This window comes from Mustela lutreola, chromosome 1, assembly GCF_030435805.1.
Source record: "Mustela lutreola isolate mMusLut2 chromosome 1, mMusLut2.pri, whole genome shotgun sequence".
In the NCBI taxonomy this organism is placed as follows: domain Eukaryota; kingdom Metazoa; phylum Chordata; class Mammalia; order Carnivora; family Mustelidae; genus Mustela; species Mustela lutreola.
The window spans coordinates 148,268,887-148,413,065 of record NC_081290.1 but is presented as its reverse complement, the minus strand read 5'-3'; the positions used below and the strand labels follow the sequence as shown (position 1 = coordinate 148,413,065).

The following is a 144,179-nucleotide window of genomic DNA, read 5'->3' as shown; positions in this document are numbered from 1 at the left end:
ATGGGATCTGATTATTTGCACTTATCCTTACAAAAACATAATCATTTACCATTTCTTCTAGTTCTGTTCACAGACAAACAGGATTCAGTCCTTCTAAGGACTGACCCTGAGTATGGACTTTCTTGGGAAAAGAGCAGGTTTGGGAGCTTCAGGATTCTCATAAGCCTGAGTTTCTAACAGATAACAGGTGACCTCAGAGTAGTAGCAGCAGTAAACTGCAGCCCCCCTGCGGTAGTCAATGAGCTGGTAATGAACTCTGAGAACTTGACCTGTGTACTAGACACACCCTGCTCTAAAAATACCAGGGTACTAGAAAGTGGTTGGAAAAGTTATGGAAACAATAAATGCAAAAGCGGCAGGCTCTGAATTGACTATATGAATGCCAAGTTAATGTAGAACAAAGAATTGAAAGAAAACAAAAACTAAGATGGCTCAGTCACTTGAGCATGCAACTCTTGGTTTCACTTGGTCATGATCTCCTGGGTTGTGGGACTGAGCTCTGTGTCTGGTCCTATGCTCAGCAGGGAGTCAGTTTGGAGATTCTCTCCTTCTGCCCCTCTCCCCACTTGTGTGCACACCCGCACGCTCTTTCTCCCTCTCTCCCTCTCTCTTTCTCTCTGTGTCTATCAAATGAACAAATAAACCTTAAAAAGAAAACGGAAACGAAAACTATGATAAAGGATCAAGCTGCAGTCCTTCATTCTGAGAGGTTCTGTAGAGGTCCTGAATGCTTCTTTTCTTAGTCAAAACAGCAGCCTAAAATAGTATAGGCCAAATGAGACAATTCACTGAAATAAGACAGACATAGCTTACAGAACCCAAGGGTAGTTGTACTTCTTAAAGGGCTGAAACCAAGAAATGGAATCAGAATCCAAGAAAGTATTTGTTCTCTCATTCTCTCAACTGTCCTCACAAACTCATTAGTTTTTTGTTCCATGCCTACATGTTGTATCTGCTTCTCAGTATGCAGAAGATGGCTGCCCCAGTACCCCATAGTTTACATCACCCCACTTCCAGCCACTGCGGAGACTAACACGGCTGCCTCTGAATCCAAGTGACAGACTCCTGTAATAGAGAAATGAGTTGGTCCAGCTTGGTTTAGATACATTCCTGGTCCTTTCCTTCTCCTCACCTGCCTCCTCCACTGAACTGTAGCCCAATCAAACATGGCTGACTTGAAGGAGCATGACAGTGCACTTCTGTGGGTGTGTGATCATATTGAATTCTGAGGGAATAGGGTTATTGTAATCTGTGCAAGTATTTAAGGACTTTTTACTTCTCCATCCTCACCCTACACCTGTAACACTCTGCAGTCCTTTGAACTCTTTCCCTGTGAACTCTCTGAGTGTCGAACCATGGGATGGAAGGATGACAGCCTTCAAGTCCTGAGCTAGGATTTCCACAGCTCCTTCTTCCAAACTCTTGCCTTAACTCTTTATTATATGTATATATATATATAGTCTAGCTTGATCAAACCCTGAATTTCCTGCCTCAAGTTCAGGCATGGAAGGGGGCTGACATTTTCCTTCTTCCCTCTAGCTTGTTACACATACCTTCAGTTGAAAAGTGACAGAGACTCTACCAGCCACTGCTTATATAAGAAGGATAAAACATGATCACTTCCCTTCATTAGTAGAAGAATGACACCCCCGCCCGCAAAAAAAAAAAAAAAAAAATGTGAAAAATTGCAGAACACTTTTAGAAACACAATCATGTGGGAAAAGTGACAGCACAGAGGAGAAAATCACCAACTCATCTTAATACCCTTTGAAACAAAAAAGCCATTATCCTTAGGAAACAGCAAAGGGAATGCAGCAGTTGTTGGTAGTTTTGGATAAATATTAAAAAATTCAAGGAAGCAAAATTAAGCAAACAAAATGGCTTCTCTAGAATGTTACTTGTGACTATAAGACTCAATTTTCTCTTTGTATATTAAAGAACCCTATGGAAAAGAAAACAATTAAGATTTAGCCGTGGTAAACCAAATGAGTGTTAGTATTCTTTCCAAGTTTAAATTGATAGATGATTTTTGGTACATTTAATTAAAAAATTAACAATAAACATCTTTTGAATGAGTTATGTGTAAATTAACCAGAAAGCTCATGCTTGGGAATAATTTCGCATCAAGTAATTTAGTTTTGTCAGGGTATTGCTAATTTAAACAAGATGACCTACCCCAAACATGACATTCTTACATTAGGAGGAGATTCTTGGCTAATAACATCACAATTTCCAACGGGATATTCTAGAAGACACACACATAGCAGTGACATTATCATAACATATCACACATAGCAGTGAGTGACATCACTCACCCAAACTACCCTGGTACCTCCACATTTTCATTCAGAAAACATCTTCTGTAAGGAAAAAAAAATATGAGTGACCAGGCTGAGCGAGTACTTGGAATAAATTGGGAAAAAGCGAACATCTAGGTTTCTAAGAATCACTACTTGTCTTCGAAGTTTTAACAGAAGTCTTAATTTATTATATTATCTTTGCTTTTATGTTGCCTTGAGTGGAACTCATTTCCATTTCTCCCTTTGAGTCATGTGGAGTAGCTGCTAATGGGAATGATGACAGCACAGGACTGGATTGAGTCATACCGTCAAGAGGGAGAGAAAAGCTGCCACAGCAGATTATCCTTTCTCCAGATGCCCAGAACAGTTCAAGTAGCAGTGGTTAGAAATTCTAAGCGCAGATCCTGTCCTAACAGCAATGGCAAAGTTTAATCAGGGAAAAGAAATTGGACAACTGTGTGCCAGGTATTTATCGTGTGTGGCACAAAGTGCAGGGTCACAAAATACGTCTTCAAGAAACCAGCAAACCAGTTTCAAAGACAAACTATAGACATATAAAACTTTGCAAACCAAAACCTAAGTTCGCCAGCGGAGGCAAGGAAAGCATTTATTTTCAAGATAATAGCGATTTACAAAGCACGATACATACCTATACAGGATTTTCACTGGCGTAGTCTCATTTAATCCGGATAATCAGTCTGAGAAATTGGTGTTTTCTCTCTTTTACAGATGAGGATCCAATGGCTTAGAAATTTCAAATGTCACTTTCTCACAGTCCCAGTAATGAGGCAGTTTTCCTGATATTTTCGCTCCTACAGGTTGTTGGGTTATTGTGCTGTGTTCAGGTAGAGCTAAGATACTGAAGACCAGAGAAGATCATGGACTGTTATGATCTCCCTTGATGGACACGGGGATTGCCAGAGTCGAACAACTGGGAAAAAAGCAGGTCTCCAAACAAGAACCCAAAACTCTGACTTTCAGCCTGCAGAAGAAAGAACTTTTATTCCTTTGGACCTCACTGTCTTGATCCTGTTCTTCAAAGAGGGTGGAGACTCCTGATAATTGATGTAAAACATGCCCACCACAGAGAGGCTGGCCGGGAGCTCAGAGGGGACAGGACTGACCAGCCCTGGGGGACCAAAAGCATTTTGTAACCCTTTCCATTTCAATTCATGGTATCCTCCGGGTATGTTTGTTTGTTTTCCCTTTTGTCCTCACTCAACCCCAACCTCAACATCTTTGCTAAATATGTTGTTCTTCAGTGCCGAGATGCAGACAGCAAAGAGGAATCCTGTGTCCACCTCTGTACTCTGTACTCCTGAGACATTTGTGGCAGTAAACGTGGTGGTCCCTTAGGTAAAAGTGAGTCCTAGGTCTACCTACTGTTCTCAAAGTGAGAATTTTTCTACTAATAACTATGGAGAGGTTGAGGTGATTTTGTCAGTAGGGAAGGCAGCGGTTTCCTGTTGGTCAAATGGGTTAGCAAGTGAAGAGGGAGTATCGATCTTCAGTCGTCCGTCCTTAATGTGGCCCCTTCCTCTTGCCTCAGCCACCTGACACAGAAGAGGAACAACATGCAACAGTGCTTTTCATGAGGTAGAGGCATGACTCATTAGTTAACTCTCCTCAGGAAAACTGGTAGAGGATTCGTGATCCATGGAATAAAATCTACTTGGATGTAGTTAGAGAAATAAGAAAAAAAAATCAGAATGTAATGATCCCACAAACACCCAAGAAGGTGACTTTCAGAATGGTAGTCATCAGAAGTTTGGGATGCTGAATTTATGCAAGGCTTCTCTTTTCACAGTGCTCTTTTTTTCTTTTAAGATTTTATTTATTTGGGAGAGAAAGAGAGAGCACAAGCAGGCAGAGGGAGAGGGAGAGGGAGAAGAAGCAGGGTTCTCGCCGAGCAGAGAGCCTGACATGGGGTAGATCCCAGGACCCCGGCATCATGACCTGAGCCAAAGGCAGGTGCTTAACCAAGTGAGCCACCCAGGTGCCTCTTTTCAAAGTGCTCTTAAGCCTTTTTTGTATCTCCCTGCTCTTTTTCCTCCATTAAAAGATAACTGGAGTTTAAACCTCCCCACTACCCAGCCACTATATTTATTGGTCAATTAGTACATAGTGTGATTATAGACAGTGCCTACAATTCGCCCATACATATCAAGTCTTTTTACCTCGTAACCACAGCTATATGCCATTATGGTTGTTAAGTAAGACATGCTAATGCAGTCTCCTGTGTCCTCAGTCTTTTCCAGAAGTCTTGCAACCTCTATATTTGAAATGACTAATCTCTAAAGGAGTTTGAGTTTGCTTCATCAGTATATCCCTGAAAACCAAGTTTTAAATTTGTCAGTGTTGTATCTGATGAGCTGCTCTTTAGCACATGTAACAGGAACAGATATGTTGCACAGTTTGAAACCAGTGACTAATATGAAATTTTAGAGTATGTATGCAAGATGTCACTTCATATTAGCCAAAATTTTTGAAGTTGAAACTACCTTAAATACACATAAAAACTATAATTTACTTGAAGACTTGTATTTCCCACAATTGATCTACAAGTAACTCTGCTTTGTTTCTCCAGATAAAGATGACCTGAAAAATAAAACAAACAAACAACAACAACAACAAAAAAATAGAACAGTTTTTAAAGAAAGCACTTAGCTTATAAAACTACAAGCCGATTTTGTCTTATTGTTCATAAATTGGTTCTGAGAGCAATCCTGAGAAAGCGATTTTAAAAATGCTGGAGCTAAGGAACCATCAGTAGATTAAAGTGTCTAGATTTCAGTTTTCAAGGGTACCATGCTGCCTTCTCTTTACTCTGCCTTCTCTTTTTGAGGCATCTGTTGGAAAAAGTTGCTCTTGCTATTTAACAGATACATTGATGTAGATATATATATAGATCTCCATCGTTCAGATAAAATATATTCATGTTTTTCAGTAATAATGTATGCCAATGTTATTAACTTTAAAGCAATTCAATTTTTTTATTCTTTTTTAAATTACTGATGGCTTTATTTTTTTTTCTTTTTTTTTTCTTTTTTATTTTTTATAAACATATATTTTTATCCCCAGGGGTACAGGTCTGTGAATCACCAGGTTTACACACTTCACAGCACTCACCAAAGCACATACCCTCCCCAATGTCCATAATCCCACCCCCTTCTCCCAAACCCCCTCCCCCCAGCAACCCTCAGTTTGTTTATCCCTTCCTGATAAAGCAATACAATATTTAAAATATATCAGTTTTTATCTCAGGCTAGGGGATAGAGTAGGATTATTATGACTTTTGTTTCCTTTGTGGTTTTCTGTATTTTCCACATTTTCTACATTGAGAATGTATTTCTTTTATAATAGGAAAAAAATAAGAATTATTTATAAAGTAAACTTATTCACACTGTACTTGGGGGTGGGGATGTTAAGCAGTACCATTATTCTTTCTGAGAAAAAAACAAAATTTCCTTTCATAAGAAAAAAATAAGGTTTATATAAGAATTATATAACCAGACTCTGGTTGGCACCCTATTGAAAGAATTTTCTTTGAGTGGGTTTTATGATCCAAAATATTAATTCAGCACATTTCAATGCTCTCTACTCTGGGTGGCACATTAATTTCCTCTCATTGACTTCCAAGGAGTTCTGTGTGTGAGCAAGCTATCTGGGGAATGGAATTGAAACCTGGCTCAGCAGGCTCTCAACCTCCTCTGTCATGGTTCTCTTCATTGTTTGCATAGCACAGAATTCTTCTGGGCCAGGAAAGCGTTTGTTTATTAAATTTTCCTTAAAATGCCAGTAGGTTTAAATTAAGGAGGACTTCATTTAGAGAAGAAGCATGCAGGGGGTTTTCATAACACAAAACATTTGAGCAAATGGAAAGGTTTTACTCATTCATTTGCTCTTTTCATTTAGCGTAATGTTACTTCCCCAACTTGGACATGGGCAAGTCCTCTCTTTGTTTTTCTGTAAGGTTTTTTTAAAATTAAAAATTATTCTGTGGTGTAATTAAAATCCCAACTTTTTAATGTCTTAAGGACTTTCCTCTTTATTTGTATTGACATTGACTCTGCTGGTTTCGTTAACAATATAAACCTGATTTAACTGTCATATATTAATGAATGAAAGTTAAAAGTTAGATTCTTTTGGTTTCTATATCTTTCTCCCAGTTCCATACGGAACTCTTATTAAGGAATCAATGAGCCCTATTCCCTAAAGATAGAATTTATTTTTGCCCTCTGACATGTGTTTTATTCTTGTCATGACACTAGACCAGATATGAAAATCTGATTTTACCAGTGGATACTAATTCAGTAATGAAGCAAAAGTAAGAATTTTCCCATTTGGTTTTGGATTAGACAATAGCCACTGAATTTTACTTGACTGTATGTTTTAAAACAACTCAAGTCCATTTTATTTTCTTTATGTACATGGACATCAACCTCCATTTAAAGAGCAAGTGTGAAATGGTATCAGTGAAGAAAATATTAGCAGCCAGGAGCAACTTTTATTATGAAAAAAAAAATCAAGCTCATCTTACTTCCCTAGATTTCTATTCATACATATTGTTATATCAATGTAAATATCCCTGTGCAAAATATGAAGATAAGGTAAAACAGCCACTGGGCTACCATTTCTTTATGAAAGAGTTAATGCAAGTTAAGCAGACACAATTCCTAGAAACCGTTCCTTTGGTTTAGTTGGAGTGCTCTACATTCTGATGGGTTTTAGTTGTTGTTAATTCATAGCATCACTAATTTTAGAAATAAGTCCCTAGTCACCAAGAGAAAAAGGATCCAAAAGACTTAACATGGGTCATTAGAAGCCTTATGCTTTTGTGGGGTGAGTTGCACACAATGACAGCAGAACCACCTTGTAGTAGGAGTCTATGAGAAGGGTCTTGTCCGGTCCTCCAGGCCAACACAGAAGCATAGAAAATGTTCCACTTAGCCCTGAAGAGGCTGTCCAGTTCGTAATAAATTCAGACCAATCTCTTTGTAAAGGGATTACCAGAAACATGTTAACATTCTCAGGGTTTGTAACCTACCTCCCACACCCCAGTCTACTTCTCTGCCTTGCAGGAAGTCTTGTCCCTGGAGTTATTGGGGACTCCTTCCAGGCAAATGACATTACCCATAAGCACATTGGAGCTAATTTAACAGCAAGTTATTAGGGAATATGAAACTGTTGCCATTTCACAACATATATAAAAACAGTATTTTTATGTTCACTTTTCTCTGGGTCTTTATCAGGGGATCCAAAATACTTCTTTCTTTCACTTCATATATTTTAAAAACAATTCGTCATTACTATAATACTACTTGGAAGGTATAACAGAAAGTAAGTAACATAGATTCACAAGTCTCTTGGTTCCTCAAAAGTACATTTTTTTTTATAAAGAAAGAAAACATCGAAAGCATTTTAAATTTGAATTCAGTGTAGTTAAGAGACACTGTTATATTAGTTTCAGGAGTACAATACAGCGATTCACCACTTCTATACAACTCCCAGTGCTCATCACAAGTGCACTCCTTAATCCCCTTCACCTATTTCACCCCTCCCCCCCCACCTCCCTTCTGGTAACCATCAGTTTGCTCTCTGCAGTTAAGAGTTTGTTTTTTGCTCTCTTTTTTTCTTTTGTTAATTTCTTTGTTTTCTTAAATTTCACATATGAGTGAAATTATATGGTATTTTTCTTTCTCTGACTGTCTTATTTCACATAGCATTATACTCTCTAGAGCCATCCATGTTGTTGCAAATGGCAAGATTTCATTCTTTTTTATAGCTGAATATAATTCCACTGCGTGTGTGTGTGTGCATGTGTGTGTGTGTGTGTGCATATATACACATATATGTGTATATATGTATGTTATATATTCATATAAATATATGTTTATGTATATCATGTATATATATTTGTGTGTGTGTGTGTGTGTGTGTGTGTGTATAAAACCTCTTCTTTATCCATTCATCTATCAGTGGATACTTGGGCTGCTGCCGTAATGTGGCTATTGTAAATAATGCTGCTGCAATAAAAATAAGGGTACATATATCACTTTGAATTAGGGTTTCTGTTTGTTTGTTTTTTTTAAGATTTTATTTGTTTATTTGACAGAGATCACTAATAGGCAGAAGGCAGGCAGAGAGAGAGAGAGGGAAGCAGGCTCCTTGCTGAGCAAAGAGCCTGATGCAGGACTTGATCCCAGGACCCTGAGATCATGACCTGAGCCGAAGGTGAGGCTTTAACCAACTGAGTCATCCAGGCGCCCTGGTTTTTGTATTTGGGGGGTAAATATCCAATAGTGTAATTACTGGATCATACGGTAGTTTTTAATTTTTTGAGGAATCTCCATACTATCTTCCACAGTGGCTGCGCCGGTTTGCCTTCCCACAAACAGTGCACGAGGGTTCTCATTTTCTCCATATCCTCTCCAGCATTCACTGTTTCTTTTTTATTTTAACCATTCTGACAGGCGTCAGGTGATATTTCATTGTGATTTTGATTTCCATTTCCGTGATGTTGAGTGATGTCGAACATCTTCTCATGTGTCTATTGGTCATCTGTATGTCTTCTTTGGAGACATGTCTGTTCATGTCTTCTATCCATTTTTTTAACTGGATTAGTTGTTTTTTTTTTTCATGTTGACTTATATATGTTCTTTATATATTTTGTACATTAACCCTTATCAGATATACCATTTGCAAATATCTTTTCCCATTCAATAGGTTGCCTTTTTGTTTTGTTGATGGCTCCCTTTGCTATACAGACATTTTTATTTTGGTGTAGCCCTGACAGTTTATTTCTGCTTTTGTTTCTCTTGCCTGAGGAGACATCCAGAAAAATGTTGCTAACGCCAATGTCCAAGAGATGATTGACTATATTTTCTTCCAGGAGTTTTGTGGTTTCAGATCTCACATTTAGGTCTTTAATCCATTTTGAGTTTATTTTTGCACATAATGCAAAAAAGCGGTCCAGTTTTTTTCTTTTGCATGTAGTTTTTCAGTTTTCCCGACACCATTTGTTAAAAAGACTGTCTTTGCCCCATTGTATATTCTTGCCTCCTTTGCTATAGATTGCTGACCATATAAGTATGGGTTTATTTCTAGGCTCTCTATCCTAGTTTATCAAACTAAATGTCTATTTTTTATACCAATAGCATTCCATTTTGATTATAACAATTTGTAATATAACATGAAGTCTATAATTATGATACCCCCAGTTTTGTTTTTGTTCTTCGGGATAGCTTTGTCTATCCAAGGTATTTGGTGTTTCCATACAAATTTTGGGATTATTTGTTCTGGTTCTGTGAAATGCTGTTGGTATTTTGATAGGGAATACATTAAATCTGTAGACTGCTTTGGGTAATACAAACACTTTAACAATATTTGTTCTTCCAATCCATGAGCATGCAATGTCTTTCCATTTCTGTGTCATCTTCAATTTTCATCAGTGTTTTATAGTTTTCAGAGTGCAGGTGTTTCAACTCTTTGGTCAAGTTTATGTTCAGGTATTTTATTATTTTTGGTATAATTGTAAATATAATCATTTTCTTAATTTCTCTTTCTGCTACTTCATTATTAATGTATAGAAATGCAATGGATTTCTGTACACAGATTTTGTATCCTGTGACTTTACTGAATTCATTTATGAGTTCTAGCAGTTTTTTGGTGGAGCCTTTAGGGTTTTCTGTATAGAGTATAATGTCATCTGCAAATAATGAAAGTTTTAATTCTTCCTTATCAATTTGGATGCCTTTTATTTCTTTTTGTTGTTTGATTGCTGTGGCTAGGACTTCCAGTACCGTGTTGAATAAAAGTGATGAGAGTGGACATCCTTGTCTTATTCCTGAACTTATGAGAAAATTTCTCAGTCTTATTCCCATTGAGTATGATGTTTGCTGTGGGTTCTTTATATAAGGCTTTTACTATGTTGAGGTATGTTCCTTGCTTTTTTAAAATTTTTTTAAATTTTTTATAAATATATAATTATTAGCCCCAGGGGCATAGGTCTGTGAATCGCCAGGTTTACACACTTCACAGCACTCACCATAGCACATACCCTCCCCAATGTCTTTAACCCCACCACCCTCTCCCTACCCACCTCCCCCCAGCAACCCTCAGTTTGTTTTGTGAGATTAAGAGTCTCTTATGGTTTGTCTCCCTCCCAATCCCATCTCATTTCATTTATTCTTTTCCTACCCCCAAATCCCCCACATTGCATCTCCACTCCCTCATATCAAGGAGATCATATGATAGTTGTCTTTCTCCAATTGACTTATTTCGCTAAGCATAATACCCTCTAGTTCCATCCACATTGTTGCAAATGGCAAGATTTCAATTTTTTGCTGGTTGCATAGTATTCCATTGTGTATATATACCACATCTTCTTTATCCATTCATCTGTTGATGGACATCTAGGTTCTTTCCATAGTTTGGCTATTGTGGACACTGCTGCTATGAACATCCGGGTGCACATGCCCCTTTGGATCACTACATTTGTATCTTTAGGGTAAGAGGTATGTTCCTTCTAAACCTACTTTGTTGGGGGTTTTATCATGAATGGATGTTGTACTTTGTCAAATGCTTTTTCTGCATCTTTTGAAATGATCATATGATTTTTATCCTTTCTCTTATTGATGTGATGTATCACATTGATTGATTACTGAATATTGAACCATCCTTTCATCGCAAGAATAAACCCCACTTTGATCATAGTGTATGACTTTTTTAATGTATGGTTGGATTCAGTTTGTTAATATTTTGTTGAGGATTTTTGCATCTATATCCAGAAAATACTACTATTGTCTTGTATTTTTTCTGGTGTCTTCATCTGGTTTTGGTATCAAGGTAATGCTGGACTCATAGAATGAATTTGGATGTTTGTTGGGAGTTTTCTGATTACTGATTCCGCTTCACTGCTGGTAATTGGTCTGTTCAAATTTTCTATTTCTTCCTTCTTCATTTTTGGTAGTTTATATGTTTCAGCATCATTTTTTTGAGAGGGAGAGACAGAGGGGGAGTGGGAAGGGGGAAGGGGAAAGAGAGAATATTAAACAGGCTCCATGCCCAGTACAGAGCCTGATGCAGAGTTGTCTCTCAACTCTGAGATCATGAACTGAGCTGAAACAATAATCTAATGCTTAACTGACTGAGCCACACAGGCACCCCATTTCAGCCTTTTAAAATATTGTAGAAATTTACAATTGAATGAGTGGTACAATAATCATTTTATTGAGAATATCTACAATGTTAAGAATTCACTTTTAATTTATTTATTACATTATGAAATTGCTTTCAAAAGATGTACAGACTTATTCTGCAGTTTAGAGGTTATCTCTACTTCATACATTTTAAGAAAATTGTTTGATAATGTTTTGTTTTGTTTTGTTTTTGCCAAACTGTGGTCAAAGCTATTCTGTCCAAGGAAGTCCCATCTCTAAAAACTGCATTTAAGAGAGAAAGTATGTGCTTGCCATTGGTGCATTGGTGTAGGGGGTGACGGGGAACAGGGGTGAGGAAGGGGGGGACAGACAGAGAGGGAGAGAGAGAATCTTAAGCAGTCCTCATGCCTAGGATGGAGCACAAAGCAGGGTTCCATTTCACAACCCTGAGATCATGACCTGAGCCAAAATCAAGAGTCAGAATTGGATGCTTAACTGACTGAGCCACTCAGACGCACCCTCCTAGAATTTCTTTTAATTATACCTAATTAGGGTGGTGCACCAATTACTTGCAAAAACTTCTTACTTGCTGTTAACCAAATCTTGATTTTTAGTCTATGTTTTAATGTTATTTTCAGTTCATTTAAATTTTGGAAAATAAATGTGGACGATAAAATAAAAGCAACCAGCTTTCCTTTCTCTTAGAACTGTTTGTAATTGATTTGACCCTGGCCACAATTATTCTACAACCAGTATTTATCAATTGCCTACAAGGTGCCAAACACTATGGTTGGTACTAAGTAAATAATGGTAGGACTAAGAAGAATATTATCTCTGTTCTGCTTATAATCTAACAGGAATAACTGCTACTCAACCAATAATAACCAAAAACAAACAAAGCAGATTCTATGAAAAAGTGCAAAATACTATGGACTCCCATAAGGGAGAATTAATATTGACTAAGGTTTTAAAAAGTCCCTTGGAGGAAATTATATTTAAGCTGAGATCTAATGGTAGGTGTCTCCCAATATTTGTTTTTTTTTTTTCCTTATTCCACTGTAATAGGGCATTACTTGAATACGTAGAGATTCAGAATAAAGATTCTTTACTTTCTTTACAGCTAAATGAGTCAAATGACTAATTTCTGGCAAAGGAAATATGAATAGAAACAAGGTATGGAACTTTTGTTTTCTACCCTAAGAGGGAAAGTATATGATCTTATTTCGCTTTTGCTCACATTCTTCTGTCTAAAATATGCCAATGGGGACTTGGCATTCTGGAGAATGTGTGTAAGGGAAATTCTATGAGGTTAGGTAAAGAATAACAAAAGAGTATGGGCCTCTGATGATATTCAGAGTCTAGCAGCCATAACAACTTAGAAATAAACTTTAGTTTTATTTAAACCACTGTTATTTTTGTTCTCTGTTAAACACAGTGGGACATAATATTTTAATAATGTCTTGAAGGAACAGGCTAAGTAAACTAGAAGAAGACCTCATTCTAGACAAATGGATAATTTTGCAGAACCCATTTAAGAAACTAAACTTATGTTCAATATGTCTGATGTAGAATTAAAAAGGGGTAGATTTATCAAGATCAAGCTGTGAAAGTGCTGCAGCAGATTGTTGTCGAAATGACCACCAATTTATTCGTGCCTCCAGGTATTCACTTAAGCCTGACCATGTGATTTGCCTTGGCTAACTGGACAGCATCAAAGGATGTTAGCAAAGCCTTGAAAAGTGCTTAGGCATGAAGTTTTCTCTCTCATTGTTCTTTTGAACTCAGACCACCACCTGTGAACAAGCCTGGGCTAACCTGCTAGAAGATGAGAGATCATGTGGAGAAGAAATGTATGGTCCATTAGATGAACCAACCTATAATGGCCAGACATATAAGTGAGGCTGTATCTAACCTGCAGCAAAGCTGCAGGATGACCTCAGAGATCTGCCAAAATAGCCCAGATGAGAAATGCCTAGTTGACCTATGGAATTATGAGCAAAATTATTGTTTTTAGCTGCTATGTCTAGGGGTGGTTTATTACCCAATAAAAGCTAACTGATACAAGTAGAGCACAGAATATATGGTCTCTTAAGAGTATTATTCACTTTTCCCATATTCATTAAGCACTATGTATCGGGAAGCATGCTAAATAGGTATTGGAGATGCACCAGTGTACAAGACACAGGGTCTCTGCCTTCATGGAGCTTACATTCTTATAGACCATACTAAGGAATTGGATTTGTCATAAGGAAATTTTTAAAAAAAACTATTAAAAGTCTCTGAAGCAAAGTTTAATTAATTCAATTTGCATTTTTAAAAGATTGTTCTAGTTACAGTGTGGAGAATGGATTGGAAAGGGTAAGTATATACACTGAAAGATGAGTTAGGAGGTTGACACAATAGTCCAGGTGAGGGATACTTGTGACTTAGACTAAGACGATACCAGTAGACATAAAGAAGATAGGTTAGCTAATTAAGATCTAGAAAGGACAGGATTTGGTAACTGATTAAAACTATGGAGTGAGGAGAGAGATGACCTGGGATAACTCACAGGTTTCTAACTTGAGCAAATCATCAGTAAATAATAGTGCCATATATTGGAGTAAAAACATGAAAAGTAGGGAAGGCCTGTGTAACAAAGATTGTGAATTTGGATTTGAAATGCTTATGAGATATTAAAGTAGAAATATTAAAAAGGCAGATATGTAATTCTGGAGCTACATGAGATACCTAATCTACATATATGAATTTGGAATTATTTGGCACAGTGATTGAATTAACCCATGAGAGTAAATGAGATTGCTTAGAGAGTGGACCGTAAAGAGGAGAGGAATTGAAGACTTTGGACAGAATGTGGAGGAATGAGAATACTTAATGGTTTAATAGAGAAGGAGAATATAGCTAAAAACACTGAGAAGTAATAGCCAGAATGGGAACCTGGAATGTGTCTTCATGTGAAAAAAAAAAAAGGGGGGGGGGAGAATATTTTAAGAAAAAAATGGTTGGGGCGCCTGGGTGGCTCAGTGGGTTAAGCCACTGCCTTCGGCTCAGGTCATGATCTCGGGGTCCTGGGATCGAGTCCCGCATCGGGCTCTCTGCTCAGCGGGGAGCCTGCTTCTCTCTATCTCTCTCTCTCTGCCTGCCTCTCCATCTGCTTGTGATTTCTCTCTGTCAAATAAATAAATAAAATCTTAAAAAAAAAAATTAAAAAAAAAAAAAAAGAAAAAAATGGTCAACTCTATTGAGTGTGGCTGAGTGGCTCAATAAACTGAGAGCTGAAATATCTTACTTGGATATAGTAACTGGGAGGCCATGAATGAAATTAGCAAAAATCACTACAGAGGAGGACGGATGTTGGCAACTGAAATGGAATGGAGTGAAAAGCTAGTAGAAAATAAGGTGAAAGAGACAGTGTACACAACTCTGTCAAGAAGTCAGGCTGTGAAGGGGTGCCTGGGTGACTCAGTTGGTTAGACCTCCAACTCTTGATTTCAGCTCAGATCATGATCGAGGTCATGGGATCGAGCCCTACAACTGGCTCTGTCCTCAGCATGGAATCTGCTTGGGATTATCTCTCTCCCTTTCCCTCTGCCCCTCCCTTTGCTCACACTCTCTCTAAATAAATAAAAACACAAAATCTTTAAAAAACAAAAGACCACCAGTGAAGAGAAGAAAGATGATAACGTGGCTGCATAGGGAAACATGGGTTTCAAGGAATGGCTTAAATATTTACATATTTAAATATTGATGAGAAGAAACCAGTAAGATGAAGAAGTTGAAGCTGTATGTTAAAATAGAGGTGAGATTCAGGTGAAGGATATGATTTTTTTTTATTATTGTTATTAACATATAATGTATTATTAGCCCCAGGGGTACAGGTCTGTGAATCATCAGAATTACACATTTCACAGCATCTACCTCCCCAGTGTCCATAACCCAACCACCCTCTCCCTAGAGGATATCACTTCTTATAGGTGACAGCAGTCTGTCCAGGGAGAGTGGGGGAAAAGGAAGAGACAGCGGCAGATGCAGGAAGATTTGTAAATTTTATGGCAGGAAGTCAAGGGAAATCCCATATGATGGTTTCTCTTTTTATGGGCATAATATAGGAAGTAACTTTTATGCTGATAATGACAGGGTAGGGTGAGTGGTTCTTGGAGATTTGAGGAGACTGAAGGAAGTTTGGAATAGTTGAGGAAAGTGGGAAAGCAAACCGAGTTCAGAGACCTGGTAGAATTGCTGAGCACTGCTGTGAACTGAATTGAATTTGTGAGCATGTATATATAGTAGTGCCATTTGAGTTTAGACTCAGGGGAGAGAGATTATTGGGATCACCTAGAGTTAAAGGCTTTTCAGGTGAATGTGGCCAACAGACAGAGCGTCAAGGGAGTCATTAGCAAGACAGTCGTTGAACTACTCCTACAGGAGCAAGGATTTTAATCTAAGGAAGATAATGAGAGGTAAAAATAGGAGGAAACTATTTCTCTTCATCAAGAGAAAGAAGAGAGAGCAATGGACTTGAGCAATAAATGAGGTAGAACAAGCAGGGGAGAAGTAGTTAAGCAGAAAGCCTTGAAGACAGGAGGACAAGCAGACATTAGGGTGACCCCCCAGGGTGTCCACCTCCCACTGCTCACACTTTTTTGTGATTCTCTTCTCTCGAGAGTAAGCAGGCCCTATGCCTCGTTTCTAACCAACAGAATACGGCAAATGTAAGAAGATGTACATGATTACATGTACATGATTACATTACACAGGAAGAGGACACCCTCTCTTCTTTGCTAGCTTTGAAGAAGCAAGCTGCCGTGTTGTGAGCTGAACTATGTACCCATGCCCAGGGCCATGCGATAACTGAAAATGTCCTCTGGCCAGCAGTCAACAAGAAACTAAGGCTTTCGGTCCAATGGCTTGTAAGAAACTGAAATCTGACAACAACTGCATGAACTTGAAAACAAGTCCTTCCCCAGTCTTGCCTCAGCTGAGGCTGTATAGCATCACTGGGAGGCCCTAAAGCTGAGCCTGTACTCCTAACACACAAAAACTATGAGATACTAAGCATCTTTTTTTAAGCTGCCAAGGTTGCAATGATATTGTTACAAAGCATATATAATTAATAGAGAGGATGTAGTCAAATGGAGAACTATCAAACCAGAGGTGATGACAAAGCACAGACCATTATCTCCAGGGGAGGTAGAGGAGATGAAGTGACTGAAAAGGGTCAGTGGAAATAAGGAGAATTAGAGAGAGAGGTTGTGTAATTTGTTTCACAATAACCAAGAACTTACATATGCAACAAGATTCAGACTTTAAAAACCCATGATGAAAGCAAGTACTGAGAACTCTTGGCAGTGCACGTACAGAAAGATGTTCTCACATTAATAATGAGAAGATAAGCCCCATACTGGAGCCTCTGTGTTTGGTATAAAATTATCATCACAGAGGCCAGCTCTTTGGGAAGCACCATAGTGAACTGACTGAATACAGTCTTTGGACATGTCCACTTGTACCATAGCTCTGTGATTTACCAGCTACATGGCATGGGAAATCTTCCTCAGCTCACTGGGTTTTTGCTTCTTTTATGTAAAATGTATTTCAGTGTAGAGATGCTACAATGATGAAATGAGGTGATAGATGCAAAACACACTCTGCACCTGGCATAAGTACTGCTCAAGGACAGCTCTTCCATTCAAGAAACTTTCATTTCACAAGAGTGATTGATCAAACAGATTCAAAGACTAGACAGCAATGTCACATAGGTGGTTAAAGAGAGAAAGCTCTTAGAAGAATCAATATCTTTAAATACCACTCATCTGTATAAATAGAATAGCACAAAAGAAATGGAAAATTCCATTACGTCCCACCAGAGATGAAGATAGAGGAAAATCCTAGGTTTTAAAGAAATGAGATAAGCCTGTATTAAAAATGTACAGAATGCAACACTGAACTTCAGAAATAGGATCTAAGTTTTTCGTAAAGAGACACTAAATTAATATCTGTACAAGATCAACATACCTTTATTTATTTATTTATTTATTTATTTATTTTTTATTCAACACACCTTTAAACGTTTCTTTACCTGTGAACAAAGACTTCATTTTAGGGGCGTCTGGGTGGCTCAGTGGGTTAAGCCACTGCCTTCGGCTCAGGTCATGATCTCGGGGTCGTGGGATCAAGTCCCACATCAGGGTCTGCTCAGCGGGGAGACTGCTTCCCTTCCTCTCTCTCTGCCTGCCTCTCTGCCTACTTGTGATCTCTCTCTCTGTCAAATAAATAAATAAATAAATCTTTAAAAAAAAAAAAAAAAGACTTCATTTAAGGACTATTTCCATGTGTAGTGCCAGCCTTTGGGTTGGTTTCACCAGTAGAGCCACTCACTTTTTCAGGATGAAAATAAAATTATTCTTCCTCAGGTACATATAAATCATGTTAAGCTATTCTTTAAAATCAATAAAAATGTACATTTGGTAATTAAAATAGCATTATTTTTCATTGGAAAATAAGAGCTAGCTCAGTATGTTTTAAATTCATGCTCCCAAGAATAAACCCACAATTCTCCATTCCTTTACCAAAAAATGAAGAAAAAAAAATCATCCATTTTAAAGGATATGAAATCCTGACATTTGGGTTAATTTACACTTAAAATATCCAAACATATTTCAAAAACTAGTTGATATTTGAGAGTATATAATTCAGATATTTTAAATAGAAAAATCACATTTTATGTAAGGTAAACAAACCAAAACACCAAAAGATTGAATCCTGTGGAACCTATGGTCTTGTGAAATACAAATAGATTTTGAAGTTAGAAAGCTTTCTTTCTTATCCAACATTTATTCTAAATTTGTGCGTGTAAAAATATCTGTAATGTCTACAAAATGCCCAGGTGTTTATAATTATTAAGAAATGAACATTTTGCAAAACTTTATGTCTTTGGCCAGAACATAAAATTTAGACACATTTCCAACAAAGAACTGAAGAATTTCTTTGATGAGTAAACCACTCATTTTGAAAATAAAAGGATATGTGCAATTCATGAATTTTAGAATAAGGCCAAATTTGTAGTCTCAAACCACCCCACACAAATAATTTTTAACTATATCACATTCTATCAAATTATGATATATTCTTGCCTTAGATGTAACGATTTCTTTGGCCCTAAAATTTAAATGCTAACTTTTCATTTTAGTCAGAACATTCTTTTACATATGTATCTGTCCCTATCCAGACCAATAACCACAAGACAACTGCAAATCCACATTTTAAACTACACAATAAAAGTTTCTGTAACACAAATTTTCTCCAGGACAATTATTTATAAGATAAGTAATATTTTAAATGTTTTTTTGAAAATGTTTAAATGATCATATATTTAAGTTTGATTTAATTAGATTCACACTGGACCTATATTTCATATTTCCAAAGAAATGTTTTGCCAGATTGTCAAACTGACAAAATTGTACACAGCTTGATATCTTTGAAGATTAGTTCTTCATCTTGATTGAGGTAGCCTGTTTTGAATAAGTAAGTCTGAGTATTTTTATATTACTCTTCAATTAAACATATCTAGAAATAGAGCACGTTTTCATTCAATCATTAGCAAATGTTCATTTGCATATGTTGTTTTGGGGCTTAGTTGCCAAACATTCAGCTAAATGATAAATACATACTCATTGAGGAATTAAATTTTGCTACTGGGTGGTCTTGATATGAATCAAAGCCAGAAAATTAATGCTTAGTTTCCAAAACACTCAGTACACACAAAAATAATTAATTCTATAGCTGTGTGGGCTTCCAATTCTGTGAATTTATAATGTCTTCCATATTTTATTAATTGTCTACATAGTTAAGGTATTATATACTTTCTCACATCATTTACGTAGAGCTAAGATACAAATGAGTTAATTTCCTTGATGTAATCATTAATTACTGAATCATCTCAGTTGTAATCATTCTGTTTATGAGGTAATTTCATGATGTAGACTATTTTCCATTATTTTACAATTAAGTATCATTTCTGAACACCCTCTGTTCCCATTAGCTCACACTTCCAATTCCATAGAAGTAAAACGTATTAGCAAATTGTACCACTGCAGCTGATTCTGGTATTATAAGAAATTGACATTTACTAAAGAAAAACCCTAGCATATACTGTAAAAATAACAGTTTAAAGTCACTGCTATTAATAAAGCTACTTTTTAAAAATAAGTTTGAATCGATAACACTTGATTTCAAGAGACACAACTGCTAGCCATCATGAGAAATCTACACAAAAAAACCCTCCTGTTTCTACACAAGAAACTCTCTCAGGCTCCCAGGGATCTCCACTCTAATTTAGTTCTTCTCACTGAGACCTACTCCAGTCAATGAGCAAAGAGCAAATCAGTGAATGGAGGATTTTCAAAGGCACATCAGCAAAGTCACTGGAGACTCAGAAGCACATTTTAGATGTGGAGCTGCTACATGAAAGAGGCTAGGTGATAATGGCAGATCACGGTCCCTGTAGCTGTGGCTAAGTGCAGTGAATGCTGCAGATGGAATGCATTTGATCCAGACACGATTCCATCAGTCCATCAGTGACTCAGGCATGATTAAGGACCAATTGTACATATTTAGAAAAGGTCAACTATTTGTAAAGAAACTCATGGAAATAACATCTGCCAATTGGTGTTCTTGCTCTTGCGGAATTTACATATAGCAATAAAATTTTATTCCGTTGAATTGAATAAGGAAATATAATATGTAACGTATAAGCAGTAAGGCCTAATTAATATGTGGTTTTTGAAAGTTGTTTTACAATGAATTATATATAACAAAATAACTATAATGAATTATGAATAAATTAAATATAAATGGAATATAAGTGGAAACAGGGACCAGAAGTAAAGGCTTTTGTATATCTTACTACAGATTTTAGATTCTATTGTGAATTCACTAAAAATCTACTGAAGAACTTTATCAAGGGAATCATGAAATTATTTACAAGGTACAAAAATCCATTTAGTGGCAATGGATATAATGAGGTCAAGTTAGGGAAAGAAATTATAGGTGTGGAAATCTTAAGAAATTGTTGCAGTAAATCTGGTAAGAAATGAGAGGCTCTTGGGGCACCCGGGTGGCTCAGTGGGGTAAAGCCTCTGCCTTCAGCTCAGGTCATGATATTAGGGTCCTGGGACTGAGCCCCGCATAGGGCTCTCTGCTCAGTGGAGAGCCTGCTTCCCCTCTCTCTCTGCCTGCCTCTCTGCCTACTTGTGATCTCTGTCTGCCAAACAAATAAAAATAAAATCTTTTAAAAGAAATGATAGGATCTTGATAAATAATGGACCTAGGCAATACTCATCAATAGCTGTTAAAACCACTAGATAAAAGGTTATAGGGATTTTTTTTTAATGGCTGGATTAGTATAACACATTAAGCCACCAGAAATTTTTATATTATATGCCCCCTAAGGGCATAGGAACCATCTATAGAGCATTCTCACAAAAATTCTAATCAAGCTTCTAGATCTAAATATGAGTTTATAGAAAATACAGTGATAGAGAAGGAGTTTTAAAGAAACCACGAGGATACAATCAGAAAAATCCACAATGTGAGAAATTCTATAGGATAATGACCTGATTCATTCAGCAAACAAATGGAAAGTCAAAACAAAAAGTAGGAAGAACCTCTAAACTAAATGAGACTCAAGAAATATCAACCAAATGCAATGTGTGGTTCTTGCTTAGTTCCAGATTTGAGCCAATCTACTGTAAAAACAAGAAATTATGAGATAACCAAGAAAATATAAACATTTACTGGATATATAAATATATTATTAAGGAATTGCTATTATTTTATGATGATAAAGTTGTGCCCATGTGTTAAAACTATTTTCCTCTTACAAATGAATACTGAAGTTTTTACTGATGAATGATATGACACCTGGAACTTGTTTCAAAATAATCCAGTGAAAGGACAAAATAAGAAGGGCATAGAGATGAAACAAGATTAGACAAGTGTTGGTAATTGTTGAAACTGAGTGATAGGTGCATTTTACTATGTTTAAATTTTCCTATAATAAAAATTAAGAATAAGAGAAATTAAAAAAGGAGAAGCTCAGAGGATAGAAAGAAGTGAATACTTTGGAGATATTACAGGCAGGACATGAGAGCCAACTATATGTGAAAGGGGGAGACAGATGGCTTCTAAATTTCTGGCTTAGTGATTAGAAGTATGGAAGTACTGTTCATCAAGGCAGGAGGTATAAGTGAGGAGCAGAGTTAGAAGGGACATTGACAAGTTTGTTTTGGGGTATGCTGAGTTTGAAATACCAGGCAGATATCAAAGTACAAGTGTTCAATAGGAATACCAAGCAGAGAAGAAGGTCAAGAATATAAGTCTAGGGTATAAAAACATGTAAAGAGATGTAGAAAGGAAGTGAAGACTAAGGATTCGTATCCAGAAAAATAGAAGGAAAATCAGTTGAGATTAGAGTTACTAAATAAGGAAAGTCCAGCTTCAAGGAAAGGAATTGGACAGTAGTGTCAATTAAAGAATTAAATGTAAGTTCCAGAAATCAATTCTTAGCTTTAGTAACTAAATAGCAATCCATGCAGATTCAAGATTACAAACTGAGCGTAGGAATTAATTTCCCCTCATTCTTCAGATCCCATTAAAGTCACAATATATCACTTTTAAAGGGAAGGGGTAAACAGAGCAGGGAGAAGGGACATGAGGGAGTTTGTCAATGGAGGAACTATTTCAACAGAGTTCTGTGAGGTGGAAAGTGAGAGAGGTGAAGCAGGCTAGGAAAAGACACAGCCCAGAATAAATATGAAGATTTTGCAGCCAAGGACAGAAGCATTCTGCCTTTCAGAGCTTAGGAGGGGTTACTGACTCAGGGACACCAGGTGTGATGAACAGCATAGTACGACAGAGGGCTGAAAACAGGAGCATGTATTGAAAGTCTGCTTCTATTCCCCATCCTTATATTCAGAATACAGAGCAGCCAGGTGCCAAAAAAAATAAAAGTAGGTTTTTTGGGGGGTATTTTCTAGATAAATTTAGCACACTGTTTAGCATAAACAAAATAAGTAACTGTTACTGGAGCATGAGGGAAAAATGTTCTGAGAGTCAAGTTTCCCCAGCGTAATAGCAAAGCCAGGAAGAAGGTCTGACATGGATCTGAAAACAAAAGGATGTGAAGAAGGGGAAACGTAATGAAGAGCAAAAATGGGAAAAGACTAAAATAAACTCTTGCCAACTACTTCATAAAGGTTTAGATTATACAAAGCTATTGGTCTAAGGAGGCAGGAAGACATGAACATAGGCTGGCAATAAGAAACTGAAATGAATACCCCCATTGGCTTGGTTACTATTGTTTCCTGAATCCGTAAAGAAATTGAATTCGTCATCAAAACTTTCTCACCAAAAAAAAAAAAAAAAAAAGATACTGTAGGATGCCTGCTTTAGCCAAGATGGAGTAAGAGGGAGCAGATTCACCACACCATCTGAAACAACTAAACAGTTAATATTATAATGTTATAACCATGAAAACTAAAACACTGGACAAGATATTCAGGCACTATATATCAGCTAAGTAAGTAGAGAATGTTGGCCCCGAGAGAGGGAAAACAAGCAAGGTAAGCCCAAGACTGCCCCAGCATATAGTCCAGACAGATTTTCCAGGCTGCAGTGCAGGGAGGGGAATCCAAATAGAACCAGGCAGTAACCTTGAGTTGACAGAAGAGACACATGGAGTCTAGAGAGGCTGAGAGGTGGAGTTCAAAAAGCCACGTCCCAGAGAGGAGACAGCTGCACAGAAAGAGAGCTATGGAGATCCACAGAGAACACCCCTCAAGTTTTCAGTTGAGTTTTTAGTAGCATATGACTATGGACAACTTGCCTAAGAAAGGGACAGAACCACTTGAAAGGCGCAAATACACAGAACTCAGACAGGTCCAAGAATGGTTCATGTTCCAAACAGCCACAGAGGAAAACCTCATAATCAGGAAGATTAAAATCAGGAAAAGCTGATCTTCCAAAAGAGGAAGATCAAAACGAGGAAGAGCATTTACAATGATATCACTTCAGTAGTGGAGAAAATTAGCCTTAGATTAAAGATAATTCTGATATTACATAACAACGTTTAAAAGCAAGTTTTTTTTAAAAAATCAAATGATTACCAAGTCATTTAACTGCACTTCACAGCAAATCTCAGGAATATTTATAGGAATATTAAGCATCTAACAAGTTAAAAAATCACAGTGTTTGGAATTAAATAAAAAAAATCAGGCATGCAAAGAAGTTGGGTAATATAAACTGCAATAAAGACAAAAATCAGTAAATAAACACAGTCCCAGAACTGGCATAGATGATAGAATTGTCAAACAAAGACATCAAAATAGTTACTGGGACTATATTTCATATGTTCAAGATTGTAGAGGAAGGACTGAGTAGGTAAAATACAAACTTGAAAGATTTTTAAAAGGCCCAAAATAAACTTTTGGAGATGAAAAATATAATGCTTGAAATAAAAAAAAAAAATACCTGAGATAGGATAAACAGCAATTTAGACATTGTAGAATTAAAGACTAGCAAACTTAAATATATAGCATCAATCTAAAATAAGGTACAGAGAGAATAAAGACTATAAAAAAAATAAAGAGAGCTTCAGTAACCTGTAGAACACAACTGGCTTAATAGACATGTATTTATGATCCTCGAAGGAGGGGTGGATATTGGAAGACATAATGGACGAAATTTTTTCCAAATTTGATGAGAACTATAGACCCACAAATCCAAGAATCTCAATAAATTCCAAACACAAGAACCATGAAGAAAACCTCACCAAGGTATGTTAAAATTAAAGGACTTAAATCCACTAAAAAGGGGAAAATGTGACAAGGAACCAGAGGGGGGGAAAAGACAAAACAACACTAACAACAACAAAAACAAAAATTAAATAAGAACAAGAACAAGTTCTTATTGGAAAAATATAATTAAGGTAATAGAGCAACATCTTTAAAGTATTGGCAGTGGGAGGTGGAACTGTCAACCCCAAATTCTATACCCAGCAAAAATATCTCTCAAAAACCAAGGCATAAGAAAGACTTTTCCAGACATCCCAAAAATAAAAATAAAATCACAATCAGGCCCTTACTACAAAAACTGTTAACACATGTTTTTTAGGTAGAAGGAAAATCATACCAGATACAAATCTGGATCTATGCTAAGGGATGAAGAACATCGGAAATAGTATGTGTTTAGAAATAAAAAAAAAACTTTTATTCTTATTTTCAAATCTCCCTAATAAAATAGGCATCTGTCTAAACAAAAATACTAATATATACCATGACTGATAACATATATAGAGTATCTGTACTAAGGCTGAGGAGAGGAAATTAATGTATACTGTTAAGGTTCTTATATTATACATAAAGCGGTATAATATTAACTTAAGATAAACTATGTAAACTAAAGATATTCCAAACACTATAATAAACACATATAAAAAATAAAAAGTTATAGCTAATCAGCCATTAACAGAGAATAGAATAAAAATAATCTAAAAAAGGAGAAAATGAATAACAAGCAAATAAAGAAAAGACAGAACAAATAAAAGAACAAATAGTAAGGTAAAGGTCTTTAAACCAAACTGGATCAGTACTTACACCAAAGGTAAAGGGCCTGAATACTTCAGTTAAAAGTCATAGCTTGGGGGCGCCTGGGTGGCTCAGTGGGTTAAGCTGCTGCCTTCGGCTCAGGTCATGATCTCGGAGTCCCGGGATCAAGTCCCGCATCGGGCTCTCTGCTCAGCAGGGAGCCTGCTTCCTCCTCTCTCTCTCTGCCTCTCTCTCTGCCTGTCTCTCTGTCTACTTGTGATCTCTGTCTGTCAAATAAATAAATAAAACCTTTAAAAAAAAATAAAAGTCATAGCTTGTCATATTGGCAAAAATAAACAAAACCCAACTAACTATATGCTACCTACAATAAACGCACTTTAAATATAAAGACAGAAATAAATTAAAAATAGCATGGACAAAAATCCGTTAACACTAATCAAAAGGAAAAAAGAGTGGTTACATTAGTAACAAAATAGATATTAGAGCAAAGATCATTCCCAAGGATAAAGAAGAACATTTCATAACAACAAAATAGACAATTTATCAGGAAGCCATAACCATCCCTAATGTTTACACAGCCAATTAACAGAACTTGAAAATACATGAAACAAAGACTGATAGGACTGTAAAAAGAAACAGAAAAGTCCTTACCATAGTTAGAGATGTCATTATTTCTGTCTCTCAATAACTGACAGAACAAGTAGACAGAAAACTAGTAAAGAGATGAAGACTGAACAACACTATCTACCAAATCAACCTGATCAACACTTATGGAACACCCCACCCAAAATATACATTGTTACAATTTCACACAGAATGTTTACCCAAATGGACCATTTCCTACATATAAAAAGTATCAGAGTTTTTTTTTTAAAGAATCAGTTCTTTCACCATATATACTGTCTGGCTACAATGTAATTGAATTAGAATCAATGAGAGAAAGACCTCAAAAATATCTCCAAGTATTTGAAAACTAAATAAAACACTTCAAATAAACCTCTGAATCAAATAAGTCAAAGGAAAAATTAGAAAGTGTTTTGAATTGATTGAAACTGAAAATATAGCATTTCAAAATTTGTAGAATGTGGCTAAAGCAGTACAAAAGGGAAAATGTATAGTGCTAAGTGCCTATATTAGAGAAAGAGAGAGGTCCCAAATTAATGACCTCAGCTTCCATCTTAAGCAACTAGCAAAATCAGAGCAAATGAAACCCAAAGTAAGCAAAACGGAGTAAACAATAAAGATCAAAGGGAAAGTCAACTAAATAAAAAAAAAAAAAAACAATAGAGAAAATCAATGAACCCAAAATCTGGTTCTTTGAGAAAACCAATAAAATTGATAAACTTTGAGCCACATGGATCAAGAAGCAAGGCCGAAGACACAAATTATCAATGTCAGAAATGAGAGAAATGACATTACTACAAATTCTATAGAATTAAAAGAGTAACAACACAATGCAGTTGACCCTTGAACAACATGGGTTGAAACTGTGCAGGTCCACTTATATGCAGATTTTCTTCAATAAAAGCAGTACAGTATTATCTGTTCTCTTGTTCATGATCTTCTCCACATTTTCTTTTCTCTAGCACAGCATATAATACATATAACATACAAAATATGTGCTAATTGAATGTTTATGTTTTAGGTCAGGTTTCCAGTCAATAATAGGCTGTATCAGTAGCTAAGTTTGGGGGGAGTCAGAAGTGACACACTGCTATTTGACTGCATGTGAGGACAGGAGGCAAAAGGATGGCAGAAAGGACTTGTTCCTTCTTTTTATCGTGCTGATCTTATCTGCATCACCCTAGCAATGACTCCTTACCTTATGTTATGCATTAAATAGTGCCCCCCCCCAAAATTAAAGTCCAATTGGGGAGGGTATGTGCTATGGTGAGTGCTGTGAAGTGTGTAAACCTGGCGATTCACAGAGCTGTGTCCCTGGGGCTAATAATACAGTATACACTTATGAAAAAATTTAAAAATTTTAAAAAAAAGAAAGAAAGAAATTAAAGTCCTAATCCTCGGTACCTATGAATGTGACCTTATTTGAAAATGAAGTCTTTGCAGATGATCAAGATGAGGTGGACCTTAATCCAAGAATTGGTGTCTTTATATAAAGGGGAAATATGGACACATAGACAGATATAGACATAGGGGTATGATATGAAGACATAAAGGGAAGTCCATCTACAAACCAAGGAAAGGAACTCCTGAGACTACCAGAACTAGGAGACGAACAGAAAAGATCCTCCCTCAAATCCCTCAGAAGGAACCAACCCTGCTGACACTTTGATTTCAGACTCACAGCCACCAGAGCTGTGAGGGAGTATACTTCTGTTGTTTCTAACCACCTTGTTTATGGTACTTTGTAATGGCAGCCTTAGAAAACAAACGCATCCTGTTAGTGGCACGTGGCACATGGTTCCGGTCTCCAGCTTTCTTCTAGCATTCCCATAATCAACTTCATTTCCTCATGCTGGTGAGTACCCACCCTAAGCTGGGCTACGCCCCTCTACGAGGTGCCTCGAGGCTCTCAGTCAGCTTCTAGTTCTGGTAACACCAATTCCTCTTTTGTTCCTCAGTCCCTACAGATGGGAGCAGCTCCCTGCCGTTACTGTTTTCCTTGTGTTCCCTTTTTGCTTTTTTTCAGTTTCCTGACACCCATTTAACCAATGCTTTATATTTAATTCACTCTGTGGATATAGGAAATAACTGGTAGTTTCTTTACTTTTGGCAAGAACCCCCAGTGATAATCATTCATTCAGAGTGAAAGCCAAAATCTGAAACATAGCTTACAAAATCCTATGCAATCTGTGCCCTGCCCCTGGCTACTTCTCTGCCAGCGTTTCTCGTCATTTCCTCTGTCACCCACTCTGTTCCAGCCACACTGGTCTCTTTGCTAATCCAAAGACATACCAAGCATACTTGCCTCATGGCCTTTGACTTGCTGTTCTCTATGCTTGTAGACAACTGCATGCATGTGGCTTTACTACTTCAAGTCTCTGCCCATACCTCTGGAGACATCTTTGCTGACAGTGTATACAAAAGTATTATTTCTCACAACTCCTGCCTTCTCTTGCCCCATAAACCCTTTCCTCCATAGCAGGCATCACCTCCTGGCATACTTTGTATCCGTTTGTTATCTGCAGCCTCCTCCAGAAGCATGCAAGCTCCATGAGAGGATAATTGTTCACTACTGTGTCCCCAGTACCCAGAGCAGGGTCTGGCACATAAGTGCCAACTTTTGAAAGGAAGACCGAATAACTGTAGCAAAACCCTTACCAGTAGCCCTACCCTTGAACTATAAAGAGTCTTCATTTTAAAGATGTGTGATTCTTCTTTGGCTTTGTTGGCTGCCTTTCCTCCGTGGAGCCACACTTTGTACCAGCATCTCCAGAAATTCTTTCACCATGGGCACTTTAAGTTGTGTGTTCCCTTCTGTTTAACAATTGAAATTTTTTTATAACGCAAATATTTTCTCCATTTTAAACTTTAAAAGTATTAAGTCAAGCAAGACTGGGCAGTCAGCAGAATTTATGGACAGACTGGTCATTGCGTGATGAGGCTGGTGTAGGGCATGGTATGTGTAGAATGGTGAGTATGAAATTAAGAGTCTTTGCTGGAGGAGCCAAACAGGAAGGAAATGTAATTCCTGCCCTCATAGAGCTTAAAACCTCATGGATATTTAACTCCCATGAATGAAAGACAGTTACCAACAATGCACAAATGAAAACAAAAGCATCACACCTAAGTGCTGGTTGGGTAAGATGCAATGGCCACTATCATGTCCATTCAAACTACAGTAAGCCCTAGAAGCTGAGTAAAAACCAAGGATTTAAAGAGAGAGACAAAGAGCAATGAGGATTAGGTATTTGCAAAAGGAAAGGACAAATCCATGAATATGACTTCATTAGTTACCTAGTTTATACACTACACTATTAACTTCACCTCTCCCCTTATTTACCTCTTTATCCTGTGCCTTCCCTTAAATGTCTCATATTCTAGTCTGAATCCAAATGCTTCTCTACTTTAAACGTTAGGGTGGAGTTACACCATAAACTCGTTCCAACTGAGCTCAGGTCTCAACTGAAATGTCATTTTCACAGACAGACTTTTTCCAGTCACTTAATCTGAAATAAGTGTGCCTTGTTATTCTCTGTCTTGGCGTGTTTTTCACAGCCCTTAGCACAATTTATAAAATCCTAAGTTATTCTGTGACCTTATCATTTGGCCTCCTTGCTAGATAATAAACTACCTAGAAGCAGAAGTATTATTTGTCATTACTGTATACATACTGTTCACCACAGTGCCTAGCACTTAATATATATTTGTTAAAATGTAACAGTATATATTTCTGTGATGAGACCAGAAATTCATATATAAAACTGACTCCGATACCCAAAATAGTTTTAATTTCAACATTTACTAAGTTTAAGTTGTGCTAATTTCTGATACATAAAAATGTGTATCCACATAACTATATATAGGTATATATAAATACAAACATATTTCATATCTACAGCAACATATATAGGCATATATAAATACGCACAGACATAATTCACATCCATAGTAATATTTTGAGCTTTATCTATGAAATTAATTTCAATTTGGGTCAAAAATTTCATCTTGTACAACAAACCTAATCTGTTCATGAGAATCTTCATTCCATCGGATGTAAGGAATCCTAGGCAGAACTGGGATATGGTGTGGGGATGGTCAGAACTGCCCCTCGCCCATATAGGGTGCATTGGTACAACTTAGGAAAGGAGCCACATCGTCTCAGTACACACAAGCACGGACCCAAAAACCTGGCTTGGTGAGTGGAGCCTGGCAGGATTTCGGTTCTCATTGGCTGTCCCAGCCAGGTGCCCTGGTACAAGGCACAACCTGCTTGTAGGTGGCCATCCTGGAGGGGGCTGCTCCGTGGGGATGCAAGCAGAAAGGAATGATCAGGCCACCCTTGTACAGCTTTACTCCTTGCTCCAAAACACTGATTAAATTTGTCTGGCTGAGTTTGGTCAGATAGGGGGTCTCTTCTTCTTGGAACCAGTTCTCAAGAGAGAGATGTCCTTGAGGGAAGATCATTTCCATGTTCCAGTGTGTACATGGTGTGCCACGTCCAAGTGGACTTTCAAGGCTTAATCTTAAATAAATCAATGCTGATTCTTGAGTTCTAAAAATCACGCTGTCAAGCTGGCTCTAGGTGAGCTGTGCAGTTTCCCTCTGGAAAAAAAAAAAAAAAAAGAAAGAAGAAGAAGAAGAAGAAGTTAGTTCCCTTTTATAGCACTGCTTAGTGACTTTTTGGAAATTATATCAGTGGCACTGAGAATAAACTGCTATTTCATCAGTGATCCGATTTATTGACTGCCATGACGAACAACATACGGGATCAAATCTAGCTCCCATGTATCAAAAAAGAACATGTTTATCTCATTTCAGTAATCTTTTATAAATCTATTTCTTAAAACATAGGGTCACAGATTTTAAGAGCCACATAATTTTTTAAAACTAAAATTAACTTTTCAATGTCCTTGTCTTGAAGTACAAACCATAAGGAAGGAAGGCCTGTTCCAAAACTACTAAGACGAATTCATCATTTGGAGTGGGAGCTCAAACCACCGAAATATAATTTTTTTAAATGATTTTTATTTTGGAAATTGAACATAAAACCGGTTATTTGTGAATAAAGGATTGGATAGTGGAAAGCGTAGATGGGATCCCTGAGTCCTGGTTGTAGGACTACCTAATTACTTGAGATTGTGCAAGTGACTTAATCTGGATGGAATCTGTCTTCTCCTGTTTATTAAATGAGAGTTTAAAGTCTTAAGTCCTTATAGCTCTATGATTTATTTTATATTAAAAGTCCTCAGTGCAGGAAGAACGTCAGATAAAGCAGTCTGTGGGATCAGAAGTAGCATCTGCGATCACACACATTAAAAAGGCATGCGTATACAACAGCCCCTGAGAGAAATGGTAAGCATGCCATCCCGGACCTACACTGAGCTCAGTACTGGACCAAATATCGCAGCAGATTTTTTTTTCAGTTATTCTAATCGGTCACCTCTTTGGGGGGAAATCCTTACTCCACTCGTAAATTAGGGTCCAGAAATCGAAAGGGGCAAGGAGAAGCCTTATCTAGCCACTGCGGCCACTTTAATAACAGTAATTCGTTTAATCCGCTGTCCACCTCCACCAACTTTCACGTTAGCTTGGAGAAGTTTATGTCCGAGAAGTGAAGCAAATCCAAATATGGGGAACATTCTTCCATTGCCAAAATGGGAAATCTGCCTTATCTCCTCTTCAAAATCCTAACAGAAAATGTGCTCCCCTGTTTAAAAATACTCAAACGGGCAGAAAGCACGTTCTGTGTGCGTCCCTTAACAGGCTTCTTCTCACGCCAGCTTGCGGGGATCCCGTAAACGTCAAGTCACCACACTTGACAACGTACAGATCTTTTCAGAAACATTTTTACACAGACTTTGTCTACCTGGAAGAAAGGTTAATATCTAGGTACACGGGATACATTGGGCATCCCGCTTCTGCACGCCCGAAACGCGGCTACTAATTCTTCTCCAGAACTAACGCCTCCGTAGCCTCTGTATTTACACCCCCGGGGAAATCTCCCCAGGACCCTCCTCCACCCCCTTGAAAATGAACGCAGACTTCGCGGCCAGTTTCCTCCACCTGGCAGGGAGGAACCTGCGCTCCTGCGTCCCGGGGAGGTGCGGGCCGGGCCCAGATGATTTCCAGGGCACAGGTGGGTCCTTAGAAAGGGGAGTCCGGGGCCCGCCCGCCAGGCTGGGGGACCCGACACCCCACCTCACGCGCGCACACGCGCTTGTGCCACTTCGGGAGCGCGCAGCACTCAGCAAGGATGGGTACTTCTCCAACAGTCTTCAAACCGTCTTAACCTACTCAGCGGCTCTCAGCGTTTGAGTTGTCGTCCTCGCCTCTAAGTCAGACCCCAAGGAAGAGCTTTACCGACTCGAGTTTCACGTTGGAAATCACCGGGGAACAGGGGAATCCATGCGTCCGGGAAACGGTAAAGGGACCGAAAAACTACCTACCGCCAACTCCAGCCCACTCCGTGCATCCTCCCCCGCCCCGGGCGAGGGGCGGGCCGAGGGTTGGCGGGGAGGCCTGGAAGGGGCCCCTCCCTTCTCACCCCCTGCGGCCCACTTTTACTCACTTGCTCTCCGAGCCCGGGCTTGGCCTCCTTTACCCAGGGTTAGTGCAGAGGGGCTGAGGGGAGGAGAGAGGAGCCAGCGAGCAATCTGTCTCTCGGGGCCCGCGGGCCGAAGGACTAGGGCCATGGACGCCCCCAGCCGGGCACCTCGGCGAGGCGGGCGCGCACGGTCCCGCGCCCTCGAGGCTGGCTCCGAGGGCTCCACCGGGCCCTCCCCCTCCGTCCGCCGCCGCTGGTGGCGGCCCCTCCCCGCTGCAGCCGCAAGGCCGTCGGGCCCCGGGGACGCGCTCGCGCTGGGGCCGCCCCCCACCCCTCCCCCCCCGCCCCCCGCCCGGCCCGGGCGGGGGCGCGCAAGGAGCGGTGACGTCAAGGGGCGCGCGGTGGCAGCACCTCCCCGCGCGCTAGTTAAAAAGAAGAAGAAAAGAGGGAGCGAAACATGAGAGGCTGTGTGAGAAGCTGCAGCCGCCGGCAGAGGAGACCTCAGCATCATCTAGAGCCCAGCGCTGGCCCTGCCCGCGCCTGCCCCGCCGCTGCCGCCGCCGCCGTTTCTGTTCCTGCTACTGTCTCACCTAAACAACTCCCGTTACACGGACAAGTGAACCTCTGTGGCCGTCTTCTCTTCCTCTTCTTCCTCCTCCTTTTCCAACTCCTTCTCCTCCCACTTCCCAGCCGCAGCAGGAAGCCCCTAACCCAACTGACACTCGCGCAACTGCAAACGGTGTCATCCGGACAACTTTATCTCGCTCCTCGGACTCCCCTCAGGCATTGGACCCATCGCCTTGTCTTTTTATTTTTTGCAAAGTTGCATCGCTCCACATATTTTCGCCCCCGCCACCACTCTCTGCCTCTCGAGTGTCCCCCGCAGCCTCCTCCTGGAGCTGCGCCCTAGTGCCCCTGCTGGGCAGTGGCGTTCCCCCCCACCCCCCATCCTCCTGCGCCGAGCCCCTGCCGCTCCGGGCAGAAGATGCTGAAGATGCTCTCCTTTAAGCTGCTGCTTCTGGCCGTGGCTCTGGGCTTCTTTGAAGGAGATGCTAAGTTTGGGGAAAGAAGTGAAGGGAGCGGAGCGAGGAGGAGAAGGTGCCTAAATGGGAACCCCCCGAAGCGCCTGAAAAGGAGAGATAGGCGGATGATGTCCCAGCTGGAGCTGCTGAGTGGGGGAGAGATGCTGTGCGGTGGCTTCTACCCTCGGCTGTCCTGCTGCCTGCGGAATGACAGCCCAGGGTTGGGGCGCCTGGATAACAAGGTAAGCGCGCACCCGCCTCACAGATGCGAGACTGACGTCCTGGCTAGGTGGGGGTTCCCCGCGGCTCTAGAAATGCTGGTGGCTGGGAGGAGGGCGAAACTTGTTCGGAGAGTTCTTTTCGATAACTTTTCTGAAGTGCTAGTGTGATTTGGTCGTGTGTTTCTGTGGGGTGCGCAGATAGCTCTCCCGCCCCCAAGAGTCCGCGGTCGGGATGCTGTGCAAAACTGCCGGTCTCAGAAAAGAGAAGCTTCTGTGGTACCCGCATTCTGGGCTGGGTAAATATTTTAAAAGAATCGCGATTAGCAGTGTGTTTTGGATCGAATCGGGCATTGGCTGCGGTGAAACTGTAAATTAAGGTGGCTGTGGTTTCCGGTTTATTTTTCTAGGGTAACAAGATTTGTGCAGTTTTCTCCACGTGCTCGGTTAGGGAGAGGATTGAATCGCAAAGGATGTTGAAGCATGGTTGGTTTATGAGCCCCAGCCCCGTCAGAGGGGGTTGTCTTGCATTACAATAGTTAAGCTGCGAAAAGGAACTCCTGGTACTCCCGTTGAGAACCCGAAAGACTGGCGAAAGATTTTGCTGGGGCATATTTGTCTCAGAAAACTCAGACTATTCTCTCCGCCTCGGTTTGTAATGTTTTGAAACATTGTAAATTCGGGCTTTGCATGGCAGTGAGTTGTCTAAGAACATCTTCTCTAGAAATTGGTTTTAGGAGTAATGGCATTTACACTTTCCTTGTGTTTTCAAGTCTAAACAAATATGAAAGAGTGTTGGTTGAGTGTAAAGGCAAGCTTATTTTTGAGTTTGCAACATCTTTCTTGTCATGGGATGCAGCAACGTGTGCTCTCTACTGTACTGCAAGGCAGGCGGGGGATCACGTCATTAACAATCCCTGCACGTGAAATAAACAATCAGGTGTCTTTGCTCCCCCTCCCTTTCTCCATTTTAGGTTTAATTAAGAATTCCTCTGTTACAACACTGCAGTTGTCAAGGTCTGAGAGACTCTTGGAAAACTTGTGCTTCAGTCTTGCTGGCCCAGGCATTAAAAAAAAAAAAAAAAAAAACCCAGGCTGAATCTAATTTTTATGCTCAGTTCACGGTAGATTTCACTCTATTCTCATGTAAACAGCTCCTACGAATCAACATATGTGTCTGGGTGGTATCTCTCACTTTGTTTTGTAACAAAAAGCCATATTGCATCATTTAATTTGCTCAAGTCATGCAAATAGGAAAAAATCAATAGGACAAAAAGGGGTCGACTTATCCTCCTCCCCACTAAACTGCTGCCCACACACAGAGTCCTGTTGCTTATGGCAAAAGAATAACAACAACACCATTGTGTTTGTTAGTTGGTTCACTAATGGGTGAAACTAGAGAACATCATTCTCTTTCAGTCCCCAGCTCTGTCCAAATGTTCATGCCTTTTGAGGGAGCATTTGTCCAACTCCCTCTATTCCCAGATGAGTGAGAACTGTCTTGCTGCAGGTTTTCAGCTGCAACTCTCTCTTTATTCTTACCATATGCAGCAGTAGTCTGAGATTCAGGGAACAGATATTCCAGCATTTTATTCAAAACAATGTCATTAAGCTCCTGTATGGTAATTGAATTAAATTACAAAAAAAAGAAAAAAAAAAAACCTACATTCACATTATCTGCAGGGTTTTACCAGGAGACCAGAAGAACCAGGAAATTGGTAGAAGGGCTTAGAAATATTTGCCATTAATTCTCCCTGTGTGCAATGTACACTATGAATGTACTAATGATCTGCAGACCCCTGCAATACTGAACTCATCCAGGAACAGGAGAAATGAAAACTTTGTTAACTAAATAGAATGGGGAGTTGGAGGAGTGGGGGGAGGAACTGAGGGGAGTCATAACCCTTAAGAGGAGTTATATAAATTTTTTTTAAGAAATCATTCTTTAGGAAGAAATCTGCCACGTTAGCTATCCACATTCCTTTCCGTTTTACGTGCTTCCAATCTCCAACAAACCCTACTCATTTGGAAAATGTGTCTGAATTAAATTTGGTACACTAGACTTTGCTGGTTCCATTACAAGGGCTTTATAAACCAACAATACTCAAATTGTTCAAAACAGAGTAGTGATATAGCTATGCATGTGCATTCTTGACCTATGTTAGTTCTCAAGTTTTAATAGTTTTTAAAACATGTTATTTTATAATAAACTTCAGTGTTTCCCTGTTTTCCCCTAAGCCTTTCTGGCTTATAATATATGTTAGGGTCTTATTTCATAATGTGTGTACAGGAGAGATGATGGCTATTTGAACGGACCGTTTTTGCTTATGAAAAAAAAAAAAATTCCCAAGAAGGATTCGTGCAACTTTTCAAGAAACTACAAGCATAGCTTCCTCCTACAGGAAGAAACTTCATAGATAGTAGCAAACAAGGTAGGAATATTAAGCATGCTCAACTGTGCAATTAAATCAAGTTTACAAACTAACACATTTTCTTTAAAGTAATGAACTAAGATTGAGTTCAATCCTTTGGCCATGGTATTATGCTTTCATATTTTAACTTTTTAGTACAGTTTGGTAATCTCGTGTATTGAAACGAGATTATTAACTACCTTTATAAATAAATACTGCCAAAATTTAGGAAGTTACATTGTCTTGGCAATATTTTTTTGCAGCTCCTAAATACAACATGCTAAAAGGATCTAATTCCCATTAGCCAAATTGAATCCGCAGCCAACTGAAATACCCCCATTTCTAAAACTTAACTTGTAGCCACAGAGGCTTAGACGCTCTCTCTACCTTGGGTGGTTTCACAGCCAAAGCTGTCAAGGAATGGGTGAAAAGTAATTGTTTTCAAGTGTGCCCTTTTACAATCATTTGTTTGCTCTGGCTCTTTCAGGGACAAAGGCTATTGTTGAACACATCCAACTAAACAAATAACTCATCCTGGGGTCCCTTTAACAGCTGCCTTAGTACAATGATCTATTTACATATTAGCCTAAAATTGAAACTGAACTCTTTAATGACATAATCCAGCACTATAGTCCAGAGACGCATGTGTTCTAGCCAACAGCTGAACAACCTTGTAGGCATATGATTTTTAGAAATAACTTTTTGTATACCAAGTGACCTTAAGGCGACATCTTAATATACTGTCATGTATTTTCTCCTTTTGTCTGCTCATCGAACCCATGTGGGTGCCTTTTTATCCTCTATTGTTCAGTTACTTGATAAATAAAGAGAAATACAGAAGGTCTCTGTCACCCGTTTTACCATTTGTTGATAAGCTATAGTTGTAGGCCACGCTCCACTGTGTGTATTCCAGTATTTATCTTACCTTTCTTCTATGGATTTTCCTTTCTTGTGGCTCAAGATTAAAGGATGACCTGCCAGATGTTATAAATTAGTCAGCAACAGCCACAATCATTACTAGGCATGCTGTAATAATGTTTCGAAGTTTTACATGACTTTCAAAGTATATTTAGTTTAAACCACTATAATTTGATGGTTTCATAGATGGCTTTTAAAAATCGAAACAGGAAATTAGCTTAAATTTCTTCTTAAGATTGATGACCTTGTCAGACATAAAGTTAAGGACCTATATGGACACAAGCACATAGGCAAAAAAAGAAGAAAAACTACCCTACACACACCAGGACTCATCTGTCTAAAACAGTGTTGCAGCTTGGACTGAGTCCGTTTAATTGACTTCAGTAAGACTATTGGTTCATTGAAACCAAAGCCAGAATGATGGCTCTATCTATCTTCAAATAGGTATTTACACTGCAGACCTCACACAGAGCAAAATGTTACCATCCTGCTGGGCCGGAACAGCATGAAACTTTACAGAGAATAACATTATACTCGATTTCAGATAATTTATTGAATCCTATTTCTGAAACTTTTGATGAGAGATCTTGTGGCCAGAACACATTCCAAAAATTGTAAAAGACAAAATTCTTCAGGCACTAAAATCAAGCTCTTCCTGGACAGCAGCTGGGAGGGTGTATGGGGATCATTTTGTTTCAGCTATAAAAAAATGGAAGCATGCATATTCTCCATAAAACTAAAGGTAATTATATTCCAGTTTTTCAGCCGGCAAAAAAGGTGACTTTAGCATCCTGCAGTTGTTTTGTTCTTAGTGCCCTGCTGTACGATAAGCAAACAGAACAAAGTTGAACAGTATTAATATTGAATAGATCTGGTGAGGTCTGCCAGAATATGGACAATAAAAGACATTTAAAACATTCTTGGAATGCAAATTCTAAGTGTCTGGCGTATGTTTCCTTTCAGAAAACTTTAACCATTTAAGCAACTGTCATTTACATAAATTGATAAAGATCAAAATGTAAATATAATTGTGATTAATAATAACTTTTCTGAGTGTTGTAGATAGTTACAACACATTGCAAAATATATATAGTTTTTTTTGAAATAGGGTAACCTCTATGGGACTTTTAATTACTGCATGCTAAAGTTTTATCATGCTTGTATTCAGTGATACTTTTTAGTCACTTTGTTCTCTCAAGTCCAAATTTCGTGATCATCTAGAATATCTTTCTCATAGAAACCAGAAGCCATGCCATTTACTCAAATTAGAACTTTTTTGTGAATGAAGTATTTGCTTTAAACAATGATCTGAAGTTTCAGATGTTAATTTCAGTTCATAGTTCTAAAGAAATAATTAGGCATAAATGTAGTTATATAAACAGAAAAGGTATGAAATTTATTCCCATTATGGTATTTTTTTTGTTATGAAAAATCAATACTTAATTTAGACAGCACTACATTTCAAGTCTCAAATATTGTGCTGGTATTGTCTTCCATATCTATTGGAGGAGCTCCTGAAGTCGGTTTTTTTAAAAATTAGTACTAGACACCAAGACCAACTTCATTGACAAATTACTAACCTCATGAATCAGTAACTCCTGAATTAGTCTTATTGAAATAAAAGATGTAATATTGTATGAATAAAGATAAAAGTCTGAAATAAAAGATATAATACTGTATAAATAAAGTATTCCTTTTTTTCTTTTTTACTAAAACTCACTAAATCCTATACAACGCACTTTTATTAAAGCCCTGTGTTTATTCGTGTATATAACATACCTGAGGAGCTAGTTAGAAAGTTTTTCCTGGCTAAGATAAAATGAATAATAAAAATTGGTCTTAAACCAGTTCAGCTTCAGATATTATTTTTATACAACATGAAAAGAAGGTATTTCCCCCACTGTAGGAAACTTTCCCTATGCAATCTGTAGATTAAAAATTACCTGAAATTAGAGAAATGTCATTCCAGTAATATCCCTGAGAATATCATATTAGGAATATCAGGAGTGAACTACATTTTTACCTGAGACACAAATAACCATGTCTTTGAAAATTCTGCTTTATATACAGTTGGATAAAGGTACTTGGAGGATTTAGAGGATAAAGGTATTTAGAGTAAATATCAGTCACTGTACACTTTGACACAGAGTAAAATGCTAAAGGGTTAAAGGGTCTCAGTACTATTGTCATATAGTTTTTCATACCTGAAAGATAAACAGACTTTGACCTGCAAGAGTAAGAAGCACTTTTGGGCATCCTTACCCTCTGCTCCCCCATGTCAGCCCAAGAGACTCTACTTATATCCTTATTAAAAGCATTCTGTATTTGTGACATGGTAATTCTTTTCAGACAACCGCTATGGCTAAGTTACATGAGTCTACTTATAGAATTACAAAAAACATAACTAAACCTAACTTCATGTGACTAAAAAGAAGTTTGTTTCTGATTTATGGCTTTCAGATATTTTCTGTTACCAACAACACAGAATGTGGGAAGTTACTGGAGGAAATCAAATGTGCCCTTTGCTCTCCACATTCCCAGAGCCTGTTCCACTCACCTGAAAGAGAAGCCTTGGAAAGAGACCTTGCACTTCCCCTGCTCTGCAAAGACTATTGCAAAGAATTCTTTTATACTTGCCGAGGCCATATTCCAGGTAAAAAAAAAAAAAAAAAAAAAAGGACAAATTAAATAAACTACTGCAGAATATCCTTATAAGATGCCTGTTCTTAAATGCTCACTTCTGAGGGGGTAAAATTTATCTCACCTATCCAAAAACCTATTTTTACCTCACAGTTAACCTTGACAAATTTGTAAACTGTCAGAATTGCTGTTGAAAGGCTTACAACAGTTCATAGGTCTACAGTTGGTTTTGTTGAGATGTTTTACATTTGCTAAATCGAAAATACAGTTGGGGTCTTTATAGGCATTGGATTATCCGTACAGATTTCTTGATGTCTTTTTCATCCGCCAGCATCAATATCAAGACAGCTTCCTTTTCTACCTAGCTGATACCAAAGTGCAGATTGCCCACAGACTCTTAAGGTCTTATTTCCTTAAATAAAGAATTATTAGAAATCCAAAGTAACACATTACACAGCACCTTCACATATAATGCGAATTTGCTCCTTAAAAACTCTGTGCTGCAGGAAAGAAAAGTGGAGTCATCCCCATTTGACCAAGGAGGATAACTGAGCCTCAAGAGAGGTTAAATGCCTTAACCGAAGTTGTGTGGCGAGGAAGTGATAGGACAGATATAGAAGTTTGTAGGCTGACAGTGTCACAAATATATGTGCTCACTACCCTATTTTGGACCCTAAAAAACAAATAGATTCTTGGACCTTGGTTACTTTTACCATCCAAAGTTTGTAAACTTGGGCTGTTGTTGCTTCAGTTGGAAAAATCAACATAGAGATACAAAAGAATTTAACCAGACAGATTCTGTTTAGTTAGGCAGAGTCACACACAAACAAATCTACTGAAGCTAACAGTTTATAAAACTAAATGGCATTGAAGGAAAAGACAAGTTTTAAGAACTGTAGGATGCGCTTGGAGACCTTTTTAAACTGCTATGCATATTTTACATTTTTCTCTGACCCAGAAAAGTGTACATTCTTTATTTTTTTTTTTTTTAATAGAGCTCTCTTACTAACCTAAGAAAACATTTTGCTAGGGTTGCTTGCTTCCTTCGGTGCACCATACGTGTATCTAAACCCATTCGTGAGAAAATATTATTATTGTCTTTGTAAACTACCACCATGTCTGAAAGGCTTTTCTTGAACCAACTGTTTCTTCCCCTTTATCACATTCCCCAAGGCAGAGGAGAACAGGTCAAGGTTGCCTAGATGTCCCGCAAAGAAGCGATAACAGATTAGGTACCATGAAGGTTTGCTGCAAATCTCAAGTCTTGAAGGTTCGCCTTTACCAATATAAATTGAAAAGTAATATGGTCACTTACCATTTTCGTCCACCTTTATCTACCTGAGATAAATACAACGGTGCTGGATTTAAGGACTCACCCCTAAGGTCTCTATAGATGTGAGTTATTTTAGCTTCCAAAACAAACAACAGGGAACAACATCCAGCAAAAGAGAGAGAGTGCCGCAAATAGCTCAGGAGCTAGACCTGCAAGCACCTCGCTCCCCAGATCAACATATGTGGTGATGAATGACAAATTTATGTTTCTACAAAGTTTGTGTATATGTAAAACTGCCGAAGAGCATCAAGATGTCAAGTGCTTTTGGGGGCCACCCAGGCTGCCTTGAAAGACAACCAGATGACAGCTCCACTCCAGTGGTGGGTAGAGAAGCAAGGGTGCTTTCCAGGGACAGCCTACAGGCTCCAGCAACAGGCAGAGGGGACTTCCCCTGCATCTGTCAGAAGCTAATAATCATTCTAAAGACAGGTCCCAAAAGTGAGTTGTAATAACACACTCTTTGTGTTAATTTATGTTAACCAATTTGCTTCCAGACTGATCCAGGGCACAGAGCTGACCATTTTCTAAAGTATGATAGATAAGATGGGACTCTCCCCGCTCAGCCCTTGCCCCAACGCAGAAGGCTCTTCACGGTTCCGGAACACTTATTTTTCAGAAATTGCCCTCAAAACAAATTTTTAACATTTTCACCTTCTTAAGTCTACAGAATGACATGGTTTACTATCCTCTAGAGTTCATAACTGCAGGAAAGAGATAGTTTGTGATTCTTTCTTATAAGAAGTCAATATATTTGACTTTCCTCATTAATAACCTCATTTCCTGCACATGAATAACTTGAAAATCCACCACTAGGGCACATGCCGAAAGGGGTTGAGAGAGGGGAAAAAAAAAATCTCAAAGACATCTTCATTTCCCCCCCATTGCCCAGGAGGTCAAGAAATAAACAGAAATGCTCTATCCCTTTGCTTCACCTTCATGAGTTTAAGAAAGCACCAGTCACCTTGGAACCCAAGAACATCCTGATGATAACTGTGCTTTAGAAACTGTAATTCAGGGGTGCGTGGGTGGCTCAGAGGGTCAAAGCCTCTGCCTTCCGCTCGAGTCATGGTCCCGGGGTCCTGGGATCGAGCCCCACATCGGGCTTCCTGCTCAGCGGGGAGCCTGCTTCCCCCTCTCTCTCTGCCTGCTTCTCTGCCTACTTGTGATTTCTGACTGTCAAATAAATAAATAAAATCTTTAAAAAAAAAAAAAAGAAACTGTAATTCAGAAATATTCATGGTCTGCCTATATTCAAAACATGAGAAAAGTTAAAAGACGGTAGTGGGGATACACTAGGGTTTTATTAATCATAATATTCTCCAGTTGTGAATTGACTTAAGGAAGTAAATTCTTAAAACTCATAAAAGAGCAAAATTGCATTTGAAAACAAAAGAAAAACAAACACCCACACAGGCACACAGGCGCTCCCTTCTCAGACCAGCGGCCCTCTTCTCTGCCTGCCGTATGACGAGCAGGGCGATGTTTTGCTGTTCCCGCAGCAAACAGCACACTCTGTGGAAAGGGTGGAAACGCACGTTCAGTGGCCTTGCTTCCTCCTTTATACTTGTTACCACGAGTATCATGATATAGTTTTTCTCACTCTCAGGCCGTCCTCTCTTCAGCTGTAGGTTATTTAGTGTGAAATGTCTGTATACAATTAGTTCAATTGGTTTAATCCTGTTGCTAATGAGGCCAAGGTCAAGGGTTTGATTCCACTGAGTCTCTGTAGTCCATAGCCAGTCCTGACCCCAGTCAGATACCTTACACATGTGGCTTATTAGTCCCCGGGAGAGCAAACCAGACGGAATGGATGGATACATCAAAATCCATGACCTCTATTAGAAAATGCTGTCAAGGGCAGACCTTACTGACAGTGGGTTTTCTTGTGTGTTGTTTTTTTCCTTATTATGGTGAACAGCATACATAATGAAGAAGAGTAACTTTTCTCTAGTATACATGGCCAAGAGGAAAGCTAGAGCTTAGAACATTCCACAGAGAATATTTATTTACATCAGTATGTTGTGCATCGCTTTGTGGTATAGTAGGACTGGATTCATCGTGATCCAGGAGAATAGTTACAGGTCCAGGGTATTTGATAAATTATCAGGAATTTTAAAGATGCCGCTGCTGGAAAAAATCCATGTATTTCCATCATCAGTAGCCTTGATCATACCATGATGATCCAAGGTGAACTTAACACCCACCTTCGGTAAAATGCCGCTCGGGGTATTGTCCCAAATAGAAGGGTACTATTTGGTAAATTATATCTTCCCTGACAATAAACAAATGTAAACCCAGTGTCCTGAAACCAGGTCCCTTTTAGCTATTCACAGGAAAATATATCCTAGTCATCACTGTCCACAAAATCAAAAAGTAACAAAAAAGTAACAAAAAAAAAGTAACAAAAGTAGAAGATGTTGCAATTCAAATATTGTAATTAGGAGGAAAATGTCCATATTTTTATGTGTCTTTTGAGTTGGCTCCCTCCTTTACCCTTACTCAGTTTGCATAGATTCTGTAAAAAAGCCAAGAGTAGTTCACTGTTAATTCCATTTTTGTTTTAATTTGGTAAGAGAACACCTTTGGAGCCATAGGGCTTATGAATCTATACTCTTTAATCTTCAAGTGTTACATTTGAAAATGATTTGTCACTTCCACGTTTGTCCCCAGCTAATATCCTTGTAGAATGGAATCAGCCATCAGCATTGTTTGTTAATTTTCTCTTAAGATGGTATTGGTTTGCAGACAGTAATCCTGGATGGAGATATTTCTTAAAAAGCAAACTTGAAATTTCTTACCAATTTCACTTTGAAATTTTTATGTGATCTTGCAGACAAAGATCATATTAAAGCAAAATTTCTCATTTACACATTCAGTTATAAATATATCCATATTATGACAGTATTCCTGCATGCATAATATTGGCATGGAGATCTTGATGCCTGATGGGAGCTGTGTGTGTGTGTGTGTGTGTGTGTCACCCCAGAAAAAGATCAAGCCCCAAACTGCAAAAAGTTTGCTTTAGCAACGCAGTTTTCCTTCTCTTTTTACATCAAACAGTCTTGTTCAACACTACTGAGCAGTTTTCATCTATGTGCTTAGCCAGGAAAGAACGGAGGAGAAAAGTCATCTTTTGTAAACAGTGAATCACTGAAGAAGGGTAAATTACTGCCGCCTTCATTCCTCTCCCCAATTTCTAATCCCTGAATTTTTTTCAAAGAAAGATAACCTCCTTCCAGCTGCCTTGCCCCTCCCATGAAGCACCCCTCCCAGCTGCCATGCCTCCTTTCAGTCTCACCCTTACCCCACCCCTACACACACACACACCCACACACACACACACACACTCCCAAGGACATCTGCTCTCACTTGCCCGATTTCCAAGGAGAAGATGTTTCCTAACAGCCTCGTCCCGTACTGGTCTTGAAGAGTCTGTCTCAGAAATTTAGGGATGATGCATTTTACCCAAAACTTAGGTCAAAATGTACATCAGGACTCTCAGAATTCTAAGATTAGTTTTAAGTTTGAGGGGGCCCAAGTCAAGCTCCTAGAAAATAGACCTTTAGTCTTTCACGTTCCATGGATAAGTCTCACTTGGTTGTCCCCAGTTCTTGTTCTTAGAAATCCTTGCAAACCTGAATCCATTATACAGCTTCTAAACATCAGCCAAGTTACAAGGTACCTTCATCACAAAGCTGTTATATATACAATAATCTAAATTGTTAGGTAAAAATCAAAGGGTTATGTGTAAGGTTGACTCTGGTAACAACATCATATTCTGAAAGCAGAAGTAATCAGAATATGGAAGGAATCTTAGTAATGTGCCCTCCCCCCGCCAAAAAACACACCTTATTTACTCAAATTGTGAAAATAATGTCAAAATTCTTTTTTTGTCATAAAGTCCTCCTCTCCTTTAGTAAATATAGTTGTTTTTATTTGATTAAAAAAGTTCTTAATCGGTAAAAGAAGAGAAAACATCTTTTAGATCCCTTTAAGTAAGTCTGCTTTGCATTTCTGTTTTGACTTGTCATATTTTTTTCAGTGAGGGTGGCATACCAGCTTTCTGATTGAGAAGACTGAAGGGATAGTTTAAATATAGTTCTTATATTACAAGATAAGCATTATTTTCTGTAAGCGATGGGTAGGAAAAAGGCACATACGTATTTGAAGATGGCGGCTCTGTTCTTAACACCGTCACAGTGAGTCAGTCATTTATTACAACATATAAGGGCCTTGTGATAGTCAGTAGATTTATTATTCAATCACATGTGAGTGACAGAGAAAAAGATTATAAAATGACCCAAATAGGCACCTGATGGTCTATTTCTTTCTTGACTCTAGTGTGTTCTTCTTAGGAGGTTATTTGCTACAGTAGGGGGAAGAAGTGCTGACCAGTGATGGGATAAACTTACAAGTACAACATATGGTAAATGAGGAAGCTTGCAAAGGGTCAGTGCAATAAGATTAATGCTGGATTTGGATTCTGTGTATTCCGTATGAGTCTTTTAAGATATCCCATGCCATATTATTTCACTTTAACAGAAATTCTTCAATTTTGGTTAAAAAAAAAAAAAAGGAAATCCCAAGCCAAAAAGTGGTCCTTTCTTTTTATTATTTTCCTAGAATATTCATATACTTTCTAAAAAATGTTCCCCATATGTTATCTTTCAAATAGGGCATTTTTACTGTCATGCTAAATATTTCTAATGAGTCTTTCTGCATTTTTTTAAAGGTTTCCTTCAAACTACTGCTGAAGAGTTTTGTTTTTACTATGCAAGAAAAGATGGTGGGTTGTGCTTTCCAGATTTTCCAAGAAAACAAATCAGAGGACCAGCATCTAACTACTTGGACCAGATGGAAGACTATGACAAAGTGGAAGAGATCAGCAGGTTCATAAAGATAAATGCTCTTTAATCTTAAAAAACAAAAACAAAAACAAAACACCAACTGACCAGTTTTGTGGTTTTGATAGTGAATCCACTGTCTGTGTTTGATTCCAGCAGCTATCTCCTCCAGACGCTTTTTTTTTTTTTCTTTTTGGTAGTTTGCTTGTCTAACATCATATTTGCTTAAATGCCTTTAATGCTTAGACTACTAATCTTTTATTATGAGTTTGGCCTCTCTGTGAGTCATGTGAATTTCATGATTATAGTTTTAAACTTGACCTTTATGGCTGTTGTTAGCATATGGAAATAGTGCAATTCTTATTAGCAAATCAGAGTTTTATAAATAGATCTCAGAACTTTCTCTCTGAGGGCCTTTCTGTAAGGCTTAATTATTGTGAGTAAAGCTAATTTTAATTAGAGTCACTAAAAGATAAGATGATGAGCTCATGAAATTTTAAAATCTGTAAAATTTATATTTTGATTCTCTTTGACTTTTTTTGGTAGAAGGCTATTTGTTCCACTGAAAAGAACTTTAAAGAATCATACGGTGACTTTTGGGCTAACAGCACGTCATGATTCTCAAAAACCATTGATTCCTAGAGGAAATAGATTTTGAAAAGGATGCAAGTACATCCTTTCCCTCCTTCACCTCAAGAAAAGCTTACTGGTTTTCTTTAATTTGTTTAGAAAGCACAAACACAACTGCTTCTGTATTCAGGAGGTTGTGAGTGGGCTGCGCCAGCCTGTCGGCGCCCTGCATAGTGGGGATGGCTCGCACCGTCTCTTCATTCTGGAAAAAGAAGGTTACGTGAAGATACTTACCCCCGAAGGAGAAATTTTCAAGGAGCCTTATTTGGACATTCACAAACTTGTTCAAAGTGGAATAAAGGTTGGCTTTTTAAATTTTATTTCTCTTTGCTCTGGCTATGTTGATTTTATTTTAGTGTTCCTGCTCTCGCTGAAAGTATTTGTAATAAAAAGAAAGAATGTTTAAGGAGACAACCTAAGGGGACAGTAATTTACGACAACTGATTGGGGACAGTGACATGACCTTTTTAATGTTCTTTGGTGACTCTTAAACAGTGCCATCAGGTTGATATCTTGACGTGCTTTCCTTGTGTAATTTACATATTGAAAACAATACCTGGTTTTATAAAGTATGTGTTTAAATGTTGTTTACTAGGCATAATACTTAGAATTGTGTATCTGCACTTGCTGGTAGAAACAAAGAGGTCTTTCGGTTTGGCAACAGCAAAGCATTCGTTTACTGCATCTGTTTTTGTGTCTCTCATAAAAAAATGCTACCTTTACTATGACTTCCTTGTACAATGTTTTTACAGGTAAGTCAAATGTTTTCATCGATAGTTAGCCATTTTTATATTACATATGCATATGCTGCTTTCTCTCACTTCTCCAGTTTGGATTCTCATGTTAGATAATGTCCTAGTATATACATAAAATCACTGTCAAGTTTGACAAGAGCATAATATGTTATATTATTAGCAGTACGAAGCTGTAAAGTAAACTGACATTTTAAAATTGAGGCACATTCAATAGCTCATGACTAATTTAGAATGAAACAAAGTAGCAGTGCGATTTGAGAAGAACTGGTTGTCTTTTATATTTCTTACCTGGGGAGAAAAGTCAAAGGAGGATGTATATTCTACTCATATAGAAATGAACTCCTTGCTTTGTTGAGCTCTATTCAAAGGTACGGATATCAAAACCAGAAGAAATAAGCCAGGAAAAAACAGGCACATTCCTGATGTCGATTCATTACCTGCCATCTAAAATAATTAGGATGAAAAAAAAATAATAAAATAAAATAATTAGGATGATTCAGTTAGAATACAGAGATTATATATTCCATGTTGTTGGTAGCACCCAAATTCAGGTGTGTGTTGTGACTCTGTCACCAAGAAATCCTGCATAAGAGAAGTACTTGATGGTACGTATGATCATTTATGGAAAAGGGCTTCAGCACCAACACACAGATCATTTGGAAAATCTGTTTAAGTCAGTAGTCTCAACTTTCTCCCAATAAAAGTTTTCATTAGAATTCACAGCAAAATCACCAAAAGACTCTTAAAATGAAGCATTAGTGTTTTGCATATAAGACTTTAATAAGTACATTTTGAAATGTGTTCTGATAGGTACAAGAGCAAAGAATTAAGATGCAGCAGCACGTATATTACTCACTAGCAGTGTATTTCTTTTTACAGATTTTATTTGTTTATTTGGCAGACAGAGATTACAAGTAGGCAGAGAGGCAGCAGAGAGAGAGGAGGAAGCAGGCTCCCTGCTGAGCAGAGAGCCCGATGGAGGGCTCCATCCCAGGACTCTGGGATCATGACATGAGCCGAAGGCAGAGGCTTAACCCACTGAGCCACCCAGGCACCCTGCGGTGTATTTTTCTTACTGTGAAAGTTATATGTACTCTTTATGAAAGAAAAAATTGGGGGAATGTATTTTAAAAATCATCCCCTATAATCTCATCAGTTAAAGAATACTACTACTAACATTTTGATATACTTCCAGCTTTTATAATAAAATTAGATGAATTTATCCTGACTTCCAAGATAATATAGGTCCATATTAATAAATGTGGAAACATACAAGAACATGTTTTCTTTTTACTTTTCTCCCAAGCAGCTTTAAAATAAAATTGAAATCCAATCATATATACATCTTTTTAGCTTTCTTTTTTTTGACATAAGAGTATGTCATGAGTATGTTACCAGATTTGAAAACTTCTCTCAAAAACTTAGTTTTTGTCTCTTCTGGGTATTCAATTTCCTAATTATGAGACATTTAGAGTGACTCCGGTATTTTCTTTTTATCAGTGTAAGTAATGTGATTTATCATTCTCCTGTGTATTATTTAACCTGATCATGCATGACTTCCTTAATGTCCCTTCACAGAAAGAGCATTACTGAGACAAAGGACATAAACCCTGATACACATTGCCAATGGTTTTAGAGTATATTTTTAAGTATTTGAAAGAATGACATACAGCTTTTAAATATTTGAATCAAAATATTGGTATTAAAAAGATAAGGCATGATAAAATGTAGGTGTAAGAAATGGGCTCAGTTTCATTGTAAGAAGTGAAGAACTAATGTTCTCATTTCTACCAGTTTACCTGCCTAAGTAATGGCAGCCTTTTCTTGGGGTTCCTTCAGAGTGTGTCTGTTTCATCTCACGCCCATTCATTGGGGTAGTGAACGAAAGTTTATCTTCTCCGACCTGTAGATATTTCATCATGCAATAAAATTGTATAAGCCAGATTTTGACTGTGCCGTGATTCGGCAGTTGGTATGTTCTGCAAGCCTCTGGAAAATTCTGTAGAACCCTCATTGTCCCTTATTTCCTACGACAGTTCCAGGCCTTACAGGGCTTAAAATAAACTTCAAAAATCTGTGATTCTACATTTGTAGAATACATAATATAACCTATTTTTTAAAGTTCAATATTTGAATTCTTTTGGAGTTTGGGACTAGTGATGTCAATAAGATAGGAACCTATCACGGCAGAGTCGAGTGTATACTGTATAGCCAGTAATGAGATGACAGCCTTGTTACCTCAGGTAGGTGATGCTACAACTCTCCTTTATCTTAGGCTCTATGGAACTTCCCTCGCAAGTCATGAATTGGAAGTATTAGAAGAGGCCACTGTTGGTATGATGGGGTGGATGCCAACACATTCATGAGTTGATCATACCATTGATTTTTGTGATATGCCCCTTAGAGACTTCTGAAGTAAAAAAATTTTCACACCTATTTCACAGTAATTTTTTCAGGCTTCTTGATATATGAATAGTTAGTGTGTTCATGGCAGAATTCTGTGCTTGTCAACAATCATTTTATGTAAATAATACAAATAGCAATTTCATAAATTATTACTTTCTCTTCTTTCAGTTTTAAAATTCTAAGAGAAGGCATAAAGCCTTATTAACTGACTAAAGTATTGATTGCAATACTCAGATCACAGAAATTAATAATGTATACTCGACCTAACCTTCATATGTTTGAAATGAAAACAAGACAAACCACAGTGGAGATCCCCCCATGATATTAATTAATGATCGTCTGAGTATATTAAAACAAACATAAAGAGGAATTCCTGATTATAAGAGTTTCTGAAAGCTAGTGCTTGCTGTAAGGGAATCTGGAATTCCGTTTCTGCTAATTGTCAATTAAGAATCAACAGGGATTTCTGTCACCTGGTAAAGGCCTGACATTTTTGTGGCAAGAAGCAGAACATGCTTGGTGTCCTCGAACCTTTAGTAGCCCTGATTCTTAAAGCTACTTCAGAGAGGTGCCATCAACACAGCCAGTCATCCAGGGAACTTAGACAACTCTTCCCTAAGCGGTCCTGTCTGAAGCTAAAATAGGGTGTCTTATTTTTAAACACCCATATTGTGCTGCCTATATTGTGGGAGATTTCAGTACGTGTAATTGTCTATGTCTGTCCAACCCAAGTTATATGCAAAAATGCTAAACAAGCTAAAGAAATGACTTGTCTTTGCTATAGGAAATACATTGTTGAGTTGGATGAATGGAATAAATTCTCATGCCCTGTGAATTTAAACTGTCATTTGTTTGGGAAGAGATGATTCCATTCACAACAGCTCAAATCCTAAAAGACTGAGCTTTGTGAAATTGCCAAGTGAAGAGTGAGTCAGAAAACTGTTTTAAAAGGATGTAGTGATTTCATAGATTTTTGATTGTAGTGCACTGTATAAGCTAACCACTAATACACTGAAGAATGACCCAAGTGTTCAACTGGTGAACAGCCTTTAAAATCTTCATTTGTGGGTGTGTATGTGTGTGTATGAGTATGCACATGCTTTGTTTGTTATTGTTGTTGCTGTTTTATCCCAAAGGGAGAAATTTTAAAAATCATACTATCTATGTCCCTGGGTAGTTTGAGGGGTGCCTGGGTGGCTCAGTGGGTTAAAGCCTCTGCTTTCGGCTCAGGTCATGATCTCAGGGTCCTGGGATTGAGACCCACATCAGGCTCCCAGCTCAGCAGAGGGCCTGCTTCCCCCTCTCTCTCACTGCCTACCTCTCTGTCTACTTGTGATCTCTCTCTCTCTCTGTCAAATAAATAAATAAAATCTTAAAAAAAAAAAGGATACTGGTAGTTTGAAATCTTTAAATTGAGCTTATAGCTGAATTCTGAGTCAGACCTTCTGGCAAGTGCTCGAATCAGCTTCATATATCTGAAGTCCTTGGGAATGACAAGCCAGTGGTTCTCAGGAATGGCTGAACAGTATAATTGCCTGAAAGCTTTAAAAAATTCTGCTGCCCAAATTAAGTTGCACTATCTGGGATTGGTACCTAGGTATTGGTATGATTTTAAAGCTTTCCCAAGCAATTTCAACGTGTAGCCAATTTGAGAGCCCCTGATCTAGACCGAACTAAATACCTGGGTCAGTTTCACATTGAATGAGACACATTTCCCTGCCCAGACTATGCCTAAGTGCTACTACTGAAATGTCCATGGGGAGCAAATGGTTGAATATTAGCTGTTATTTGTCGCTTTTTTTGTCATTTGTCATTTGTTGCTTCCTTGGCCTATACGTATTACTTGTCCACTTTGAGGAAGAAGAGGAGTTCATTCTTGCACCATATAAGATTCTTGATATAAAGTTTTGAAAAAGAATGTTGTAAAATCTCAACAATTCTAATTGGACAATTTCTTTGCCTCTAAATTTTTCCCATTTTTGTTCCTTTTGGAACCTGGTATTCAGCTAGTTGGCAAACTGTCATCCCTGCCCCTAAAATATGTAGACCCCTGTAAAAATGACGAGGACACCAAAAGTTACTCTAGCGTAATTTTACCAAGCTTCTGACTACCAAGGATCTGAAAGTCAGCCTTAGCTTTGTGTGTGTGCAGGAAGCACAAGCCTGCACCTGTTACCCACAGGGTGGCCTCTTGAGGAAACCAACACACAGCTTTCTCTGCCACTCAGTTCTCATGAGCGGCCAGAAGACGGAGAGGCTCACACCCACAGCAGCCCTCTGGGCTAGCAGCATGCAGCAGACAATGCCGAAAGACTTGTCTATCATTGGAACAAGTGTGACTGGACTCCTGTCCCTTTCTATCTACTTGGATCCTCATTTCAAAAGATGCTTTTTGAAGCAATCCTTTTACCAGGGGAGGGGAGGACATAAGGCTGAAAGCTGCTGATTGTCCGGGTGACTGAGCCCATTGAGGTGGGACTCTTGAGAGACAGTGGCCCGGGCGCCCGGGAGCCAGGGGAGTATGAGGAGGAGGACGCAGGGTGTGCCGGGGCAAGCCCCAGTGGGGCAGCCTCTGATTTCACATGCTTGTAAATCACACGCATAATTATGAGCATCGAAAGTTTAATGAAATCCAAGGGCTCATCAACCCATTGGGGTGGATGTCCTACTTCTCTAAAGTTTGTCAGAGACCTAACCTTTTGTGTTTTCCTCTGCCTTCAACTTTCTGTCTTATGGCAGCCCATGAAATGCTAGTATATTGCTCTAGTGAAATAAGTCAGGGCAGAAGAAAAAGCAATTTGCTTATCAAAAGTAGCAGTGGGTATATAGCGTGCACGCAAATGTGTATGTCGATGATTCAACCGTGTGTCAAATACTTTCTCAGAAAATCATTAGAAGTCAGCTCTTCAGCATACTTTAGGTTGGAAGAAAGCCGTAAAATATCTTTGGTAAATATTGCAATAGAAGAACCACCATCCTAAAACACCCAAGTGTATATGTGGCATTTTTGAAGTTTTGGGTCAATCAAATTACTGCATTCGAAGAGAATTGCTATGTATGAGTGGTGGGAATAACTATTAGACAACTTCATTCTGAAAGTGGTTAGAAAATTCATTAAATAGTCTGCCCCCAAATAAAAACTTTTTAATGCCTTCCCTTTCTTTGTGGTTTAACATTCTGGTTCCAAACTCTTAAGTTAAAATGTAAGCAAAATGCACAGCTGCAAGTAAAATTTGGGCCACAGTTATTTTTTCATATCAAGGTAGTAATGACATGGCATTAAGCCCAACTATTTTTCTTTAATTGAGTGTCACAGATACTTTATATCAAAATGCCCTATACGCTCTGAATCATGTAGTTTTAAATTTTTAAATAAGTTGAATCTCATTTCAAATCTAGTAGTAATGTCCATGGAGCAATTACCTTAATGTAAAGCAAAAAGTCCCTTGCTGATGAGAAATAATCAGTGTCATTTTTTGTTTGGTTTAAGTTAGTTTTCATTTCTGATGTTCTTATGTGTTTATTTTGGCATTTGCAATCTCATTGATAAAACATTTGATAAATATAGATATGTATATATGTACTGTATGCCAGTATAAGCCAGTTTAATCTATAAATTCTTTTCCATCGTGCATCACGTTTTTTACTGAGACAGAAACTGAAGAGGCAGCTGTAATGTCCCTCCAGCTGAGCAGAGAAAGGCCTGCTTTCTCCTGCATTTTAGGTCCCATAAGTCACAGTGGAGGTGAGGAAAGTTCTTACATTAATGTCTTTATATTTATCTAAGACCTGAAGGGCAGAGGAAATAGAGCCTATAAATCTCAGAAGTCTATGGTAATCATTAAAACAAGGGGAAAACTAAAAAGTCTGGACCCTAGAGAAAGACTCTGCCACTTGTAAAAATCCTCTGTCTGAACGTGCCTGCTACCACTTCAGAGTATCTGACTAGAAAGAGAAGAGAGAAGAGCGATTGTTGATACCACCTGTCATTGCTTCCCAGGAGCTGTCTTATCTAAAGCAAAGAAAATAGCAGGCATCACAAAGCTACCTGTAAATGGTAGAAGGGAGCATAGCACTCCCTTTTGAGCCATTGAATAGCTTTTCTTTCTCAAAACTACAGACCTCAAGCAAGCTGTGTTGTTAGCAAGTATCCTGCAGTCTTCATTCTTACTAATCATAGCTGTCATTTTTTTAAGCTCTTACTTTGTTAAGCCACAACATAGATGACCCCTTTAATTCTGACAGTAACCCTGTGAGGCATGTATTACTATCCCATTTCACAGATGAAGAGACTGAGGCCCAATGTTAGGCAAAGTGCCCAGGCTAACACAACTAGCAAGCACGGGAGCCAGATTTCCAAGGCAGTTATCTGATGCCATGCTCTGAAACCCCTGTGCTCTGCTGCTCTCTGCCTTTAGTCAGCTAACTGCTCAGGAGGAAAGACAGAAGTATGTTCAAGAAGCTGAGATTGGGGGGCGCCTGGATGGCTCAGTGGGTTAAAGCCCCTGCCTTCAGCTCAGGTCATGATCCCAGGGTCCTGGGACCGAGCTCCACATCAGGCTCTCTGCTCAGCAGGGAGTCTGCTTCTCTACCTACTTGTGATTTCTCTCTCTGTCAAATAAATAAATTAAAAAAAAAAAAAAAAAACCTAAACTAAACTCTTTAAAAAAAAAAAAAAACTAAACTAAACTAAAAAAAGAAGCTGTGATTGGTGATGGGCGATGTTCATCCCAGCAGGACAGTGAGCTGACGGCCTAGATCTGGCATCAAGCATACAAACTTGGGCTCCCATCATTGCATCCACACCATGAGCTGGTGATTTGGCTTTAGGCAAGTGAGGTAGTCTCTCTAGTCTTAGCCTCTTCATCTGCAGAACAGAGATAATAAAAGGTTGCACCTCACACTTCATATGTCCAATGTCACATGAATCTGAAATGCTTTGGGAGCTTTAGCTCTTATCATCTATCATTCTAACATGAAAAGGGTGGGGGGAGGAGGGAAGACAAGACCAGCCCCCAGAATGACTCACAGGCTCTAGGGTCCACTGTTAACTAGATGCCCTCGTGTATAACAGCCCCCTTAATATGGGATTGAATTGTAACCTACGGAAATTGTGGAATAGTGTTAGCCTTTGCAACAAAATTACATGGCAGACCCAGGGAAACAAAGTTATGTTGATGTATGTGTGTGAGTTTTCTTTAGTTCAAAAAGAAAAAGCTAGAACATACTTTTATTTCAGTGTGTAACTAAAGAAAGACAAAACCTTCACTTTTGCGACATCAGCTCTAGACAGTAGATGGATGGCCTTGGTACCTGCCTCCTAACGCAAAGTCCCTTCCTGGGGGTTCTCAGAGAACATGCCTAAGGATGACGAAGCACAGTGCGGCGACCCCCGAGCACGGCCACAGCCTCTCACTAGAATTTCTGTGCTGCCACAGTAGTTTCTCTCAACCTGGATATTATAGTAATGAAGGTCTTTTTGTGTGTTTGTTTTGGAACATGGTTTGTGTCAATCTGCCGTAGAGTTAATAAATTGTAGGATTTGCAAAGGAAATATACTGGGACTGAAAACTAAGAAGGCTCATATTTTTGCCCACTTGCAACTATTGCTCCAAGCATAGATGTAGATTCTCCGGATTTGGGAGGAAAGCACTTGGGCAGAGTTGCTACGAAGTTACCATGTAATGTCATGACATAGCGTACTGCTCCACAATTTTGTTTGTTTGTTTTTTAATAGCAGATCGGTAAAACGTACCATGAAATCAGGGAAGAGAGAAATTTAAAGGAAAACACCAAAGTTAAATAAGTCAGTCTTAAGCAGTCTCCATGCCCACTTCGGAGCCCGATGTTAGGCTCAATCTCATGACCCTGAGATCATGAGCTGAGCCATGATCAAGAGTTGGATACACAACTGACTGAGCTACCCAGGTGCCCCTTTAAAGTGCTTTTAAAAACTGAGTCACTACCTTGATATAAAATCAACTTTGGACTTTGCTTGTCAAAATATGCTTTGAAAAATAAAAAAAAGTGCCATTTATTGAGGTCATTCTATAATATATCATAATGAGAAAAGCTTGAGAAAATCTTTTTCTAAACCATCTAATTTTCTATCTCAGCATGACTTTGTGATACCAGGTGACAACACATGTGGTCACAATGGCTCTCAGGAATTAACATCAAAAGGGAGGTAAAATTTGAATCCTTTAGCCAATGAATTTCTATTTTACTCTATCTGGGCATGACATGTATAATTTAATTTTAAGGTCATCCATTCACTCATTTTAAAATAATGCGTAATTCCACATGCCTAAATTTCATAGCACTGAAAATCTGTAAAAAATAGTTCTTTAAGATAAAATATGTGCCAATTATTCTATCATATACATTGTAGTAGAACAGGAACAGAAAAAGAGATCAATGAACTTAATTCCATCATTGCTAGAAACTACAATCATTTAATCTGATTGTGAACTGAACCCAATAAACTGAAGCTCATATAAAAATGTTATGACAAAAGGATCTTAAAAATTTACATATTGTTAAAAAATTCTTCAGAAAAGATGATTCCTTTCAAACATCTAAATATCAAATATTCTGGCTTTCTCTTTAAGAGTAGCTAAATTCTTTACTTTAAAAAAAATTTTTTAATAAGGTATTTCTAAACCAGCCTCCTATCCTAAAGCACCTTTGATCCAAGTGTATCACAAACCTAAATAAAATTACATCCGACCTCAGTCTATTTCTAGATAGGGAAAACACATCTGTTCTAAGAACCATTAGCCAAAAGTTCGAAACTGTTAAAAAAAAACACATTAAAAAAAAAAGAAAACCAGTGTATACAGTGACCATGGAAGACTCTTGAGGATAGAAAAAATTAGGAAAACATTACTCTAAAAAGGATAAAAAGATAACCAAATTTAATTCCCATTAAATCTTGGGCATTCTCCGAAAGAATTGATGATGAGGCTCTCACAGTTCAAACATCTTTGTTGGAAGGACGTGAACACACCTGTTCAGGAAAGGTGAAACAAAGCTTGAACTGACTTCCCTCTCACATACAGGTCACCGAACATCTGTCATAAGTTATCAGTTCCTAAGCTTAGACTGGACTCAAGCCTATGACCTGAGGTTGAAAAAGCCAGGTAGCTCATTCTCTCTTATCCAGTCTGCTGTGGGGTTTTTTCCCACTCCCCTTTTAACCACTATTTAAACTTCTGTTTGGAAGTTTGGAAACTCCAGGGGTTTGGAAGATCTGATTAACCCCATGACATCAATAATGTATTTACACCCAGGGTCTCTGTGCGTGTCACCTGGGGCTGATCTTAGGATTTTGTGACTCGCAGTAATGTGCCTAGCTTGAAAAAGATTTATCCAATAGCTGGCATAGCTCCTTAATTGCAGCCTAAAGACAGTATCTCCTTGTCCAAGGAAGCTTGTGTATGAGTGTGTGTGGGTGGGAGGGTGTAGGTGTGTGGGTGTGTGTCTATTTTAAGTTTTTGGCTTTGATTTAAAGTCAATTCATATAAAACTTCTGCACAGAAACAAACAAAAACAAAACACAACTTTTGGACATGAACGACTCAGTGAGTTTCTTCCCTTGTAAATAATTATTACCAGCACTACTAAGGAAAACCTCTGGTGACAGCATCAATTTTTAACACCTTTGATCCCTACTGTGTTATATTCCTGTCATATCCCACCTCACTGTGTGGCAATAGCACTCATCCACTGCCAAGACTAGGGTACCAGTTTTGCCAGTTCTGGGACTTGGAACAGTCTGCCTTAACCTTCTGGGCTCTCTGCATCCTCATCTTTGAAGTCAGGGGACTTGGTTTAATGGGTCCTCTTTAGCCCCAAATTCCATGAAATTGAAAGCAGTGCAAGTCTCCAACTGTATCCATGGGAATGATAGGGAAGAGAAGCCATCGGTGTGACTCAGGCGCTAGAGGCTTTTTGCTTGCCCAGGCTTGGAGAGTGGGGCTTACTTTGCTTTATTCTGATTTTTTTTGTTATTCTCCTTTGTCCTGATGCAGAAACACCATCAGCGTCTGCTAGTGCAAAGCTTACTGGGCATCCTACCACACTGGCCAGTAAGTGCCCTCACCTTTCTGTGTGGTCATTGTTACTCTGGTTAAACTTTTAAAAGCTACGTAACTCAGCATGAAGTGAGACTTCAGGTTTCAGTTTATAATGGCAGGAGAATGTTTTAAGGTATAGGGATTAATAGGGTGGTAAGTTTTCAAACCAACAAGTCTATAGGTGAAGACAGATTATAACCTTAAAGTGGGCTGAGGAGAAGACCAGTCCAGAGCTGAGGGAAGGAAGAGAAAATTAGTTCTAGGAGGTCAGGTCACAGAGTTGTGCATCTGTGTGTTGGTCAGGATGGGAAGCATGCATTGTTTAATGTAGGGACTTAGCATGTTTGAAGGTCTTTGGCTTTTACGTCAAGTGGAACGGGGAATCACTGGAGGATTTTGAACAGAAGAGTGACATGATCTGATGAACTATTGAAACAAGATCAGCAGCAGCCTCATTGAGAGTAGACCAGGATTGACAAGGGAGGGAGCAGGGACATAGAGGTATAGGTAAAGCAGACATAAAGAGTACTGACTTCTAGCACCAGCTCTGCTGCAGATGTGCTTTGTGCCCATGGGTCAGTCAGTCATTGACTACTCAAGCTTTAAGTTCTCATCTGCAAATGAAGGAATCAGCAATAGGTGAGGTTCCTTTCAGTTTCAACTTTTGGTGCGTCAATACTTGGAGGAATGTTTAGAAATTTACCCTGTTAGGGCACCTGGATGGCTCAGTTGGTTAACCCTCTGACTCTTGATTTCAGCTCACATCATGGCCTCAAGGTCGTTAGATCGAGCCCTACATCAGGCTCCATACTGTGTGTGCAACCTGTTTAAGATTCTCCCTCTCCCTACCCCTGCCCCCACCACTCATGCTCAGTCTCTCTCTCTATAAAAATACATAAAAAATCTTGGAAAAAAATTACCTTATTAAATATAAACATTTTTACATATGCTGTTTACTGAATTTATACCTCTCTTCTATAGGTTTAAAGAGCGAATTTTCAAACTTGGTACATTAGCAGCACAGGACACTAATGGGTTCCAGCAAAAGGCTGTAAATGACAGGAAAATATCAATTGTGGTAATATTAAGAAGAGGGCTTAGTCTACGCCAGCTGTAAATGATAATTCCTGAAAATAGTAACCACAGACAAATACTGTATGTGTGCACACGCACAGGCACACATACCTCCTTGGGAAATGCAAATTTAAGTGGAGAAAGGGGTCAGAGGATTATTTTTTTTTAAGTTTTATTATACTCAGATTTAGCATACAAGAAGACAATTCCAGGTATCTTGAAGTTGAGAGGATTAAAGCGATGACAGAATACAAAACTACGGACCTCTAATAAGAGGGACATGCAAATGTTGTTGCAGGGAATTTTTAACTATTTAAATTATAAAATAATGACTTGACTCATAAAGTACCCATAATTTACTCTCCGAAGTAGAGTATTCCCAGATAGACTCAGTGAGTTTCTTCATTGTTGTTGGCAACCGAACCTCCTTTAACTAACCAGTCCTTCAGGCTATAAATTCAGCTGGCAACACATGATCTCCTTTTCTACCTGCCTGGGAAACTACAAAAGTTAATTTTGGTTGTGGATAGAATAAACTAGATGTGAAAAATTGAAAAGGGACAAAGGGTAATGCTTGATCATTTTACTTGCACTTGTAAGGATTTCAGCGCTCAGTGTTTCTTTGAGAGAAATCCCATGGTGCCAATTAACCTAACTTTTTCCAAAACAATTCTCTGTTTGGAAAGACTAATTTTCATTGTGGGTGTTCCTTGAAATTGTATGCCTCATCCCCTGTTATTACTGAGATGTGTGCTGTGCAATTCAAAGTACCAGCTTTGCTTCCGTGCACTGTAGAGATCAGGGCTGTATCCCACACACAGTGTCAGACAATCTGCTTTAATTTTGTCCACTGCACACTTTTAACCTTTAGTAATTTTTTTTAAATGTGAAAAGCCATCTCAACCTAATATTAAACCAAATAGTTCATGTCAACACTATCAAAAACACGAAAAGCTGGAGATTTGTTTTAATCAGGAAATCGATTTTCTTGCAAAAATTTTAAAGTAAGTCAACTTTCTTGGCTCGGTTTAAATGACATTTTCATTTTTCTTTGAAATAATGTGAATGCTTTTTCTCCTCCAGTGTAAGACAAAACTGGACTAGAAAAGATTGAAAAGGATTTAACTAACTTGGTAAATCCATTCTCCACTTTATTAGGCTGTGTTGTCTGTTTGGATTTCTGGAGTATTTTTTTAAAACCTAATAAATCAATTAACCAATATTCATTCTAAGATTTAATTTGGTGAATAGAATATATGTGCTTTTCATCAGGCCACACATCTTTTTTTAAGTCTGAAACCACCACACACAAAGAATTTAATTCTGACAGACATTTGTTCTCAGCATAAATACTTTAGGGCCAGTAGTTGTCCCCACTTAATCATGCTTCTTAAAAGTGAATTCCAGAAGACTTGAGGCCCCCAATGACCCCTGGTAAGGTGAGTTGTCAGTAAATTACTTTTATGATGTGCTCTAGGGAAGCAGGTCTGCTAGAAACTTGGTAGGGAGCTGGCCCCCTCTTGCCTGTAGGGGGATGACCTTTAACTTTATCTAACCTTTGCATTTCTAATTCTAAATTTCTGGGAGGCACTTAGTCACATTGTTGGATATCGTATGAAAAGTGAGACCTTTCCTGTACCCATGAGTTAGTCTTAGCCACACATTTGCCGTTAAACTTCCAGATGAAGCTTGCCAGTAAGCTTTTTGTTTCTACAATTTAATTTTTTCCCTTTCTATAATTCGTTACACTTAATTTTAAATACCAGACATTTAATGGGTTGAAATATAAATGAGTTCAAAACAGACTCATAGTTAAATTATGACTGCCTTGGGTGACAGTTGGAAAACACCGTAGAAAATTTAATCCCATAATTGTGCTAATTTGAATTTATTGTGGCACTTGAAAATTTATAAGTTATTAAAGATGAATGATGATATTGCATCAGAATACATTTAATTTTTCACAAAATATTTAGTAATTGAAAATAAGTCTTGTTAATTTTTTGTCTCCATCAAAAGTTTTTACTGTGTTTTTTGGGATAATTATGTACATTGACATTATCTAACAGGAATTTAGATTCAGTTTTGGATGAAGAAATATACCCTTATTTGGCTATATTAGACTGAAAACATTGGGAAATAATGCTTTTTTATAAGTTATAAAATACAAAGTGACCATTAATTTTTCATTAATGACCAGGGCACAACTTGGTTGACCCCGACGTTCATGTTTCAGTTGCATGAATGTCTAATTTCTTTTCTTTTCCCATTAGTTTTGGATGACATTTAATGGGCCAGTATTTTTAATTCTTCCCTCAAGAAAAGTATTTCACTGCTCAGTTTTATTGTCTATAACTGTACTACATGCTTTAAAAATATGTAATACTTACATGTTTACATGTATGTATATGTATAACAGAATCCGATGTGGCTGAACGAAATATTGCTCAAGATAAGCTTTTCCCCAAAATGATACACCTAATCAGACAGTGTTTAGGTATATAAGTGTAAATGCATAGACTAAATGTAGAATATAACCTTTTTGACTTTTATTTTGGATGAAAGCAGAAGCAAAGCCAAGCTATCTAAGCTTTGCATTTGGTATCAACCCTTTGAAGAGATCAACAGTGACAGTCATAGACGCAATTACTGTAACATCAGTAATTTTTTAGTGGGGAAGGAAGAGATCAGCAAATTCCTTTCTGGAAATCAAAGGTTCTGGCTCAAGAGCATATATAAACAAGATGTAAGTTTTAAATATAGCTTAAATGCCACCCAGGCGAGAAACTCAATGGCAAAAGAGTTGTCAACAGACAGAAAGGAATCTTTAAATGGTGGAGACTATATTAAACTGGTGACACTAATGTTAGGGCTACATGGGCATGTGCTTCTATCCCTGCACCCCACCGGGAGGGGTCCCAGTTGTTTATATTTGAATCTGGGAAACACACTACTAGTAAAGTAGAACGTTGATGTAACTTGTTGATAACCCTAAGAAGATTTTACTTGAGAAAATGGCAAGCTCACAATTTTGAATCGAATATGGAAACAAGAGGTAGAACAAAATCGATGATATGTGTGAAGACACTAATATTCAGACTGTCTTAGGCTGTTTGCTTATGTTAATCCTACCAGAAGTATTTGTTTGGCATCATGTCTACCCCTTCTGATATATAGGTGATTTTTATTTGCTTGTGTATTTGTTTTTGTTTTGCTTCATCAAAAACTATATGCTTAGGTATCTTGGTGATTTTAACCAGTACAGCCTGCTCCACACACTATCATTTTTGGAGACTTGCTATTAAATTATCATTAAACATGGACCAGGAGACAATGTGTAACGTGGGTTAGGTACTGAACAGGATCCATCTATGGAACCCAACCCAAAACACAGGACCTGGAGGGTGGAAGGTAGTTCCCCCCAGGAAAGTCAGAGTGCTCTGACCACAAGGAATGGATGGTGAGCAGGAAAAGCAATAGGGATATGAGGAAAATATAATGAGGGAGGGGAAATAATAAATTACCTGGTACACGGGGAACGAATCTTAAAGGGCATTGGCAGAAAAGAGACAAGAGCTCTTGAGGTAGGAAACATCATGGGGATTGAGATAAGGCTAGACATATAAACTGGGGCGAGGGACAGTACTCATAAAGGGTTGTGTGTACTCAGCGAAGGATTCAGAGTTTCTTTCTATGGTAGACAACAGGGACTGATGGCCAGGCCCCGGCCCTATGGTGCTTCTTTGTAACCAGTTGGCTTCTTCAGGAGCCATGACTGCTCTGCTTCCCCTTGTAGGGGATTTGGGAGATTTTCCTCATCCAGAGGGCAAGACAACTTCAGAATTGAATCTAGAAACAATTGAAAAATGTGTGCAAGGGGAGAAGATCCTAGGAAAAACAGAAACTCAGTTCAAACGGGCTTACTCCAAAAACAAAACAAAACAACTCTCAGCTTTGCTTTCCCCTGTGTTGCCTTGGGGCTTTCCCTTATGTTAGCTTCATTCTTGGGCAGACTTTCTTCTCTGCGCACACCATAGCAGCTCCAGGCTCACCCCCAAATCCGGAGGAGTAGGAGCTGCTCTTTCCTAAGAGTTCCAACAGAAGTCCTGTAACCGAGGCCACTCATGGATTTCAGAACATGTGCCGCCATGATTGGCCAGGCATGGGTCACTCGCCCTTCTCTGGAGCTAGGGGCAGAGATCAGCGTAGGCCAAAGCACTGAAGCCAAGCGTGGAAGGGGTAGTGCCGCAGAGGAAAGTTGAAGTGTTCTTCCTGGAGGAAGAGGGCATGGATGCTGGGCTATTCAGGCACACAGCAGACCTTCACTGCTCACGGGGCAGCAAAGCCTGCTCGGAATGACTCCACGTTCTTAGTATTTAATTCGGTCTACCCTCCTCCCCATGTTTTTTATTACTGAGCTTTCATCTGTGTCATATCATAGGGACATTCAAGAGTTGCAAAGCAACCCCGCTAAAGCTTTCTGTAGGTACAATATTACCTAATTTTGTGGTGCTCTGTTAATGTTCACTTTATACTAGTTTCTTGCTTATGTCCACATCATTTGTAAGACATAGAGACCAAGATACCTAAAAATGATGGATCAGTAAAATATGCATCAGGAAACAGTGCTGAATCACCAGAAACAATGGAGTCCAAGAGATTGGCTTAATACCTTCTAAGCTGCAAAATATGACTCTGCTCCAAAAAAGGGTCACTGAGACCCCTCAGTAAACACAGCTACACAACCCACAGTCCTCTCCCTACTTTGAAAGGCTTCTGTAAAACTTCTATTTCAGTTGCATCCATTAATCACATTTATTAGTGAGTCACTATAGAGTTTGCATCCAAATCTACAAGGACACCAGATGTATATAGGTAACTGCCTCCAACATGCTCAGAGAATATGAAATAGTTAATGATAAAGTTTTGTATTTTTATAACATATAGTTTGAGAATATTTTGCACCCTACGGCTATTAAATCCACATTCCCTTTCCACTGAAGCTCCATTACGTGCAATTTAATTAACTTTGGTAAACAAGTATGACATGTTTTTAATTTGTCTTTAGTCATAATAGCATGATTAATGTGCTGTAAACGACTTAAAGAGTAATATTGTCACTGTTTGTATACTTTGAATATTTACATGAGTCTCTTAGGTTGCCTTTGCTAGGTATTTAATATGCATATTAAAATCTGTTCTTATTTATTCACTTAAATGAAAGCAAGAAAAAGTTCAAAAAGTGCAGATCCTGACTCCACCCAAGAATGTGTAGACTTTTATCTCTAACAGGAAAATCTTTAAAGTAGTCATTTGTTTTCTCATTGAATTCTTCACATTTAAACATGCTCTTCATATTAGTGCTAATGACATGCAATAAGCACTCAAAAATAAAAAGTAGTTTCTTTTTAATGAAAAAAAAATAGTTTCTATCTTATATGTCTGAGTTTTAAATAAGAGTAGTTATTACATAAGTGTATGACGGACTCTCCCTTTTGTTCTCTCTGCCCAAAATCATGCCCAAGGACTAGCCTTCACTTAAAAACTTTACTTGTTTTCCGTGACACATATTATACCATTCTCAGTCACATTCATTCCTTGTAAAAACAATGTTTGATTTGCTCATGTAGAAAGTTGAAATGACTTGCCCCTTCTGCTTTATTTCACTACCCTGACCCCTCGTCAGTCTGTTCCTTCTGCCACTAGGCTATGTCATATGATGGGAAAGCATTTTTCTTTGAAACTCGCCTTTCACTCTTAGAAGGTCCAGATGGGATCCAGCCAGAGGATTATTAACCAGAAGATAGATGGTAACAAGATAGGTACCTTTGGTTTGTTCGAAAAGCAGGGCTATGGAATTCAGCTCAGAGGAATAGCCTATTTTCCAGAGGGTTTTTGTGTAGGAACTCACTGAATGTTTCCCCTGTGCTTTGTAGATCTGCAAAAGTAGTATGGCTCAGCTCCAAAGGGGGGAGATGACTTTAGGTGTGTCATTCATTCACTGATGGATTCATTCATCAAGCTAATGTTTATTGCACCGCTTCGGATTAAGCCAGAGGAACTGGGGAAAGTCCAGAAATGTTCTTTTTGTATGTTGATGGATTATGATGAATTAATTATAAACGTTCAGATAGAGGTTGGTAGTATTAGAAAGAAAGAAAGAAAGATGGAGCGAATGAAGGCTTTTGGATTTGTGTGCCTGGGTTACTTTTTAAGCAGGTTCAAATATCTCCCCATTTATTTATTCCTTTATTTGGTACAAGGCTGTCTGATTGTTCCCAACATTGGCCTGCGAAATACTAAGATGCATAACATTTCCATTTAGCGGTAACAGGGAATGGGCACTTCTTAGTAGCTGGATATTTTGATTAGCTAATAACTTAAAAGATGCATGGTGAAAATTATCAAGGAATACACATGAAAGTGTCATGGAAATAATACCAAGCATCATTTATTCTTAGATGCAAAATTTGAAACTTTCAAGTTATCCTTGGAAACGTATCGGGTTTGCTCTCCCTCACCATCCTTTACACGACAAGATAAGCTTTCAGAATTCTAGGATTTTCTGATTTATACTGAATCAATATGGTTCACTTATTACATATTACCTGGCAACCGTGGTGGGGCCCCGAATAGCACCTTGTCATAAATTTACAAAAAAACATCTGAATATGCAAACTGAGTGGAAGCCAGAAAGACTATAAAAGGCTTCTCAGCAGTTCAGGTCTATATTATTTGCTGGCAAATAAATTTGCACTAAACTTAACAGAGAGCTTTTGCTTTTCAAAGTTTTTTTGGATTGCAAAAACACCTAGAAAAGATCGCGGACCTCTCAGATCATAGCGCTGTGCTTTAGCGTCTCGTTGCCTGGCAGTTGGTTCAACATCAACGTTTAGGGACAGAGCCCAGAAAGCAAAATTAAGCAGAAATGGCTTCTGAGCTTCAAAGAGAATAGCTGTCACTAAGCACCATGTGCTTTAGTCATAAAATCATAAAACTTTTAGAAGTCGAAGGGACCTTTGGAAGCTCTTAACCTAGCTCTTTCATCCTGCAGTTGAGGAAACTAGAGCCTGGAGAAACGAAATAATTTGTTTGAGGTTGGTTAGCCACACAGAGTCATACTGACATGGAATTATATGTAAAATTAATCTTCATTATTTAACAAGGCTGATGTTTTGCTGTTAGTTTTCCCAGAATGTTCACGTTTCTGAGTGATGGTGAAGAGTAGATTAGAAACATAGAGAACACAGAGGGCACTCTAGGGGCTGACTTACCAAGAAGTGGAAACTGATAGCAAGGTAGGAAACGGCAGATTTGTAGGGCAGAAAGAACATACCATAACCTACCCTGAAGTCTAGACAGCACGACTGATGAATTCATGTCAGGATGAAGTTCAAGTGCTCTTCATAAGTGGAAGTAGTGCTTATCCATGAACACAAAGTGAGGGGCTACATGGCACTATTTGCCAACCTAGTCACCCTGGGTTAGATTTCTTTCTTTCAAAACATCCTCAGATGTTGGGACACCTGGGTGGCTCAGTTGCTTAAGCCGCTGCCTTCAGCTCAGGTCATAATCCCAGGGTCCTGGGATCGAGTCCTGCTTTGGGCTCCCTGCTCAGTGGGGAAACTGTTTCTCCCTCAGCCCGCATCTACCCCTGCTTCTGCTTTCTCTCTCTGACAAATAAATAAATAAAAATCTTATTAAAAAGAAAAGGAAAAAATCCTCAAATGCCAAAATAGAAAAAGAGAAATGCATTCACTTTCCAATGATATTTCAATTAAATGGAATTTCTCTATGGGAGGGAGACATGAAACGACACTATTAATGCTGTTGATGATTAATGCTGTTGTATTTACAAAAGCAAGAATGTATGAAATATATTTTTTAAAGTTCAACAGAAAAATTTTTATTAGTCTGATCTCTTAAAATGCCAGTGTCCCTGAGAAAACTGACTTTTAACCTTACCAGTCTTTTTAGTTTAGAGATTTCAGCTCTTTTCTCAAATGCAGATTTTGATGGTTAGAAAGTTTGAGAATCTTTGGGTTCAAAGAGGAAGAAATGTGAAACCTGAGGGGGTTTGAGCACTGGAAATAAGTGTACTAGATTTGTAATCTAGTACACTTTAAAGTAGTAACTTCTAGAATTAAGCTCCATTGTTCAGATCTCAGGATTGTACTTTCTTTTTTGTTGTTGTTTTGTTTTGTTTTGTTTTTGAGATTTCATTTTCATTTATTTGTTTGAGAGAAAGAGAGCACGGAGGTAGGAAATAACAGAGGGAGAGGGAGGAGCAGGCTCCCTGCTGAGCAGAGAGCCCGATGCGGGACTCCATCCCAGGACCCTGGGATCATGACCCGAGCCAAAGGCAGATGCTTAACTGACTGAGCCACCCAGACACTCCCTAAAGACACTAAATGTGTCTTTAGATGTGTTTCCACACCCTTTGCTGTGTGGAGAAGGATTTTACATCCTTGCACAAAAATTTTGAGCCCATATTAATTTGCTTAGATTATTCATATGCAATCTGATGGTCTCTTAAAATAAAGAATCTTTTTAAATAAAGAATCTTGGATCAGATTGAACAGAGAGAAAATATTTTTTCAATCTCGATCCTCACTTAGGATAAATGTCCAAAGCAAATGCTTGTACTTTATTCTTCATTTTTATAGAAGAAATAAAGAATTAAGTATGATATATTTATGAGTTTCTGAATATAAAAGGTGACCCATTGTTAAAAACATCATTTCTTTTTGTTTTAGTAATGTTAAAATATTAACAAAAGATCACTGTGATTACAATGGTTGGTTCTTGGAAAATAAATTTAAGACTATAGTTAAATAATTGAATTTAAAGCATGTAATAAATTATACCTACTACTTCAACATATGTAGATATTATGTAACTTGTAGGCCAGAGTAAAGTATACTTAAGACATACTATGTGGTGGGTGCCTGGGTGGCTCAGTGGGTTAAGCCTCTGCCTTCAGCTCAGGTCATGATCTCAGGGTCCTGGGATTGAGTCCCGCATCGGGCTCTCTGCTCAGCAGGGAGCCTGCTTCCTCCTCTCTCTCTCTCTCTGCCTCCCTCTCTGCCTACTTGTGATCTCTCTCTGTCAAATAAATAAATAAAATCTTTAAAATAAAAAAAAAGACATACTATATGGTAATAATCACTTAGATTAGGGATTGGCAAACTACAGACCAAATCTGGCCTGCTGTCTATTTTTATAAATAAAGTTTTATTGGAACACAGTCATACCATTTGTTTACGTATGATCTGTGGCTCCTTTTGTGCTACAATAGTAGAATTGAGTACTTGTCAGAGAGAGCCTATATGACCCACAAAACCTTAAATATTTGTTATTTGATCCATTAAGAAAAAGTTGGTTGACCCCAAATTTAGATGATGATCAGTTATTCTCAGTTATTCTTTTTGAGAAGTTATATTGCTTTAAGTCTTTGAAGACCACTAGAATATCATTTGTACAATATTTCAACAAAATTAGGGGAATCTTTAAAAAGTTAATGTATTTATCTAAATGAACATTTTAGTCCTATCTAAAAAATTAATTTTTTAATGACTTATATTTCTTAGAGTTCTGCATTTTTAAGACACCATTATCAAGAATTGTTTCTGAGAGTTCTATGTATGGGACTAGTAAAAAGAAAATATAGGTGCTTTTGATTACATTCTGCAACTTCCTTCTCTAAGGAAGTTGTTGGACTTATGTTGGATTTCCATCAGTCAATGGCACACCTCTGGCTTTTATACATATCTCAAATCCCAAATGCATTATTTTGACCCCCTCTATATACTGCTGCTTTCTACCATTAACAGTGCAACATAGTCTATATATAACTCCATTTTTCTGCTCTATACAAAATAGCCCAAGAACAGTCTTTGAGCTGCATCCTTTACTGTATCACAAACCATTTTATACTGCCTTATCTCTCCAAGTAGACCATAACCTCCAAGAAGACAGGGACCATACTGGTGTCATCTTCCTATATGCCAGGCTTTGGAATCATATACTAAACAAAACTGATATTTTTGTCTAAAAACGTACTTTTAGGGGCACCTGGGTGGCTCAGTACCTTACGCCTCTGTCTTCAGCTCAGGTCATGGTCTCAAAGTCCCAGGATCGAGCCCCACGTCAGGCTCTCTGCTCCACAAGGAGTCTGCTTCCCCCTTCTCTCTCTGCCTGCCTCTCTGCCTACTTGTGATCTCTGTCTGTCAAAATAAATAAATAAAATTAAAAAAAAAAAAAGAACATAGACCAGAACTATATTCAAGCAAACTAGGACAAATGATCACCCTAAAGTTTTATATTTTTAAAGTTATAAAATGTCCTTAACTATACCACACCTGATTCTTAACTCTATCATAAAATGGGTATAAAAATGACCTTGATGATGGTAACAAAATTACTAAAAACAAAAATGTTCTAAAAATTGAGAGAATGTCAGTTGACTAACTGAATATATTTTGCACCTGATACAAGCAACACAATGACCAAGGCTCCTGCTCTTGCTCTCCTACTTCCCTCATCTCTTCTCCTCCTTTCTGTCATCACGAAAAGCAGGAAAAGCAGGTGGCTGCCACTACAGACAATTGCCAATAAAAGAAAAAGAAAAAAAACCAAAAACAAAACAGGAGTGAGAAGGAAGCTGATTTAGGCTTGTGTCCAGATTAGGAAGCAGTATCTTGCACAAGCCATCTTGCTTCATTTTTTTTTTTAATCATTGTTTCATAAAGAAAAAACGTCATGAAGCATGTATCAATGTTGCAATAAGCCTCACTTATATGGTAAAACCTGAGCACAAGTTAAATTATGCAGTTCACTATATTCAGCCAGGACTTTCCAATCCACCCAAAGTTTCCAGTAAAGTTCTGTTTGACCTTTGTATAAAAGACCACCTTTACTAGGTGACTTATTTTTGCTGCCCTCTTGGGTGGTCGAATGAGGCAGATTTCCGTGTTGAACAACATACAACCTTCTTTTTGCCAACTGAACATTACACTGGGATGTGGCTTGGAGGAACAGTTTCTCAATACTATAAACAACGGCTTTCTTGGAACAGCTTGTTGCTGAAGCATAAAGAGAGGTTACTCTTGGTTTAGCCTTGAGTAGCATATGAATTGGTTAAGGAAGTAAGTGTGGCTGACCCACCAAATTACAGTGGCCATAATATAATTAAGCTCGGTATTCTCCCTGGAGGCTCTGAGAAGTATTATTATGACACCAAACTTGAAGAAAAGGAATTTTTTAAGAGCCAGGAAATTAGTGAGAAGCAGTCTTTGGGGAAATGTTGCAAAGTTTCAAAAAAATCAGTAGAAACAGCATAAAAGGTGTTCAAGGAAAAAGACTGGTTAAAATGCAACATTTTGTTATCTGTCATCCTGAGTGCATTAAGTGTATCTTTCCAAAGGGTAGGTAGGATGTCTTGGGATTAAAGATGCTACCGGAGTTAGAATGGGAGAGCGGGGGATGAAAGATGTGTTCAAATATTGAAAACAAAATAAAAATGGGAAATGTTCTTGAAAAAGATTATTGGGAAGACATTTGCTCTTCTGCCTATCCAAATTAAATTAGAGATGAAATTTCCAGTAACAACTTGGACTAGTAAGTTGTAGACTTTATCTAAACTATTAAAACGTTATTAAAGGTGTAAACCACTCTGAGTGGAGAGAAGGGGTCAAAGGAATGAGACTGTAGAGCTATTTACTGGCTTGTCATAAGACCACAGCCTTCTCAGCAAAGCAGACGTTAGTCTGGCCTCAACAGTCACAGGGACAAAGAATTTCTCAGAATACGGATGAAAGCGTACACACTGAAAAGGAAGGCACTTACCTGGATTTCTTTCCAAATCATGGTTGCTCAAGGCATTACTCTTTATTTCTCAGGCCCCATGACAGATTAGCTTAAAATAGACGATCAAGGGGCACCTGAGTGGCTCAGTGGGTTAAGCCTCTACCTTTGGCTCAGGTGATGATCTCAGGGTCCTGGGATCGAGCCCCGCATTGGACTCTCTGCCTAACAGGGAACCTGCTTCCTCCTCTCTCTCTGCCTGACTCTCTGCCTACTTGTGATCTCTCTCTCTCTCTCTCTCTCTCTCCCCATTTCAAAAAAAAAAAAAAAAAAAAATAGACGATCAAGTCTTCAGGGCAAGGGGGATTTATTCCTTGGTAATATACTGCAGCTTTATCGTTCTATGTGATTGTGGTACTTAGCCAGTCCTCTTACCATTCACTGGTTACAACTGAATAATACAGCATGCCATCCTACTTATGTCTCCTTCAATATCCTGATAATATTCTCTTCCTGTGTCCTGTCTCATGACATTGCGATAAACATCGCTTTCATAAAAGTAGAGTGCTTTGGGGCAAAGAAGAAGGACAGCTACTCCGTGTAAAGTAAGACCGTTCAGATGACACTGGCTGAACACAAAGGGGTTGAATGTAGTCTCTGGAAAATTCACCTCTGATACAGCCGGTCTTCTACATACCTTTGGTTTAGAGATGGGGTTGCACCTTTGATAAGTCCATGAACTTTCAGAGATGTTACAAAACACGCATCCATTTAGTCCTTGCCATAGTCCTATAATCTGGGCATTATTGTCCTATTTTATAGATAAGAGAACTCATTTTCAGAAAAGTTAAGTAATCTTCCAAAAGATATAGATCTGGTAACTGGCAGAGCTAGGGTTCCAATTCATGGTGTCTGACTCAAGTAATTGTGCAAAATTCATCCAATAACTATTTAAGATCCAATCTGTGAACCTTTGAAAAAAACTTTGTTCCAGAATCAGTACTGATTGCCAATGGGGCTGTCTTCTATGAGCCTTACATGACAAACTAATAGAGTTACACTGAAGTTCCTGGTCTAGGCAGCCCGTTTTCAAATAGGGCTCAACCGTAGACTAACTTGTTGAAGCAGAAAAGGTAGCTATGTTTGATTTGGACTTCGGCAGTATAAATTGTAAAGGAAGCTAAGTGGGCTTGCTAGAAGAGCCCCAGTTTGATGCTGGTTGACAGAGCGCCCTTCTGTAGAATTAATGATAGATTCTTTTTTTGACGTCGTAAGCAGCCAGCAGGTGAAAATGTTCATGCGGATCTTAGGGAAAAGTTTCACCTGTGGTGAGATAAGGCTTCCCCTATCGTGGGTGAGTGGGAAGTTTGATTTTTCTGCCAAAATAAATTAAGAGTCTAAATATTAGAACTTATGGGGAAGGGTTATGCCCTTCTAATGTATTTGAAGAAACCCGAGATTCTTTTGTTCTTTTGTTTTCCTAAGTCCATTTTCCACTCCAAAAGGCACACGTCATGGGGACCGTGTTCAATGTCCAAGAGACTATGTAAAGTGGTAGATACTCATTAACTCTGCCCGATGAAACACCTGTAGAATGGGAAGTGGGGAAATGCATCAAACAAGAAAGTATATGCAAGAATGGAAAGGTTGAGGATTTATTCTCATGCACACAAAACTTCTCAGTACTCCTGTGTCTCCCATTCTGTGCAAGATGTAATTACTCGTAAATCAAACCTGGGTAAAGGGCATGACATTTTATAGATTTAAAGTGGGAGCATCAAAAACTCTGACTAAAAATGTCATTGGAGCACTCATTTCTCCCAAAAGTTTGGTGTGTTATTGATGTCATCTGGGGCCCATGCCATACCAGTAGGCAGATAATATTTGCTAGCTGGTTTTAGATACTGAGAGCATTTCAGTGACAGATAAACACCTTCCAAAGAGTTTGAGTTGCAAAAATGAAAAAAACTTTTCCTAATATGCCGGATTAGGTCATACAGTTGTCTCGGGCCATAGTGTTTAAGTACACCTGCATATTTGCAATTTGAAAAGATAGTTTGACTTCAGAAAGCTTTTATTAATGTATTTTATTTCACCCAGAAGGTGTTCTTTATAACAAACAGGAAACCTCACTAAATATAACCCAAAGTTTAAGCAATGGAAAGGCACATAGATGATGTCGTACATTATAAATATTTTCTGTACTCAGTAGTTTATTTCTAAGGAAATTGTGAGAATGACATCATAATAATGACTGACTTTTATTAGTGTTTGTGCTCTGTAGCTCTAGACAAGTAGTTATAAGGAAAAACAAATTGTCTAGTGTTGCTCCCTAATAATTTGCCTTATGTTTTCTAATGACATTAATCCTAGGAAGTGATTCTAGGACTACTATATTATCATTAGTTGTCTTTTACACATTTATCCCAAAAAACAACATGGTAGTAAGGCACAAATTTGTTAAAACTTGTAATGGGAAATAATTACCTTTTATTTTTCTCTGAACTACTGCTTCACTTAGTCTATAACTTGAAAAACAATTTTAAACTCATATTTTATAGCCTATGTTAGCAACATTCTCTTTTGTTCTACTAATTTTAAGTGGAAGTCATACCTTTTCTAGAGAAATCCTTTGAAATGACTTATTTGATAAAATCAAATCTTAAAGATGAACAAAATACATGAGATAGAGTTACAGGTCCTACAGTCTTTTATTCATATACTCAACAAATGGTCGCATGCCTTTTAGAGATCAGTCATTGGGCTGACTGCTAGAGTCCAGTTTAAAAAAATAATAATAAAAAGACTTAACTTCCATTGAAGAATTCTGCTTTATCCTGTAGGGAGACTGGTAGTGTGTTGTACAAAATGAAATGATAGTGGTATTCTAGCAATATGTAGAAAGTACTAGAGAGAAAAGAGAGAAGCATGTTGAACTCTGGAGTCAGAGAATACTTTGCAGAAGAACTGATCTGGGTCTTAAAGATCAACAGATTCCTCCAGAGCAAGTAGATGGGGGTGGTATTCCAAGCAGAGCGAGTATCCGAGAGCCACGGCAGCAGGTGTGAGAGCCTAGGGAACATGGAAGTTGACTGGCTCGAATGGGAGGAACATGAGATAGAGCAGGAAGTTGAGGCTGGAGAAGAAGATAAGAGCTGCCTTGTGATGGGTTTTTGTTCCCTGTTAAATAATTTGGACTAACTCTTCAGGTGGTGAGAGTCAGAAAGTTTTGTTAGTGTTTTAAGGAGGCAAAGTCAAACGATTGGATTTATTTGTCACAAATCTGTGTGAAAGAAGTGGGGAAACGCTGTTCGAATCCTCTTACACAGGGAATAGAAACAAAAACTTCCATAGCCAAAGAAGAAAAATGAGTTGTCCCTTATCCTGTCCATGCTTTTCTTAACTCCATTTTGATTTGTCTCAGAAAATTACTTGCTTCAAAGGAAACTTAGCTTTATACTATGTTTTAACCAGCTCAGTGGATGGATGCCAAAGTTACTCCAGCATTGATAAGGGCAGTTCTGTCTTGGGCCATTTCCTGCTTCTAGACTGTTCTGGAATGATGTGTGGTATTATACAAAATAATATTCACTATATATTGGAGACTTCTCTATACAATCTCACATATATCTGTGATAGTCCGCTGTTTATAACACGTTGGAAAGATTGCCAGTTTTTCAATAAAAGAAATTACTTTGTCATTATATAAAAGTGTGGGCTTCCAGATACCTGGATTTCTAATATTCACATCAACATGGCCTTACGTTTTGATTGTAAGAAGAAAATCCTTAAAAAGTTTTAAATCATGCATATTAATTTTGATAAATAATTTCACATTTCCTGAGTCCCTGATTCCCACAATCCAGGCTTCTAGGTGGAAAATAAAGGGAATATGTTTTGTGTCTGGAAGTATTTAAAAAAGAGAAGAACAAAGTACTTTGTTAATATTGCTGAAATTTGTGTCCATAATTTGGCTGATGAACTGCTGTTTCAAGAATTTTACTTTTTTTAACTGTATGACGATTCTTGAAGTATCTATATAGTTTTTGTTAACGTGTTTATGTTTATATTTTCTTCTCTCATATTCAAACATCATGTATTAACACAAACATAAGTATCTTTATTGATATAACTGAATAAGCCTGTGTAAATTCAGATTCCATATATAGGAAGGCCTTTATAAATTGGTTCCTTTATTTGATTTCAAATGATACAAACATACAGACAAACAAGCAGCTTTACTACCAATGCAACATACGAGAACCACGTGTATCATGCCCTCACCCCCAAAGTCACTTGTCGCACACACCGTCCAATGAGGAAAAAAATCAAACCTTTTATCTAACTATAGCTTTCCACTTGAACCCATCAAAATGGAAAAAAAATAGTTTTTCCTACTGAAATGGAAAATTTAAGTGCTTAGGAGGTATCATTGAATTATCCTTTTTTAGTTTTTAAAGATTTTATTTATGTATGAGAGAAAGAAAGAAAGAGAGAAGTGGGAGGAACAGAGGGAGAAGGAGAAGCAGACTCCACGCTGAGCACCCAGCCTGACATGAGGCTCGATCCCAGGACCCTGAGATCATGACCTGAACTGAAAGCAAGAATTGGATGCTTAACCGAATGAGCCACCCATGTGCCCTCTCCTCTCTTTTGAAGTTGACCTTTTACTTTTTTTTTTTTTAAATATTTTTATTTATTTATTTGACAGAGAGAGATCACCAGTAGGCAGAGAGGCAGGCAGAGAGAGAGAGAGAGAGAGAGGGAAGCAGGCTCCCTGCTGAGCAGAGAGCCCGATGCGGGACTCGATCCCAGGACCCTGAGATCATGACCTGAGCCGAAGGCAGCGATTTAACCCACTGAACCACCCAGGTGCCCCTGACCTTTTACTTTTTAAGAGTGACATCTTAGTTTGGGGTTATAGCTCTGACAGGATAGTCAGTGAATGAACGAATGAATGAATGATTCATCCCTGATGATCATCTCAAACTCTCCATCCTCCCTTACTTTTAAGAAGAGTATACCTGCTGCCTTCTGTCTCCTACATGAACTACAAGCCCACCTCTCTGCCGTCTTGCAGGAGGAAGAAAAGAGCTGATTGTGAGCACCAAATATGCACCCGCTGAGTGCTAGTAATGGTGAAATCCTATTTTGTGGATTTGTCATTAAAAAAAAAAAAAAAAGTCTTGTGGAATAGAAGTTGTAATTCAGTTATGATAGAAAAAACCCTGAAGCTCAAGGGTGTTCTATTACTTTCCCAGAGTCAAACAGCCTGTAGGTCAGAAGGCAAGGATTCAAACCCGGCTGTCATATTGAAGAACCCACATTTGTTCCACTCCATTAATGTGTGCCCTCAAATCCCTAACACTCCCATGGTCAGAGAGCAAATATGGGAGAGTCTCCACACTCTTGTGCTCTTCTTTTGCATTTCTCTTTTCCCAAAGAATTATACTCGATAAAACTTCTCTCTGGGAGATGCTATTTTTCTTTCGAATTATACTCGATAAAATTTCTCTCTGGGAGATGCTATTTTTCTTTCCTCTGACTTTTCTCCCCTTTCCATTCTGTCCCCCCCCACACCCAAAGTTTGGACTTGAATGTATATCTTCACAGAGGTCTTCCCTGACCCCTCTCTAAATTAGATTTCCCCTGATATGCTCTCCCCTAACTCCCTATTCTTTTAGAGTCCTTTTCAAAATTTAATTGTGTACTTATTTGAGGGCTCTTGTTGGAAGTCTCTTTTGCCAACTAAAACACAATAGCCGTGGCCATGGCATAGAGTAACAGTGGCTCACATGTACTGTATACCAACAGCGTGGGGGTCCCAATCTATACTTTCTCTCTTAACTACTCCTGGACAGCCTAGGAGACAGGAAATATCCCTGTTTTGAAGGTGATTAAACTGAGACACAGAGAGGCTAAGTCAAAAAGCTTGCAAGTGAAGGAGCCAAGTTCCAAACCCAGGCAACCTGAACCCGTGAGCCCATGCTCTTCAACACAAACGGATAGGAATTTGATGCACCGTGACCCGGAAGCAACTGGCTTACCATATTTACCCCTGATGACTGAGCACAGTGCTGGGAATCTGAGAGCAAGGGCTGTGCCATCGGAGAGGACAAATGGTAATGACATTACAGGTGTTGCAGAGGGTGGGTGCTGCCTATCCGGAAAGTGGAACCTTTATAAACACTTCATTTGATTTAGAACCAGGAACTGTGCATTCAGATGGGAAGCATTAACATGCCATCAGTTTCGTCCAAATTGCTACAGATGTTGAATTATAGACCTTAGGAAACTCTACTTTGTCTTTCTCTCTTTGGCGCTTCCCTCGGTCATCTAAGAACACAGTTTCAGGGCGCCTGGGTGGCTCAGTGGGTTAAAGCCTCTGCCTTCGGCTCAGGTCATGGTCCCAGAGTCCTGGGATTGAGTCCCACATCAGGCTTTCTGCTCAGCAGGGAGCCTGCTTCCTCCTCTCTCTCTGCCTACTTGTGACCTCTGTCAAATAAATAAATAAAATCTTTAAAAAAAAAAAAAAGAACACAGTTTCATGCAATTTGAATATCGGAAATTTCCCCAAATTCTCCCTTTTGGCCCCCAGTTTTATTATCCCTAAATATTTAAAGAAAATGTGGCATTATATTAAGAATTATAGGGAACAGATCTTCCTGTGCATTGAAAATTGTCCTTTTGTGACACTCCCATGGAAAAGGTGAATAGCCAGACATTGTCTTCCTTAAAATTCATCTTCATGTATTTTAGGCAAGGTACGTGTTCTCAGATTTTTTTTTCTTTTTTGAACTTAAGAAATTCAAGTCTTCCCTTTAGTCTTTCTTTATAATTTTATAATTAGTTTCCTATCTTTAGTGTGGACTTCAGATTTTTCAGGTACCTAAAAAACCATATAATAACATATAGTTTCCACACTTACTCCATCCTAATGGAATAGTATCATACTTTCCTGATTATAGAAAACACGAAACTGCAAAAATTTATATTTTAAGTTTTTATATAATTTAACACCAAGGATACATTTTTCAGAAAAATGTATCAATTGTTTTTGTTCAGAATTAGTATAAACATATAATATGTTAAATACCAAAAAAGGTTGCTGAATTTGAATATCTGACACATAGCAAAAGGTTGCTTTCTAAACGTTGATTTATAACTATTGTTATTTTGGAATAGGGGTGGTTTTTCAATGTAAAAATGTTTTAATTGATCATTTTTTAGTTTTTTAGTGTTGCCAAAATCCTGTGTTTTTATCATTTTGCTAGATAGTGATTAATGAATGTACCAAAGATTCAAAGAATTTGATTTTGCTATTTTGATAAATTGTCAGTTTAATTGACATACAAATTACATAAATACAAACCCTACTCAGAAAATAATTTTTGAAGTACCATAATTCTTATATGACCTTGAAGTTGCAGTAATCTATTGTGTAACTTTTGAAGAGAAGTCACATAGAGGAAATCGCATATTTTCTTAAATTTATTAGTGCTCCTTGGTGGTCTAAATTGTGAGGGTTTTTTTTTTCAAGGTTTCTTTTCAAAGCAATAATCTTACTTAATTGTTTAATGCTTGGTCTCATATAAGTCAATTAAGTTCTTAGAGTAACAATAAGAAATATTTAATGGCAAAAAGCAGTGAAACATGGCTATGAAAGTCAAGTGTCCTAGTGTTATATTTCCATATAATGAATTGAAGATAATGCTTTTAGCTGCATGACCACCATATTAGCCACACATCATAAACAACAAATTTGATAAAAGGAAGAGGTCAAATTCGTTAAAAACAATTTTGTGCTCTTTGTTGTAGTTAAGCATTTATTTTTAATATTGTGATTCTTTCTTTGAAAGCACCCTGAATCTTCCATTTTCAGACAGGACAAAAAAGAATTCTCAAGCCACAGATGTATAGAACAGATGACACTATCAAAGGAACATGCTTTATATTTCTAGGTTTAATGTTTAAAACAAAGTGGTCAGACTAAAATTTGTACCTCAAAGATCTTAGCTTTAAGGATAATAAATGAAATTATATTAGTCCATTTTATTTCATTGTTTTCCAATTAGAGATTCAATATTCCTAATAACTCCATAAAAATTTACTTTTATTCTTACAAACATAAGAACCATTAACTTTCCTAAGACCTTTATTAATAAACAATGAAAAATTATTTTTCCTTATTATAGACCAAGTCATTCTAAGAAAGATATTTCTAAGTTGCAAAACAATAGAAGGACATCTTTTTCCTACTCATCAAGAAAATTAATTTGGGGACTTTGCAGAAATTTCTAGAAAGTTTTGCCCCAAGTTTATCAATTTAACAATTTTTTGAAAATAATATACTTTAAGAATTATCCTAGGAAGGAATCCTTGAGACAGTATAAGATGGTAAAAAATGAAAGTCCCCCAAATACAAATATTTCCTTTATTCTTTGGGTATATGTATATCTTTGAATGGATATGCATTATCTTATACACTTTTTGAATAATCTTAAATTCTTCCTTAGCTTATAATTGGATATCCAAATTTGAATCTAAATTCAGCATCTTTTCTTCATATAAGTGCATTGTACTACTCAACATTGCTTGACTCATTGTCACAGCTTTGTCAGTATCAAGAATGCATATGTTTTATCATCTTGGATGTGTGTTTTTAGATAAAGTTTGCTTTTGGTAGGAAGGAAAGGTCATCGTAATCTGCATCAGTTCAAATGTTGGGGTTAATTTCTAAAGAAATCACTTCATGTTTAACCTTAGAGTGTATGAACACTGTATGTATTTGTTTAACTAAGAAAAAAAGAATAATCCCACAGTGGCCAATTGAAACATATGTTTCAACTCAAAGATAAAATCTGATTACCTCCAGTCTTGCAAATCATTTATTAATAAGTCATTGGTAATAGATGTCATCTAAATCTTTTGAAGAGATATGGAATGTTCTTTATCAAAGCTATGTGGTGAGTCTAGTGGTAAATATAAGTATGCTTTTCCATGCTTATAGTTTTTGAAGTCTAAAATTTCTTTGAATGGAAGACAGCAAATAATACTTTCCATACATAATTTAAATGTATTCCTCATCCAATTAAAACATAGGACTACACATTCTATATTTCAAAATAACATTCCATTCCAAAATCTTACTATTTTACAGGTCAGTTGAATTTGAGGATGACTGTTACCTCTCTATCCATTGTAATAGTTAACTTTTATTCAAATACAATGTGGAATTTACAAAGTGATTTTACATTCTTTGATTATCTAAGCAACATTATGAGTGGGAGGAAAGATCCTGAGAAGTTTTCACCTGCCCCATTAAATAACCAAGTAAACCTGCTGAAAGGATTCTTGAGTGTTCTGTTCTATTTTTAGGTGGTATTTTAGTTTTTATGTATGTTTCACTTAAAAATCCAGTAGGAAAAGCAACAACAATAATAATAATGAATAAAGTAAATAAAAATCCAGTACGAAATTCCTCCTCCCTCATATTTAAATAATTATTTATTTAATTATTTAAACCCCTGCTTAACTCACAAAAATATTTGGGTGTTTCACATTGAAAAGGACAGGTAAATTAAAATTTTAAAGCAGGAGAAAAAAGAAAGGAGCACAATATTAAAAGAGGAAAAGAACGGAAGAGGTTCGAAGGAGAATAGAAGTATTCTACAATGGTGGTCATGGGCTTGCGAGAGCTCATTGTGCTGGTCTCTTCACATACCAGTCCGTGACATCAACTTGCTGCTTTGAAATTGGCCACGGTGAAAGTACTTACACCATGGAAATATACACAAATCAGGACTTTTTTTTTTTTTTTCCAGATAGTCAGTGTATCAGCTGATTGATATACATTGTAAAATGTATACTGATATTCATTGCCCTAAAACTAATTTAACCTTTGTGTTAAAATAACTGGAGTTATAACCTTCATTTTATTCCCTCATAAAGCTTTGGAAATTTAAGTAAGACAGTTTCAGTAATGCCTCAAGCCAAGAACAATGGATACTGATGAGGAAATACAATCTATCCATTGTTTGTTCATTTCTTCATTTAGGAAATAGTTGGTGGGGCAGTGTCACATAATAGTTTACATTATTTGTCCTTCAGTCACAATCTCTGCTTTGCCACTTGTGGTTGTGCATTTTGGACAAGTTATTTAAATCCTCTATGCCTCTGTGTCCTTATCCAGAACATAAAGATAATGACAAAATAGTATTAAACTCTAGAGTTGTTATAAAATTTAAGCAAGATAATGCTTGTAAATTATTTAGCATGGTCTCTCGCACATAGGAAGAATTCACTACGTTACCTTTTATAACGAAGCTTCCAATGTAGGTAAGATTCTTCCCAAGACACCAAAAAGACCAGAGATCCCTGCCTTCAAGCAGCTTGCAGTCTAGTGGAGAATTGGTCTAGTTCCTAATTTACATATCTGACATTTGCTGTGTCTAACAAGGTAGCTGCCCAGTATTTTATCCATTTACAGTTCAGTCTAGAAGTGTGTACTTTTTCAAATCTAAGGTCCCAAAACTATTAAACCGCTAGGTTGTCATATCAAAGTTTAGTATAGCTACAAAACTCTTTTTGATTATCATCTTTATTCATTTTTAATTTCTCATGAATATTCTTGTAGTTTCTGTCAAATTCTTGTTAATTTATTTTCATGTAGCCTAAACACACAACATAAAAGCTTAGCTTTCTCTAAATGCTTCCAATATCTCTATAAAATTTCCTTCTTCAAAAAAGTGTTTAGAGTCAAGATTTTGCTTTGGAGAATTGATACTTTTTTGTAGTTTTATTATTTTGTTATTTCAAATAGATGTTTCACACAGTTTAATTTTATTGAGGCATTTTTTTTTCTTTTAGAGAAGGTGTTTTAAAGAACTGAACTTTGGAATACCACAGATACTATTATCCTGTGACACATATTGAGACAAAAAGAGCCCAGTGTTCAAGCCGTTCCCTGGTATAATAGTGGATTCCTTGGGCAGCATCTATTACAGGTTTTAAGGCAACTCGCCACAGCCTGGACAAGATAAAAGGTCCAAGTCAATCCACTATCTAATATGCCATACTGTATTAAATATCATAGTTCAAATAGGTGAAAAGCTTAAGAGAAAATAGAAATATGAAATTTCATTCCATCTGACAAACATAAAGTTTATGTAAAATAAATCTTATACATAAAATATTTGGGCCATAATAGTTTTTAAGTACATAATTGAGTATGTTTATATGGTTTTCCCCCATAGCTGTGAGATATCAAGAGAACATTAATATTTGGAATAAGAAGCAACTAGGAAGCTGGATTTCTAGAAAGAACCACTTCTAGTATCTTTCCTCGGTGTAGGTTGTAACTTAAACCCAGCAAGACTGATTTATTTTGTTTATGTTTGAAAAGAGTGGGGAAGAGAATTGTTGAGGAAAGCTAGTGGTCTAGCGGTTTCTATCCAGAATAGCTCTCATTTGTACTTTTTAAGTCTGTTTTCACATTGGCTTCAGTAGACAAAAATGTATAGTCCTGAACACAGATTTGGCATGGACCACTTTCTACATAACAGAAATCGTGTACTTCATGAGAAACTTCCTAAAAACTCCGAATTGCTGGGTGTCCTCCCGCAGCTTTCCAACCTCATTTGAAGCAGGTCAGATTTCTTTGTCAGGGGAGTGTGGTAGAGGCGAGCTTGGGTCCTGCAAACATTTGAAAATTGTATATGCCTTGAAGAGAATTCAGTTTTCAGCAAACCAAAAGAATAATTAGAGTAAGTTAAAAACATATCTACAAGAAAAGCCAAATCTGAAAAAATAGGGGACGTTTTAAAAGAAAAGAAAAACTATGAGTATTATAATAGATCCGCAGCATATTATGGCTGCTTTCCTTCTCAGAGAATTAAGGTGGGGGAGAAAAGAAAAACAAAAAGCAAAAAACAAAAACAAAAAAAAAACAAAGAGTGAATAATAAAATGACAAAAGACATTTTATAAAAATGTTAATCTCTAAGAAAGATATATATGACAGGAAAACTACCAAATTTTTCCCAAGTACTCTTTAACTTCAATTTCTTCAGCAGAGTAGATCATGATCTCTTTCTCCCTGGCAAGGCAGATGGGCTAATGAACCTCTCCGATTTTCTCTGAAGTGCTTTCTGACACCAAATGAGAGTTTTTGCTCAACCATTATTCAGCACCAGCTGGGTGTCCAGTAATTTCAGTTCTGATGCTAACTCTCCAGAGTTAGCCCAGACACTACCAATTGAAGTCTCAGTCCCACAAGACTGCCTCCACTTCTGGGACTGGTTGCAAATAGTGTGCCTAGGCTCTCCACATTTCTCCCCAACTGACTACGAATTCAGGGGTTCCCATAAGCCTCTCCTCAGGCTTACTAACTCACAGAACTCAGGAAATTGCTTTATTCACTTTTATTGGTTTATTATAAAGTCTACAACTCAGGAACAGCCCGATGGAATTGATGCATTGGGCAAGGTATGGGGGAGGGAGGACAGGACCCTTCAGGGCACCCTCCCAGCGCCTCATTATGCTAACCAACCGGGAGGCTATCTAAACCCTGTTGCGTGGGGGGTTTATGGAGGCTTTATCATTTAATCATGAGATGCGACTGATTAAATCATGTGAGCTGGTGATTGAACTCAACTTTCAGTCTCTTTTCCCTCCCTGGAGGTTGGAGGGGTGGCTGAAAGTTCCAATCTGCTAACGCTAATCACATTTTTGGTTCCTCTGGCCACCAGCTATCCAGGGGCCCACCAAGAGTGACTTCATTAGCATAGACTCAGGTAAGGTTGACAGGGGTTTATTGTGAATAACAAAAGACACCCCTGTCATTCAGGAAATTCCAGCTGTTTTAGGAGCTCTGGACCAGGAACCCAGGACAAAAACCAAATATATTTTTCATTATACCATAATTTTATTATAAGCTAACTCGGGATCCTTAGGGAACTGACTCCTTCTGAGACCAAGTTACACTTTTGGAATTACTGAGAAACATTTCTTCTCATCTCTTCCAGGATTTGTGAAGAAACTAATACTCTACAGTATGTCTCAAAACTTATGAACAAAACAAAATAATACAGTTTTAGTGAGTTTGAAATCCTCTAGTTTGTAGAAATGGTTTGTCTACATTTACTTTTTACCTTCTTTGCATCCTGTGATTAACACAGCAGTTCGGCTTGTGACTGAATTCGTATGTGTCCACATGTTAACTACTGGTCTTCTACTTCTCCTCCTCCTCAATTCTGAAAGGTGTTATTAGAGGGTCATCTTAGAGGGCGGTGGTTGTTCTTTCATAACTGACAGCCAAGAGAGGGTGCTTGCTGTGAGAAAGCTTCCCTGAAATATCTCTGTGAATTCATAGATGAGCTCCACCTGTGCTGAGCTCCACATTTCAGGATGCTCCCCAGTAACGTGGCGAGGATGGCTCAGGTCGAAAGTAACTTGGGATCCTTTTTGAAAAACAGATTAAAATATCCATGTAGTAGGCAGAATAATGCCTCCTCCCAGAAGATGTCCTCATCCTAATCCCTGGAATATGTTACTTCACATGGCAAAGGGGAATGAAGGTTGCAATGGAACGGAGTTGCTGGACCGCACATAGGGAGATTATTCTGGATTATCTGGGTGGGCTCAGTGGCATCACAAATTTCTAAAAGTGGAAGAGGGAGCAGAGGGGGTCTGAGTGGTGCCACAGGAGGCAATTCATCCCTGTTACAGGCTTTGAGGATGGAAAGAGGAGGACAAAAACCAAGGAGTGCCAGATGGCTTCTAGAAACTGGAAAGGAAGAGGAAATGGATTCTCCCATAGAGCCTCCAGAAAGAAACACAGCCCTACTGACACATTTATCTTCGCCCAGGGAGACCCATGTTGGATGCTAACCTACAGATTTTAAGATAATAGATTTGTGTTATTTCAAGCCACTAGGTGATAATTTCTATATAGTAGCAATGAAAAATGAATACATCTGGTATTATATTTGAACTAACAATTCTCAAACAAACCTACTTCTCATTTCGGAATAGCAAAAGTTTCCAGCCTAAGAGAAGCAAAGGTTTTTGCATGAGGAGGAGCCCATGTTGGTGTCCAAGCTCTCTGGTTCCTTTCCTGGTGTGTAGGAACACAAAATATAGATATGTGAATAACAATAAGGGAGACATGCCTCCTAATAAAGTATATATTCTATAAACAGTTTAAAAAATACCACCTCACTATTCTTATATTAATTCTCAGAAATTCCTTTCTTATTAAGAGAATACCAATTCTACTAGAGGTCTTCATTCACATCTGTGTCATATGCATAAAATAAATTGGAAGATAGTCTTATTGTTTGCAGAAACCCAACCTAACATTCTTCATGTAATTTAGATTTCATAAAAACCAAGCTTTTTTTTTCTTTTCCTTACAAAGTTTTAGAGTGGAGAAACCTTGGGTGCTAATATACTAGTTAGCCTGTGTGTCCAAAGTTACCCAGAATACATTACTTGTTTTTCGGGCTATGTGCATTTCTAATAGTGTAGCCATGTTTAACTCACCCCATCCCCCACACCCAAAAATCAACATCATGCAGAAGTTTGGTGAGAATGAAACAACAAAAAACTTACTTTGTTATCTGTTTTCATGTATACTCTTAGCTTTTGAGGGACAGAGAATTGTTCTTATCCCTGGTGCCAAGTACAATGCCTAACACATAGTAGGTATTTGATAAATATCTGTTGAACGAATATCAAATACAAACTTTTTTTTTTTACAAAGACTATATATAACAAGGCATATCATGAACTTAGCACTGCATTATTTAATTTAATTTGCATTTCATTGCTTTCTCAATACCGTAAGGCCGTTCTGTAGACTACCAAACTTGAAGCTAGTCCCTTGCCAAAGGGTTACTAAGAAAAAAATAAGGAGAAGTGAGAAATGGTGCTTATAGTTCAGTGCTGCCCGGTCTTGTTTCCTAAAATATATAAGCCAGCGTTCCCTGAAAAGATTAAGGCAAATTTTAAAGATAGGGTTCAGAAAAAATTGACCTTAGCCACATTGAAAGTATGAAGGGAATGTTTTCCTTAAAAATCATAATGAAAAACCATTCCCACAAAGTCTCTTAAAAAAAGAATCTTTATATATATATAATATTTATCTTACAAATTATATAATCATTTTATCATTACCTCTCTTGTTCTAATAGATATTTCCATTTTCTTCGAAGAAAAGGAATATTCTTGGTCAATCAGTTAGAACTTTGATGTGTTCATCTGGGAAGCGTTTGTCCCAAAACTATAGGACTGCGTCTGATCTTGTACTCACATGAAATTCATCAATACTCTCTGTTTGGGGTTTTTTACTCTTTTCTGTTGAGCCTGTGAAATTGCTCCTGAAAGCTGAATGATAACTAGAATGGCAGCTAATTACTTATTTAAGGTCTCTTAAGAGAGTTTTACAATATACTCTGAAACATGGATCAATTCAAAGTATACAAGGACATTATTTTCAAATCATTCAACTATCTGATTTTGATAAGTCATTTGTGCTTGGTCTGGTGCTGCCCTCAAGTTGATGCAGTTTGAGAAAGCTAAGCAGAGGTAAAGGAAGTGTCCTGTGGTAGGTAGCCTATGATGCTTGGGTGAAGTTTCAGTCAGTGAACTTAAAAAAAAAAAAAAAAAAAGAAAAGAAAAGAAAGGCATTAGCCCCAAACTAAGAGAACTCTAAAGTGTTATTTGTAAATTACTTGCCAGTTTCTAGCACTGATGTACATTCCCAGAAGCACAAGGTGCACATCAAGCATTCAGTATAAATAATAGAGTACAGAGTATAATGGGCATGTTTTGATAAATTACAGCTTTTCACATGAGTCAGGATAAGCATTTTGGACATTGGTTAATGTTTCCAAAAGTATCATGTTAGAAGTCAATGTCCCTGAACCATGACTCTCCTGTTTGCCATTCTGTTAATTGTCTTTCTCCCTTTTCAGCCAGCTTGACTGAACTAATCACTAGAGGTTCATTCTGCCTGATGCTCACTAGAAACAATTTGATAATTTGAAATTTCTGGAAACAGTGCGTGATTTTCATTCAATAAAGCTACACATAATTGAGGTAAAAGGGAAGGAAGAAGAGTCATTAGCCCAAGGGCTTTCCCCTGAGAGCTAGTCTGGCTGGCTTGCCCTGCTTCCTGGCGCCAGTGCTCAGGGTCTCAGGCTAGGCGCTTCCCTGGTGAAGATCATAGTTGAAGCAACCAGAGAGCCCTGGAGGCCTCAAATGTCTGCATTGTAGACTCTAGCAGACCTTGCTCCAAAATTAAACCTTTAATGCCCAGTCAACCTGTTTCTCCATATAAATCTTGAAAAATGGCCCCTACCTCAAATGTAGGTTTGCATTTGAGAGGTAAATCATGATTCGTCAGTCACATACTTTAAATCGACAAAGTAACTCTGAAGGCCAATTCAAGCTAAATAAGTACTTTAATCTCCTGACAGTGGTGATATATCCCCACTTCCCAATCTCTGAACATTTAGGAGTCACGTTACACTACAGAGTTTACAAAGCTAATTTCGGGAGACATTCTAGTATATTTACTTAATACATTATATTTTTCATCAATATAGTTATGAAAGTGAGTATTTCTCTGAAATAACTTAAAGAATCATTAGTCACGTTTCTAAGCCAACCAGATCACTACTTTGCACCTCAAAGCTGACTTTAAAAATACGAAATCATTTGTCATAATCAAACAAATGTAAATCCTACGACCTGAAAAATTCAGAATTATGGACTCTCTAAGATTCCATTTTAAATTTATTTCCTTGTCACTCACATGTCTCATTCTTTTTCTGTATTTGGCACTTCAACAAATGCCAGTGATGCCCCCAAATTCATTCATGTGATAGGTGACTCTCTAAAGTGAACCGTTGTCTTCTGTCACTTGTGGATTTGTTTAAATCTCTTTCCCTATCTTTCTACAGTACCTGAATTCTACATTCCTAATTCCTGAAAAGCAGCTAGCAAATTCTAAGCCATGCTGCTCTCCAACTCAAATTGTATCTCAGATGATTTGATTAAAAACTACAAAAGAACTACTTTCAGCAAAAGCTTCTTATAGTTGGAACACAAATATTTGTGAAGTGGGCACAAAGTCCTTACCCTGCACTCACAGCTGTAAAGTGAAATACACTCGGAAGAGGAATTAATCACAAACTAAATCCCACTCCTTGGCTTTTTTATCCGTCAAAGAGGTTTAAATGTGCTTTTCTACAATCAGTCTTTAGTTATGCATCCCAGCTTTCAATGTCTCGTAAGAGGAAATATTTGTTTAATGAAAATATTAAAAAACAGCAACATCCAATCAGTATTAAAATTACTATAAGATAATCTGAAAAACAGAGGTTCATTTCCATTAATCATATCATTAGGTCCTAGATCCATACCCGTCAGGGAGATTGTCTTCATTGAAATTCCTACCAAGCGTATTGTGACATGCAAATGAAGAGGTTGACTTTTTTGACACTTGAATAATGCTTTGGTAGTGCTCTGGCTATTTGTATCCATTTTAGTATTTACACGCTCTTTAAGTTTGGATGTCTCCACTTTGGATGGCATATATCTGAAGCAGTTTTTCTCTAATCCAGGAGATAAATCAAGCAAAGTTTACTTTAAGTGAGCTCTGATGCCTAAACCTTTAAACTCTTCAATCCATGTAGAATCCAAACCAGACCCACTCTCAGTTTTGGTAGCAACACATGCTCTCTTTGGGGAGAAGAGCATGAGGGTGCTTCTATTACTGAGCATGACCTTGTGAAGAAGTCACAGTGCTGGAGATCATCTCCCTCCTGTAAGACGTCTAAGAGGTCACTTCCAGCTGTTGGCCACAGGAGATGTGGTGTGTAATGCAGGCGTGTGGGTAAGGTGATGCCCTAGCCACAGTTGCTTCATAGTTTCCAGGACACGTCGTATGCGGGTTTGGTTAACTCCTCAAACTACAGAGAAAGAGCTCACTGGCTTTTTAGACTTTGAACTTTAAAACTCTGATCTAGATAATTTCAGATACTTTAATTTCATTATAGAAATCCCTAGACTGCTTGTGGGATAAAACAAATGCTCAGACCATATTGAGTTTCATCAAGCTGAATTAGCAGAAAATAAAGATAAAATGCCTTTCTATTTAAGAACATGCTGATGTTTTAATTGTTACAGCATTTGGCATGCCTAACGTATACAAACCTTGACATTCATATAATAACAAAGAAAGTTGTTTGGGATCTTTCTTTTATTTCCTAGTGTCCCCTTTCCTCTCTAGTATTTCTCCCACCCCCATGCCAGCCCTGGTTTTTAGCCTCCTCCCGTTTCTCCAACCTTCTATAAAGAAAAGCTCTATGCTATGAAAGATACATGTAAAAATACCTCATTCCTATGTAGATAGGCCAAGGCTGCTTATTACCTAGGTATGATGAACAGACCACCATCGTTGTGACAACTGATGTAGATGCCTCCAGGGTAAAACAAAGGTTTACATATTACACAAGCAATTTAACTGTTTTCTAAACATATTGCCAAGACAGTGGGAGTTGGCAGCCCACACTGTGTTTTAGGTTTAGGAGACTTGGATTAGAAGTGACTGCTGATTATGAACCTTTTTATTTGTCTTCTATGAACTACAAGCAACCTAGTAACCCGGCAAAGAATTCTTCATAGCACTTAAACTTGTCTTCCTAGCTTCCTGAGATTGCACACACAAATCACTTGACAAAAGTGGTGTAAGGGTCTTGTGCCTAGATAACCACACAAGACAATTGTCTTGTTCTAACCCTTAAAGAGTTCCACAAAGTGAAATGTTTTATAATCCTTTTCTGTGCAGTAGGCAAGGAAGAAAAGAAAAGAGTTTGGGCAAAGATTATCCAGAAGAAAGAGACTCTTTTGGGGTTCCAGTTGAAACACAATAAAGAACATAATTAACTTCACAATTCTTTGTGTTTTTCATTTGACTGCAGGGAGGAGATGAAAGAGGTCTGCTAAGCCTTGCATTCCATCCCAATTACAAGAAAAATGGAAAGCTGTATGTGTCTTATACCACCAACCAAGAACGATGGGCTATCGGGCCTCATGACCACATTCTTCGAGTTGTGGAATACACAGTATCCAGGTATCACTAAAATGCCTCACGACATACTTTTCAATCTTATTTTCTCATTTTCTTTTCCTAACTATTTTAGAAGTTAAGGTGACAGTAATTAGACCACAATCTCCACCTTGCTGAAAACCGCGTGTGTGTCCTTAAGGAGAACTGAGAGAAATGGTAGCTTTGACACTTTTCTTCAGTTATCTTTCAGCTTACATGTTCCTTCTAAAACATAGAAAATAATGTCACTTATTGGGAATTTCTATTAGATCCATTTCAAGCGTATGTTTCCTTATTTGCATTCTAAGTGCCTCCTCCCCTATTTGTGTACGGTTTACTTTCCGGCGGATTCCCCTTACAGCTTTAACAACGGTGTTGCTTCCTCCCTACAATGTAGAAAAAATCCCCATCAAGTTGATTTGAGAACAGCCAGAGTATTTCTTGAAGTCGCAGAACTCCACAGAAAGCATCTAGGAGGACAGCTTCTCTTTGGCCCTGACGGCTTTTTATACATCATTCTCGGTGATGGGATGATCACACTGGATGATATGGAAGAAATGGATGGTTTAAGGTAAAAAAGAAAAAAAGCTCCCCTTGACATTAAAATGTTTTTAAGTGCCAGTCCAGGGGAAAAGGGGTGAGGTCCAGTGAGTTAAGAACTGTCTTTGGGATGGAAAAAAAAAACAAAAAACAAAAAAGACTTGTCTTTGAATTATGTCGCCTCGGTTAACTATTTAACTTCTGTTATGGATGTCTGCATTTATTAAATGAAGAAGAAGTCTGTCTTTCGCGGGTGGTGTATTTGGAAATCGCTGTTCCCAGAAGTTGGAAAGTGCATTAGTGCCGCGTGGGTTGCGGGATACGCAGCCGGGGAAACGTGCAGCTCCCTCCGCAGGCTCTGTGCCGCAGCTCGTGCCACCTGCTGGCTGGACCCCCGGGCTCGGGGCGCTTGGGCGGGCGCGGGGAAAGGCATGGACCGGCAAAAGAGAAAGAAGAGTTGCAAAATGCGGTGTTGCACGCGGTGGATGCTGCAGTCCTCCGCCACCATCGAGCTGCGCGGCGTGCTGACGCTTGTCGGAAACCAACCTGCCCCTGGTTTCGTTGCCTACGATTCGGAATTTTGTAACTTTACTATTTTCGTCTCAAAGGAGGGAATGATTTTTTGGACTGTAGGGCAACGTCCCCAAATTTGGTTTAGGCGAAATACGTAACAAAAATTCAGAAAATACTGAAACTTGTCCTCCAATTTCTCAGTGATTTCACAGGTTCGGTGCTCCGGCTGGACGTAGACACGGATATGTGCAACGTGCCTTATTCCATACCGAGGAGCAACCCGCACTTCAACAGCACCAACCAGCCCCCAGAAGTGTTTGCACATGGCCTGCACGATCCAGGCAGGTGAGAACACAGTCTGCACCCCGCCCCCACCCGCCTGCACTAAAGCTGGGCTGGGATTCGGGAACTGGGAAAAGAGAGAGGGGTCCACGCACAGAGCATCCCCGGGTGATGTCCAAGGTTTCACCTCCAGAAATCACACCAGCCCATTATTTGAGCACTCTTTTCTTCTATTACTGCATGAAGCAGATAGAGAAGGTAGATTGGGCATTACCGAAAAGAACAAATTCATGGAGAAAAATTCCTTTAAGGTTCTGGAGTGTGATTAGATAAACGCTGTTGGACCGGTATAATGATTAAGACTTCAGCTGTTCAAATTTAGAGAGATAATACACGTTCTAAATTGTCTCCTTAAACCCCTCTAAATGAAATTTTCCATACACGTTAATTTTTTTAAATTTATTTCTATTTATTTTAAGATTCATTTATTTGAGACAGGAGAAAAGGGGCAGAGGCTGAGGGAGAGTCTTAAACAGATTCTGTGCTGAACTCCGAGCCCCACACAGGTGGGCCGTCTCACAATCCTGAGATCGATACACTGGGATCATGATCCTGAGATCATGACTTGAGCTGAAACCAAGAGGTGTTCCATTTCCATACACATTAAATGGGGGTGGTAATAGCTACCTTGCAAAAAGGCTATAATGATTTATTACAAATCTAGAAGTAAAGCACAAAGTAGATGCCTGACACACATGGTAGGTTTTAAATAAATTACAGGTCTTATCATAGCTTTACATACAATGGTACAGTATCGGTTCGTAAGGACTGGAGCTCAATGTTAACATTCTTTTCCCTTGGAAAAAAATTATAAATCTAAAGGAATTCATCTTGATTGTTACTATAATGAACTATAAAGAAAGGAATACTAAGATGTATGTAGAGTGAGAAATTTGGGGTATACTTTAAAAATGCTATGAAGTATATTATAGCAATTCTATGATGAAAGCTTCATCCAATCTGTGGTCCCTTATTCATACTATGGGATATTTGGCCACATTCATTCATTTACTAGCTAAGTTATTATTGCTATTTAATGTTTATTGAGTGTTCACTATGTGCAAGGTGAGTATTTCTTGAACTTTTTATTTTTATAATCCCTCATGCCCTTCATCTTCCCTCCATCAAAGTCCAAGTCTACAGTTCATTTCCTTTTTGGCATCTCAGCAGATCTTAAAATCTGTGCGACAGGGAATACTTAAGGTGGGTTCAGGATGTGGAGGAAACTGTCACATTCCATTCCTATAGCTCAGAACTCTCAGATACCACCGCAAAGCAGCACTTTGAAGTCCTGCACCCTGACTCACGGCAGTCTCACTGGAGCTTTCGTGCAACCTTCCAGGGGGTCCTGGGCCCTCCATGCAAAAACGCAGGGTGAGGCGCTTTACAGATCTTGCATATGGCTGGACGCCTAAGCTGTGGAGTCTTCCCTCCTTGGGCAGGAGGGGGCTATAAAGGGAACTTGTGCCTCCCTCCAAGAGCACTTCAAGCAGAGAAAGATTTAATAAAGCAGAAAGGAAATTCAGATAATTACTGGCTAAAAGTAAAGCTGACTTGTGTTAAGCACCTTGGGTGCAGAGTACTGAACTTAGTATCTCAACCACTTTAGTTCATTTATGCCTCTCAGCAGTACTCGGTGGTAGCTGGCCTGGAACATAGATATTTCCCATATACCCCCCGACCACCACACCTGGCATAGCCTCCCCAGTAGCAACATCTACCACCAGAGTGGGACATTGTTACAATGCATGAACCTACCTTGACACATCCTCATCACCCAAAGTCCAGAGTTTCCATTAGGGTTCACCAGGGGTTGTCCATTCTATGGATTTGGATGGTTGTATAATGACGTGTACCCACCATAGGGTATCCTACAGAGTTTCACTGTCCAACTTCTTTTTTTCCATAAGAAACTAAAGGTTAGAAGGGTCAAGCGGTTCTCAGTGGCCATAGTATTCAGCCATAGCTAGGCCTGATGGCATCTCCACCTTTGGGAAGCCTGGGCTTTCCTTCTAGATCTGCTTCTTTCTTGATAAGAAGAGGTCAAACCTTTTGTCGTCGTTTCTTCATCTTTAAAAGGAAGACATTACAGGAAAGCTCTCTCTGCCTGTATGGATTTAGTTCCACCTTAAGTCACATCACGTCTGTGTCCTGTTCCTTGCCAGGCATTGTACTCTGAAACACTGAATTAAAGAGGACAATAAAGGGACTGTTGCCACAGAACAGCTAACTTTTCTTTGGCAGCTCAGGCTCGTAGTTTCCCTATGATGAATGGGATCGTTTGGATGCACCAGTCTTTGTTCCACAGTTGTTGATACTGCTGACATGATATATGACTCTTAACGTTTCTCAAGACCCAGAACTTACTCTCAGGTTGTTTTGTTTTCTAGTTTATTTAATGGTTTGGTTCGGTTGTCAAGTTATTACTGCATTTTGTTGACCTAAAACAGTGATTCCTTGTGGGATGATTTTGCCTCCTGTGAACATTTGGCAACGTCTAGGAACATTTTTGGAATGGTTCATGCTACTGACATCTAGTGGCTGGAGGCCAGAGATGCTCCTAAACATCCTATGTGCTCAGTACAGAGTCCTCCTTCTCCTCCCCTCTACTAGTCTCCTGTTCAAAGAATTCTCTGGCTCAAAATGTCAATAATGTCAAAGTTGAGAAACCTAAAAACAAGGCAACACTGTTTTCCACATTTGTGAGAACTTCAAAAATTATATTATACAGCTTCATTCTCTTCCCAACCCAAACTCCACATGCCCAGTCCCTCATGGACTTAAACATTCAACAAATATTGAGCCCTTTTTATAACCCTGGGTTTGAATAGGGTAACAGAAATACAGGGATAAAGAAGCTGGAAGTGGTCCCTGTGCTCATAGAATTTACAGTCAATGGCTTAGGTCATGGAAATATTCTAGTTCCAGTCTGGGGGTGACATGAAGACACAGTTAATGTAAAAGATTTCAGTGGTTGTGGCGACAGGCTTTCTTTTATTTTATTTATATTATTATAGCGTACACTTTCTTTCCTTTGTTAGAGCAGCCTGAGCTTTAGACTATAACAATTCCATGTACAAAACACAAAACTAATGCCAAAACTAATTCTATTTTGTGTGTCGCTGATGTGAGTTGATGATACCGCTGGCTTGCATACCTTACCAGTGCATTCATTATATATGTGACAGTCCTTAATAACACACTAACAAATGTTCTAAGTCTCTGTGCACATTCATACTAGAGATAGATACCAAGAAAAATTAGGAAATATTCTCCAGAGGTTGTTTAGCTTGAGCAGAGTAAACAAACAAATCTGAATGTTTCTGTTGAGGATCCCAAAGAAATAGCCAGCGGGTTCTTGCCAGCCCACAGAGGGGTTCCTATGTCGGGAATCTCCAGTCAGAGTTTAGAAAAGATCCTGGTAAGAAATCATGGATGTCCCCCTTTTGTTATGCAGATGTGCTGTGGATCGCCATCCCACTGATATAAACATCAATTTAACAATACTTTGTTCAGACTCCAATGGAAAGAACAGATCATCTGCCAGAATCCTACAGATAATAAAGGGGAAAGATTATGGTAAGTAGCGCATAATTTGTTGATTTGGCTTTAGTTTGGGCCTTGTTTTATTTTAAGACATTAATTGAAGAGAAACGGATTTCTACAAAAGGAGCATTTGGGAAAGCATAAAAACATTGACCTAACAGTGGTAAGGGAGTAAATTGCACAAGTTTTTAAAGGTCCAGTGACACTTACAAGCCCTAGGAATTCCATTTGGGTAATTACCTTTCCCATGGACTGAAGTGTGCTCTGTAGGTCCAAAAATTTAATGGACCTTCAAAAATTAGCTGTTTATATTTTGCTCATCTGAGAGTCAAAAATGAATAACTTCTATTTATTTAATATATAAAGGAGAACTTGTCTTAACATCTTACATACAGCAGAAAAAACAAGTTCAAGGTAAGAAATTTCTCAATACCCTATATGCTAGTCTCAGCAATTAGAAAAATAGTAAGTGTTTCAAATAAGAATGCAATTTTTGAAGTGCCTATTTTAGAGAAAACAACATGATAGACTTGTAAAAACACGTTATTTACGCAAGTCATGAAAATGGGGTGTGTAGACATTATTTTTAATAACATGATTACTGGAGTGTTTTAGAGATGCATATAAAAATTAAGTTGGATAATAATGAAGGCCAGAAAACTTAACACTTTTTAGTGTTTTAGTATTTACTCCTTTTGGAGGAAGCAATATATCAAAATTATTATGATTCAGGGAACACAGTAGATTAAGATTATTAAATTGATCGCTCCTTCTATTTACTCATTCAATACAGGTATTTATTTAGCACCAGGAATGAAACAGCTGTGTTAGTTCATGTGGTATTCAGTTATTTCACTTTATTATTTTTTTCAGGTATTCATTCGTGTGTGTGTGTGTGTGTGTGTGTAACTTAAAAAAGCCAAACCAAAGAATGACACAGTTTGAAAAAAAATCTTATATGAGTCACTGGTTTGATTGAATTTGGCTATACTTATGCAGATTAAATTAAATTCTCCAATCACATTAATTGGGGTTCAGCTGCAACTGGCTACAATATTGATAGCCTTACATTTCTATTTTCAAAACACATCCCCAGAGTCCTCTCACTGCATATGTATAGAGCAAATACCCACGGTGTACACTTTAAATGCTTTACAACTTTGTCATTTTTACTCCAATAAAGCAGAAAACAAAAATAAAACCCAGATAACCACATCCACTGTACTTACTACGTGCCAGCCCCTATAGTAACTGTATCACCCTGACTCCTTACATTCCCAGAACAACTGTGTGGTAGGCACCGTTATTGGCCACATTGTACAGATGAGGCAACTGAGACCCCGAGAGGTTAATGATCATACAACATACAGTGGCAAGGTCTGGATTGAAGCTGGCCCCACTGATTCCAGAGTTCATGACCTTAATCATTCAGTTATGCTGCCTCTCACTGAACTGGTTAAAACTTAATCTTTTCTATTTTTTATAATACAGTCACCATAACTACATAGGAAGGGAGAATTACTTTAAAATTACCATCTTCCCACAAAGGCTTTTGCTTTAAATACTGCCTGTTGATAATGACTTATTTGACATTAAGCTCATAATAAGTAATTTTCAGATTAATTTGCAACTGGCTTTAGATCTTTTCCATTGCAATTAGCGTATGTGTAGTCAAGTATATAATGACATGCATGGAAAGTCTGAGATATGTAACTATACACTTGTAATTAGGAAGAATGGCTGCAATAGACATTGTTAGCCATAGAACTCCATAAACAAAACTATTAAAATAGTTTAAATGAAGATATCACTTGAGTGACAATGTTTTTAAATATACAAATGTGGTTTTAAAGGCCTTTTATGTACTATACTTTCCTTTTCATTAAAATATGATTTTTCAAACATTTTATATAACTTGACAGAGGTCTGACTTAATTTACTCAATATATGTAGAAGCATTTCTACAAAAAAAAATCCATTTTAAAACAATTTTTTTAAAGTCTTTTGATTCTTAAGTAAATAACCATGGTTTCCAAAATATCCAGATTCTAATTTCATTGAAAATTTGGTATGTGTGGCAATTATAACAGCAAGCATTTGCGAAGCATTTCCATTTCAGTAAGCTTTGCATGGAAGCTTTTTGTATTTTATACTATTTAAGCAATGGGACTTAATTATTTTTACTAAATATCTAGAACAAGGATTCATCTTGTGTATCATGGAACACATTTTAGATTTAACGTAAATTACCATAATAATATTATGATAATATTGCTAGGCCTCTATTACTTTTATTTCATAAAAATGTTTCATTTGATCTAATGCTATGTTTCTTTCTTTCCAGAAAGTGAGCCATCACTTTTGGAATTCAAGCCATTCAGTAATGGTCCCTTGGTTGGTGGATTTGTTTACCGGGGCTGCCAGTCGGAAAGACTGTACGGAAGCTATGTGTTTGGAGACCGTAATGGGTAGGTTCCCTGATACCACAATTTGATGTATCAGATGACATATCCATTGATTAGGAGGCAAACTGCCATAAAATATTCAAATGATTGTCTCTCTTTGGGGATCAGGTCTGGGACACACACGAACATTATTATTTTCTTTTCTGTTTCATTATGTATGATGGTTTAATTAAAGAACTTCCAAAGACATGCTTTTTAAACAAATTTGATTAAGTTCATGAAATAATTTTTAAGAACCGAGAAGTCTTCAGATGGACTTTTCATATTATGTAAGCTTTTCCCTTCATCCTTAACATAAATTTACCATGACAATGAGTAATTTGAAAACTATTGTTATACGTGACTTGTGTAAATATTTTCCAAATTATTCGGAAATTGGAAGGCTAAGAAATTTTGTTTTTGCCAGACTTTTAGAACTTTTAACAACAGAACTTAATTTGTCTCTATCAGTAAGAATACTACACAATTAAATTTTAGCCTCCTTTTTATAGGTCACTGTGTGGATAATTCTCAGGAACTCTTAGTGATGAAACCCAAATTATGAATCTTGTTTCCCAAGTCACTGGCATTCAGGCAAATGGCAGAGCTTCTATGCTTGGTCACTAAAAGGAACTAGAAAAGTTTACTGACCCCATGATCTTCCCCCTGTCCCTCTCTCTGATTAATAGCACAGCATGGAGTCTAGTCCTGGAGAGGAAGTATCATTCTCTGGATGAAGGGGAGGGCTTTTCTCATACTCAGGTACTTTTAGTGCCCCCCTCCAAACAAAATACTATCTTTAAGTACTTTCTCCCCACATGAGAATTTCACAGTATTCGCACACATTATGGGCTATAATATTTTTCCTTTGAGAAGACAGGTGTATCTTACAACACTTATACATTGTGAACTTTATTCCAAGCATTTGATTGATTAACTTATTTAGTTTTAAGCAAAAGCATATTTTCATTGTAAGTTTACGGTATCTTTTTGTTGTAGGAATTTCTTAACCCTCCAGCAAAGTCCCGTGAGCAAGCAATGGCAAGAAAAACCACTCTGTCTGGGCAACAGTGGTTCCTGTAGAGGTTACTTTTCAGGTCACATATTGGGATTTGGAGAAGATGAATTAGGTACTGTACACACTATTTCTGTGAAGTTCCATTCTCACTCCCTTGCCCAGGAGGCTTTGTTTTGCTCTGAAGAATAAGTGTAACTATCTCGCCCTCCATTTGCTGGCGATATAACCCGCAGCAAGGGTGACCTACCGTGGAGATTAGAGACAACCCAGCTACATATTCTCTCCCAGTGACCTTTCTCTGGGGGGTCTTTACATCTTATTTCCACTCCAAAAATATAAAAGTAACAAAGCAGGAAAATGGAAGGCATGAACAAAAGAGAATTTGGGGGTCCTTAAAGAAAGAAAGTCTTAAATGTCTACTGATATTTCAGATAAATCTGAGTCATTTGTTTCTATTCTCTATCTGAAAAGTTCCCACTTATCCATTCCTCTTGGAATAAATAAAAAATCTGTTGTAATCTCAGCCTCACCTTATCCTCTATTTCTGAATTTTTAATTTAATTTTTGTTTTTTGGGGGAGTCCATTGGGGCATGTAGTCTGTACACAATAAGCTGAATTTGTAGCTCTGCTTTCCAACAGAATAAAAATTATCTTCTGGACTGTGCCATATTTGTTAGTATGTTATCAAAATGTGCACAGCTTACAAGCAAAAAGAAGTTGAAATTGGAATACCATCAAAGAGTGAAAATGCTTCTAATTTTAAATTATAGAGATAAATGTAGCTTTCATAATGACCCTATTTAAAGAACAGCATCCAAATAAACCATGGCCACTATGCTCCTTTAGCCTCCAAGATGAATTTTAGGTCTTAAGAAAGAAGAGTGTGTTTCCCATCTAAATCAGAATATTTTATTTTCTTCTCTTTTTAAATTTTATTTGTCAGAAAGAGAGAGAGAGAGTGAGTGTGCACAGGCAGAGAGAACCACAGGCAGAGAGAGAGAAGACGACACTCCACTGAGGAGGGAACCCGATGCGGGGCTCAATCCCTGGACCCCAGGATCACACGACTTGAGCCAAAGATAGGCGCTTACCTGACTGAGCCCCCCAGGTGCCCCTAAATCAGAATATTTTCCCTAGAAGTCCAGCTTTGGTTTCAATACATCAAATGCAGAATTTACCAGGAATAGTTCCATGCCATTCACTTAAGTTAACAAGTGGACTTAACATGTATTTCAGAGCTACAGGAATGTAAAGATTTAAAGAAGAACCCTCAAATCCCTTCTTTTCTTATTCCAGAATTGAAAACATTTACAGTTCATTTTCCCTGGTTATCTCCTAGCTCACTCAAAAGAACCAAAGAAATAACACTTTCTCACTGAAATCCTCTGCTATATAATCTAAGTTTCACTGGCAAACCCTGGTTTTAAAATATAAATGAGGATTAAATGGTTTGTGGCAGAATTAGAGATGAATATGTAGATGCTGTGACTGAATCATTCTGATTCCCCCAGATCTTACTGCAAAGGACTCACCATCAATCACCTGTTAGTGTCACCACCATTGGTTAAAATACCCAGACGTCTATCTGCCCTTAATACTATGTTGGGAGCAGAATAACAAAGGAAGCGTATACAATCCTTAGGGTCTGGAAGCTATAGCTTCGTATATACTATATAATTATAATTAAAGATGCTTTCACTGAATTATGTTTAATGTGAAACTCTTTGGCTTTAATTAAGAGCCACATTGGGGTGGGGGGGCGGTGCCTGGCTAGCTAGGTCAGTAGGGCAACCCAACTTCTGATCTCGGGATTGTGAGTTTGAACCCTATGTGGGGCATAGGGATTCCTTTTTTTTTAAAAGTGGGTGCTTAGCTGGCTCAACGGGAGAAGTGTGCTACCCTTGATCTTGGGGCTGTGGGTTCAAGCTCCGTGCTGGGTGTAGAGATTACCTAAATAGATAAGACTTCAAAAAATTTTAAGAAGATTAAAAAATCTAAAAAGCCATATAAGAAAATGAGTAGGTTTTTGCACTTTTTGAATCAAAAAGTATTGAGAGTCTGTTTTCTTTGTGTGTGTGTGTGTGTGTGTGTGTGTGTTTAGCTATAAAACCAGGAGGTTCGTTGTAAGGATTAAGTGAAATAAAATACATAAAGTACTTGACAAAATAAATATTAAATTTTTTTGCTCACATTTCTATGCCTCTTAACTTTATTTTTTTCCCTATTGTGTCTGTATTTTTAGTATAAGCCCCAAAACATCCTTTCCAGAAGTAAGAAAGTAGTAGAACGTGCTAAAAAAAAAAAAAAAAAAAAAAAAACCATAGTATCGTAGAATACAAAAATAGAGACTAAATCAAGGACTATTTCATGAATGAGAGCCAAATATGAATTTTAAAGCCAGACACAACTTGGGACCAATGCTGAGACAGGTAGAGCCTAGAACAGAAGCTGAGGGAGTGGGGAGCCTGGGGCAGGAAAAGCCTGAAACAGCAGCGACCTTAGGTAGGAGACAGGAACGGGTCCCTCCTGTGTGCAAAGCCAAGAGGCCAGTGAGACTAGAAAGGAGGGGACAAGAGGGTGACACACTGCAGATAGAAGGCCGGACAGAGCAATAAGGGGGGACATCACAGGTCAATGTCAGGACTTACTTTTGCTCCAGGAGAGATCAGAAGCCAATGGAGGTATTGAAATAAAGGAGTATGATCCAACTTAAATGATCTAACTTGCTTTTAAAAAATTTCTGGGGTTGGTATGTTGAAATTAAATATTGAAGAGCGAGGGTAGAAGTGGGGGGATCAGTTAGGGGGCTGCTGTCCTAATCCAGGAGAAATGGATATCCGCTTGCTCTGGGATAGTAGCAGGATGTGGGGAGATGTGATTGGATTCTGAATGCACTGTGAAGGTAGACTTGCAAAACTCTCACCATCTTTAGGCGAGTGATCTTCCTGAGGATACATGGAGATAATACAGATGGATACAGATACACACAAATACACATACACCCACACATACATATACACATAAAACTACAAATAGATATAAAAAATAAATATAAGGGGTGCCTGGGTGGCTCAGTGATTTAAGCTGCTGCCTTCGGCTCGGGTCATGATCTCAGGGTCCTGGGATCAAGCCCCACTTCAGGCTCTTTGCTCAGCAGGGAGCCTGCCCCCCACCCCGCCTCTCTGCTTACTTGTGATCTCTCTTTCTATCAAATAAATAAATAAAATCTTTTTTTAATAAATAAATAAATAAATATAAAATATCCCCTTACCGATTTCTATCAAATATCTGCTTAGGCAATAGGCAGTAAGGCCTTGTGATACTGTAAATTAACTTGCTGTATTTCTATCTTCACAGGTGAAGTTTATATCCTATCAAGTAGTAAAAGTATGACCCAGACTCACAATGGAAAACTCTACAAAATCGTAGATCCCAAAAGGTGAGATCTCTTCATATACCTTTAAGGCAAATAATGTTTCTCCAAGTTGTTTTACTGTGTTCAAATGGGTGATGATGAGTGATAGTTACCAGTCCACAAAGACGAACACCTTGGCCTTGCCTATAGGGCAAGTGCTTGTCCTGGGAGGACCCTCAGTTCCGGCCTGTGAGGGCTGGATTTGACTCTGCAGGACTTTAGAGCCTTCCTGGGTCTACACAAACTAACTAGAGATCTTCCTCCTTTTCCCATACCACAAAACACTGTCTTTCTTAAGAAAAGTTTAAGTGGACAATTGTACTACAGAACATGAAGAGGAGTAATCAATTCTAAATAGTCGTCGGCATATCACATATATTCATCTGTCACACCCCAGTCGCGTTCCTCCTCTATGTAACAATACACATTTTCTTCCACAGTAAGAGAAGCACCCATCCATACATTGTAGGAGATCTTTTCCTCTGCGGGTGTGAAACAAATGCCTTCTTTGTGAAAAGCAAAGTAATGAATGGAAAAAATATCAGACATTTCGATGATGGTTGAATTTGATGATGTTAAGAACAAAAATCAAACAAAGTAGCAACATTCTCCTGATTCATAATGATGTCTAGGGATTTCACTCAGATCTCATGCCCTTCGATTCCAAATAGTCATTATTCCATTATGTTTGTCAAAGTTGGTAAGCTTTTATAAGCTTTTACAAGCTTCCTGGTAGTATCATAATGAATTCTCCCTCCTCCTCACAAAATCTATCTCTCTTCATCTGGATTGTTTAGTCTGCTGGTGGTGAGTTGAGGTCAATTTTACACCTTCCATCCATTATTAGTGTCTAATTACCAGGGTTTCCATAAGGGACCTTGGCTTTGTGATCTTGGGGCCTCCTCTAGTAGGGTGGTCTCAGAGTGACATACCTGAAAGGCCTGACTTCTCATTACGGTGCCTGTTTCTGGTGAGTCCTGTCACGTGTGGGGCCAAGGTTAAGATGTGTGTTTGGTTTTCAGAAGGTGGGGGGAGTCACAGAGTCCCAAACACACTGTCCTTGTACACAGACCTAGACATAAATTTCAAAATGAAGCTGACTGTAAGAAAACAAATGTTTTCATAAACATTTGTTGGGAGGCTCATGCTGTTTCAATTTGGATTCCAACGTTTATTATTATAGTATTTCTCCCTAGATGAGTTGAAGTTCTGTATAAGCAGACACTTTAGTGTATGTGAACGGAATTATTTTAGAAACACAAACTAATTACTAGTGTGACAGTGTTCAGAATGTCTGCTGCAGAGCCAAATTATTTCTCCAAAACTTTTGAAGGAGAATTTGAAGCCAGGGCCTCATCAACTGGAAAACATTTCTTGTGATAGACATTTCTTGTTTCATCAAAAATCTAACTCAAATTAAATTCTTAGGTTAATTGTATCTTGTGGAGGAGTCTCCAGACTCATTAGAATAATGTTTTCAGAGTCACTATTTTCACACAGCACTTCCCTCATGGTCCTGGAAGAGAATAACAGCGAATTATAAACTTTTTATGTTTGGGGTGCCTGGGTAGCTTAGTTGGTTAAGTATCAAGCTCTTGGTCTCAGCTCAGGTCTTGATCTCAGGGTCGTGAGCTCATGCCCAACATGAACTTTAAAAAAAAAAGTCTGTATTACATGTCATGGAAGTTACATGCTTATCGTAGGTGTATGTTTTGTTTTGTTTTGTTTTTTCTGTTTTTCCCTACACGCACACGCACACACACTCACATATAAAGAAGACAAGGGATTTAAAAATCATCTTTGGGGGCGCCTGGGTGGCTCAGTGGGTTAAAGCCTCTGCCTTTGGCTCAGGTCATAATCCCAGGGTCCTGGGATTGAGCCCCCATGGGGCTCTCTGCCCAGCAGGGAGCCTGCTTCCTCCTCTCTCTGCCTGCCTCTCTGCCTACTTGTGATCTCTGTCAGATAAATAAGTAAAATCTTTAAAAATAAAAAAATAAAAACCATCTTCAATATTCTGAAGCCATTTTGGCAAAGGCAGGTGAGGTTACAGCATTACTAACTGCCTCAGTCTATAAGGACAGTATGGTCTAAGGCTTATGTTACATAATCATTTACAGAAGTTCAAAATCATTTTACAGTGGGCATCCATCTCAGAAAAGGATGGCAAGATAATCTGTTGTAAAAACCAAATACCTTTATTCATAATTTTAAAAAATGAAAATTTAATAAGGCTACAACTCCGTTTTCCTTAAGTAGAACTCAGGAGTCATTTAAAGAAAAAGTAGGGAAGGGGTGAATTTCCTCCCATGTTAGAACACTGAGCACACTTCAGGAGTATTGTCAAAAGCAAAACAGTTGCATCTTGTCAGAGAGTGGAGTTAGGTTCAAGTTAATCCCAGTCACCCAGCTTGCTGAATCAACTCAGTCCCAAAAAGTCTTCAGCAGGGGGTCCTGCCTGCCCTGGTCAGGGGAGCTCCTTTGGCCAGCAGTTCCAGAAAACACATTGAATACACTGGACACAAGAGAGGTGGGCAATAATTTTAATTTCACTTAGTCACGCCACCCAAGACTGATCAACTTTAGGAACAAATCCATCCTGGCAGGACAGGGGGGCAACTGGTCTTGTCTTGGAATCTTCCTTATTGGGGGAGCCTGCATCAAGTTCCTTCACACTTCTCTCCCCCTTTGCCCATCAATGGAGTTCATCAGTATTTCTGCTCTTCCTCATTTCTGCGGAGTGCTCTTAAAGATGACTAAATCATACATTTAAAACACAGTAAGTGCTTTAATATGGTTGGTATTCATCCTCTGCATTCAAGAATTATTTTCAGGTGATTGCTCAACTTTGAAGGTTGTCTTTCCAACCTTGGAGTAAAGGTATCTATGGAGCTCTCAAGAGCTCTTGATGCTGAGTTTCCAAATGTCCAAATCATTTTGGATGATTTGCTCTTAATCATCCAAACATTAGATGTTTGCTCTTAATTCAGTCTTTACAGAATCAAATAAATGCACCTGAGGGATGGAAATTAAACAATTCTAACAGTTTACGTACGTTCTAAGCTTTGTGTTTATCGAACACAATTTTTTTCACACTGCTGCCAAAGATCTTTAATTTTTGTGTCAGATGAGACCAAATGCCTTTTTTTTTTTAATTATTTTGAAATGTTTTCAGGGTTATTTCTCCAGGAATTTGTAAAACAAAATTATTCTTAATTGTATTGATTCAATTACTACGTACCCAGTCATTCTATATTTTAACATACTGCTTATCTGTGATCCAACCCCTGAGAGGTCTATAAATTAACAATGCAAATTCAGGCTTGGGAGGTTATTTCACAGAAATGTTGCATCACCAAACTCCTGTGACCAGTATCAAAGACTGCTCCCCACAACCTCCCATCCCCGTGCCTCCTCCACAGGTCTCCCCTCAGTAGCCCTACTTACTGCCTTTTGCTTATTTTCCTCTTAATATCTTTATACTACTCCTAATTATACTAGACGCTGACGAGTGGTTTGGTTTTGGGGGGTTTTTTGTTGTTGTTGTTGTTATTGTTTTCTTTCCCCAAAAAAAACTCACCTCATAAAAGGATATCGGTTCTGTTTATCCTTCACATATGTCTCAGGGAGCCAGCAGGCAGCTCTGCCATCCTAAAGAAAGTCACACATAATAGAGAGGCTTTAGCCCAATAAGCCAGTCAAGTCCCAATTCATCAGTCAAAGTTTTATGCAAGTGGCCCCCCTAGGTTGAGAAATCCCCACAGTGCCTGTTGACCCAGCTGCCAAGTCCTCTTGCCGCAGGCCCTGTTTTCATGGCCACCCGGACAGTAATACAAACTGTTTAGCAGCTCCATTGACCTTTCAGCTATTAACAGGGACACGGGCTCCACCAGGGACTAGTTTTCAAACATGACAGAATTTCTGAACACTAGAGGTCATGAGCAAGTATATGCCCTATAAAAATCCATTCAGCATGGTGGATTTGAAGTCTCAAAGACAGGGAAGCATGTTCTACGTTTCACTGTTATTATTTCTTGACATATCCGAGAATGGAAGACAGAGATATTTTCTTATATGCCCCCTTATATTTTATTCTTAATGCACGGTACTTTACGCGCAGTACATTTGTGGCTAAGCGGTCCTCCCTAAGCTGCCCCATAGCATTTGAAATTTTGAAGATCTGTTACCAAAGAATGGGATAAGATCAAAGTAGGAGCTTCCAGTGAATGAATGAGCTTGCATACATAATGTATGGTAATGACCTACGGATACACTGGAATTTTAGTCCTACTTTGCCAGGATTTGCTTGTGTATATATGCACACACATTTAAACAAACTCAGCTCAGGCACACCCTGCTGTGTAGAGCCATCACCCATTTCAAAATAAATAGAAAATATTAAATAACAAGTTAAGAAAAAAATTTTATCCAAGTGACCATGTAATTTAAGAGGCTCATATAAGGAGGTATATATATATCTGCTATATTTATATATCTCCTAGTCCCTGGATATGTGACATATGACCATAGCATTCAAAAGAATGTTCTGCTTTAGGCTAATTAAAGTCTCTCTTAAACTATCAACTTTGAATGTTAGAATATCACTGCCTACAGATTGCAATGAAGACTTGGTTGAATTGCCACTTTCCGATGGTACTTGTTAAAAAGATATAAAGTGTAAAATAATGAAAAACATATTTTTCAAAATGAGACTCAGGTGTTAAGTGTTGAAAACTCCTAAAAGCATTTCTTTTCATTGCCATGTTTCTCCCCTACCTGGGAAAATGGGAAAAGTCGGATATTATCAGATCTTCTGAATTTTCTGTACTTGCATTGTAAGGCAGTGTATCAGATATTGCAGTATTTGAGATAAAGGCAGATTTAACCTTGCATGAAACAGCTACATATATTTGCATAAGATGTTTTCTAGAGGAAGGTGTATTTTTAATTTTTTTTTTTAAGATTTTTATTTTTAAGTAATCTCTACACCTAACACAGGCCTTGAACTGACAACCCTAAGATCAAGAGTCACATGCTCTACCAATGGAGCCACCCAGGTACCCTGAATAAGGTGTATTTTTTTTTTTTAACTAATTCATTGTGCTCAAGTTAAAAGTTCACATGACTTGCTTTTGTCAACATTGACAAATGAATCAAAAAGTATAACATCAAAATTTGGGAATTTGTCACCCTAATAGTCTTAAAAGAGAATTTACACTGACATTCTTGTGTGTGTGTGTTTTTTAAAGGAGTTGTGAGCTTTTACTTATTTTTTTAAGATTTTTTTTTTTAAGATTTCATTTATTTATTCAACAGGGAGATCACAAATAGGCAGAAAGGCAGGCAGAGAGGGGGGGGAAGCAGGCTCCCAGCTAAGCAGAAAGCCTGATGCAGGGCAGGGCTTAATCCCAGGACCCCAAGACCATGGCCTGAGCAGAAGGCAGAGGCTTAACCCACTGTGCCAACCATTCGCCCCTCTTGCATTCTGTTAAAGGACAGAAGCTTGTGTCCAATTTTTGCTTCCCATTTAAAGTATTCAGTGATCTTTAAAATTTCTGCCTTCCTCTGATATAAAATCAAAACACTGGTACTTCTACAGCTTTAAGTGGGAAAAAGATTTATTATTATTATTATTATTATTATTATTATTATTTAGTGATTTATTAAAAAAAACTGTAGGGCTTTAAGTCTTTTGAATTATAATGTAATCAAAGCATTTTTTTGAAATGTCTATTTTCTCAATTACAAATATTTCTTATTTCATGTCTCACATTTTTTACCTAAAATTATGGTTTATGAATTAACTTTTTAAGTTCAAACTTGCTTTTGGACAATAATTCTGAACAGAATATATTCCTTCTTTTTTTTTTTTTTTTAAGATTTTATTTATTTATTTGACAGAGAGAGTGAGAGAACTCAAACAGGAAGAGCAGTAGAGGCAGAGGGAGAAGCAGGCTCCCCGCTGAGCAGGGAGCCCAATGCAAGGCTCCATCCCAGGACCCCGGGATCATGACCTGGGCCGAAGGCAGACACTTAACCCTCTGAACCACCCGGGTGCCCCATCTTTCCTTCTTTATATTAGGAAGCAGTGGCATTTTTTTTCCCTAGTTTTTATTTTTATCATATCAAAGTAAGTACAGTTATACTCCAAGATTAAATCAGGAGATTTAATCAGTCTACAAGTATCTTGTACCTGTCCCTGTATTCAAGATCATGTATTATGTGCTATAGAGGGAGAATATAAGGGGGAACTTAGTACTATCCTCTAAGGAGCTTATTTTTATTTTAATTGGGGATCACATGCATTATCAAAAATGTAAATATTATTTGAGATAACACTTTGGGACAAAAACAATTATGTGAGAACATTATACACTATAAATTGCCAAATTAATGGCCCAGAGAGCTATGGATACTGAGAGAGGTAAAATTGACCGTGATTTGGCTCCCTGGCCCAGTTCGTTCTGCTCCACTGTGCTTTTCTTCAACATTAATTAGCTCACATGTAAAAGAGAATGACGACTACATAACATGGAAATTATGTAGCTTTCCAAGCAAGTATAGCCAGAATTATAAGAAAAAGAACAAACCCTCAGCCAGGCTGTTGCAAAGCAGAGGAGGTTTCTGAGCTGAGAGGTAAAATAAACAAGCGTCGGTACTGGTTCTCCTCCCCAGTGAAGTGTGCCTTCAGCCTGGGCTCTCTGCAGGTGGCATGTTCCCCCAGGAGTTCATGGCCCACCTCCAGCGCCATTTTGGTTTTAGGTATTCCTAAACTCAACTGCCCACGCTCACAGGGCTGCCCAAACTCTCCCCCTAGGTACCAGATTTTGCTGTTTTAGTGTTTTACTTAATAAGTTGCACCGATATTCAGTGGTCTGCCCCAAACCTATTTTTCCCATAAACCTTATTATTTTTTGTATGCGATTTTGTAGCATACAAGATTTTTCAGGAACGTGTATGCTGAATTAAAGTGGAAAGGCCTGTTTTTCTGTATTCACCACTAATAAGTGGGGGTAGATCAGTTTCTGAATTTAGGACATTAAAAACAATGCAACAGACACTGAAGGCAATTTAGTAAAATTGGCCATTTCTGGTTTGTAAAAGCAGATGACATTACCATCTAGTCTCATTAATTATTTTTCCTAGGTTTTCCCTTTAAGGAAATACATAAATTTCATTTCCTAATTTCCCCATGGAAATATATATACATTGAGTTAACCTGAAAAGCTGAATGAAGGAGATCCACACATCCTTTCAGATACTTGTGTATTGTGGTGGTGATGTTTGGATGGTGAGATTAGCAGGGCCTGAAATATGGGTGCCTTACTCGCTTTTTCCTAAAGAGGGCCTGTTGAGTCGAAAGAACACTGGTCCAGAAGATAGTTCCAGACTACGTGTAACTAGCTTTTATTGTGGTTGCATCTTCAGATGTAGAACAAAATTAAGCGAGATTTGTGAAAGTTCGAGAATCTTGTCAGCACTAGATAGCCAAATCCATAGCTCCCCTCACTAAATCATCATTGGCTCCTCCCCCTTTGAGTTCAGTGCTCACTCAATCCCAGACTGCTCAGGTATTAGAGTGCATCAGCACTATTTCTAGGTAAGCATATACTCAGCATTTAAACTGCAGACTTCAAAATGAAGACGACATTGGTCTCAGAAAAAACGGCCAAGGCCCAGGCCCATATTTTCAGCATATTGTAGAGTAGAGAAATGTAGTAGTTCAAAGCAATGTCTGGAAATAAGGCTTTCTCCATCCTAAATTGGAATTCTAGAAATAAATAAAAAATAAATAAATAAAATAAATTAAAAATTTTAACATGATACAAAATGTATATAACTTCAGAGCTATCCTTGAATTTAAATTATGTTTCCCTTTACTCCAATATCAAGGTTGCTTGGGACATACACAAAAAGATATTTCTGGGGCTCAGTCAGTTAAGCGTCTGTCTGACTCTTGGTTTCAGCTCAGGTCATGATCTCATGGGTTGTGAAATCAAGCCCCTCATGGGGCTCCACGCTCAGCGGGGAGTCTGCTGGGAAATTCTCTTCCTCTGCCTGTCCCCCACTTGTTTGCTTATGCTCCCTCTCCCTGTTTCTCAAATAAATAAATAAATATTTTTTAAAAAGGATATTTCTGCAGCCTACCTGTGATATAATGTCAAGAACAGTATTCCTATAGACTACCTCAAATAGGGGGTGCTTGCCTGGCTCAGTCCAAAGAGTATGGCGACTCTTGATCTTGGGGTCATGGGTTCAAGCTCCACTTTGGGTATAGAGATTACTTAAATAAAGAAATAATCTTTAAAAGAGTACCTCAAATGGTACTTGAAAAATCCTGTTAGAAAATGAGTATTGCCATCTGTACTGCCACGAAGTCCCAATGAGACCAATATTGCATGGTTATGCAGAAATGATTCCATTTTCTCTGTTCTTTTACCTGGATATGATTGCATTATACCCTTGAATGACTGTATAAGATTCCTTGCATCCAAATGGAATTTGTATCCTGTATTGTTTCACTAGCTGGCACAAAATGGCTATGTATGGTCCCAAAATAGGCTGTAAATCCAGTGAAATCGCAACTTCTACTCCTTGTGAATAAACCGACTCAGAGAAATGTTAATGTGAACAAGAAGAATTTAGTGAACATTCAGACTAAAGAAAAAAATCAATTTATGTATTGACCTTGGAGAAAAGCATTGAAGTGAGTATGTGAGAGATGACCAGGCCATTCTGCGAAGATAGGGCTACGCCTATGTCCCAGGCTAGACAAGTGGGAAACAGTAAAATCTGTCTCATCAGGAAAAGTCTCCACTCCCTTACCCCTTTCTAGGTAAAAGAGCTCGCTGAGTACTGCTGAAAGGAGCGCTGCATATCAAAATGCTCACAGTAAGGAAACCCATTAAACCAGAGAACCGGTGGTGGCTTCCAAAGCCTGTCTGCCTGTGCGGGAGTGAAGACTTCACCCAAGCATTCTCTCCCTGGAAGCCCCTGGCCACACTAATTCATGGCCACATTGATTCCTACTGGCTGGGAAGTGGCCTTGACTTAGAATAGTGCCTCTCAAACTTGAATATATATCACCTGACAAACTGGGGAGCTGGGGAGCGTGTAGAATCAAAGTCTAGGGAGGGGCCTGAGCCTCTATATTTCTAGAAAGTTCCTGTGTGATGCTGGTTCTTCTGGTTTGGTACCATGCTTTGGGTAATAAGGATTTAGACTTACCACTTTTCCCTTTCACATGAGAATAGGAAAAAGCATTCAAGAAAACTAGTTTTGCAAAGTTTGCAGTAGCCAAGGAACATTTTTCCAGGTGTCTCAATGTGAATATGGATTAAAGAATAAGACAGCTAGGGTTTTTCTTTTTTTTCAGATTTTTAAAATTTATTCATTTGAGAGACAGAGAGAGAGCATGTACAGGCATAGCGGCAGGGTGGGGCGGGGGAGGTGGGTAGGGAGAAGCAGACTCCCAGCTGAGCAGGGAGCCTAACCTGGTGCTTGACCCAGAACCCTGGGATCATGTCCTGAGCTGACAGTAGATGCTTAGCTGACTGAGCCACCCAGGTGCCCAAGAATAAGACAGTTCTTACATCACCTCCCCCCCGAAGCAGATGGCTGACTAAGAGAAGCTTCAGAATGAGTACTTCTTCTGAAACCTCTACAGAGACAGGATTTTACAAATGAGTATTATTACAATTTATTACCTTGTTTGACAATGACATGAATTTAAAATCTAGGCCCCTAACAAAAATTTCAGAATGAGTCCCTTCACTTTTTGTGGAAAACTCAATAGACAGATTTCTAAAGTACTCAATCTGAAAAGCAGGCCTACCCAGACTCAGGATTATCCCTGTGCTGCCATCCAGGTACACAGACGACTTCTCATTTATTGATTTGTTTATTCATTTGTCAAATTAAATATCATAAAATTAAAACCATCTGTAATCTCACTACCTGGAGACGTTCATTGTTGGCTTTAGCTAGTCACAAGTCATCATGTAGGATATGTTACAAATCACTTACGCTTCTCAACTTCTCCTTTATTTCGAGAAAGTATTTCAACCTTTATGCTTCTACTCAAACCCAGACAGAGTGGGTTTCTAAGAAAACATCTTACATTTCCAGAAACAATGCTTTATGCATTAAAGAATATTGGACAATTTCTTGGTACTAGTCCTTATTGTTTCATTGTCAAGTGTCAAGATTGTAAAGTGTATTTTTCTGATTTAAATTAGGTTTGAAGACTATAGAGATAATTATCAACAAATGGGTTTGATATATTAATTATTACTTATTATTTGACATATTACTTATTACAAACATCAATATCCTTTTGGTTAAATTTTCTACTTTAAAAGCTATCTTGGACTTCATTCAGTAGAGATAAGAATCTGAAAGTTAAGAAAGTGATTGTTTAAAAGAAGAACAAAACTATTTAAGCAATTTTAGTACACCTACATTAAAACACCCAACTTCCCAGTCCAATAAAAATAAGAATGAAGAATGAGGTAACCTCTCACTATATGCGTATATGTATATTATATGTACATATGTATACATAAATACACACTCTGGATTTTTGCTTCAATGCCATGTAGTGTGTATATATAGTAATTATATACACATATGATGGTCTATTTCAAGGTGAGACCGTAAAAGTTCACATTTACTTGTTTTATTCCCTTTTCTGTTCTCCTCATTGCAATTTTCTGTTCTTTTCAGTGGAAGGAAGAAACGTCACTAGAACAGAGAGTGAGTGGAGTGGTTGGGATAACCAAAAGTCTTTGTTAGACTTTATCAAATACATAACCAGAAAAATGAATTTTAATACATTGGCATGATTCCCAGTTGGAGGAGAAGACAATCCTATCTTCATATCATGCTTACTTCTTTGTTGGTTGTTTATTTACTATGACTATGATTAATGTAAAAATGTTTCACTGAAAATGAATTTAACTATGCCTTAGAAAAATTTTGTAAGATGACAGAAATATAGCAAGTGTTTTTAGTTTTAAGTTTATGATATAGAAGTATAACAGCTAGATATTAATATCATTCCCCTAAATACTCCATATATTCCTAATATCTTTACTCAGGAGCACAGAAAAGAAACAAGCACTCTCTTAAAATTCCATATCCTTATTTATTCATTCATCCAATAGCCTTTTAAGTATCTTCCATATTCTACACATTTTCTTAGGGCCTGGAGGGACACAGGAGAAGAGAGGGAAACATAGTCTTACTATATGCATTCAATTAACATTTACTGGATGCTCCTGTAGTATTTTCTAGCTCTTCTGAATATAAGTAGTTAAAGGAGATAAAATACTTCGGTGGTTTAAATGTCATCTTGTAAAACATCTTTCAATCCTAAACTAATTGCTTCTTTGTCTGTATTCTTGTGTTACTTCACATGCACCTACATCGTAACAAAGGTTACACTGCGTTAGACTTTTGTGTTTGAATGTCTGTCTGCTCCCTGGTGTCTCCATGAGGGTTGGAACCCTGTTTTGTTTGTCTTACCTCATAAAGATCGTAGTACTTGCCTGAGTGAGTGACTGACTAGTCTTCAGGAGGATTGAATATGTCCCTTTGCCTTCAGAAAGCTTTCGTTTCAATGGCGATGGAAAAGGAGAAAGGGGAATACAATCATTTAAAAAAGTGACATTCTATGAGAGATGGGTTGTCCTTGGAGCACCTGTCTGGCTCAGTCAATAAAGTGTGGGCCTCTTGATCTCAGGGAAATGAATTCAAGCCCCATGATAAAAATAAAAACCTACTTGGGGGCACCTGAGTGGCTCAGTGGGTTAAGCCTCTGCCTTTGGCTCAGGTTGTGATCTCAGGGTTCTGGGATCAAGCCCCACATCAGGCTCTCTGCTCAGCAGGGAGCACCGCTGCCCCCCTCCCCCTACCCGCCACCACAACAGCCTGCCTCTCTGCCTACTTGTGATCTCTGTCAAATAAATAAATAAAATCTTTAAAAAATAATAATAAAACCTACTTTAAAAAAGGGGGACGGGGCTGTCCTTCATGAAAATTTTTCCATTAATGGATTCCCAATAGAATAACAGTTTAAAGAGAGGGAGAGGATTTCTTTAACATGCTAAGTGAGGAATGTTAGTTAGCCACTTCATTAAAGAAAAAAACGATTATTTTCTGGGTATTTAAATAAAATCTTATGGGAATCATGTTCATATATCATAGCCACATAGTTTTATATAAACTAAACAGACCCAAGGATGTAATAATTATATCAACAGCTAGATAAGCATTTACTAAATCTTGGGCAAAAAAAACAACTTAACACCCCCCCCCCCCCCCGCCATCAGAATTTCCACATATTTGAATGTTTGGTGAAAAACAGTCAAAGCAGCGAACTGGAGGATCAGCAGGGAAGCAAGAGGCAGATGCCTCTCCTGATGAACTTTACTTTACTATTGGGTCCTGATTTGTCACATCCTCATTCCTTTCCCTGGTGCACACAAATCAGTGTCCCTACACTTTGCCTCAGATGGGCAACATCTTCTGGTGGTGGTTGTTTAACGGATAATTTACATTCTTGCTCTAAATCATGTCCTCTCCTCTTTAAATTCATCCGCTCAGCCATATAAACCATATTGTCAAGTAGTGTGAGAGCTGCGTGCCTGCATATTTTGCATCATATATAGCATGATATGATACATATAAAAATAGGTACCATGTATATCATATGTAATATATATAAATATACATATTTTATATATAAGCATATCTATTTTAAAGATTTATTTATTTTAGAGAGGGAGAGAGCAAGCATGTGGGGTTGTATAGAGGGAGAGGAAATCTCCAGCAGATTACCTGCTGAGTATGGACCTCTGATGCAGGGCTCAATCCCATGACCCCAAGATCGTGACCTGAGCTGAAACCAAGATTTGGACGCTTAACCAACTGAGCCAATCAGGTGCCCCAACATGTAATGTATTTTTGGCACACCCTAGTTTAGAATCTCTTTTTGAAAGAGTCAGAAAGACAGTGAATGAGGGAGTAATGAGTAGAAACTGCACAAACAGAATTTCAGTTACCAGTAAAATACCTGTTTACTGAATGCCACAGCCTCGCAGGATAAATGCCATCGACTCAAAGAGACTTCATGGCTATTGAAAAACAGCTCTTTTAGTGATCAAAAATGACATCATGGTTTCACAAAGTAAGAATTTTATTGAGGAAGAATTAGAGCCAACAACACAGAGCAACAAAACAGGAAGGCGAAGTTAATGCCTCCACTTTCCTTGGCATACCCATTTCACTATTTTTCCATCTTAACCCCCCCCATTACCCCCAAAAGACTCTCTTGGGGAACACATGGAAATTATTCATTAGTGTTGTCTGAGTGAAAATACGTGCAGTCCATAGAATGCCTTGATGACCTTTCACATAAATTGACCACTTCTAGATTTTTCAAAAGAGGTTGAATAGATTTAAGGGAGTTTTCTGAATTGTCACATTAGTTGCAAATATAGTACTTTCAACACAGAGCTAGACGTTTATTGGAGAGAGGACCTAAAGAAGTCACTATATATTTTGAATATGATTTTGAGTCATCGTAGGAACAGCCTGAAGTCAGGCCCCAAAGTATAATCACTTTATATTGCCAGAAGGACATAACAAGATAACCTATCTCGAGAAAACTGGAGTCTACAGGGCCAAATTATTGGCTTATCTCCGAAGGCTATATCATTTACTTCTTTTAGTGGCTTTGACCTATAATTATCACCTTCTTTGTTAACGGTGCTTGAAGAGTCCAACTGCCTTGGCCATCTTAATGGTGGTGAGTTGAGCGGTGATGAGCGTTTGTTTACATTCCTGAACTGAAAAGAATCTTCTCCACCACACTGCTGCACAGGCACAGTGACTGATAGAAATCTTGTTTCTCCAAGATTAGGTAATAAGTGGTTGTGACCATGCTTCCAGCCTCACTCAGCTTGAAAGACAACCTCTTGTGTCGAAAACAGTAAGAACTATAAAATCTTCTGAAGATATCTCTAAAGTCGTAGAGCAATTAAAGTCTGTGACTTTTCACTTAGCAGATACGATGTTTGTTTCTGTTTGTTTATAGCATTCTTTTTATTCATAGGTTACAAAATATATCTCTGTATATATATAAATTCATATGTATATATAAAAATGTATGTATATGTGGATTTTTTTGCATAAAGGTTGAAATTTTGAGTCAATAGTACACACACAAACAAACACACACACACACAGATACCCCTTCAAGAAAAATCGATCTGAGACAGGTATTTCAAGAGAAATGTAAAATGAAACAAAAATGGATTCCCAAGTTTTTTTAGGCTGCAAGTGCTCATTTAGATGAATGCTTCAGCTCTGTTATATGTGATATTTCCAAATATGCCAATAACATGCGAAAACTATCTCAGATACTATTCCTAATAATTTTTATAGATCTGGAAAAAATGTTTTAAAATATCAATATTTTTTTAAGAATTTTAATTGCTAGAAATGTTTAGCTACTGAATGGAAAATATCAATATAATTACAGTTTTAATGAATTTTGATCACGATAAAGTCCCTTTTAATATTTAATATATTCTCTGGTTCAAAACCAGTCAGTTAGATTTTGCTTCGCTGGGGTGGATTTTCTACTCTCAGAAAGTTGTCGATCTTTCTGAGCCGCTTAAAAGAAAGTTCTCCTTAGAAAGCAAAGAAATTCTTTGCAAGCTACAAAATCACTGGGTTTCGTCCTAATACTGATCTTCAACCAACATACACATGGAAATGTTGTCTTTTGATGCAGACCTCTAATGCCTGAGGAATGCAAAGCCACGGTACAACCTGCGCAGACACTGACTTCAGAGTGTTCCCGGCTCTGTCGGAACGGCTACTGTACCCCAACGGGCAAGTGCTGCTGTACCCCAGGATGGGAAGGGGACTTCTGCAGAATTGGTGAGTGTTTTTGCTGTCCCCAGGAAAGACCAGGCATTGGACAGTCCTTGGGAACTCAAGAACCTAACATCAGCTATTTATTCTAGAATGATCAACGGTTCAAAACTTATCCATTTATCATAATAACGCTTAGTCTGTTTCTGAACTTGCAAATGAAATCTTTCCCGTGTTCCTATTTTAAACAATTCACTTCTCTAAGTTAATCGTAAATGTAAAAGACTTCTAAATAATTGAGTCCTTTCAAAAGGTACAGAATGAACATAGCACAACTCAATCATGTGTACAGGCTCTCAGTCCTAGGTTTGAGATTTCACACCAGCCAATGACCTAGTGTTTGCAAAGCCCCTCTCCCAAGTGCCAGCATTTTCCAGACACCCCATAAATGCCCTCCCTAACTTTACTGCTTGCTTTCTTGCTACAGTGCACTAAAAACAGGGTTTTTCAGTGGGTGTTATTAAATAAAAGGGGAAAACGCAATTATCTAGAGGCACATTATGAGATTTTTTAATTCTTTTTCCCACTCCCTTGTGACCCATCAACTAGGTGTGCAGCTGCTCAAAGACAGCCAAAGAGATTTATCCCAGGGTTACTCTATCCTTTAACCAGGGATTTCCTCAATTACATGCAGCGATGTTTAAATTCTGCTTGATGTGAAGAAAGTTAGATAAATTCAGACACCTAGTTTAAGATGTATATATTGAAAGTGCATTTTCAGGAGAAATTTTCTTTTATTTTATCTATGAGATGATGCTAAATCTGTTGTGGGAATCATTTCACAGTATATGTAAACCAAACCATCATGCTGTGTACCTGAAGCTTACACAGCAATGCCTGCCATTTATTTCTCAGTAAAACTGGAAAAAGCTTCCCATAAGGATAAGTGCATTTTTAATGAAAATGCATTTTCTTACAAACAACAACCAGCACATGCATAATCTTACAAAAGAAGTTGATCTCTGCTATCTCAGATGTTAAAGTATCTCTTGCCAATGAAAATGTGTTCAAGTTCATATTTTATATTATCTTTAATGCCTAAATGTTGTCTTTTCTTTATTCTAAACATACATTTGTTTCAAAAATTATAACCACAACTTGTCTATATATTGTCTAACAAAATGTAGCCAACATTTAAAGTCACACATACAGTATACATTTTAAGCTTAAGTTGCTTCAGCAGGGATAACCCTATCTGGTTGATTAATACTAGGGTTATATGTCTAGGAGAGAGCTGTCATAATCAAAGCTCTAAGTAATTACATCAGTTAAAACAAATATTTATTTTTATTGACCCTTTCTGTCTTCTTTTTCCATAGTTGATTCAAAAATAAGAATCACTGTTCAAATGCACAAATATTCTAATTCTTGATACTATATCTTTCTTCTGCTCCCTTTAATGCCTGACGATACCTATTCTCTCTGCTTCTTTTATACAGTGTTCATTCTGTTGTACTTCTTACTTTGTATTTTGCCTAACCTCTTAAGTCACCTCAAGTTAGCAGATAACAAAAATTTACTGAGTGCCTTCTAGTAATAGTATGTTTAAACTGAGGGTAAACAAATCATTTTGAATATAAGTGGCATTATACATACCATTATAGATAATAATAATAATAATAGGTGATGTAGATGAAAACAGACATTCTTTGAAATAACATAAAGTTTGATTTCAGTAAAGTACTTTCATCTTTCTACTAGTTGGTTTAAATAGTTTGAATATATGATAAACCAGAACCATTTTATAAAAGTTATCTATTCATGATGTTTTTGACAACAAAGCAAGAGCTTTATTCATACACTAACATAGTTTGTCTTCTACAAATTTTAAAAAAAAATCTCTAATTATTCTCTTGTTTTTTCCTTTTCATTTGTCAGCCATGGACCCCTGGGTTTTTGTTTTTTTTTAAAAGATTTTATTTATTTATTTGACAGAGAGAGATCACAAGTAGGCAGAGAGGCAGGCAGAGAGAGAGGAGGAAGCAGGCTCCCTGCTGAGCAGAGAACCCGATGCGGGACTCAATCCCAGGACTCTGAGATCATGACCTGAGCCGAAGGCAGCGGCTTAACCCACTGAGCCACCCAGGAGCCCCGGACCCCTGGGTTTTTAACCCACTGAGCCACCCAGGCGCCCCAGACCCCTGGGTTTTGATTAATGCATTTGAAAAGGTTAAAATAACCTTGTCCCCTAAAAGTATAAAGAAACATGTTCAAGGAATTCAATTCTGTCTACAGTTGCTGCACATCCCAGATTTAGCCCATCAATAAAACACAGTTAACATATACAACCAACTTTATCTCTGCATCTCATTTTAGCAGTAGATCTTTTTTTTTTTAAAGGGAATTTATTTGTTCGTTTGTTTATTTATTTTAGAGAGAGTGTGTGCAAGCGGGGCTTGGGGGGACAGGGGCGGAGAGAGAGGGAGAATCTCCAGCAGCCTCCGTACCCAGAGTGGAGCCATGACCTGAGTCAAAACCAAGAGTCAGACATTTAGCTGACTAAGTCACTCAGGTGCAAAGTCCGCTGCATTTACCATTGCAGTGGTAAAAATCCTTATACGAAGAGATCCTGTGTCTAGAGTAACCCTGAAAAGGATTGCTATGAATATCCTTCCCTGGCTGACCGCACTGCCCCAAACAGGGGCTAAAAAGTGTTATTGGAGATGAAACCATAGAATGTGCTCCCTGGGAGCAAAGAGAAAGAAAAATCCAAGGCGGTCCACATGGGAGAGATCCCATCTAACCTGAGAACTGACAGTTCCTTTATACTGCACCGAAGATGGTGAAGCCCTTGGGTCTCCCTTTCAGGCCTGGCCCTTCCCATTTTAAGGTCCTGCCCCAGAGGCATGGGAACATAGAATTACTTGGAAGGCCCTCTTTTGGAAATGCCCTAGTGGAACAGAGGTTTGAAAGAGCTGAAATCCTCATTTTAAACAGAGTTCCGCAAGGGATTGAAATTGTTTCTCATGATCTCTGCTTCCCTGGAAATGTCTTCCATTCTCTACTGACTTCTAGCCCCCGCATAACCTGCTTTCCTTCTTGTATTCATTATCTTTTGGATCATTCTGTGACTGGCTACCTCCTCCTCTTCCTCCTCCCTCCCCCTACTCATCAAATACTTGTTGACCTCCTACTTGGTGCTGTCTCTGACATACAGAATGATAGTGTGATTTTATTGCTTGGTTGTTTTTTTTTCCCCTCCCAGCAAAATGCGAGCCAGCATGTCGTCATGGAGGTGTCTGTGTTAGACCAAACAAGTGCCTCTGTAAAAAAGGATATCTTGGTCCTCAGTGTGAACAAGTGGACAGAAACATCCGCCGAGTGACCCGGGCAGGTATTCTTGATCAGATCATTGACATGACATCTTATTTGCTGGACCTAACAAGTTACATTGTATAGTTTCTGGGACTGTTTGAATATTCCTTTCCAATGGGCATTTATTTTTATCCTGTCATTAAAAAGAAAGACTGTTATCCCGCTACACACTTCCTGTGATTTCATTTTCTTTTATTAATTTAAAAATAATTTTCCAGAAATGGGCAGATCCTGTGTGTGTATGTTGGCACGTTTGTTCACCTAGGCACATACACACACACACTCACGACCCCTATACGCGTGGTTGCATAACAGATGGGTTTTAAAAATATATACTTCCTTGTGTGAAGTAATTTACACAGAAATTCCATTGTAAATTGATAACGGAATTTTTATGTAACCAGAGGAGATTATTTGACTTCCCAGGAATTTTCTGTCTGTAATAACTAAAGTCAACTTAATGGAGTTTTGAAACATGACTGTGCAATCTGATGGATCTAATAAAAAAAGGCAATATTTTTATATTAAAGGATTATAATGTGAGAGAATGTTTCAGAACTCCCTGATGAATTTCCAAATGGGAGACTTGATATAAAATTGTAATCTTCATTTGTATCTGTGTATCCAGTTATAGAATGTTACTCACTTACCTTCTCATTGGCTGAGAAATCTGGTTACTCTAGTTTAATCTCAAGATTGTTTTCAAGTGTTTTATAATTAAATCATAACAGCATATTCTAAAATCAATCTTCCTAAAAGGTCTGCTTTTATTATATATTGTATCTAACAATAGGCACTGGGTTTGTGTTACCTATTTATATTTTTTATTTTATTTTATAATATAGACATCACTTAGATGAAACACCTTTGCCCTGTCCTGTAAAATACTAAAGTTATATTTTTCACCAACTTAATTGGAAAGAAGGGGAGTGAGCAAACAGTCTTTAATGTGCTGTGGATCTAATCTAGCCATGTATCCTTGTGCCAACATGTAATCCTTAACGACCGATGAAAAAGCAAGAAAATAGCCAATCCTTATAAAATTCCAGCATTAAACTTATGTAAAGCGCTTTTCACCATAGCAAGACTGTCAGTGTATATGTGATTAGAATGTTGCACATTTCCCACTGAACAAAACTCACTGGGGAAGAGCTCACTTGTTCTTAACAAATCTTGGCTATGTAAGCTGTCACTTGTACAAATTTTTAAAATAATAATTCTCTCCAAATATGAGTTTTAATGTATATGTTCCTTTAGTACTCGATGAAAACCCTCTTTGGTTAATGTATGAATAATTTTTTGTAAATGTTCTGTTCAGGTTTTTAAAGAGAGGTCATGTTCTAAATTTAAAGCAGCAAAATTCTGATAGACATTTTTCCTACTCGTTTTCACGGCCAGTGCTCCACATTCAGATCATAACAAAATTATATGGCCTCTTTGCACTACTGAGAAAACATCTCTCGTGATGTGCACACCGGCTCTAAGTTGTCCTGTAAACATCTGTTCTTCCAGAATCTAAATTGTACGCTAGCGTAGATTATGCAGCACAGGCTGACTCCTTACCAAATCTGCTCCTTACCTATAGGAATGTGAGCCTCAATTAAAAAGAATAAAATCGTGTAACTAGTGTTTCTCTATTGTTTTAAGGTGAGAGATTTGCAATTAAAGCACACTGAGCATTTATGTAGAAAGGTTGTTTAAGTACACTGCTCTTGTCTTCCATATATGATTACTTAAGTTTCAAGTGACCTCATGCCGAATGGAAATGGGTTGAGAAATCTTGGTTCAGTGCTTAGTGAACAATAGCCTGCATTAAAAAGTGCATGCATAATTTTGCACAATTTAGATTCAATTGACAGTCTATTCAAAGAAGTCTCCGGATTAAATGAGCATGGAGACCAAATTGCCCTCTTACCCCAGAAAAGGGGTGGTCCCTTCTAGTCAGACTAACACTTCATTGGCCCAAGAGTGTGACAAATCTTGCCCTGAACCTGCAGTAGCCTGCATCTGGAGGTTAATAGCAGTCTTTTGTCTCCCTTGCTTTCTCTTCATAGCCCTTTTACTGAATTCCATCACAGAAAGTTTTACAATTAAAAAAAAAAAAAAAAATGTCCTGACAACCATTTTTGTAAATGGATCTTACCATCTAATCGTCCCTTATTCAGTGTGGGTGACATTAACAAAATGTGAACTTCTGGTAAGGGAGCCAGCTGTCTAAATCTGTCAAATCGTGTGGTTTTATTACACATTCTCCTGTTCATAGTTGCACTGAAAACAATAAGGACACTGCTATAGATTGAGCAAAATCTGAAAAATCCGAGGTTTCTTCTTACACACTTAATCTTTCCAGCTCTTCAAAAGAATCTCTCCAAAAGAAAAGGTGTTCTATTGCCATTAATCCTCCTGTTTAAAAATATCTATATAAAACTGATCAGGCGCAGACTTTTTACACACTCCTTTCCCAAGTGAAAGAGTTTCCGATGTCTTAGAAAAGCATATGTACCCCAGGTGTCACTGCCTTTTCTATTGTGAGTCATTAGAATAAAAGACCAAAATCTTCTAAAAGAGGAGATAGTGAGAACCATGGATCTTAAATCTGAGCAAAGAAGTGAAGTCATTGGAGTCATTTCTTTCTCTTCTTGGCAGAGACGTAAAGAGCAGTGGCTAATTGACAGCTACAAAGCTGAAACTCTGTGATCATTTCAAAAACAATTTTTGGCTTTTTTTTTTTCCCAATAAGACTTTTAAACTATGTGACTGGAGAATTATCTTAAATGCTCTGTGATAGGCAGGTAGGAATTGGTTTCAAGCATGAGTTAGGGAAAAGTGATTGTTTTATCTTGTGAATGGCAACATCTACTTGGTTCTTAAAGCACACAATCAGAACGGAGAAAAATGTCCTTGGCATGAATGTAGATTCATGTGAGATGTGAGATAAAAATAAAATAAAGAGATAGAAAAATGTATATGATTATCCCTTTGTCCATTCTGGAGCTTAAGCTTTGGGTGTTAATTTAATGTGAAGTGCTATTAGGGTAGTTAGTTATAAAGGTTTGGAGAAAAACTCTCTACCACTGCTCTTGTTAGACTCTTGTGCTGGTTCATAGAACCTTTTTTCTTGCCAGTTAGTTAAGGTAATGAGAAGAAAACAGAATTGGCACATCATTAAATTGAAAAGAAGGGAAGAGTTAAAAAAAACAAACAAACAAACAAAACCTTGTGTGTTGATAAAAAGTTCCATCCGTACCTTTTCTTCTTAGAATTGTGGCTATTGTAAAATATTTTATCACAAAGATACTCAGAAGTCTTCTCAGATAATGGACTACTTCATAAGGAACAGCGAAACCTACACATTCCAAAAATACAACCTAAATAGGTTTCATTTCAATACTTCAGAGCAGAAATCTCTATTGATTTCCTTGAAAATGATTACATACCGATGTATTAACAACTTTGATATGTTTCTTTTGATATTGTTTTTATCTCTCCATCATAAACTGTATAACAAGCTTACCAGGCGAAAGATACAAGGTTAGATGCTGTATCTAGGGTCTTTTAAAGTATCATTAACTTAAACTTAATTATTACTCTAACATTCTTAACTTTGAAACAGAAAAGAGAAGTCAAAGCCAAATCTTTAAGTGGAAAATAAGGTATACCACAGGCAGATGTAGTTGGCTGATCAATAAATTACAGTTCTGACATCTCTATGGAGTGTACCTATAGTATTTTTCTCTACCCCCACCCCTGCCTCTCTCTTTCTCTCTCTTCTCCCACCCACCCCCTATGTGTTCTTCTTCCGTTAACCTCTTCTTCCCTCCCATTTCTATTGGATTTGACTGAACAGATATGTCCTCAGTGCACCCATAATGAAGATGTGCTGTGGTAGGTTGCTATTGATTTTCCTGCTTATGACCTTTTCTTTATTTTCCTAAAAAAATACCCTCTCCCACTGTCACATTTGCTCAGATGCTGTATCATGAACAGTAGACAAATACGAATAGACTAGATTGATCTATTACAGTTACGGAGAGAAATAACCAAACGCCTACATGACTACCAGCCTGGATGCTCCAGTTCACCTTGTTTCCATCATTCACAAACGGGAAAACACAAATATCCCAGGCAAGAGCTTGAGCTAACAGTAGGAAAAGCTAGTAGCTATTTCCTATTCAGGCATGACCATCTCTACAGGGTCTGTTTTGCAAAGGATTATTCCAGAGCTCTTCTTTGCCCACCTCTGGGACTCCGGGATGAGACTTGAACTGGCAGAGAAATCAGACCAAAGTCTCATGCCCCAAAAATGTACATATTTCTGTATCACCCGTAGGAAGTTAGTGGGCCCCTTATTATGAATGCTGGCAATACTTTCAGGAAGTTCCTCTTTAGAATATCCTGAAGAAATGTTTACTATCTTACATTCTTTCTCTTCATCACACTAACCCAAATTAGTCACGCCTCCAGGAATTAATGAAGTCAAAGAAGGTAGAAACTTAAGAACAGAAGAATTTCCATATTAAAAACACTAAAAACATGACCACAAGATCTGCCAAACACTAATCCTAGCCAACTCCAAGCTTCTTTCTCTTAAATATCTTCTCATAAGTTTTGGAAATTGCTTTAAAATAGCTGTAAAGGAGAGTAAGCTGTATTCAAGAGAGCATGAGGGTTGTCATGCTGTATTGTTCTCAATCATAGCAGTAGTTTTCCTAGCTGTCATTAAGAGATGTGTTCCTTTATCAAATCAGCACTTTCTTAAAATCTTAAAATCTCCAGTTACATATGAGCCCAAGGGACACCCATCACTTACCTTGCTTTCTTTTGTGAAGGTCATATATAAGCAGGTTGCAAAGATAAAAAAAAAAAATTTAATGGATTGATCACATTAACATAAAGCCTTAGGCCTAAAACTTGTTACTGCTTTTTTATTTCCTTGCAAGACTACACACTGACTTACAAAAAAAAAAAAAAAAAAAAAAAAAAAAAAGATATTAATTCAATGTGAATTCTAAAGTTACATGCCATTATATATCACAAAGTCAGACATCAAGTTTCAAGTTTTTTTGCATGTGTCGATTATATATTACTTAAAATCAAAATACATGTATACATATACATGCAAATTAACAAATGCTTGGGGAGTTACCTCAATTGACTATAATATTTTAAGTTAAAGCACATTTTAGCACATAGGATTGAAAAAGCAGAACATTAACAGTGATGGGAAATTCATAAGGGATAAATTTAAAATAAGCTTTTCTTCACAGTTAGAGGCCAATTGCTATACATTTCCTTTTACACTAAAAAACAACTAGCCAATAGTTTCCATTCACACAAATGATGTGTTGCAGGTTTGGTGTAGCCTCTGTCTAATAAGTATGTTGGATCTCTCTTTATCTCATTCTTAAAATCTGATACATGTCTTTTCTAGAATAAATGAAGATTTCATGTATAGTAGAACCTAATACTATTAATACATTCTTTCCATAGCACTATTGAGAAACTGAATTGACAGTCTTATGGGAAGTCAAGTATTTTCCATCTCTCATATTCACAGGACATTTTTGCACCAAGAACCATGTAGTAACAAGGTAAATGATAAAAATGTACTATGGAATTTAGGGGGTTGACTCCCTAGGACATGTTAAAGAAGACTATTAATTTGAAAGAAACCCTTCTAATTCAAGTGAAAAAATTAACAAATTATTATCATCAATTAGCATAAAAGAAATCTGCAAAGAAACTCCTATGTCTTTCCTGGCTTTACCTGGGATTAACTTTGTCCAGTTTTAAAGAATAGTTAACTTTATCATTCTTCCAACATGTTGTAGTTTTCCCAGCTGTTCATTTTCCTCTGGGTTGTTGACAAATGGGACAATTTGTCTGTAATCTTATTCACAGAAGATACCAGAACAAACCCTTGTTTGAACTTCTGTTAAAAGGTGAAAAGCTGTAGGAACCCGTAGTGAAAGCAGGTACATGTTTGAGGGAGCACAGTTAATACAGGTATTAGCTGGAATTTCTATAAATGTTCATCTGAAGAGAAACAACCAAAATGATGGACTCAGATAATCCTTCTAAATTTGACTTAATGTGATTTATTTAACCTAGTTATTATAACATGCAGTTTTCTTGGATCAATCCTGTATTATTCAGCTATCCTTCCATTTATTAATTCCACAAATATTTATTGAAGTGCCTCGCATGGTTATGTGCTACAGAAAAGGCAAGGACGTTTACTGTGCAGGATTGTGAACCCAGTGGGTATGATGAACTTGTTCGAAGCAAAAGACAATAATCAAACCCAACCAGCTCCAATTCAGCTCAACTTTAGAATCCAGCAAGAATAGTAAAGATGGCCTGAAGTACATCTGTGTGTATCTGTACGTGTGCACACACACATGTATATATATTTATCTATCTGTACAAACACTACATATGTATACACACTATCTATGTAATATATAATATATGTATAATGCATATAAATTCTAACAAGTGTATTTGTGTTATCTTTAAAATAGAACATTGTATCTTGAAGTGGTAAATGCAGAGAATTGGTTTTTATTGTTGATCTGTGGATTTAATGATTTTTAGGTGAAAGGATGTTTAAGTGTACAATTTCTTTTCTTAATTTAATATATTTATGTAAATGCATGCCTGAAAATTGGTTAGATTGGCTGTGTTTGTGTCCTTTAACATGATCAAATGTATTAAACTTTATCTTAAGACCTGATGTACATGTGCTATTCTAAAATTCTTTTTTTAGTATTTGAAAGTTTTTCCTAAATACTCATACCGATGATATAAATGCTTATTTTTAAATATTCTGTACCCAAACTACTTCTTCAAAATATCCTTGCCTTTTTCCATTTTTCATGTTCTAATTTTAAAACTTTATTCCCCAAAGTATATGCCAACATTAAGGATCGGTTATTGCATATATATATATCTTGAAAGGCCATAGGATGTTATGGTGATTTAAATGTATCCTATGTTGTAAATGACTTAAATCTGATCCTTTTAATCCAGTTAGACTCACTAAGGGAAAATGTACAAGAGCTCCTGAAAGTGCTGAGTGCCCACATTGAAACGAAGAAGCATGTAGAAAAGGTGGGACATGAGAAAAGGTGATTGCAGATACCCCCAAAACTTTGTTGACCTTGCTGTGTTGCTTTCAGTGGACCTTAGCAAGAGTCTTTGTATATGGTCAGATATGCTGTTTTGTGAACATAAATTTTAAATCTGCCAATTTTCTTTAGAAGAGCAAAAAGATTTCATCTGGGTCTCCTTTCTTCCTGAATAAATACATCTCTTTGACCCATTGAGAGGAAAAGCTCTTTCTGCATAAGACATGATTATTTCTAAGAGAAGAGAATAAACAGTGTTATAAGGTATTTATTCAAAGATACTCCCTGAGGCCAGATTAGTCTCTAAAAGTATTAAGTTACATAAAAATCACCCCATGAAAAGTATTCTTTAGCTCATTTCACAGTGGCCTGGGAGGCCCCTGAGTTCTGTCTTCCTCAGGCACTGCCCTCTGGTTCTTAGCATGTGTCCCCACCACTTAGCCCTCACTCACCCTGTGTTTCCTGTCCATGGCTGTCCTTCCCAACCAGATTAGAAGTCTCCTGAGAATATCTTCTACTCTCATAAACCTGACAGACCTAGAGCAGCTCCTGCGTAATTGCCATAAGGAAAATAATAATCATACGTAGGTAACAGCCTAGAGACTCGAGTGTTTCTTGCTGTTGCTAATTTCTCTGGGTTCCTTCCCTCTTCCTTGATTGGCTTCTGAACTCTGCCATCACCAGGGTAATCAATAACCCCTGCATTCAATTCCCTTTGTTGTAAATACTTGAAATGGTTTCTGTCTTCCTTTTTTAGAACCTGATACAAGTGTTCATAAGAGTGCTTCAGACACAGATGAGGAGAGATAACAGTAGTGGAATTACACAGCGACATGAGGAGATCTCCTGTAGGAGAACACATTCAGAAATCATTGCCTCGAATCCCAATGTGATCACAGGAAGATGTAATCAGAGAAATCCTTCCTCTAAACCTGATACAAACCCTTAAATTATTCAGGCAGCTACCAATGAAAAAGGCCATTACTCTCACAGTTGTCATTAAGAATTGTCATACTTAAAAAAAAAAAAGAATTATCATACTTCACATATGTACTTGAGCTTCTAAAAAAAATGGGGAGGGTGAGACAAAACAAAACAAGAAATTATCAGCTTCAAGTTTTGTCCAAGAGTCTACTAACATAAGAGATAGTTCCTTGAACTTACTTCTTTTCACTCTTTTTCTTGTTAAGATTTTTGTAGACTTATGTACCATTTCCAAATGAAGTACAACTTAAAATAGCAGCTACACTTAGTATCGCATCAGAAAAAACCCTCAGGTTTTCCTATTTGGAGTCCCATACAATTCCCTCTAGATATTAAATCCTACCATCATTTGAAGAAATTAGAAGATAAAAGGAAGAAAAACAACTTGGATGAAATATTTCTTTTTCATTTCCATAATTTGATTTATGTTTGATTTCTATGCAATATTTTCAATGCTTAAAACAAACAAAATTTAAAAAAGGAAAAGAGGGGGCAGGAAAAGGAAAGGAGAGGCCTGGGTAACTCCTGCCTATGAAATTCATTCTTCTTGGGAACATGCCCACATCAGAAACTACTTGAACTCACTCTTGTAATTTAATAAGATGTTGTCAGATGCTTTTGACATATTTATAGCCTTATAATTAAAACTACTTGATGCAAAATCCATGTGCTTGATGTAAAGCAATTTATATTATCATAGACACTGTGTTCTATGATCTATAGCTACTAAAAACCATACATGCCAGGTGGATTGGCAGCAACCCTGGCTAGGGATGTGAGATGTGGATCCTGGGCTTGTGTCTCTAATTATTTAGACAGGTAACAATGCATAAGTCTCTCACTGCACCGCGACTCAGTTTCTTTATGCATAAAATGAGAGACTTAGGTTCCTTCCGGCTCTAACAGGTATTGCTACTAGATATTATTATAGCCAGGATTCATGTAGATTGCAGATCTGAAATTGGCAAATCTTCCAAGTCTGTTAATTACCCCCATTTCATTAATTTCATTAACTAGAAAAGATACTTTTATTCATTTTCTTCTAGTCTCTCAGCCTCTTCTCCTACCTTCTGTGGGTCTTTGTTGTTTTCTCTGATGTATTCTTGGAATCAAAGTACTTGGTTCATTTTTTAGTCCTTTCCTGTTTCCCACAGCTCTCTCTCTAAATTTCTACCACACTATCTAATCTCTGGCCATCATTTGCTTTGTGTACAAGAAGTACACTGTTACAGGGAGGTTACCATTCCCTCCAGGATCCTTATTGTCTAATTTTGCTGTCAGAATCTGAGAGAAACATTATTCTCTCTTCACGAACTGTATTCTCAAGAAGACCGCTATAGGCACCCTACCTGACAGATAGATATCATATGCCTGATAGACATCATCTAAAAAGTGAACAATTCATGATACAGAAGTGTCAGCCTTAAGAATAAAATAGCCAGTTACTTAACTAGTAAAAATTAGTTTATTTGAGAATAGCAGAGGAAATACCATTTGGGACATGCAAAATATGATGAACAAAGGCAAGTCCAAAGAACAAAGGAGTGGGGCTTGTGGGAAAGAAGGGATTGTTTTGAACAAAAGTTTCTTGGAGGACAGCAGAATTTGGGGTTATGGTGGCTTCTCATTGGCTGAGTTGTTGCTAGGCCAGAAGAAAATCTTCCTTCTTTCTGCTGGAGTATGTAAAGTAAGTTTCTTCTTGCTGGGGAATGTAGAGTAAGCTGTAATAAGTGGTACATGAGTGAGAACTCTCTTCCTTGCTTCCTGACTTGCCTTTTAATTCGGTTTCCTTTATTTTCACATTTGCCCCTTTGGATCTAGGTCTTCCCTCAAATGCATCAGTGCTCAAGAATATGGTTGTTTATTTAGTAAATGTTTTTGTCTGTCTATGTATCTTGGTGCCAGGAAGGACCTTTCCTGAGAGTTATGTCCCACACTACAGAGAAAGTAGGTGGAGATGGAAACCTTAGAAGCCACATTTGAACAACAATAAAGGTAGAAGGAGGGGCTCTTAGGTATTTTCCACTCTTAAGTTCATATCTTGTCTCGACTGTAGGCACTGGAAATCATCTCAAAACACTGAGCTAACATCATTCTATTTTTAGTGTATCACTTCTGCAGAGATTCGACAGGCAACAGGTACAAAGTTTAAAAGTGATTATGCAAAACAGAATTAAAAGTAACATGACAGGGATGCCTGGATGGCTCAGTGGGTTAAGCCTCTGCCTTCGGCTCAGGTCATGATCTCAGGGTCTGCGGATCAAGCCCCACATCAGGCTTTCTGCTTGGCGGGGAGCCTGCTTCCCTCTCTCTCTCTCCCTGCTGCTCTGCCTGCTTGTGATCTCTGTCTGTCAAATAAATAAATAAAATCTTAAAAAAAAAAAAAAGTAACATGACAAATCCAAATTGTATGATGGCTCTGAACCATGACTATAAGACCTGAAAGTAGCCAACTGAACAAACCAATCATGGAGAGTTGGGTAAAATCTATTGTTATCAGTGCCCTTGTTCCCTGATCCCATATAATTGTGTTTCTACCACTACTGGCATTTATTCAGATATAACAAGTGGTATTAGCTATTGCACAAATGTCTCTTTCTTCAGCAAATAGGTAATCGAGGGCTATAAGATTGTCCAAAACTACCTTAGCCAATGAGTCAAGTGACCATTGTTGAGTATACTACTGCTTTGGTTGTGAAATCAGCTGGCTCTCTTAACATTGGGGAGAGGTTTTTAATCATACATGTTCATTGGCACTTACTCTGACCCAAGGAAGGAAGGCTGTCCCAACTGGGGCAAACCCAGAGTTATGTGTGACTCCTGGAAGTTTCTGTTTAAGATGGCCATAGAAGCTTAATGGGGTGGACCAATGGGAGGACCATGGGAGGTTTCTGAGTTGTTACAGATATTAGCAGATATTATTAGACATTGATCTCCAATTTGCCAGCTATCTAAACATTCATATGCCCATTAAAATGCTATCCACCACAGACCGAAAGGAAGCCAGGTAGAGCACAGATGACCCAGCTAAGGTCTGGTCATTGAAAGACCCATTAGCTGAAATATCCTGATCAACCTTCTAAGCAAGGGGTCAGAGGAATTGGGATGACATTCTGTGAGGTACCATCCACTCCTAAAGAGATCTTTTTAAAAACCCTTGTAAAAAGGAGTTAGGCATAGGTGCAGGGGGATAGATCATATTAAAATAAGGAAAACAGCATGGGGAACCAAATATCCTACAGTTTTCAAAAGTGGAGGTGTTTAGTGAGCTAGACAGTAATGACTAGGGAGAGGTTGAAACAAGGTATGGGAACACCTAGCTGTAATATCTTAAGGCAACAGTTAACATTCATAGTCTTGCAGGTATAATTAACGGAGGCAAGAGGGTTAAAGAGGGATTATTACAGGTAAGACCAAGAGGACTCTGACATCATGAACAGACTGGAGTCTCTGGTGACACATCCAGCAGCCAGAAAGTCCTTCCTGCCACCCCATTTTTCTTCTCTCTGTCTTTTTTTAAGCAGGCTCCACACCCATCATGGAGCCCAACATGGGGCTTGAACTCACAACCCTGAGATCAAGACCTGAGTTGAGATCAAGAATCAGACACCCAATCAGCTGAGCCATCCAGGTGCCCCAGAGTTTTCCTCTTTTGTGATAGACTGGGAAATGTGAATAAAAGCATTGTCTTAAAGAAAGAGAAAATAAGGTCAGAAGCAACAGCAAGGAAAAGGTATAGAGGTCTGGGGGGGAAAAAAAAAAAGCTAAATAAAAAAAAAAAAGGTACACAAGTTTGGTTCAGTCACCTTGGGAAAGCGGTCTGCCTCAGATGACATCTGCTTCAATTCTTGGTAAGGTCCCTTTCAGTGAGGTTGAAGGGAGTCTTTCTGCAGGTGTCTTTTCCAGTGATGAAATCTTCAGGCTGTAGATTTTGATGTCTGATGTTTTTGTCTCCTGGGAGTGTACTTTGGAAAGACTGCTTTGCTAAAGTATGGTTATTTTCAACAAAAGCAATTGGTCTTTACAATATTAAAATTATACCATTTTATCAGTTGTGGAGAAAAGTAGGGTCCATTGGGCACCCTGTGGTTATCTCAAAAGAGGAGAGCTTAGGAGTAGGAGTTCCAGAAGAAGTAGATCTGAGATTCAGAAGGACCAATGGTGGTGCTTTTAGCCAGGGTATTTGAAGGGTTTCTACAGATTTGCGAATGATGTCTTAATCATGCCCTTGGCATGTTAGTACTGAAGGCTGAAGGTGATAAGCACAGTGAAAATGCTGTACAACTGGCCAAACAACACAAACTTGCCGAAGTTCCTGGCCAGTAGAGTGGGTTCCCCAGTCACCATGAAGTTCAAAAGCTGGGGGTGGTTCTCCACATGGGAATGATCCTTTCTAATAGAATTTTAGCCATGGAAAAGGCAGCTGCCCATCTGCAAGAACAGGTTCTTATCAGATTGATGCAAGTAGTTATATTACCATGAAAATAAGAGTAGTCATTGAGTTTCTGAATTCTTGAGGTATCAGATAGCTATGAATTGTGTAGGACTGATGATTCACAGACCTGTACCCCTGAAGCAAATAATATATTATATGTTAATAAAATTTTTTAAAAAGTGCCAATGGTGGGAAAAAGTCATTGTTTCATATAGGTGCACAAAGATATATTTTACCAAACTGCCGTAAATCACAGATAGTTTGAGAAAAGGTTCCTTAAATTCAATTCAGTGGTCTGAAGTTATCAGAGACCTGTATTCTAAAGAACTCGTCAGAGTCCTAAGAATTTCTATGAAAATGAAACACATTTTTTTTGTTGTTTTTTAAGATTTGTTTTATTTTAGAGAGAGAGAGAAAAAGAGAGTGTGAGGGGAGGGGAAGAGGGAGAGAATCCTCAAGCAGACTCCCCACTTAACTCAGAGTGGACCTGGAGCTCAATCCCACAACACATAAGATCATGACCTGAGTGGAAACCAAGAGTCAGACTCTCAACGAAATGAGCCACTCAGGCACTCCAAAATGAAATACATTTGTAAAAGCATTGATAAAATAGTAACAGCCTATAAATGTGAAAGACATTCTTTTCTTATTTTTGTAACACACATTTTAAAATTATGACTGATAATATTATTTTAGGACATGATGAGAATTTTAGAAATTGTATATAATTTAGGGGACACTTACAGATGCCTATAAAAACATATAAAACATATAAAAACATAAGGTAAATTACTTCTTATTTGACAGTTTTCCCATATAATTAAACATATCAAATAAGCCTAATTAGTTTAACATCTCCCTTTTTATAAGGAAAGAGGATGAATCCTTTGAGATTCTAGGGACCCTCTGAAAAAAAAAAAAAACCCAAGTTAGTTCACAGTCTAAAAGACCTGGGATTTGGTTCGGGGAAGTTTAGGAAAACTATCAAAATGTGTTGCACAGTTGACAAAGGAGGATCACAGAAAATTATAAAATAATATTTTATTATTCGTTTAACCAAAGTGCGCAAAAGATTTCAAAGACAAATGTAGAAGGTGACATGACTGCAAAAGACTTAGTTCTTTTTTAATTTAAGTGTAATTAACATACAGTACTATAGTAGTTTCAGGTGTACAATATAGTGATTCAGCAACTCCGTGCGTTACTCAGGCTCATCACAAGAAGTGTGTTCTTCATCCCCTTCACCTCTTCACCCATCTCTCTACTCTCCGCCAACTGCCAGTTCATTTTCTGTATTTAAGAATCTGGTGGGTGATTGTTTGTTTGCTCTTTTAATAGAGAAAATATAGCTTTTCCAAGTAATCAATGACCTGATAAAGACAAAACATAGAACCTCTGTTTGCTAGATAAATTATATTAAAGGTAAATAAACTTTGCTTACACTTTCTCATTAAGAGCAGACGAATGATTCAGAAAATGTCCTTTTAACAGAGAAAAAAATTTAATTTTGCATGAGTATATTTTGACATTAAAACTGATTTTTAAATAAATTCATTTTAATCTTAGCCAGCTTGACACGTTAAAATTCCTTTTCAAAGATTTCTTTTCCACAAACTTTCTACAACTTACTCTTCTCTTACTGACAATACACACCCTACTTTCCTTGCCTCCTCCTCATATAGAGTCATTTTTTCCCTCCTTATTGTTCCTATGAATTGAATTTTACATATATTAATTAGAATTATTAATTCTTAGAATCCTTAATTACTAGTGAAAACTAAGAAGTAAGCAATTGTGGGCCAACAGATTTATAAATATATTTTATGATATCTAGAAGCATATGCCCTTTAGAAAAGTACAATCTTTCAACGTGGCACAAGACATGGTTAACTCACAGTCTTGAATTTATCTTAGTTTCTCTGCAACAGGAAGCCAAAAGTAGATAAACCTCTGTTCAGTGATTAATGTTTTAGTGTTTTATCTTCCTTGGAAAATGATCCAGATATTTAATGAAATTCCCATGTTTAATTTAACTTAGCAAAACCTGACAGTTTTAAGTTACCAAAAAGATTTGTGGAAGCTACTTTTTCAAGTACACATACGATAAAACATAATTATGGCATCTAAAAAGTCTTATCCCATTTTTATCTATCTTAATCATTTGTTCCCAACAATTATGTTTACGTTACTCACAGAAACTTTATGAGACATTAGGCAAAGTTAGTCATCATCTCAAGTGGATTTTCTTGTTAACAAGTTTTGTAACAGAGAGACATGAATTTATTTGACTAATAAACCCAGGTGGAATCAGTTTTTTATCGGCATCATATTTAATGCTGATAACTCCAAAGACATGCCTATTTATATTAAACCAACAACCTAAAGAACTTTTATTTATCAAAGTTTATCTCTGATCATGTGAACTCGAAAAATATTTGGAGTTGTTTATTTAATTTACATAAGCACTTATATTTCTTTAAGCCAATTAAATAGAACTCTTCACAAATTAATATCACCAATATGATCCACAGGCAGAAAAATATCACATACCTATAACATATATAACATACAAATAAGCACGGAGATCTTGTATCTTTTGTTTAAAAAATTTTAGCCAGATAGAGAAATAGAAGATGGCAGAGAAGTAGCAGGCTGCAATGATATCAGGTAGCAGAAGATCAGCTATATAGCTTATCTAACCATTGTGAACACCTACAAATCCAATGGGAAATCAAAGAGAAGCAGAGCAACAATTCTAAAACAGGAAATCAATCACTTTCTGAAAGGTAGGCTCTGCAGAGAAGTGAATCCAAAGTGACCATGGGGGAAGAGGCTGGCTCCCAGCAAGCTGTGGAGCAACGGAGCACAAAATCAGGACTTTTAAAAGTCTGCTCCAGGGAGGGACATCGCTCCAGAGGCTATCCGGGGGAAGCCCATGCAGGGGCAGCATAACCCCAGGTCCCGCGGGGTCACAGAAGGACCGGGGATGTCTGAGTGTCACAGAGCTCGCGGGTATTAGAGCTGGGAAGCTGGCTACAGCAACAAAGTCGAGGAGTGAGCTCTCAGCTCGGGGTTTCCTTGAACTGGTCAGAGGCTAGGTGAGCTCAGAGCGTGGCCAGAGGCCATGGATATGGAAGAGACCGGGTACTTTTCTCCAAGTGCAAGAGATTGAGCGCTTTCCTCCAAGCACAACCAGAGGCCAGGGAGACAGGGGTGGTTGGCGCTTTTCTCTGAGGGTGTACTGAAGAGCAGGACCCCGAGCTCTCGGCTCCTCCAGGCCAGAGATTGGGAGGCCGCATCTTCATTCCATTCTCCGGAACTCTATGGAAAGTGCTCAGGGAACAAAAGCTCCTGGAAGCAAACCCGAGAGGAATACTTAGCCCGGCCCCTGGTAAGGGTGGTGCAATTCCACCTGGGGCAAAGACACTTGAGAATCACTCCAACAGGCCCCTCCCCCAGAAGATCAACAAGAAACCCAGCCAAGACCAAATTCACACACCAAGGAGAACAGCAGAATTCCAGAGGAGGAGAAAGCAAATCTTATCTGGACAAAATGACAAGGTGGAAAAACTCACCACAAAAAAAAAGAACAAGAGGTAGTACCGAAGGCTGGGGACCTAATCAATACAGACATTGGTAATATGACAGATCTAGAGTTCAGAATGACGATTCTCGAGGTTCTAGCAGGGCTCGAAAAAGGCATAGAAGATAATAGAGAAACCCTCTTGGGAGATATAAAAGCCCTTTCTGGAGAAATAAAAGAACTAAAATCTAACCAAATTGAAATTTAAAAAGCTATTAATGAGGTGCAATAAAAAATGGAAGCTCTTACTGCTAGGATAAATGAGGCAGAAGGAAAAATTAGTGACATAGAAGACCAAATGACAGAGAATAAAGAAGCTGAGCAAAAGAGAGACAAACAAATACTGGACCATGAGGAGAGAATTTGAGAGATAAGTCACACCATAATACGACAAAACATTAGAATAATTGGCATTCCAGAAGAAGAAGAAAGAGAGAGGGGAGCAGAAGGTATATTGGAGAGAATTATTGGAGAGAATTTCCCTAATATAGCAAAGGAAACAAACATCAAAATTCAGGAGATGCTAAGAATGCCCCTCAAAATCAATAAAAATAGGTCCACATCTCATCACCTGATAGTAAAATTTACAAGTCTTAGCGACAAAGAAAAAAATCCTGAAAGAAATCCTTACCATACAAGGGTAAAAACATTAGATTGGCAGTGGACCTATCCACAGAGACCTGGCAGGCCAGAAAGAACTGGCATGATATATTCAGAGAACTAAATGAGAAAAACATGCAGCCAAGAATACTATATCCAGCTAGGCTATCATTGAAAATAGAAGGAGAGATAAAAAGCTTCCAGGGCAAACAAAAACTGAAAGAATTTGCAAACACCAAGCCAGCTCTACAGGAAATATTGAAAGGGGTCCTCTAAGCAAAGAGAGAGCCTAAAAGTAGTAGATCAGAAAGAAACAGAGACAATATACAGTAACAGTCACCTTACAAGCCATAAAATGGCACTAAATTCATATCTCTCAATAGTTACCCTGAATGTTAAGGGACTAAATGCCCCAATGAAAAGACATAGGGTATCAGAATGGATAAAAAAAAAAAAAAACCATCAATATGCTGCCTAAAAGAAACTCATTTTAGACCCGAAGACACCTCCAGATTTAAAGTGAGGGGCTGGGAAACAATTTACTATGCTAATGGACCTCAGAAGAAAGCTGGGGTGGCAATCCTTACATCAGATCCATTAGATTTTAAGCCAAAGACTATAATAAGAGATGAGGAAGGACACTATATCATACTCAAAGGGTCTGTCCAACAAGAAGACCTAACAATTTTAAATATCTATGCCCCTAACATGGGAGAAACCAACTATATAAACCAATAACAAAATCAAAGAAATACATCAACAATAATACAATAGTAGTAGGGGACTTTAACACTCCCCTCACTGAAATGGACAGATCATCTAAGCAAAAGATCAACAAGGAAATAAAGGCCTTAAATGACACACTGGACCAGATGGACATCACAGATATATTCAGAACATTCCATCCGAAAGCAACAGAATATACATTCTTCTCTAGTGCACATGGAACATTCTCCAGAATAGACTACATCCTGCGTCATAAATCAGGTCTCAACCAAAAGATTGGGATCATTCCCTGCATATTTTCAGACCACAATGCTCTAAGCTAGAACTCAATCACAAGAGGAAATTTGGAAAGAACCCAAATACATGGAGACTAAACAGCATCCTTCTAAAGAATGAATGGGTCAACCAGGAAATTAATGAGGAATTGAAAAAAATTCATGGAAACAAATGATAATGAAAACACAACGGTTCAAAATCTGTGGGACACAACAAAGGCAGTCCTGAGAGGAAAATATATAGTGGTACAAGCTTTTCTCAAGAAACAAGAAAGGTCTCAAATACACAACCTAACCTTACACCTAAAGGAGCTAGAGAAAGAAGAACAAAGAAAGCCTAAACCCAGCAGGAGAAGAGAATTCATAAAGATCAGAGCAGAAATCAATGAAATAGAAACTAAAAAAAAACAAAAACAAAAAACAATAGAACAAATCAACAAAACTAGGAGCTGGTTCTTTGAAAGAATTAATAAGATTGATAAACCCCCGCCAGACTTATCAAAAAGAAAAGAGAAAGGACCCAAATAAATAAAATCATGAATGAAAGAGGAGAGATCACAACCAACACCAAAGAAATACAAACAATTATAAGAATATACTATGAGCAACTCTACACCAACAAATTCAACAATCTGGAAGAAATGGATACATTTCTAGAGACATATAAACTACCACAACTGAACCAGGAAGAAATAGAAAACCTGAACAGACCCATAACCAGTAAGGAGATTGAAATAGTCATCAAAAATCTCCAAACAAACAAAAGCCCAGGGCCAGATGGCTTCCCGGGGGAATTCTACCAAACGTTTAAAGAAGAACTAATTCCTATTCTCCTGAAACTGTTCCAAAAAATAGCAATGGAAGGAAAACTTCCAAACTCATTTTATGAGGCCAGCATCACCTTGATCCCAAAACCAGACAAGGATCCCATCAAAAAAGAGTATTACAGACCAATATCCTTGATGAACACAGATGTGAAAATTCTCACCAAAATACTGGCCAATAGGATCCAACAGTATATTAAAAGGATTATTCACCACGACCAAGTGGGATTTATTCCAGGGCTGCAAGGTTGGTTCAACATCCGCAAATCAATCAATGTGATACAATACATTAATAAAAGAAAGAATAAGAACCATATGATACTCTCAATAGATGCTGAAAAAGCATTTGACCAAGTGCAGAATCCCTTCCTGATTAAAACTCTTCAAAGTGTAGGGACAGAGGGCACATACCTCAATATTATCAAAGACATCTATGAAAAACTCATTGCAAATATTCTCAATGGAGAAAAACTGAAAGCTTTTCTTCTAAGGTCAGGAACACAGCAAGGATGTCCATTATCACCACTGCTATTCAACATAGTACCAGAAGTCCTAGCCTCAGCAATCAGACAACAAAAAGAAATTAAAGGCATCCAAATTGGCAAAGAAGAAGTCAAACTATCACTCTTTGTAGATGATATGATACTATATGTAGAAAACCCAAAAGACTCCACTCCAAAACTGCTAGAACTTGTATAGGAATTCAGTAAAGTGTCAGGATATAAAGTATATGCACAGAAATCAGTTGCATTTCTTTACACTAACAACAAGACAGAAGAAAGAGAAATTAAGAAATCAGTCCCATTTACAATTGCACCCAAAATCATAAGATACCTAGGAATAAACCTAACCAAAGAGGCAAAGAAACTATACTCAAAAAACTATAAAGTACTCATGAAAGAAATTGAAAAAGACACAAAGAAATGGAAAAATGTTCCATGTTTCTGGATTGGAAGAACAAATATTGTGAAAATGTCTATTCTACCTAAAGCAATCTACACATTTAATGCAATCCCTATCAAAATCCCATCCATTTTTTTTCTAAAGAAATAGAACAAACAATCCTAAAATTTATATGGAACCAGAAAAGACCTCGAATAGCCAAAGGAATATTGAAAAAGAAAGCCAAAGTTGGTGGCATCACAATTCCGGACTTCATGCTCTATTACAAAGCTGTCATCATCAAGACAGTATGGTACTGACACAAAAACAGACACATACATCAATAAACAGAATAGAGAGCCCAGAAATAGACCCTCAACTCTATGGTCAACTAATCTTCAACAAAGCAGGAAGGAATGTCCAATGGAAAAAAGACAGCCTCTTCAATAAATGGTGTTGGGAAAATTGGACAGCCACATGCAGAAAAATGAAATTGGACCATTTCCTTACACCACACACGAAAATAGACTCCAAATGGATGAAGGACCTCAATGTGCGAAAGGAATCCATCAAAATCCTTGAGGAGAACATAGGCAGCAACCTCTTCGACCTCAATCACAGCAACTTCTTCCTAGGAACATCGCCAAAGGCAACAAAAGCAAGGGCAATAATGAACTATTGGGATTTCATCAAGATCAAAAGCTTTTGTGCAGCAAAGGAGACAGTTAACAAAACCAAAAGACAATTGACAAAATGGGAGAAGATATTTGCAAACGACATATCAGATAAAGGGCTAGTATCCAAAATCTATAAAAAGCTTATCAAACTCAACACCCAAAGAACAAATAATCCAATCAAGAAATGGACAGAGGACATGAACAGATATTTCTTTAAAGAAGACATCCAGATGGCCAAAAGACACATGAAAAAATGCTCCACATCACTCAGCATCAGGGAAATACAAATCAAAACCACAATGAGATACCACCTCACACCAGTCAGAATGGCTAAAATTAACAAGTCAAGAAAAGACAGATGCTGGCGAGGATGCAGAGAGAGGGGAACCTTCCTACATTGTTGGTGGGAATGCAAGCTGGTGCAACCGCTCTGGAAAACAGTGTGAAGTTTCCTCAAAAAACTGAAAATAGAGCTACCCTATGACCCAGTGATTGCACTACTGGGTATATATCCTAAAGATACAAACGTGGTGCTCCGAAGGGGCACATGCGCCTGAATGTTTGTAGCAGCAATGTCCACAGTAGCCAAACTATGGAAAGAACCTAGATGTCCATCAACAGATGAATGTATAAAGAAGTTGTGGTATAATATACACAATGGTATATTATGCAACCATCAAAAGAAATGAAATCTTGCCATTTGTGACAATGGGGATGGAACTAGAGGGTATTATGCTTGGCGAAATAAGTCAATCGGAGAAAGACAACTATCATATGATCTCCCTGATATGAAGAAGTGGAGATGCAATGTGGGGGCTTTGGTGGGGTAGGAAAAGAAAAAATGAAAGAAGATGGGATTGGGAGGGAGACAAACCATAAAAGACTCAATCTCAAAAAACAGACTGAGGGTTGCTGTGGGGAGGGGGGACAGGAGAGGGTGGTGGGGATATGGACATTGGGGAGGGTATGTGCTATGATGAGTGCTGTGAAATGTGTAAACCTGGAAATTCACAGAGCTGTACGCCTGGGGATAAAAATACACTATATTTATTTTTTTAATAAATTAATTAATTAAAAAAAATTTCAGCCATGTCTCAGGTATATTGGATTTGGGCTTACCTTATGGCCTCATTTTCGCTTGATACTGCTGTAAAGATCTTACCTCCAAACAAAGTCACATTCTGAGGTACTGAGGTACTGAGGGTTAGAATGCCAACATACGAATTTTTTGAGGGAAACACAATACAACCCATAACACCACGTTCCAGAAATGACATTACACATCCCGAGGTCTCATTTTTCATTGTCTTAAAGGGGTGCTTCTCAGAGTTTAGTGTGCCTTCGGTCACTTAGGGACTTTGCTGAAGTACAGATTCTGATTCAGTAGGTCCAGGGTGGGGCCTGAGATTCTAGATCTCTACTAAATTCCCAGATCATGTTAGTGCTGCCAGTACATGGGCCACACTCTGAACGGTAAGATCGAAAACCTGGTTTATAGGCTGTTTTAACTACAAGGACAGAATAGTATTACTGTCTCCAGTGGAAACATGGCTCTGCCTCCAAAAGAGAAAGAAGCGAACGTCCTGTATCTTAATTCCAGGCTTGTGCTTCATTGAGGAGAATGTACACAAGAGCACAGAGTAAATATTTGCGTGTGGCAGTCAGTCATCCTCATGATGCAAAGCCGGGGCTGCCCGCTGTTCTTTCCATAGCTGTTGTGTTCATTTTCAGCAATAGCATCATAATCACACTAACAAGTACAATATTTTCATGTATGTTGGAATTCATCTATCTGTTCAAAATCAACTTAAACTCGGTTGCTAAGGCTGGGTGTCCAATAAATAAAATATATGTTAGTTTTAAGCTGTGGAAATTGTGCCAAGAGAGTATGTTGTAATAAAAGAAAACTGTGAAAGACTCCTGTAAAGAGAAAACACTTTAAAAAGGAAAATATCACTGTCTATAAATATATTTAAATGAAGATATAGACTTGAAAAAAAATAGAAAATCATTTCTGTGTTGTACTGAGTTTTCAGAAATAGAGTTTTATACTTTTATGTTAACACCAAGATACAATCATGTTAGAGTTCTAAACATATCTAAAATTATGACAATATACCTCAGAAGCAACTCTTAATGCTATTCACTAGAGGACAATACTCACTATCTGATTCAAATATTTATGCACTTTTTAGAGCAGGGCTGCCCACTAGAGCTTTCTGTGATGATAGGAAGGTATTTAATCTGCACTGTCTGATACAGTAGCCACTAGCCAGTCACATGGGGCTATCCAGCATTTGAAATGTGGCTGGTGTGCCAGAGGAACTGAATGTTTAATTTTATTAAATTTTAATTAAATGTAAATTTGTTACCAATATGAAATAGAGTGTCTTTTATTTTTTTAAGATTATTTATTTATTTATTTGAAAGACAGAAATCACAAGTAGGCAGAGAGAGAGTAAGGGAAGCAGGCTCCCCGCTGAGCAGAGAGCCCGATGCGAGACTCGATCCCAGGACCCTGGGATCATGACCCAAGCTGAAGGCAGAGACTTTAACCCACTGAGCCACCCAGGCGCCCCTAGAGTGTCTTTTTATATTGGTTACTTCAAAAGCCAGAACTAAAGGCAATTCAGACAGTTCAGTTTAAATGTTTTGTTGACATATTTGTTTGATAATCTCATATATATTATATATATATATATGTATATATATATATATATATATATATGGTGAATTATATAATTCACACTGAAATGTTTCACATTCCCTGTAACTCTGTTCTGTTTTGATCCCGTAGCTTATTCCAAATAGTATACTGTACTATTTATTGCAGTACTAAAGAGCACCGTATACTCTTTGCTCTGAAATTTTTTACATTGGCTTTTGACCTAAACCAATAAAAATTTTAACTCTAGGTATAGTTTTATTGTACAGTGAAAATCCATTATGCATGTGTAGAAACTATGCCCCTCTAATGATGGGCATGCCCATCTCTGAGTATAAATAAGTGAAGAAGTAGCACCATCCACACAGAATGTTGGTGGACAGAAGTCATGGTAGCTGCCTCTTGTCATGTGCCAAACTTCCCAAAGTACAGGCAGAGGAACCAAGGGCATAAGAGTGCCACTATGTGCTTTTGTTTTTAGTTGTCCAAAATTCTCCTGGAAAAGAAGGATTTGGGAGCAATAACCAACAGCACTTAGTGAGAAAATCAAATCCATCAGTTGTGTATAAGATTCAGTTCTGATGATTTTACCACAAGCAACCTGAAGTAACTGTGAGGCAGGAGCAATGAGGTATAGCCAAGAATAATGTCAGGGGCCCAAGGAAAAAGTGAAGAAAAGATATTTTCCTAAATGAAAGTGGACACAAAAGGCATAACACGGTAGCAATTCAGCTAAACCAAATAGAAATAAGTGGGGGTAAAAGTAATAATATCTAACCCATACAGAGTGCACCTATTCTAGGTACCATAAAAAACTATGAAGCTTCGGGCACCTGGGTGGATCAGTGGGTTAAAGTCTCTGCCCTCAGCTCAGGCTGTGATCCCAGGATCCTGGGATGGAGCCCCACATCGGGCTCTTTGCTCCGCGGGGAGCCTGCTTCCTCCTCTCTCTGCCTGCCTCTCTGCCTACTTGGGATCTCTGTCTGTCAAATAAATAAATAAAATCTTAAAAAACAAAAAAAGAATAATGAAGCTTCTGAGAATTTTACTCTACTTAGAAGCTAACAGACTAGCCTGCCACAATTTCATGAATGCGGACAGAAGATATGACACTCCTGGTTCAGAGACAAAGGATAGTTTATTACTCAAAACAATAGCCATAACCAGCACCTAGTTTTCTGAGCCCCACATTTCATAAAGTATCACAGAAAGGGCCAGCTGGGTACTTGCACACGCAGCGGGTTGAGCTGCAGAAAAGGAACTTTGACCATAGGAGTACCAACTCTTTTATAATGGACACTATGCAAACCTATCTGATCTTTGAGTTAGAGGGAGAAGCTACTGTGTTTTCCAAGGTTGGTTCAAGGCATCCTTGAAAAGATAGCTCAGAACAAAGGCATTCAGGGCTTCTGCCTTACAAAATGTGCAGAAACACAAAAGGCCCATGAAGAATTGTCACCCAGTGGGCACTTCACAAATATTAACTCACTGAACCTTCTCAACAACCACGCAAAGGAAGTATTCTTATGCCATTTCACAAATGAGGACATGGAGGGACACAGCATTCCTGCAGATATTAAATGGTGCAGTGAGAATTTGAACCCAACAATTGGACTCCAGGAGTGGCATTGTCCAACAGGAATATGACATGAGCCCTGTTGTGTTGCTTAACAGTTTCTAGTAGCCATGATAAAAAAGTAAAATAAGAAACAGGTGAAACTATTTTTAATAATATATTTTATATAACTCCATGTACCCAGAATATGATTTCAACATGTAATCGATACATAAATCGTTAAGGAAATTTTTTGTATTCTTTTTTTATACTTAGTCTTTGAAAACCC

The 144,179-nt window shown here is 38.0% G+C and overlaps 1 protein-coding gene and 1 long non-coding RNA gene across 3 annotated transcripts; one reads left to right on the top strand and one right to left on the bottom strand.

Moving 5' to 3' along the window:
* Window positions 1–29,466: 29,466 nt before the first annotated feature.
* On the bottom strand, window positions 29,467–32,951 carry LOC131832960 (uncharacterized). The gene is made up of 2 exons (XR_009354271.1): window positions 32,821–32,951; window positions 29,467–30,288 (listed from the first exon to the last, which is right to left on the bottom strand). It is a non-coding gene; the product is annotated as an uncharacterized LOC131832960 (long non-coding RNA).
* A 264-nt stretch (window positions 32,952–33,215) lies between these two features.
* HHIP (hedgehog interacting protein) lies at window positions 33,216–126,290 on the top strand. 2 transcript variants are annotated; one of them, XM_059176186.1, is made up of 13 exons: window positions 33,216–33,494; window positions 39,260–39,452; window positions 45,505–45,661; window positions 46,346–46,547; window positions 89,353–89,504; window positions 89,878–90,051; window positions 90,735–90,878; window positions 94,333–94,454; window positions 96,766–96,889; window positions 97,865–97,995; window positions 101,242–101,323; window positions 116,097–116,245; window positions 119,445–126,290. In XM_059176186.1, exons 1-13 carry the CDS (start codon window positions 33,216–33,218, stop codon window positions 119,636–119,638), a joined length of 2,103 nt encoding a protein of 700 aa, XP_059032169.1. In that variant the 3' UTR covers window positions 119,639–126,290. The 2 variants fall into 2 exon arrangements, with proteins under 2 accessions (XP_059032169.1, XP_059032176.1); XM_059176193.1 differs by lacking the exon at window positions 33,216–33,494 and adding an exon at window positions 33,640–33,769.
* The last annotated feature ends 17,889 nt before the right edge of the window (window positions 126,291–144,179 follow it).

Bases quoted from the DNA above. Each gene is read 5' to 3' on its own strand.
- HHIP (XM_059176186.1), top strand. From the start codon at position 33,216: ATGCTGAAGATGCTCTCCTTTAAGCTGCTGCTTCTGGCCGTGGCTCTG. The intron at 45,662-46,345 runs GTTCATAAAGAT...TAATTTGTTTAG, and splicing joins AAAGTGGAAGAGATCAGCAG to AAAGCACAAACACAACTGCT. The intron at 89,505-89,877 runs GTATCACTAAAA...CCTACAATGTAG, and splicing joins GTGGAATACACAGTATCCAG to AAAAAATCCCCATCAAGTTG.